Genomic DNA, 101,396 nt, shown 5'->3' with positions numbered 1-101,396 from the left:
TAATATTGTTTTATTGCATAGTTTCATCATGCACTAACATGTGATGAATGTGGTTAAAGTTTTTAAAACAACACTTAAAAGTAAATGCTTCAGATTATAGTGTGTTTAACGTAAAACTCAATATATTCATAGCAATTTATACATAGATTTGGAGAAAAATTCAAAAATATGACAATATTTTTTAATGGATAGTTGCGTCATACACTAACATATGATGATGTTTAAAGAGGCTTGGAACCTTTGTTGTCTCTGTTTCTCAAGAGAATATCGATCTTATAGTGGTTATTCCACTGATTTAGATAGTATTATGAAGTTTTAGTAATTAATTGATAAAAAATTAGAATGATTTTCATATACCATGAAAGAGAGTTTAACATACATAATACAAAATTAGAATGTCGTTAGAAAATTTATATTACAATTAAAAAATATAAGCTTCAGTATATAGAGCTTTTAACGTAAAATTCAATATTTTCATAAGGGTTAACACATAGATTTTGAGATAATTTAAAAAATACGACAATATTGTTTTAATACATAGTTGCATCCTGCACTAACATATGATGATGTTCAAAGAGGTTTGGAGCCTTTTTTGTCTTCTTTTTTCACGAAAATAGTGATTTTATTGTGATTATTCCATCGATTTAGGGAGTATTATGAAGTTTTTCTAAATTAATTGATAAAAAATTAAAAAGATTTTCAGGCTTCATGAAAGAGAGTTTAACATACATTAATACAAATGTAGAATGTGGTTAAATTTTTTAAAACACCACTAAAAAGTATAGGCTTCAGTATATAGTGCGTTTAACGTAAAACTCAATATATTCGTAGCAATTTATACACAGAATTGGAGAAAAGTTAAAAAAATATGACAATATTTTTTAATGGATAGTTGCATCTTGCACTAACATATGATGATGTTTAAAGAGGCTTGAAAACTTTGTTGTCTTTGTTTCTCAAGAGAATATCGATTTTATAGTGGTTATTCCACTGATTTAGATATTATTATGAAGTTTTACTAACTAATTGATAAAAAAAATTAGAATGATTCTCATATACCATGAAAGAGAGTTTAATATACATTACTACAAATTTAGAATGTCGTTAGAAACTTTAGAACAACAATAAAAAATATAAACTTAAGTATATAGAACGTTTAACGTAAAATTTAATATTTTCGTAGGGGGGGTTAACACATAGATATTGAAAAAAATTCAAAAAATATAACAATATTGCTTTAATACATAGTTACCTCATGTACTAATATACGATGATGTTCAAAGAGGTTTGGAACCTTTGTTGTCTCCATTTCTCTAGTGAATGACGATTTTTAATGGTTAGTCCACTAATTTAGGGAGTGTATGAAGTTTTACTAAATTAATTTATAAAACAATTAACGATGCTCATTTACCGTGAAATAGAGTTTAGCATACATTAATACAAATGTAGAATATGGTCAGAAATTTAAAAAAAATACTAAAGATTATAGGCTTCAGTATGTAAAGTATTTACCAAAAACTCAATATTTTCGTAGGGGTTGTTAACACATAGATTTTGAGAAAATTTCAAAATATACGACAATATTGTTTTAATGCATAGTTTCATCATGCATTAACATATGATGATGTTCATAGAGGTTTGGAGCCTTTGTTGTCTTCGATTTTCAAGAAAATAGTGATTTTATAGTGGTTATTCCATCGGTTTAGAGAGTATTATGAAGTATTACTAAATTAATTGATAAAAAATTAAAACGATTTTCATGCATCATAAAAGAGAGTTTAACATACATTAATACAATGTAGAATGTGGTTAAATTTTTTAAATCAACGCTAAAAAGTATAGGCTTCAGTATATAGTGCGTTTAACGTAAAACTCAATATATTCATAGCAATTTGTACATAGATTTGAAGAAAAATTCAAAAAATATGACAATATTTTTTGAATGGATAGTTGCATCCTGCAGTAACATATGGTGATATTTAAAGAGGCTTTGAACCTTTGTTGTCTTTGTTTCTCAAGAGAATATTGATTTTATAGTGGTTATTCCAATGATTTAGATAGTATTATGAAGTTTTACTAATTAATTGATAAAAAAATTAGAATGATTCTCATATACCATGAAAGAGAGTTGAACATACATTAATACAAATTTAGAATGTCGTTAGGAAATTTAGAACAATAATAAAATATAAACTTCAGTATATAGAGCGTTTGACATAAAACTCAATATTTTCGTAAGGTCAAAAAATATAACAATATTGCTTTAATATATAGTTACCTCTTGTAAAAATATATGATGATGTTTAAATAGGCTTGGAACCTTTGTTTATCTTGTTTCTCAAGAGAATATTGATTTTATAGTGGTTATTCCACAGATTTAGATAGTATTATGAAATTTTACTAATCAATTGATAAAAAAATTAGAATGATTCTCATATACCATGAAAGAGAGTTTAACATACATTAATACAAATTTAGAATATCATTTGAAAATTTAGAACAATAATAAAAAATTTAAGCTTCAGTATATAGAGCGTTTAACGTAAAATTCAATATTTTCGTAGGGGTTAACACATAGATCTTGAGAAAAATTTAAAAAATATAACAATATTGCTTTAATACATAGTTACCCCCTGTACTAACACATAGATTTTGAGAAAATTTCAAAAAATACGACAATATTGTTTTAATGCATAGTTGCATCATGCACTAACATATGATGATGTTCAAAGAGGTTTGAAGCCTTTGTTGTCTCCGTTTTTCAAGAAAATAATGATTTTATAGTGGTTATTTCATCGATTTATGGAGTATTATGAAATTTTACTAAATTAATTGATAAAATATTAAAACGATTTTCATGCATCATGAAAGAGAGTTTAACATACACTAATACAAATGTAGAATGTGGTTAAATTTTTAAAACAACACTAAAATGTATAGGCTTCAGTATATAGTGCGTTTAACGTAAAACTCAATATATTCGTAGCAATTTATACATAGATTTGGAGAAAAAAATCATATTTTTTATTGGATAGTTGCATCGTACACTAGCATATGATGATGTTTAAAGAGGCTTGGAACCTTTGTTGTCTATGTTTCTCAAAAGAATATCGATTTTATAGTGGTTATTCCACTGATTTATATAGTATTACGAAGTTTTAGTAATTAATTGATAAAAATTTAGAATGATTCTCATATACCATGAAAGAGAGTTTAACATACATTAATACAAATTTAGAATATCGTTAGAAAATTTATACAACAATAAAAAAATATAAGCTTCAGTATAAGTATATAGAGCGTTTAACGTAAAATTCAATATTTTCATAGGGATTAACACATAAATTTTGAGAATAATTAAAAAAATATAACAATATTACTTTAATACATAGTTACATTCTGTACTAATATATGATGATGGTCAAAGAGGTTTGAAACCTTTGTTGTCTCAATTTCTTTAGAGAATATCGATTTTATAATGGTTAGTCCACTAATTTAGGGAGTATATAAAGTTTTACTAAATTAATTTATAAAACAATTGAACGATGCTCATTTGCCATGAATTAAATTTAATATCTAAAAAATATACAAACTATGTAAGACGTTTTTAAATTGTCCAGAATACTTGGAAATATATAAAAATAGTTATAAGTACATATTTAAAATAGCTAAACGATACTTATAATACCTAAAATACTTAAAATATCTATTGATTTCATATCCAAATATTTAAACTAAATCAATTTTTATGTTAAGTTTAAGTATTTTAGCATACATTATTCAAATTTATATGTTATACATTATTATTATTTTTAGATTTTGAAAAATTTAAAGTATATGTGAACTTTAATTTTTTAAAATATTTAAATAGGTTATCCAAATCTAAATCCAAACCAAGTCCGCAAAGATCCGAACCGAACCAAATTCTCAAGGATCTGAATCAAACCAAATGGTACTCGAATGTTTACTTCTAATAAAATGTAAAAAAAAGTCATTGATAATGTATATTGTTTATAATATCTAAGTACGATATATTTTTAAAATAATTCAATTCTATGCAGGATGTGGATTATCATCTTGTATTAGTTATAGTATGACACATGCTATTATATTGGTATGTCGGCCACATATGTCAATTGGGCTAATCTCCCTAATTTGACGACCCCAAATCAATAAAAACTAATTAAATTATCCATCGCCATCTCTTTCATTTTGGATATCCAGTCAGATGTATGACATACTAATTTTAAAAATAATAATATTATAGTAAGGAAAATACAAAGTTAAAGGTATAAAGCATATATGTTGGGTAAGCTTGAAGAATGCTTAAGTTATAAGTTTCCTATTTGTGTTAGGTTTATCTATAAGAGTTTAGGAAACTTATAATTAATAAGTCCTAATGAGTTTAGGAAATATAGAGATATATATATATGAGAGATCATGAGATGATCTAGTAGTGTGAGTTGAGAGCTTGAGGTTTTGAGAGAGTTTCCTCAAGAGATTAATAAGAAGAGTTCTTATATATTGTGTTACATACATTGGTGATCGTGTGACTTGGATACTAGATTTGGTATCAGAGCCATTCAATTCAATCATGGGAGATATAGTTGCGGCAGTAGAAAAACCTAAGGGAGGAGGAACGTCTTCAATACAATGTCCAATGCTTACTACGACGAATTATACAGTATGGGCCGTAAGGATGAAGATACTTCTTAAGGTGCATAAAGCTTGGGAAGCAGTGGAGACAGAAGCTCCTAACACCGAGAAGAACAACTTAGCGCTGGCTCTGCTGTTCCAATCAATACCGGAAAGTCTTATAATGCAAGTCGGAGAGTTCGACATGGCAAAACAAGCATGGGATGCTATTAAGACAAGGCACGTAGGAGCAGAGCGTGTGAAGGAAGCTAGGCTTCAAACACTAATGTCTGATTTTGATCGTTTAAAGATGAAAGAAACAGAGAGTATTGATGATTTTGGTGGAAAGTTGTCTGAGTTAGCATCAAAATCCGCTGCTCTAGGATCAACAATCGAAGAAGCAAAGATTGTTAAGAAATTTCTTTCAAGTCTTCCGCGAAAGAAGTTTATACAGATTGTTGCCTCACTAGAACAAGTGCTTGATCTTAACACAACAAGCTTTGAAGATATTCTTGGACGCCTAAAGGCATATGAAGAACGGATCAGCGAAGAAAACCAAGAAGAAGATGATAAAGGACAAAAGCTATTATACGCAAGTAATGAAGGACAAACTAGCCATTCTGCTAGACCTCAAGGCGACCACTCTTCTCGACCTTACTACGATGGAGGAAATCGTGAGTACAATGATCCATATAGGGGCAGAGGTCGTGGAGGACGCTTCTTTGGTCGAGGAAGAGGTCGTGGTCGTTATAACGGAGGAAGAAACTATAATGGAGGCGGAGGAAGAGGAGAAAACAGAGACGCATCTCACATTACTTGCTATCGATGTGATAAGCTTGGTCACTTTGTGGCCCAATGTCCGGAGCTCTTATTGAAGTTGCAGGAAGCTCAAGAAGTTGATAATGCAGAGACACAGGAAGCCGACGAGCTCATGATGCATGAGATAGTGTTCCTAAATGAGAAGAAGGTGCTGCCAGAAAAGTACGAAAGCAATAGTCGAGGAGAAAACATTTGGTATCTTGACAACGGAGCATCGAATCACATGACTGGAGATCTAAGGTATTTTTCAAAACTCGATGATACGATCTCTGGAAAGGTACGTTTTGGAGATGACTCTCGTATAGATATCAAAGGCAAAGGCACAATCTCATTCACTGATATGAATGGAGATTCGAGAAGGATGACCGATGTTTACTTCATTCCGGAGCTAAAAAGTAACATCATCAGTTTGGGACAAGCAACAGAAGCTGGTTGTGACATAAGACTCCGTGGAGAGTTATTAACAATGCGTGATCAAACCGGGAAGCTATTAGTTTCAGCTAAAAGGTCGACAAATAGACTATACAAGGTGCGTATGGGTATAAAAGGAGGAACCTGTCTTTACTCAAAGGCAGAAGACGAGTCAAGTAGATGGCATGAGAGATTGGGGCATATAAATACGGAGACTATCCGGAACATGATGCAGAAGGAACTCGTTGAAGGTATATCTAAGGGTTTTATAGAGAAGAAAGTGTGTGGTTCTTGTTTACTTGGGAAACAAGCAAGACAAGCCTTTCCAAAATCTACCTCATACCGAGCTACAAAGGCGCTAGAGTTACTTCATGGGGATCTTTGCGGTCCCATATCACCGATGACACAAGCTGGTAACCGATACATCTTCGTTGTTATTGATGATCACACAAGGTATATGTGGTCGATGTTGCTAAAGGAGAAAAGTGAGGCTTTCAGCAAATTCAAGAAGTTAAGAATCATAGTTGAAAAGGAGATAGGAGAGAAAATACAAACCTTCAGAACAGACAGAGGAGGAGAGTTTGTAAGCCACGAGTTTGATGGTTATTGCGAAGGAGCAGGGATAAGGAGACATCTTACTGCGCCTTACACGCCACAGCAGAATGGCGTGGTCGAGAGAAGGAATCGAACCTTAATGGAGATGGCAAGAAGTCTTCTCAAACACATGTCAATGCCAAATTATCTTTGGGGAGAAGCCATAAGACATGCTACTTACCTCATTAACCGAGTAGCAACAAGAGCCTTGAATGATAAGACTCCTTATGAGATGTTGCGTGGAAAACGACCGAACATAAGCCACATACGAGTTTTTGGATGCGTAGGGTATGCAAAGATAGAGGGAGTACACTTGAAGAAACTTGATGATCGGTCACGAATGTTGGTGCATCTTGGTACGGAACCTGGATCAAAAGCATATCGTCTATTTGATCCAAACACACGAAGAATCATTGTGAGTCGAGATGTCGTTTTCGATGAAGAGAGAAGTTGGAACTGGAATAAAGAAGAGACAGAAAAAGAAAACGGCGGGAGCTTTGTTGTTACAGACAGCGTGTTTGGAGAAAATGGTGAAGCAAGCTTGGCTCCTAAGGCAATCACAAGCGGAGAAGAAACAGAGGAAGCTTCTGGAAGGATAAGCTCTGGTTTAAAACAGAGCACAAGTGAAGCTGTTTGTAACGAAGATCAGTCGCAGTGTCTTAGAAGATCAGAGAGACAAACTCGTACACCAGCTTACCTCGAAGACTACATCCTATTGGCTGAGGAACTCGGAGAAGAAGTTCTGCTCTATCTGAACAACGAGCCGAGGAACTTTGAAGAAGCAAAGGGCTCGAAAGAATGGACAAGAGCTTGTGAAGACGAGATAGAGTCTATTGAGAAAAACAGAACATGGGATCTCGTTGATCTCCCGTTTGGTGCAAAACCAATAGGATTAAAATGGGTCTTCAAGCTAAAGCTCAACGCCGACGGAAGCATCAACAAGTTCAAAGCTAGATTGGTCGCAAAAGGTTATGTGCAGCTCAATACACCCACACCAAAAGATAGGTCGGGCCTTGTGTGTAGTAAGTATCGTAAACATCCGATACTCCTTCTGTAGTCTGTCGCATCTATCTCCCTCTCTTCCTCTGCTTTCGACAGAACGAGGCCGAGCCCCATAGGAGCTTGAACCGGATTACACTTTGCCATTCCCGCATTCTCAAGTATCTTCTTAGCATATCGGCTCTGATTGAGTGTAATCCCTTGATCATATTGAACTACTTCCATTCCAAGATAATAGGTCAGTCTCCCGAGATCACTCATGTCAAAATTTCGAGCCATGCTCTTCTTGAACTCGTCAATAAGTTTCTTGCTAGTTCCCGTCACAAACCTATTGGTTTTGCACCAAACGGGAGATCAACGAGATCCCATGTTCTGTTTTTCTCAATAGACTCTATCTCGTCTTCACAAGCTCTTGTCCATTCTTTCGAGCCCTTTGCTTCTTCAAAGTTCCTCGGCTCGTTGTTTAGATAGAGCAGAACTTCTTCTCCGAGTTCCTCAGCCAATAGGATGTAGTCTTCGAGGTAAGCTGGTGTACGAGTTTGTCTCTCTGATCTTCTAAGACACTGCGACTGATCTTCGTTACAAACAGCTTCACTTGTGCTCTGTTTTAAACCAGAGCTTATCCTTCCAGAAGCTTCCTACTCCCTCAATAATTGGCTTTTAAAGTCTTACACTCCGATTGAGAAATTACGATTTTTTATTCGATTTATTTTGTTTGCCTAAAAAAAACAATAATTACAATGAATAAAAATTATATGAATGGTATTTAAATATCAAATTACATTTGCTTTTTTATAGAGAAATTTGAAATATCATTTAAAATATTAGAAAAAATCTTAAAATACCACTTAAAATAAAATGGTGGGAATATATACAAAACTTTTAAAGCAAATATAATAGTTTTCTTTTCCAGTAGTGGTTAAGTATCAAATACTAGTGGTGGAGTAATATATTTTTCCTATTGGAGATTATTTATGAGTTTTTAAGACAGACCATGCCGAATCCATGTGCAATCACTCATAATCCTTGTATAAAATTATCTGCTTCCGTTGACCGTAAACTTTATCGTGCCCCCTTGTAATGACATTGTTTATTTCCATAATAGATTTGCTTTTAATAATAAACTACAGCTGTAATAAAAACATTTGTTCGCTTGAGTTAAATCAAATCAGCTTAAAATAGACTACTACCGTATTAATAAAGGAAATTAAATTATTTTTAACCAAACACTAAAAAAAGGATTATTGGGGGGGGGGGAACAAAACAAATTAACATCAACCACAAAGCGTGGACCAATCTCTCTCGCTGTGTTCTTTACAGACAGACACACCGAGGATGTCGGATCCCGATTTATCGTCTCCGTTGATCCAGCATCAACCAGAGGTCGTCATCTCAATCCACGACGACGGAGAAGAAGAAGAAGACTATAATCCCTCCGCTGGTCAACAAAACCAAAACCAACAACCTCGTGTTCCACGTGGATTTCAACATGACCATCTCAACCCTCCTTTCGGCTTCCTCAGCGACGCCGAGCCTCCGGTTCTATGTCCCCCGACGACGGTGGATCCGTTCCGGAACGATACGCCGGGAGTCAGCGGACTCTACGAGGCGATAAAGATCGTGATTTGCCTCCCGATCGCGTTGCTTCGGCTTGTTATCTTTGGTGCTAGCTTGGCTGTTGGTTACGTGGCGACGAAGCTGGCGCTGGCTGGGTGGAAAGATAAGCATAATCCTATGCCTTGTTGGAGGTGTAGGATCATGTGGGTTACTCGGATCTGCACCAGATGTATCCTCTTCTCCTTTGGGTGAGTTTAAAAATGGAAACTTTGGTTATCACATGGTGAAATGGTTTTAAAAGGTTTTAGATAGTTTGTTACATGATGTTGTTTATAAGATATATAGAGTTTTGCTCATCTCTGAAGTCTACAAGTTTAATAATGTTCATCTCTGAAGTCCCTAGGCAGTAGTTAGACGCCTTATAGATAAATTAATGTTTAGGCGAGCCCAAACCGAATTTTTAAACGCCTAGACTGATTTTAAAAAATCGGTTTGAGAAAACTGTTTAGTTCAGATTCTATGGCGCCCCCTAGACCGATTTTTAGAACACTAAGTTTTTTAAAAAGCAAACTTTAGTTGTGGGTTTAAGACGGTGAATGGTTTCAATGGTGTTAGATAGTTTGTTCCATGATGCTGTTTATATATATATATATATAGATTCTTGTGTTGAATGATCTTCCTTACTCTTGCAGTTATCATTGGATACGACGGAAAGGGAAACCTGCTCGCAGGGATATTGCTCCCATTGTTGTGTCAAACCATGTTTCTTTTATTGAACCAATCTTCTTCTTCTATGAGCTATCACCCACCATTGTTGCATCGGAGTCGCATGATTCACTCCCTTTTGTTGGAACTATTATCAGGGCAATGCAGGTAAGCAAAATAGCTAGCACACATAGTACATACTTGTTTTAAGATGCTGGTGTGTCGTTTGCACTAAAGTTTTTGTTTTTGAATATGTTTAGGTGATATATGTTAATAGATTCTCACAAGAATCAAGGAAGAACGCTGTGCATGAAATAAAGGTATAGAGTTTATGTGGCATCTATCGTAATTTCTTAGATTGAGTAACTTTATTCAAACACATGATCTGTGAACCATTTTGTGGTTGAAAAGGATTCAAATGGTTTTTTTGTATTTGATACGCAATGTGCTTTCTAGGATATGTAAATACAGAGAAAAGCCTCCTCCGATAGATTCCCCCGTCTGCTGCTATTCCCTGAAGGAACCACTACCAATGGGAAAGTTCTTATCTCCTTCCAGCTCGGCGCTTTCATCCCAGGCTACCCTATTCAGCCTGTAGTAGTCCGGTACCCCCATGTACATTTTGATCAATCCTGGTGAGTCTCTTCCCTGTCTGTATACACACTTTCTACTTCCTCCAAAAAGTACTGATGTTTGTAAGATTTTTTCAGGGGGAATATTTCTTTATTGATGCTCATGTTTAGAATGTTCACTCAGTTTCACAACTTCATGGAGGTAGTAAAAGCTTAGTTCATTGATTTTTCATTTTATGTATTTTTTTAGTATTTCACTTATTTGGATCATTTTTTGGGAATTAAACAGGTTGAATACCTTCCAGTAATCTATCCGAGTGACACTCAAAAACAGAATGCTGTGCGTCTCTCACAGAAGGTATGTGTTTGGTGGAGACTGCGATTATTTTTTATGCACTTGCTCTTCTTTTTATTGGTGGGAAAATAGTACTCATGGTATAGTTGTGAATACAGACCAGTCATGCGATTGCAACATCTTTGAATGTGGTCCAAACATCTCATTCTTATGGGGACCTCATGCTATTGAACAGAGCAACTGAATTAAAGCTGGTATGTCCAGCTCATGTGTGTTTTTCCTCTCTTAAATAGCATTTTATCTTGTTAATCATTTATTTCATCTTAAAATGTTTTGTTGCAGGAAAACCCCTCAAATTACATGGTTGAAATGGCCAAGGTTGCGTCGGTAAGTTTATTCTCTATAATGCCACAAATTTGATTCATTTATTTTTCTTATATACCTCATTTTTTTTTATCCCTATTGATTCTGTTGCTATGTCTTTGTTCCTTCCAGCTATTCCATATAAGCAGTTTAGAGGCAGTTCGGTATTTGGATACATTTTTTTCCATGAATCCGGACTCAAGGTAATTACCTTTCTCCTATTAAGTTACTTGTTTTCTAAGTTACAACCTTCAAGAACTTTTATCCTCTTTGCAGTGGACGTGTTACTCTACATGACTTTCTTCGGGTTCTAAGACTGAAGCCTTGCACTCTTTCTAAAGGGGTCAGTTATGAATATGTTTAGTGTATTAATATGCCTATGCTCTTATGCCTCACAATGTTACTTATACAACGTAGATATTCGGGTTCATCGATGTGGAGAAAGCTGGATCAATCACTTTCAGACAGGTACCTTCAGGGATAATTTTGTAGAGATTCTTAGTAAACAGTCCCTTTAATCTTATCCTTGTTCTTCTTCTGTTGGTTGGTCTGCAGTTCTTGTTTGCCTCGGCTCATGTATCGGCACAGCCACTTTTTCAGCAAACATGCGAGCTAGCATTTTCTCACTGTGACACAGATGGAGATGGCTTTATCTCCATTCAAGAAGTAGATTCAGTTCTTGACCTCTTTGTTATATTTGCTTTTGAGTTCTTCGTATGACTTACTACTTTTCTTCCTTATCTTTGGCTCAGCTTGGAGACGTGCTGAAACACACAATGCCAAACTCAAACAAGGAGGAGGTAAGTGTTAATGCATTTATCCATCTATTGAAATTGACATCCAAAGATGTGTAGCTAAACGGTTGAGAGTTTATATGTTACAGATACAAGGGATGTACATTTTGCTAGACGAGGACAAAGACCAAAGAATCAGCAAGGTTGACTTCTTGTCCTGTTTAAGAAGAAACCCTCTGCTCATACCTGTCGTTGCCCCTATCTTGTCCCCAACATAACACAGACAGACAAAATAGCTGGCCAAGATTTGTGATTCTGTGCAATGATTCAATCATGTCTTTGTGGTATCATTATATACCTTTTTTTGTTTCCTTTATTTATTTTTCAGATTGTAAAAAAAAAAATGTCAAAACTAAAGATAGGGGGCTGCTATGTTTTTGGCCTATCCCCTCCTCCATGGATCCCTCATCCTGAGTTTTGGACTATAACTGCGTGCCGTTTTGTACCCCAGAAAACGCTATGGTGTTTGTTCCTCTAGTTCTAAGCAAGCTCTCTATCTGTATTTGTATCATCCGAATTTGATTGTATCAGTGGTTATTTCTTTATTTTTGACTTATTTTATTCAAACTCTTAATTAAGGCCATGATTATCCGTAAGAAAACCAATGGATTAGTTTTAAAAAAAAAAAAAAAAAAAAAATTAAAAAGCAAACCAATCGCGGATCGCCATGTGTCAGTGGAGCCCGTGAACAGTGTAAGAAACTCACTAAGATCGGTTCTTAATTAGTAGTTTTTGTAACCGATCCTTAAGGGTTTTGTGGAGGCCCACACACTAAGAAATCCACTAAGTACCCCGGATAATCATTCTCTAAGTCATTAATAGTTTGTTGACACAAAAAAATCATTAGTAGTTAACTATTGGACCTTATAAATCCAATTAAGATTAATTACAGTAAAATTTCTACGAATTAATAATCTCTATAAATTAATAAATTGCGTTGGTCTCAATTTGGGTCGGTTCAAAATTTTAACACAAATCGATAAAATAATAAGATAATATTTTTTAAAAAAAAAATCTATATAAATATATGATCTCATTAAAATTATAAATTAATAATTTATATGTATACATATTTATATAAGTAGAAATTTATTATTATATTATTTGTTTTATATTTACATTGAAATTATCTTTATATTCTTTTAACACTTAATATATTTTTGATAAGATTTAGTAATATTATATCTATAACCAAATTTAAGTTCTATAAAATATATATTATATATACCAAATAATATAATAAAATTAATATAATTATCAAATTTCAAAATATAACAATTAATGTCTATACATTAAAATCAAATATTTTTCTTATTTTAAAATAAATATATTTTAAAACAAAAATTCTAAATAAAAAAACTTTTGTAAATTAATATTTTTATATTTATATAGCCCGGCCCCAGGTGGGGAAAGCTGACGCAAGCATTGGTTTATCATGAAAAAGGACAATGAGAATCTGAAGATGGAATAAGAACCGTCGGATGAAACAGCATAAGATGGTTTACAGCACGCCCTGTGGTCCCCTCCAAAGGTGACGAGAATGTCCTCTACCCCACGTGCCCGACATGTGTCGGTACCTCAACTGGGAAGTGCAAACTCTCTCCCCAATGGCCAAATCAGTTCTCTTTCTTTACGTTGTCCAATTAGATTATTTTTATTAACCCTCATTATCAGACATTTTTAAATCTTAATCACTATCCGTTGAGCATATATCCTTAATTACTTTACATTAAATTTTTGAATACTATAAAGTAACCCAATTTATAAACATAGCAAATGTTATACTTGGTCAATAAAATATCTATGTAATTTTATTCTACGTTTTCACATTTGTGAAAAAGAGAAGATCATTTAACAAAAAAAAAAAAAAAAAAAAAGAGAAGATCAGTTCAAACATAAAAGAGTTCCGCACGTGACTCTGGATTTTTAAGACATGAGAGAAAGGTCGTGTTACTTGATCCATATCATGGTCAAGGATCATGCAACTTATTAGGTCAATTTTATCGTAATTTAGCCTTCCAACTACTCAGTAATGGGTGTCCTTGCACCTGGTAGCGTGGTTACATGCACTACCAAATCAAATCCAGATATTTGAATCTTTGTAAGAGCGGAGCCAAACACCACTAAAACTAGTATAAGGGACTACATGTTAAACAAAGACGGGGATACAAGATTCGCCAAAACTACATTTCACATATAAGCTACGGACTTCGTTTAAGCTAAAGTATATGTGGTCTTAACTCTTGTTCATTCAAACCTTATTGAACGAATGGTTTCTTTTTATCAAAAAGAACGAATGGCTTTTATTCCAGACATTTAGTTACTATGATCGTATTTATCCATCATATCAGATCATGAATGATTTCTTAAAACTTTATAACATTTATCAACCATGCTAGTTCAAAATAATTGAGAATATGCGATAAAACAACCAAGATTTAAAAATATCACCAAGGTTGAGTTGACCTAGTGGTAAAGAGGTTGCCTGCTGTAAAGAGGTTGCCTGTTGTAACTATCGCTGCAAAGATTCAATTCGCGCTGTGAGATACAATTTACATTGTTTGGATTCCAGACAAAGAGGTGAAGCCACTTTCAAAAAAAAAAAAGTTTATCCACGACAGTTTTATTTTACCAAAAAAAAATATCGAGATATCAAGGTGGCCTAGTGGTTCCTTGAGATTTTCACAGACGGCCAGAGGTCGCATGTTCGATACTCTGTCAGCGCGGTGGTACTATACTTCTCCAAATAAATCTTTCGCGGTTTCATGGATATGGAGCCTTTCAGGGTGAGATTAGTCACTATAAATAGTTTATCCACAACAAATTTATTTTACAAAAGAAAAAAATATCACTCGAATTTATATGTATATGATTGGAATGAGAACTCTGCAAAAAGTTTTAAGTGACTCAAATTCATGTGTTTTTGTTCAGTGGTTTCTTTTATATTTAAAGTAATTACATAGTAAACTGTATTGATATCGGATAGATATTCATTGAAGAGATACCAAACTGAAATCACAAGATTGTTATAAACAGTAGAAACTTATGGATGGGTATGAGGTATCTGGACATGCATCTGTCCTTTTTCTTGGGGCGCAGTCACAAATTACAAATATGTATATACATCTTTTTGTTTCTCAATAGTATTTTTTTTTTTGTGCATAGTTTCTCAATAGTATTCACATCCTAATTTAACTACCTAAATAGGCATATACATATGTGAATATAAAGATAGAAAATTAGATTTAACCTAAAAGAGGTAAGAAAAATAGGATCATACAGTTGCTATATTCTAGAATTTATTATTTTGAGATATGCAATATGGTGGGTCCCTGGTTAGGACCAAAGTGTGGAGCACGATTTATCTTTGAAGTTGATAAATAATAATTATATTTTTTTGTCTTGGTGTTTTTGATTGGAGCATTAGAAAAAGTAGGATGTGCGTTTTCGTATTATCACTGGCTAACCTTTGTAACAATGTCTGTACGGACGACGTTGATGTATTTCAAATATTCTACGCCCTCTTTGTTATTCTAATTTTCTGTCATCTATTATCAATTTTACAAAACAAATGCATGATGGATGGCTCCCATTGATCGGTGCGAAACTGCGAATGAATAAACCACAATAATAAATAAACAAAAGTAGGAAAGATTCTGAGAGATTTTGACCTAAAAAACGTTGGAAAGATATGTAAGTTACAAAAAGATTCACAGAACTTGATTTAAAACAAAAAACTTGAACGACGATTTTCCTAATTCCTAGTACCATTCGTCGTGAATATTGATTAGTACCATTTTGGAAGTTAATTAACATCTTTAGATTCAAATTACTATGAAATTGTTATTCTAATGGTAAGTGACAATAAAAAAAACATGTGACTAAACGCATAATAGATTTTATCAATGTTTCAGTTTTAGGTTTAGGCCAATCTCTATTGGTAAGACCATTTCTAGAAAATCGGAGCATTCCGAACCATAATTAACTTCAATCGCAATGGACGAACACGAACTACAATCTCCTAACGTATATGATGAATATCTTCACTAGTGTATAGTTTTTCTTATTGATCTCGACCAGTAAGAAGTGCTCGTATTTACTAGTCACGATTATGTTTCTGTAATCTGAATTGTTTTTGAAAAAATGCGTAAGCATGGACTCCAAACCTGGTTACACATGCCTAAACTAATGGAATCACAAAACTACAAATATATATATATATAGTAATGCACAACTCAAAAATAAATATCCACAAATTATTCTCGGACCTGTCGGTAACATTTAATAATAAATATAAGTTGGTTAACATATTAAGTCACTAGCGAAAAGATGTTCTTTTCGAAATAAATAGCCTGTGTGGTCCGGTCCTCCCTAAATAAATCTGTAGATTTCGATTAACCACTTTCTCTCCCAAAAAAGGATATTTTTTTGGGGCCACTAGCTAGATAAGACGTTTGACTATCTAAACCATTATTGGTTTTCTTAAGGGTATAACCGGTTTTCCTGCTACCACCCGCAAATGCAGCTTTTGCGGTTGGTAACGGTTGTTGGCGTTTTACAACAATCATTCAAATCGTTTTAAATCTCTCAAAGCCTCATAAATTCAAAAACTGGTTCCAGCGTTTGCAGCTGCGGGATAATAATTTTTTTCTTAAAAAAAAAAACAATATAAATACAAAATAAAAATATTCAATAAAAATTTTAAATTAGAATTATAAAAATACTAAAATATATCTATTATATTTTAATTAATATTATAAAATTTTAAAATTAAAATATCTTCTATAATTTTTAAAAAAATTTAAAACTATAACTTTATAAATATAATTTTTATATTTATTATAATATTATGATTTTTGATATTTTATAATTATATAAATATAAATATTGTTAATTTATTATTTAACCGCTACTGCATTTGGTAGTTAATCAGTCATAAGTATCCCGCAAACGTACCAATTTCTAACCTCAGAACCAGTCGTACAAATCTCTTAAAACTGGTAGAAACCGCAACCACCCGCAAACGCAACCGCAACCGCTGCGTTTGAATGACTGCCCAAAAGTTACGTTTTCGTTTATGACTGTGGAAAATATTACAAATGTCTCTTAATTAGACACATCGCTACGTCGTACTACACGCATTGCCTCATTCTATTTGCAACTCAAGTAATTTGAGTAGAGAGGTATACGTATTTTTGGTAATGGTCAATATCATTTTATAATGTGATTTTGTGAATAAAATACCAACGAACCATGACAAACTATATAGAATTGCAGTAGCAATTTACTAATCATTCAAGTAAAGATGTAAGGTAGGACTAAAACTTTGGGTGAGACTATAGCTATACTATATATAAGTATGGGCTTGTAAACTTTGTTTCTTTTTCATTTTATATAAATATAAGCTTTTGGTCAAAAAAAAAAAAAAAGATGTAAGGTTCTACAATAAAATTAGAAATTTTCACAAAACATTGGAATTTCCCCCAAGTAAACGTGTTTGACGTTAACCTTCTAGTAGAATAGGTTTTATATCATGGTTATGATATATCGATGTATCGCAAACTTTTATTTGTTAAAAAGTAAATCCCAAAGTTAAGGATGAACTTGTATTTGAAGTGAGATAGCTTACAATATTTTTTTTTTTTTTTTTTTTTTAGATAGCTTACAATATGTGAACGTCGTAAGTACTATTAGAAGCTAGTTTTGGATTTAGATATGAATTAATTGAACTAACACATTGGATTGTATGAACATCTAATTTTTACTAGTTATTAGAGCATTCCATCTTTAATAAGAGGAAATCTCTATTAAGAGGAAGAGGTTTTTAAAAAATCATTAAAAATAATAATACAAATATTAATGGAATTATTAAAAATTTAAGACACCCATACTATTATTTTTTTAGTATATCTTATTTTTTTTTTAAATCACAACAATGTTTATATTATTATTTCTTAAGATTGGATATTTGATATCATTATTTTCAGATTAATTACATGTGGGGCATATAAGTACGAGAGAGTGTTTGTGTCCACACTTAAAAATCAAAAATAGTTTTCTTTATAATCTTCTTAAATTCTTGGACAGCCAATCCCATCAATGTAGATATTTTGAAGGGAAAAAGATGTGTATGTATACCCATATATATCAAAATATGCTTTCTTGGTCTTTCTGAAGACTTTTTTCCAAAATAAGTAAAGGATGAGGTTTGAAGCAACCATCATATTTGCGACACATATTACTATTTGCCAGCCTTTTTTGCTCTTATTCTAATATATATTTAATACTTTTCCAAAAGAAAAAAAATTGTTCTACATTATTATTATTTTTAGTTCGTCTCCCTCTTAAGTTAAGTGAAACCCACATATATAATTTATTTTTGCATGTTCAAATGAGTCTAGTCCTAAATCATAACATTATATCCACGTGGTCACATATATTTGGTATTGTGGAATTGATTTGAACTTGGATCATTTAGAGCATCTCTAACTTTACTCTATTTTTTATTCTAAAATAGTGTAAAAGTGAATATGAAGTAAAAAATACTATAATATCTTACTTTATTTTTATTCCATAATGAATTTACTCTATAAATGAAATGATTTATATTTTGTTTGTTCATTACTCTATTATAGAGTAAAAGATAAAGTAAAGTTAAAACATTTTTATTCCATATTTTTTTTACTGCATTTTAGAAAAGAAAAAAAAGGATTTTACATTGAAAATGCTCTTCATTCTCTAAGTCCACATACAGCTAAACCAAACTAACCATGGTTGTTCCCTATTACCATAGCTACATCTAGAAGAGAGGAGAGTGTGCGAGTCTTGTCTTTTGTTTCTTTTATTACACACAAATAGATGAAACGAGGAAAGCTGCTACTACTACTTCTTTTGCTACTTCCATAAATAGGTCCTTCCTTACGCAGATAATCAAGTTTGTTCATCATCTTCTCGTCGCCTCTCCAGCAATACTTATATCTATCTATTTATACATAATCGTGTTTCTTAATTTCCTCTTCCGTTAATCTCCTTAAAACCTTCTTGTTAGGGTTTTAAATCCTTGTGGCCACAGGTAGATCTCTTTGTAATGATATTTTCTACTTTTTGATTAGTCTGATGGATCTTTTTCATTTTGGTCGATTTGATGTTTTGTTTCTGGGTTTTTTTGTTTTGTTTTGTTTAGGCTAAATCTGATGAAAGGTTGCATATCTTTCAATTAACCCCCATAACAAAATAAAATAAAGGCTGCATATTTCATTCCTTTTAAGCAATCCATATAGATCAACTATATAAATTTGTACTTTAGATTGCTTTGCTTTGTGGGTACTTAATCATCTTATCTCTCGTTGACTTCATCAGCCCCCTTCCACCAAAAAAAAATCCCAGCAAAAAGTATCTTTTTTTCTTTTCCAAATGAATTGTTTTATGTGTGTGAATTTTTTTTTCTTTTCCAAATGGATTGTGTTATGTGAGTGAATAATCTTGTTATTGAGGTGGTTTCACCCTTGATCTTATGTTCTCTGCAAGTTAAAAAAGAGATCTTATATATTCTTTTTTTCTGTGAAAGAAAAAATTAAACGAGTAAGAGATGGTGAGGGGAAAAACTCAGATGAAGAGGATAGAGAATACAACAAGCAGACAAGTGACTTTCTCTAAACGCAGGAATGGTTTGTTGAAGAAAGCCTTTGAGCTCTCGGTGCTTTGTGATGCTGAAGTTTCTCTGATCATCTTCTCTCCTAAGGGAAAACTTTATGAATTCGCCAGCTCCAAGTACGTTTTCATATAAATCTTCTACAGAGAGAGAAATAGAGAGAGATAGAAAGTTTACATTATCTCTTGGTTCATACATGGATTTGTTGATTTGTTTGCTCTTTGTGGAATTACATCTCTTTAAACGTTTGCTTAGAGAGGATGTAAATGAGTTTCTTGGTTTCTACCATGTTAAGGCTATTACTAAAGTAAAATCAAGTACACCGTCTTGTTTTAATTGTTTGAGATGTCTCTCTCTCTCTATCTGTCATATTTAGTTTGAGTTATGATAAAAGTTAAAATGCCAAAGAACTCTCTAGCAAGTACTTTTGACATGTTATATACAGTCTTATTAGAGATCATGATCACACACACACGTACAACTCGAGTTTGTATTACAATTATTCTTTCTTGGGTTCATTTAAGGATCATAATTATGTTGCATGCAGTTAGTTTCCTTATGAATTGAAATGATACATAGTCTGGCGAAATTAATATTTTTCGTTATTGCTTACAGCAAATAGGGTTTATCTAAGTGATGATTAGCACATTGTTTTATCGTTCCTGATAGATAAATTACCTATGCTTCATTTCATTATCATTCCTAATATAATGCAATTAAGTTGCTTACTATGTTCCTACTGTTTTCTACCTGATTTAGCATCCATACTCAAGCCACAATCTTAACATAGATTGTTTAGAGAATGAGAGAAATTAATTATCTTGTAGTGTTAAGTAGAAGGGAAACCAAATTTACTTTTGATCAGATGTTTCAGACCATCTGTGCATTTGTGAAAGTACATCTTTCTCTCAACCTACTTAATAGTATAAAGAAAAGAGACTCACATGTCTTTTTTTTCCAAAGTTATGCGTAAAAACCCCCAAATAGACAAGGCTTTCCAAGTCATGTCATTAAGTCTTGTGATTACTTTGACTAAGAAAGAATTTATGCTCTTAAATTGTCTGCTTTTGAGTTCCAGTTCCAGAGAATTGAATATGTTTCTTATACTGTGCTAACTTAATCTCTGATGAATTTATGTTTTTAACAGTATGCAAGATACCATAGATCGTTATCTGACGCATACCAAGGATCGAATCAGCAACAAACCGGTTTCTGAAGAAAATATGCAGGTTAATTATGATCTTGTGTACCAGTTTCTCATATAACTACTTAAGTACAAAGATCAAAATGGCTTAAGAAAAAAAAAATCATAGTCTGTATCTAGTCTCAATGTCACATATTAGCATCTCAATGTCACTATTAGACATATATTGAAAACAATCACATGCAATAACATTGTTGATATAACCAACAGCATTTGAAACATGAAGCAGCAAACATGATGAAGAAAATTGAACAACTTGAAGCTTCCAAACGGTACAAACATGTCATACACTTGTATCTTTGCAATTTTGCTGTTGTTAAACGTCAAACACGTCATATATATGGTAAGAGTATGATCGAATTAAGTGTTTCATTCTTGCTTTAATTAGTAAACTCTTGGGAGAAGGCACAGGATCATGCTCGATTGAGGAGCTGCAGCAGATTGAGACCCAACTTGAGAAAAGTGTCAAATGCATTCGAGCACGAAAGGTATATATGCATATTTATTTAGATCATCCCCATATTATTATTCTTATAAAATGATTCATAATTCTAACTTAATTGCTCATTTCTGTTAGACTCAACTGTTTAAGGAACAAATTGAGCAGCTCAAGCAAAAGGTAAAGAGACTCAACTAGTGGAATATTACAACTTTATAATCTTCATGTGCTTGCTTCTAACAAATGGAACTAAAAACTTTTTGCAGGAGAAAGCTCTAGCTGCAGAAAACCAGAAGCTCACTGAAAAGGTACAATACTATAAACGAATTTCGCCTAAGGGTCTCAAGTTAGGGTTCCTCATTTGTTTTTTTAGTAAAAGTTTGGTTCTTTATTTTGGCTTTTTGGTTAGGAGTCTTTATAGTAGTTCTTGGTTAATCTTAGTAATTACATTCGCATTATTGTACGTAGTCCCATGATCGCCATGACCTTGGTCCTCTATGTGTTGTTAGATCTTCTTTGCATCTATTAATTTTGTAGACAAATAAATATTTATAGTTATTTCCCTTATTTTTTATTGCAGTGGGGATCTCATGAAATCAAAGTTTGGTCGAGCAAGAACCAAGAAAGTGGAAGAGGTGACGAAGAAAGTAGTCCAAGTTCTGAAGTAGAGACAGAATTGTTCATTGGGTTGCCTTCTTCTTCAAGAAAGTGAAGAAGCACTCTTCCGACAACAGCAAAAATGCAAAAGAAACCCTAAGTAAAAAGGTTTAGCAGTGAGTGTATAAGGTCAAGTAACAAAACTCTAAAGCTGCTTATTGTCATCTCTCTCTCTCTCTCTCTCTCTCTCTCTCTCTCTCTCTCTCTCTTCTTTAAAACTCATCTGCATGTGTTATGTATCTATGTTCTTCTACAGTTGCCTACCTAGATGTTTATATGTTTGTTGTTCATTTTCAACTTTTATTATCATGTATCAATTAATGCTTTTCCCTCCAAATCAGTAATACACATATCCCTATTATATTAAAAAATAATCATTTGTTATTAATGTGTTCACACTATATTGCCACGTGACAATTTTACGTTGATTTCAATTTACGTATGATGACGTGTCAGCTTCACAATCATTTAACAATTAATGCGTTCACACTAATTTTTTAGCCAGTTTATTTTTAGTTCCTGTATTTTTGACATTTGTATTTGTGAACTGAAATTCTCGCCGTAAAACTACTGAATAATATCATTTTGTAAGAAAAAAAAATAGAAAATCATTAAGATTCACATCAACTAAAATGCTGGAATGAGAATATTTTTAGAAATCGAAAGTTTTGTATATTGCCAAACTTAGCCATGGTTGAGGCTTATATACATGAATGCAATAAATAATTATGATTGGTTATGAATTAAGGAAACTGAGGTAAAAAAATACCACACACAAAGTCGGATCTTTAGTTTAGCCAAATATTGATTTTCTTTACGGAGCTTTCATATCAGATAACCAAACTTGAATATGATCTAATCTAAAATATTTTGGATACCAAAAATATATAAATCACAATTATATACTTAAATATGTTAATTATTTTAAATTTTATATCTAATAGATATTCGAAAATATGAAAATATCTAAAAATTATCAACATAATCACAAGTAAATATCTAAAAATAACATAAAATGTTCAAAATACTGAAAATATTTATTTGTTCTCCATCCAAATATTCAAATTGGACTAATTTTTATGTAAATTTAAATATTTAATCTTACATTATTCAGTGTTTTATGTTTTATATTATTTTATTTTCATATTTTGAGGATTTAAGTATATTTGAATTTTTGTTAAAAAAATACATAATTAAAATAGGTACCCGAACTCGAATTCAAACCGAACCCGCAATGAACCAAATCTAAATCCAAATTTGTAAATATACGAATTTAATTTCTAACTCTAAAAATTCAAAATCCGAATATATTAACTGAATCCGAACAAATATATGAATGTCCATTCCCAAAAAAAAATTATATAACAATTACCTTAGTACAATATACAATAAATAATTTGATAAACTATTCCACTCCGCTGAGAGCGTACTACCTAGTAGCTTATTATTTTTGTAGGAACAAGCACAATAAAAGATATATAAGGGCATCAACATCAATATTCTCCACAAGAGTAACTAAAAATACTAACAAAGAACAGAAACATAAGAAAGATAAACTAAAAAAAGGAAGAATCGATTTATTGGCCAATAAACTTTCAACATGTTCTTTGCCAAATGGTAGAGATTTTTATAGTTATTAAAATATTATTATTTAACTAAACTTGTGAATACTAATTTAATAATATTTTGAAACTCTATCTGAGAAACTAATAACTCTCGTTGTTTCTGTTGTGAGACAGGTAAAACTCTCGTTGTTTATGTACTATCTTGAACTTGTCTTTTGTTATACTAATGAAGCATGCTCGAATCTTACTAGGTTAGACTATTCATCTTGCCATGGTTATGATTTGACATTAAACATAGCATTATATATAGTCACAACAAAATGTATTAGTTTGAGATTCAGTCGTTATCGCTTTACTTGTTCTTTCTGAAGCTTTTGCGTATGAATCCAAGAACGCATGGTAAGATACTGATCTTGTGATTGTATTTTGTTGATTGATAAAAGGTTGGTCAGACAATGTCTTATCCAAACCGTAAACAACCAGACGACACTAAAACATTTCGAGGTAAACTGCTTTAAACACACACATACCACTTTCTGTTTCTCGTCAAGTGAGGATAACACATTCATGGTTCTTCAAAACTTCGTCCAGACACATGTTATCTGTCTTTGGATCTGGTCTGGTCTGGTCTATGCACTAATGTTTTAGTAAGATATGCCTAATTTTTTTTCCGTTTTACTGTTTTTAAAGACCAAAGCCAATTTTTTCCAATCTATAATCAAACAAATAATATTGATAGGGTCACAAGCAACAGTCCAAAACAACCAAAAAAAAACAAACTGGAGAGTGAATCTAAACATAAATATATACAAGCCACACGAAACAGATTCAATTTTTAAAACTTAATTATGACCTTGGCCATTACTATTATCATCTCCAGGAACATATGGTTCGAAAAGCTTGGCACATGGATTAGGATCCTGATGCATAATCTTAGCAGCTCGCTCGAACTCTTCCCTCAACACTCTGATACTAAACTTATCCACAACCCGACCCAGATCATGGCTTGTCTCAAACGGATCCTCTATGCATATCAAATGCCTATCGTTCCCAACCCTTCTCGTCCAGTCCTTCTCTCGCTTCCTGCAACAACAACAAAAAGATCTCATGTTTCATCTCTGAGACTGCTTTACAGTAATTAGTAAGTAGAAAAGCTCAAGTGTGAACTTACCCAAGTATGGAACCAGTGCGTACAGATACAACGGTGTTCGCATAGTCATGCCCGTAAGCCCAGTAGTTGAAAAATCCCCACACCAGCTCGGCTATGGTCTCCCTGTTGCCTGATCCGAATGTACTGAGTCTTCCGACGTTATCAAAGTATGCGCATTGGATGTTATCAACCCCAACCGAGTACGTCGGCTCCATCTCCTGCAGATAGGCCAAAAACGTAAACCCTTTTCAATAAAAGTTACATTACACATATTAGTTACCATACACACCTGTAAGCAAGGAAGAATTGGCGGGCTACGTTGTTGTAAGTAATGAATGCACATAAGAACATATCTGCAGAGAGTTTCATACATCAGAAATGGTCTCTTATGATTGTTTTGTGAAATGTAGAATGTGGAGGAACTTACGCATAGCTGGAGAGTGTTCCTTGATAAGTTTCATTAACCTTTCTCGATTTCGCCCAGTGTTTGACAATGAAAGCTAATTGCCTTAAACGGCCATCTATCATCGAGTAGTCCCGCAGGAGCTTTGTGTTCACAACAGCTAGCACATTGTTGATACATATATCACACGATATCCCAGTGACAGGATCCATGAGTTTCACTATTGGAACTCTAGCTCGTGTCAGTGCCTACACAAACACATGTCTTAGATGTATAGACACAAGATTCATAACCATAAGAAGAAGTAAAACATTTTTTTTTACCTGAACATTCTGGAAATTATCTGATTCCAAACTATCCGCCAGCTTTAACAATATCTCAGATTTGTTGACATCATCATCATCGATTGCAAGGCAAACATCGATGTCGCTCTTTGGGAAACCAAAGGAGTTGGCACATGACCCGTAGAGATATAGCTTTGCGTTAGGCCATTCTTTGGCGACTAGATTGTCTAGCTTGGCCATTAGTTGTTTCTGCTTCTCCAGCTCCTCTTCTGCAGGAATCAGGGACTTGAAGACAGCAATGAAAGGTGCGTCGTGCCTGTGGATGTCGTTTCGACATGCCATATACCTTTTAACCATTCTTAACCTTTGGCCGAGTAGCCACTGACCCCGAGTGTCCATTCTCGATTCCTGATAACAAAAACCCAAACTTAAAAACAATTCTTACAACCTAAAAAATAAGCTAAACACCATCACTGAATGTTCCCAACAAATCATTAGTAGAATATTAAAACTGTATGATCTAGCTATATCCTATATATCACAGAAACTGAAACTTACCTTCTCGCGAGAAGTCCGGCTAGCTTTCTTCTCATCTTTGGCATCCTTATCGTCAGTCTCATCTTCAAGCAAAACAGACTCAACAATATCTTCTCCAAAACCCTCAGTTTCACCCTCAGCAGGGCCAAACTCTCCATTACCTTCTCTCTTTCCCTTACTCAACTGTCCCACTTCCCCTCTGTACTGACCTCCACCGCGAGCTTCCTTGCTCAGCATCGAAAACGAATCCTGAGCATCAGCTGCCGATACAGAGTGTAGACTTTTACCCATAGGTGGTCCAGGATGATCAACCTGCTGAGTAAGATTGAACCTTCCCTCGTTCTGGATAGATAATCTCCTTAATCTATCATTCTCAGCACTCAAATCATCATCCCATACCTTAGGATGCTCGCCCTTTGCATTATCATGATTCCTCTGAGAACCACCCATCATCCCTCTACCATCATAACTCCTCTGGAAACCACCCATCATCCCTCTACCATCATGGTTCCTCTGGGAACTACTCATCATCCCTCTACCATCATGATTACCCATCATCCCTCTACCATCATGATTCCTCTGGGAACCACCCATCAGCATCCCTCTATCAGCATCCCTACTTAACAAATCTCTATCCCATGCTCGCTGGTTACTAGAGAATCCAGGAGGAGGAGGGGTAGACTTGGAACTACTACCCCTGCCGTTATTACCAATGGGACCCCAGTTTCCTCTTCCAATGCTCCCAGGATGAGAAAAGTTTGGATCTTTACTAGAATTGAGAAGCCCACTTTGAGTCGCATCTCCAGAGAAAGAACCAAACACAAGCCTTTGCGGCTGCTGCTGAATCGAGTGATGATTAACAGCTCCATTAAACCCTAATCTATAAGCATCTTCTCCTGATAACCTCTGATTGCCATCGAATTGGTTCGACGGAAAAGGGTTTTGCTGAAATTGAGGAAACCCTAACAGATTGGGAGGCGATGAGGCGTGGGGCCAAGGAGGAGTAACGTTGGAAGCCCAATTCGAATTCACGGTGGGACCAACGGCTGCGATGGCTGGATCGAGAGTGAACGACTGTGGAGGAGGAGGAGGAGCTGGTGGATTGGTGTTGGTGCTGCTCTGCTGGTGAGGTCTTCTGTGTAGAAGCGAGAGTAGAAACTCTCCTCCGCCGTTGTTTTCTGATGGAGGAGCTGGAGAGTCGCCGCCTCCACCTTCCGCCATTGAAGAGAGAAAGTGAGACGATTTTTTGGGAAGTCGACGATCTTTCAATTTCTCAGTGTTGTATGAACCGATCCGATCTCGTGTGTCTTTTATATTCATGATACTCTCTCCACCGTCCGATGTTTGCATTTTATATTTTTTTTTAAACCGGATCACAAGTAATTATTAATTAATTAATTAGGAAATCAACTAATTTTTGAACAAACAAAAAAAAAAAAGAAATCATATACATCAATTTTCTTTGAATTTAAACAAAGTATTTTTTTTTTTTTTTTAAAAAAATGGTACAAAACATTGCCTTAAACCGGTTGAAAACCGGGTCTCTAACTAAACCAAACTACAAGTTCAATATGGCAGCAGTTCTTAACCCCTTTGCTGCAGAGTTGATGAGAGGGTTTTGGGTTTATCCTCATGACTAGCTGTTCCCTTGTGTAAGCAAAGCATCTTCAGCTCATTTTTTTTAGATTATTATGAAACCAAATGATTGATTACTGGAAGGAATCTGGTGGTGGTGCATTGGTTTGGCGACAATAGTGGAATGCAAACATGACATTTTTGGGCGGTACCTTTAAGAATGAATACTCACCAACCTTTCTTCTTCACCACTGATCTTGCTTTCCATTTTATTGTTAAAGCGAGTTCTACATATTGTGCTGTGTCCTCTCATCTCCACCATTGTTAAATAAGATCTATAGTTTGTAATCTTGTTCTAGGAAACACCATTGTTTATTTTTTTTTATTAAGCTCCAGTGGCAATGGCAATGCACTCTGTTTGAATCAATCCCATGCCCACAATATCTTTACATTCCCTTCTGCATTCACTTTCGTTACTTCTTCTCATTAACTCTTTCCCTCCTTTAGTAGAGACAACTTATAGGTTCTCGTTTGTACATAGATTCAACATATTGTTAAATAAAAAATGGTAAAAATGTGGTCTGAATATAGATTCTGCATTAGTAGTTGAAATAGTCTGCAATGACATACTAATCTTCATAACTATTTGCAAGAATCTAACGTTATGGAATTAAACAGTTTCTACAACTAGCAATTGGTTTAGTGTTTTTGAACCAGACAAATCTACACTTGTTTGAGCTCATCTTCACCGTGCTTTCTTCCTTGACTTAAATGGAAACCCCATAGGCGGAGACGGTGAGAACTCAAACGGCAAATGCGGTGGCTCAAACGCACCGGTAAGCATCTCAACAATCTCCTTCATCGTCGGTCTCTTAACCGGAGACCTTTGCAGACAAAGCAACGCTATAGTAACACAAAGAACCGCTTGCTCTTTCTCCAAAGAATGTATAGACTTATCAACCAACTCCAATAAGTTACCATGACAAGCCAATTGCTTAGCCCATGATATCAGATTAGCCCTCTCAAACTCCGACATAGGCGATGCGGTCACCTGCAACGGCCGTCTCCCCGAGACAAGAACCAAGAGCAGAACCCCGAAACTGTAGACATCACATTTCTCAGACAACACGCCTCCACCACCACCGCCACCACATTCCGGTGCAATGTAACACACCGTACCTCTCATGCTCGGTGTGCTGCTTACTCCACCACTCTTCTGAACATTCACGTCACACCATAGACCAGAGTCTTGGCTTTGTTTTTTAACTGATTTTAAATCTCCGCTTAACCCATCTACCCACCAGTCTATACTATTCCTCTTTTTCCTCTTGGTAGGATTATGAGACTGTTCATCATCATTGTCTCTGTGAAACCAAGATTCAATGCTTGAGATTGAGCTTAACCCTCTTTTATTTTTCTTCTTCTTCTTCCTCTTCTTTCTAGTTAGCTCTTCACAAAACTCTTCCTTCCACCACTCTCTAGGCTTCCTCTTCTTCTTCTTCTTCTTAGAGACCGATGATGATGCTGACCCATCACCGTTTTTGATCCACTCCTTGTTGTCTTTCTTAATCTCACTCCCAATCCACTCCATCACATAGTCTTTCACACTCCCTGACTCAACCACTCCTCTGCTTCCACCGTTGTTGTCTTGTTTCCACCACCAATCTCTCCTCGACCCCACCTTTTGCTTCCCACCACTCTCCACACTCATTTGCTCCGGTGATGCTCCTCCCGGAGACGTAACAGCACAGTTCTCCGGCGAGGGTATCAATGCCGGTCCCGGAGACGCCGTGAAAACGCTGCTTCCACAATTCTCCGGCGAAACCACCGATCCCACCCCCGGAGAAGCTCCAATCCCATTCTCCGGCGAGAAACTCACGGCGTTACCTTCTTCGAACAAAGTAATCACACTCTCACACTCCTCGCGAATCGACCCGTTATCATCTTCCTTTCTCTTCCCATCATCATCTTCCTCAATCAGAATCCTAGTCTCGTCCCCACCACCACTCACCAAAGCCAAAGCCTCAGACTTTACTCTCGCGAGACCAAAATCTCCTATCTTTGCCTTGAAATCGGAATCAAGAAGAACATTACTCGGCTTCACATCGCCGTGAATAATCGGCGGATCACACCGATGGTGAAGAAACTCAATCCCTTTAGCTACATCCGTCGCAATCTCGAACCTTTTCCTCCAATCCATAAGCTCCTCGCACTTAAGAGCCCCAAGAAGCGCCTCCTGCAAGCTCCGGTTAGGCATGAGCTCGTAGACCAGCACGAGCCTCCGGTTACGCCGATCGGAGGAGAATCCGAGGAGGGAGACGACGTGAGGCGAGCTCGCCAGGCGAGAGGAGAGAGAGAGCTCGTTGTGAAACTCCCGCTCGCCCTGTAAGGCCCCGGCGGAGGAGTCCATGACTTTGACGGCGAGGGAGACGCCGCTCGGGAGATCGGCTTTGTAGACGGTGCCGAACCCGCCGTGGCCGAGCTGGGAGGAGTCGGAGAACGAGTTCGTCGCGCGGCGGAGCTGGGAGTAGGAGAAGCGGCGGCATTGGTAGTGCTGAGGAGAGGCATCCGAGGGAGCGGTTCGGTTCCGGGAGAGTTTCCGGTAGAGGAGGATGGTTAGGAGGACGAGTAAGGCTCCGGTTAAGGCGAGGGAACCGGTTAGGATAACCGGAAGCGTCTGGAGACGGTTATGAACCGGCGGAGAGGGGCGTGATGGCATTTTCGGAAGATTTGAGAAGATGTTTTGGATTCAAGTCGGAGGATTCATTCCATAGAAGAGAAGGTGATAAGGGGAGCGTGGGGGAAACGGGTGCTCTTAAAGGCGCGTGACGGTGAGATTCACGAGGGTTCGGGTTTTTAGTTTGAAAGGGTCCCACAGTGGACCTATGAGATTTAATTGGGGGGAAGTGATGGTGAAGTCAACCTCACTCGCCTTCACGCGCATGCGTCATGTGAGTGCGGTGGTTTAGAGCATCTCCAAAAACAAATTTCAAAACTTCAAATTTAGAGTTTTAAGAAGTGAATTAAAGCTCTAAATTTGAAGTTTCATCTTTTTATTTGCATTTTGGTCCTTATAATTAATTATACATCACATTTATGATTCTTAAATATTTTCTCATCCATAATTTTAATCTTTAAAACTTTTGTATACTTTTACATATAGAAGTTTTTTTAAAAATCAAAATAAGATTTATAATATTTTAAAAGTAGAATTAGACAACAAGAATATTACAAAAGAAACTTAATAATTTTTTTTTAAGAAGATACATACATGAGGACATAATTATTACACAAATTTAAATATTACATCAACACTAATAGTCTAGTAAATTTTCTTCAGAACTTTTAAAATATTTTCCAAACAAATTTTAAAATAATTTTATGTAATAATGTGATATTTTTCTTGTAGTTTAATATTTAATAATGTATTTCTATTTATAATTTTATATTTTAGTGTAATATTGTATTAATTAATATTACTATAATATTTTATATATGTGCTAGTTATCTACAAAAGTTTTATGGATTTATATTAATTATGACAAATATAAGGAGTATAGTGTAAATTATAAATAATTTTGAAGATAAATTTGAAGTTTTGCTTTTGGAGAAAAACACCTTGAAACTTCAAATATAGAGTTTGCAAAACTCTATAATAGAAAGTTTTTTTTTTGAGATGCTCTTAGAGCTAACTGGTGATAATTAGTTAATCGGGACCATTGATTAAAGAACAAGAAGTTGTTCTATTGACTAAGCCATGTGATAATGTTTGAATAATTTTGAGTACTTATCCTACAAAGCTATAATAATTTAGATTAGATCAAAAAGAAATTATCTACACAGAAGCTAGATATTTTATAGCTATTTTTTGTATAATCATAGATTTTTTTTTAATTCTATGGATCTGTTCCTTTTTATATGCAAACGTGCTAGTGACGTCAGAGAAAAGAGGCATCGTTCTGGTCGCTTTTTGTGGTGATGAGATTTTGACCTTTTCAGATTTTCGCCTTTTATCGCTTTGGTCTTACTCTTGTTGGATTTTCGCTTTGTTTGTTTTTAGTTTTACATTTTTACCCAATTTTTTGAACCAAAATACAAGTCACTAGGTGTAATTAGGGGTTTGACTTTGGTAACATAACTTGAAAAGGGAATCTATAAAAATAGGCAAAAAGAAAAGAGACAACACACAAAGCTTTTTCAGGTTATTGCAGATTCAGATTAGTCTTTTTATAAGTTTTTTTTTTTCTAAAAGAGAATGGAGATCAGAGAAGAAGAAGTGATTGAGTAAAGTAAAAGCATGATTAACGAGGTATTCTTAGAGTGGGGTTCTTAGCGGAATATAAAAACCCGTCTCTTAATTTTTAACTAAAAAAACTAAGAACCGGCTAAAAAACCTAAGAACTTTCCGTTAATCATGGTCTAATAGAAATGTTCATGTGAGTTCCACTGCTTAGCCTCTTTTTTCTTAAAAAGAAAAATTAAAAAAATTTCAACACTACTACACGGAGCGTTACAGCCAACACTTTGTCGGGGCCCGTGACCTTGGCCCTCCAACTCTCCACCACCGTTGCATATATTAAAAGTTACTATAAGTTTATAATGTTCTATTATCTTTTCATAATTTTTTTGTTTATGTTCCACAGAATCATCCAAGAATTAACACTAACTGTTGTCTGTTGATAATAGGAACAACCATTTGATTCAAGGTTATTTACTAGATAATCAAATTTTATTTTTTATTTCAGAATGAACATCAAGCTCTCCATGGTTGTATGATTGTACATGGTTTCTGAAACAAATTTTCCACGTGCTATGTATAAGACACATAGACAAATATGGACGTTTATATCGCACGACAAGTATATAATGAGTCGATCGGTCCACCAAGAATTTGAAATGTGTCTTGATTTCTTTAAGAGTTACAACCATGTACGTGACAGTTTTACGGACGTGTGATTATCTTGAAAGGAGATATAGTTTGTTCAATATATATATATAAAGATATGCACTATATAATTTTATTTTTATCATAAAGAAAAAAGCAAGTAAAGCAAATCGGTCGTGATCCTGAAATGTGCGTTATGTCTCTGCTCTTATGTTTAGTCTCATCATGCTTCCTTTTGTTGTACTTCTTCGTCACCGTGAAAACGAGAAGCAGTTCTCGCGGCAGTAGTCGAGCCACACTTCCACCGGGTCCTCCAAAGCTGCCAGTGGTTGGAAACATATTCCAAGTCGGATACAGTCCTCACCGCTCGCTCACTGCTCTCTCGAAAATCTATGGACCAATAATGGGTCTAAAACTTGGAAGTTTAACTACCATAGTCATATCTTCACCAGAGGCAGCAAAAGAGGCACTAAAGACGCGAGACCATCATTTATCTGCCCGAACCTTTAACGATCCGGTTCGAGTCTTTGACCACCATGAATATTCTGTCGCATGGGGTCCTCCCTCAGCTCGTTGGAGGTAGTTTTTGTTTTGTTTTATTCAATGTGAATATGAACTTGATCAAGCCCCCATTATAGTATTCAAAGAGTGAGGAGGAATGCCATAGTATAATAGAAATCTAATATATCTTCTATTTTTGTTGGCTTGCATGGGCAGTGCCGTCCCGTAGTTGGGAGTGGCCTAAAGCAAAAAATAATTTTTGTGGCCTTTTATATAAGATACTAATGGTAAATGGTGCCACAAACAACACAAAAATGGCTTAAAATAAAGATTAATATGGTTAACATAGAGAATATGTTGGATAAGATAAAAATAGAATAAGGATATGATAGCTCAAATTAAGTCAAACAAGGTAACCAACCATTTGCCCAGAAAATCACATGAAATGTGGTCTTATTTTCACTACATAAATCTTCACCTGCCTTATAGCAGGGTCGGCCCTGTGCATGGGGTTATAGATCAATTGTGGACGTAAATTATAGAATTTTAAAGAATGTTTCTTGTTCAAATGAACGTCGCTGAAAGCACAAAACGGAAACAATCATACTTAAATTTGTCATATACATTTAGCATATTTTTTTGGTCAAATATATATATCCATATCATTTCAGGATTGTTTTTTATATTGAAGGTTTACATGTTACAAAAAAATTAAAAAAATATTGAAGGTTTATATCATTTCAGGTTGCTAAGGAAAATAACAACAATGCATTTGCTATCAACGCAACGCCTAAACGCAATGGAGCCTCTAAGGACGAAGAAAGTGGAGGAACTCATGAGTTTCATTAACAAATGTTGTGAGAGAGAAGAAGCTGTTGACATAGCTCGTGCTTTTTTCGTCACAGCTCTCAATATCATCTCAAATGCTTTGTTTTCCACTGATTTCGCGACCCATGATTCCAAGTCATCTCACGAGTACCACAACACGGTGATTAGCTTGATGAACGTCACGGGAAAACCCAACGTTGGAGATTACTTCCCGTTTCTTAGATTTCTTGATCTACAAGGCACCCGTAAAGAAGCAACGCTTTGCACACAGAGATTATTCAAGGTTTTTCAAGACTTCATCAATGCTCGGATGGCCAAGAGATCATCTCAGACAGAGCGTAAAGATGTTTCTAGCTTCGATATGTTAGATACCCTTCTGGATCTTACACAGGAAAACAAAGCAGAACTGAGCTTAAATGATATCAAACACTTTCTTCAAGTAAGACTTGATAATCTAATACTATAAAATAAAAGTACTTAGCTTATTAACTAATAACTATACATATATGTAGGACTTGTTTACAGCGGGCACAGACACAAACTCTAGTACAATGGAATGGGTAATGTCAGAGTTAATCCGTAACCCAGAGAAAATGGTCAAAGCTCAGAGTGAGATACGGCAGGTGATTGGTGAAAACGGTGTCGTTCAAGAATCTGATATCCCCAGGCTTCCTTACTTGCAAGCAATTGTGAAAGAGACTCTTCGTTTGCATCCAGCAGCTCCTTTGATCCCTCGAAAATCAGAATCAGATGTCCACATCTTTGGTTTCCTCATTCCTAAAAACGCCTCGGTATATCACATCATATCACGTGAAAATACACTACGTATAACTAACTTGGGAAGCACGTTAACCTAATTTCTTTTTTAGGTTTTGGTGAACGTCTTGGCGATAGGACGAGACTCGAGTGTATGGGAGAATCCGACGAGGTTTGAACCAGAAAGGTTCTTGTTACGAGAAATCGATGTGAAGGGCAAAGATTTCGAGCTGATACCTTTTGGAGTGGGACGAAGAATGTGTCCAGGAATGTCAATGGCTCTTAGAACAATGTCTTTGGTGCTTGCGTCTCTTCTCTACTCCTTTGACTGGAAGGCTCAAAAGGGAGTCGTTGCTGAAAACATGGACATGACTGATGCCTTCGGTGTTACCTTGCGGAAGGCCAAGCCTCTACGTGCCGTACCCACCAAAAGATCTGTGCGGTCGTCTTTATAAGTGTTCTTAATCTCGTATGTATATAATTTTGTTCCGTTGTACTCATCCCAATAATGTCATGTTGAATGTCTCTTGTTTGTATTCTTGTACGACGTTCGCAAAAATGATATCAAAATTAAGCTAGTAGTGCAAAAACACACATGTATAAAACGTGCTGGTTTGCGGAGTACCAAACAAAGTTGATTTACTCGCAATTTAATCTTTTTGACATTTTACGACAAGAGGAGTCCCACTTGTATCAATTCGGATCTAACCACCGGAACGATGATTTTGGACCATACATAAACATTGATTGATCTTTCTAAAATTTATGTATTTTTTTTCTTTATCGACCACGTTTGTTATTTACACTAATATATTTAATTAAATGCCTTGAAGCTTGATGTTTCATTTCAACGAAAATATCAGTTGAAAAAAATAAATGGACATCATGTTAGGAAAAACTCTGCTCCTCTTAGGTTGCTTTGTCTTATCATGTTTCTTTATCATCTCCACCACAAGATCCAGACGAAGGAAATCTCTTACAGCAGCCGCGACGCCTCCAGGGCCTCCACGGCTTCCCATAATCGGAAACATTAACCTTGTCGGAAAGGATCCGCACCGCTCTTTTGCGGACCTCTCAAAAACATATGGACCAGTCATGAGTCTTAAGCTTGGATTTTTGAACACAGTGGTCATAACTTCACCAGAAGCTGCAAGAGAAGTCTTAAGAACACACGACCAAGTCTTGTCTAACCGTGGCTCTAATAACTCGATAAATTCCATCAATCACCAAGAGCTTTCCCTTGTCTGGGCTCCTTCATCCTCTCTTCGTTGGAGGTATAGTTAATATCACTTTCCATTTTAATTATTCATTTTCTATGGTTTTAGTTGACTAATGGGTGGTTATCTTGTCTATATATGTTTATGTCTTGTTTTTAGACTATTAAGAAAACTGTCAGCGACTATGCTCTTCTCACCGCAGCGTATGGAAGCCACCAAAGCTTTGAGGATGAATAAAGTGAAAGATCTTATAAGCTTTATGAGTGAAAGCAGCGAGAGAGAAAAAGCTGTCGACATTTCTCATGCATTATTCACCACAACTCTTAATATCATTTCGAATATCCTGTTTTCGGTCGATCTAGGTAGCTATGATCCATTGAAAAAGTTGAATGGGTTTCAAGACACGGTGATTGGTGTCATGGAAGCTATTGGAAATCCAGATGCTGCTAACTACTTTCCATTTCTGCGGTTTCTTGATCTTCAAGGTAATAGCAAAAAGATGAAAGACAATATAGAGAGATTGTTTAGGGTTTTCCGTGGGTTCATCGATGCTAAAATAGCAGAAAAAGCATTGTTGAATAACCCTAAAGATGTCACGGACGGTGATTTTGTGGATGCGCTTCTCCATCTTACCGAAGGAGATGAAGCAGAGCTCAACACTAATGATATCGAACACTTTCTCTCTGTAAGTCTTACCTATTGCATATTCCGTTTAATTTAAATGATTGATGTTTTAGCTTTTGTGTTATTTAAATATTGATTTTATAGAATTTAATAAACTCATTTAGTTTCAAAAATATTTTTTTTTGGTTTATTCCTTTATTAACATATATGTATTAGATTTAAATTTAAATAGTGTTATTAATGTATTAATATAAAATATTTTAACCAAAAAATATAAAATAGATAATTTATTTTAAAATATAATTAAAATATTGAATATTTATAATAATAGGGGATTAATTTTTTTTTGTCCAAGGATCTATCCTGATGTTAAGCCGGCTCTGGTCATAGGGATGATGATAAAAGGGACAGAACTATAAATTTAGACAATAATGGATCATGTACTCATGTCTCAGGACCTGTTCACGGCAGGCACGGATACAAGCTCTAGTACCGTAGAGTGGGCAATGGCAGAGTTACTTAGTAACCCTAAAACGATGAAGAAGGCTCAGGCTGAGATGGATCATGTGATAGGCCAAAATGGTATTGTTCAAGAGTCTGATATATCAGAATTTCCATATTTACAAGCGGTTGTGAAGGAAACTTTCCGGTTACATCCACCTGCTCCACTACTCGTCCCTAGAAAAGCAGAATCGGATGTAGAGATTCTAGGGTTCATGGTGCCTAAAGACACTCAAGTTTTAGTGAACGTGTGGGCCATAGGACGAGACCCGAGCGTGTGGGAGAATCCAACCCGGTTCGAGCCAGAAAGGTTTTTGGGTAAACAGACTGATGTTAAAGGTAGAGATTATGAACTTACACCGTTTGGAGGCGGACGGAGAATTTGTCCGGGATTGCCTCTGGCTGTGAAGACTGTGAATCTCATGCTTGCTTCTCTTCTTTATTCCTTTGACTGGAAGCTTCCAAACGGCATCAATCCTGAGGACTTGGACATGGACGAGACATTTGGTCTCACATTGCATAAGACCAACCCGTTACACGCCATTGCCATCATGAAGCGGCCCATTAATTAGCCATTGTGGTACACGTGTGTTTCGTAAGTACGAATATAGTTTCACAAATCGAATAATTTTGGACCTTATGATTTTAAATAAACACAAATAATCTCAACTACTCTTTTTTTTGAAACACAACTTCCATTCATTAGATAAATAAACTTATCTATAAACATTCAAACTGTTTTTTTCTCTCGAAATCTCAACTACTCTATTGTATGATTTTCTTCCCTTGGCTACGTGATCCATATGAACCATATCATTATTTTCAGAGAATATTCATAAAAAGTAATTATTGTTATCTCAAACATTGTTATAAAGTAGAATAAAGGTACATGTTAGAGGCAAATAAAATTGAGATGTGTATTGTGATTAGCAAAGAAGTGCATCGCCTTAGAGATTGAGTTGTTTAGGTCAAACTTTTTGCTCTTTTAAAACACGACCGTTTACAATGAGCCAAGTTTTAGGTATATACGTATCTCTTGTGATTGGTCGCCAGTAGTTTGATTTTTTCAAAAATGACGGGTTTTGACATATGGTGACAAATGTCAGATGCCCTCACCGAAACGATGGATTTGGACCATAAATACAGAGTTTGTAGAAATATTTGCTTGTTGCACACTAATATATAATTAAATGGTTAGAAGCATGATGTTTCATTTCAAGAAAAATATCGTTTGAGAAAAAAGGATGGAGTTCATCTTAGGACAAGCTCTGTTCCTCCTCTTTTGCTTTATCTTATCATGTTTTCTTATCATCTGTACAACAAGATCAAGAAGGAAATCTTTTGAGGCCGCAGCAACGGCTCCTGGACCTCCACGACTACCTATCATCGGAAACATTCACCTTGTCGGTAAAAACCCACACCATTCATTTGCCAACCTCTCAAAAACTTATGGACCAGTAATGAGTCTTAAGTTTGGAAGCTTAAACACAGTAATCATAACTTCGCCAGAAGCTGCAAGAGAAGTTTTAAGAACACATGACCAAGTCTTGTCTTGGCGCAGCTCCACTAACTCGATACGTTCCATCAATCACCACGAGGTTTCCGTTGTCTGGCTCCCTCCGTCGGCTCGTTGGAGGTATAATTAATATCAACTTTATTTATCAGTTTTTGATTTTCTTAAAAATATGTCAATTTTGTTAGGAGAAATCCAGAATTACCCCTAGAATATTTTTTTTGTAGTTATTAAGAAAATTATTATATTTGTGTATAAGTAAGTTTTTTTTTTTTGAACAAATGTATAAGTAAGATTTCTTATTCTATTATGTTGTAAGAAATTTGCTAGACAAATAATGAATTTGTATAAATTAGATTAAAATCTAATGAATAACCTGGAGAAACTACTCTAAATTTATCATGGTAATAACTTTCCTAATAACTACTCCCTCCGTTTTTTAATATAAGTCGTTTTAGAAAAAAATTTATATTCTAAATTATACGACGTTTTCGATTTTCTATGTAAAATTTATTAACATTTAATGTTATATGACAATGATAATATACATTCTATTTTATTATTGGTTGATTTGTGGTTAGATAAATAATTAATGATGTTTTTGTTTAGAAAATATAAAAAATTAATGATTTTATTAATTTATGCGTACAATTCTAAAACAGAATTATATTAAAAAACGGAGGGAGTAATAAATTTTGTATCATTATAACAATCACAGAGTTCTACGCCAGTTAAGTCATTCGGCGATTAAGTTTAATAACTAAAATACAATAAAACTTACTATTCTCTGAATATACGTCGAATCTGTACATCTAATAAAACATGCGATTCAATTCTGCATTTTATGCGATTACGTAATATTAATCCAAAAGCAGTTGTCTAATAAGTGGTTGTCTCTGTTTTTTTGTTGTTGTTGTTTCCTAAGGCTGCTGAGGAAACTATCGGTAACTCTACTGTTCTCTCCGCAGCGTATCGAAGCCACAAAAGCCTTGAGGTTGAACAAAGTGAAGGAACTTGTGAACTTCATGAATGAAAGCAGCGAGAGAGATGAACCTGTTGATATTTCTCGTGTATCATTCATCACAGCTCTTAATATCATATCCAACATTCTGTTTTCTGTCGATCTCGGTAGCTACGACTTGAAGAAGTCCAATGAGTTTCAGGACGCGGTGATCGGTGTCATGGAAGCTATCGGAAATCCAGACGCTGCTAACTACTTTCCATTTTTGGGGTTTCTTGACATGCAAGGTAATAGGAAGGCTATGAAGGTTGCCTCAGAAAAGTTGTTTAGGGTTTTCAGTGGGTTCATCGATGCAAAAATAGCAAAAAGATCATTAAGGAATGACCGTGAAAATGTATCCACCAACGATTTCGTGGATGCGCTTCTCGACCTCACAAAAGAAGATGAAGTAGAGCTCAACACTAACGACTTTGTACACCTTCTCTTGGTAAGTCTTACCATATTGCATACGCTAGAATCATATGATTCGAGATTTAAAATGAAGCAGACAAAAAATGCGTGAGGGGCTCTACTAATACGCCTAAACAAGGCAATAGGAGTATATATATATATATTTTTACAAAAATAATATATCATTTGTATTTATATTTCAGGACCTGTTTGGAGCGGGCACGGACACAAACTCTAGTACCGTGGAATGGGCAATGTCAGAGTTACTTCGAAGCCCTAAAACAATGGCTAAAGCTCAAGCTGAGATCAATCGTGTGCTTGGTCAAAAAGGGTTTGTCGAAGAGTCTGATATCTCTGAACTGCCGTATCTACAAGCAGTTGTGAAGGAAGTTTTCCGGTTACATCCAGCTGCTCCCTTACTCGTCCCACGAAAAGCAGAATCAGATGTGGGGGTTCTAGGGTTCATGGTGCCTAAAGACACTCAAGTTTTGGTGAACGTGTGGGCTATAGGACGAGATCCAAGCGTGTGGGAAAATCCAACCCGGTTTGAGCCAGAAAGGTTTTTAGGTAAAGAGACTGATGTTAGAGGTAGAGATTATGAGCTGACACCGTTTGGAGCCGGAAGAAGAATCTGTCCAGGATTGCCTTTGGCTGTGAAGATAGTGCCTCTCATGCTTGCTTCGCTTCTCTATTCTTTTGACTGGAAGCTTCCAAACGGCGTCACTTCGGAGGACTTGGACATGGACGAGACCTTTGGTCTCACATTGCATAAGACCAATCCGTTACATGCCGTTCCCGTCAGGAAACGCCTTTAATTAGCCATTGTAGTATATATTTCTTTTATATGAATAAAGTTTCACGAACTGAATAAGTTTGACCTTGTGGGGTTAAGAAAATGATTAACCCGGATTCTTAGGATGGAGTTTTTATCTTTTAACTAAAAAAAGTTAAGAACTGTCTTTTAAATAAGAGATATAAGAACTGGTTTTTAGCCGAAAAGTGTAAAAAAACAAAAAAAATATCAAATCATGAGTTAAGAACTCCAAATTAAGAACTACGGTTAATCATGCTCTTATATTTCAAGGCCTATCAGTGATTTTTTTTCTTTTTTGGAATAAAGTCAAATTTATTTAACTCAAAAGAAAGCATCATCATTCCCATTCCTCTATAATTGGATCAAAAGGACTGAAAGAATTGTCTTGACGCAAACCGTAGAATCACTGCATTGTAAGTGAATTTTCATAATCGATTAATGGCTTTTTTCTACACCATTTTTGTTTCTTAATGCACATACATATACACTAGTTTCTCCCATCAATTCATAACCTACTTATCTTTGACTAAATCTTCATATTAATGAGAAATCTTTATCTACTTTGACACTATGATTAGAGTTTGAGTTTCTTTAAAGGAACGGTAGCAATGAGAAATGTTTGGGAAACCAATTAGAACCAAAGGAGAAAAATATCAATAATTTGGACGGTGCAGTGACATTTTGAAGATAAGGACAAGAAGTTCTTTTGAAACTCATAAAATTATTTTTCTTCCGCGTAAGTATCTTCATTTCCACATGTCTTTGTCTATCCAATATATGAGATTTCCTGCTTATGACATATGAATGAATCGATTTGTCGTTTGGTTTCAACTGGGTATATTATTAGCAACAGCGAAGATAAGAACATAATAACAGCAGGGTCCTAGAAATGGACCAAGGTTTTGGTGTTACCTTGCACAATATATATACAGTAAATAAATTTTGTTTTATGCTTTGGACTTTAGCTCAAACAACTATATACAATATCTTAACGACTGTTTACGTCGGTACGTGTACGTATCTAGTGTGTGATGGATCCTTGGTCGCAAATGATTTTTTGTTATTTGTTTTCGACTTTTTAATTCTCATTGACAAGTGACGTCCACTAGCAAGAATTTGGAGCTTATCGACGTTAGGTGGATTTGGGACTTTCAAAATAAATAAATATAAATTTTCCTTGTTTTTGTCGACTTTAGATAAGGAAACATGATAAAATGATACAGAACTCTCTTGAGATGATGTCCAAGATATAATATGTATATATAGTTATTCTTGAGTTCACCTTCTAGGGTGAACTTTCACCAACCAATAGAATTTTATTATTTCAAATCGATATCTTTTAAAAACGGAAACAAAATATTTTCAAGTTATATTATATTTTTAAAATAAAAAAATAAAAAAACAAATAGCAGTTACAGAAAAAAGAATTAAAAAAATCTTTTTAACGTCGTCAGCAAAACATTAAACCCTAAATCCTAATCCTTAAACCCTAAACCCTTCGGTAAACCTAAACCTTTGGGTAAATCCTAAACCCTTGGATAAACTCTAAACCCTTGGGTAAACCCTAAACGCTTGGATAAATACTAAACTCTAAATAAAAACAAACCCTAAACCCTTGAGTGTTTTAGCGTTTAGTGATTTTGATTTAGAGTTTAAGATTTATCATAGAGTTTAAGATTTATCCTACAGTTTAGGGTTTACCCAAGAGTTTAGGGTTTAGGATTTGGGGTTTAGAGATTAGTATTTAGGGTTTAATGTTTTGCTGACGGCGTTAAAAATATTTTTTTTTTGTAATTACTACTATTTTTTATTTATTTCTTTTTACCTTTTAATTTTAAAAAGATAATATAATTTGACAATATTTTGTTTTCCTTTTTAAAAGATATCGAATAGAAATAACACAATACTATTGGTTTGGTGAATTTAGAGGTTCACCCCAACCCCAAGAATAAGTCTATATATATTAGTTATTTTGTGTAGTTTTATTATCCCTTAAGAACACACATATGGACATCATCTCAGGACAAGCTCTGCTTCTTTTCTTTTGCTTTATCTTATCATGTTTCCTTATCTTCACCACCGTCAGATCCCGAAGGAGCTCTCGTGGTGCCGCAACGCTGCCTCCAGGCCCTCCCAGGTTACCCATCATCGGAAACATGCACCTTGTTGGAAAGAACCCACACCGCTCATTTGCACACCTCTCGAAAACATATGGAACAGTAATGAGTATTAAGCTTGGATGTCTAAACACAGTTGTTATGGCTTCACCAAACGCTGCAAGAGAGGTTCTACGAACGCACGACCAAATCTTGTCTGGCCGCTACTGGAATGAAGCCGTACGATCCATTGATCATCATTCTTTTTCCGTCGCTTGGCTTCATCCGTCGTCTCCTCTTTGGAGGTAACTCATTGTTTTTTTTTCTTATCTATCAACTAGATAAGACTGTCGATAAAATCCAAATATTGTAAAATCGTTCTCCTAATAAAACGTAGCACTAGACTTGAACTCAAATCCAGTAGCTAGGACTGATGAAACATCGGTCTAAGTGGTTTGAGGTAACCGCGCTAAGTTTTTTTTTTTTCTTTTCCTAATTGTAGTCTTTTTATTTGTCATATGCTTTACCAACTGAGCTATATGGCCATTACCAAAATATCATATTCGTTTTCCGTTTTTAACAGAACCAATAGATTTGTGTGTTTGATTAAAAAAATCATGTTATATTTTTCAGGCTGTTGAGAAAAATATCAGTTACGCATCTGTTCTCACCACAGCGTATCGAGGCCACCCAAGCTCTACGGATGAATAAGGTGCAAGAACTCATCAACTTCGTGAGTGAATGCAGTGATAGAGAAGAAGCTGTTGACATTTCTCGTGCATCCTTCGTCACAGCCCTCAATATTATTTCGAATATTTTGTTTTCAACCGACCTCGGTAATTACGACTCCAGGAAGTCCAGTGACTTCCAGGACATGGTGATTGGTGTCATGGAATCTGTAGGAAATACAGACCTTGCTAATTTTTTCCCATTTATGAGATTTCTTGACGTGCAAGGTACTAGAAAGAAGGTCAAGGACTGCTCGGAGAGGTTGTTTAGGGCTTTCAGAGGATTGTACGATGATCGAATCAAGGGAAACTCATTGCAGATGGAGAATAAAGATGTTTCGAGCAAGGATTTTCTGGATGCGCTTATTGATCTCAACCAAGGAGATGAAGCTGAGCTAAACATTAATCAGATTGAACACCTTCTTCTCGTAAGTCTTCTCTTATTTTGCATGATATGGTCACATGAATGAACATTACAAAAGATTCGGATATATAATCATAATCCACACTCAAGATAAATCATCTTGGTGCCAAATTGGTTTGGAGATGCTATTTCTTTTAATCAAGCTTCATATTCAAACACATCAGTTTCCTAATGGAGTTATGTATGCCGAAGTAATTTTATTAAAAATTTCAATGAAACGAAAATTTAGAATGACTGAAATCTATATTAGCTTGGAGCAAAAAAAAAGGTTATTGATAGGAATTAGTGGAACAAATAAGTGGAATAAAGAATCAACGATGAAAGAGGAATACTTTTGTTTAGAAACTGATTCATCTACTAAATAGTAGAGAAACAATGATTTTTTTTATAAAAAATATCTTTGCAAATTCAGTCATTCGGTTTAGCAGAATAAGTGGAATTGGTATCCCACTAATCTTCACTTAAAATCGAAATTCTTTTACAATATATCAAATTCCACCAATTTATTCTTATAATTGTGTAGGCAATTGCAGTTTTAGTATATCTGAATTTAACTATGTATAGTATGTGCATCTATCTGTCAGGACCTATTTTCAGCCGGCACAGACACAAACTCTAGTACCGTGGAATGGGCAATGGCAGAACTACTCCAAAACCCAAAAGCAATGACAAAAGTTCAAGACGAGATCGACAGTGTGATAGGCCAAAATGGTGTCGTCCAAGAGTCTGATATCTCACAACTTCCATATTTACAAGCTGTAGTTAAAGAAACTTTCCGTCTCCATCCACCTGCTCCGCTTCTCCTCCCACGAAAAGCAGAAACAGATGTGGAGATTCTTGGATTTCTTGTGCCTAAAGACACTCAAGTTCTGGTGAATGTGTGGGCTGTAGGACGAGACCCGAGTACGTGGGAGAATCCGAACCGGTTCGAACCAGAAAGATTTTTGGGGAAAGATACTGATGTGAAAGGCAGAGACTATGAGCTTACACCGTTTGGGGCTGGACGACGAATTTGTCCTGGATTGCCTTTGGCTGTGAAGACAGTGCATCTCATGCTTGCTTCCCTTCTCTATTCATTTGACTGGAAGCTTCCAAACGGCGTGGCTTCTGAGGACTTGGATATGGACGAGAGCTTCGGCCTCACATTGCATAAGACCAATGCCTTACATGCTGTGCCTGTCAAGAAACGCGTCATTAGTTGACCGTTACTATTGCTATATTTTCTCTTGTTTAGTACTTGTAATAATTTCAGAAATCATGCTATTCATGGCACACTATAAGTTAAATTAAAAAATAATTTCAAATTATAGAAACCTTACAAAAATGGGGTTCGATGTAATAGAACACTGTAAGCCACAACCAAAATTCATATAGTCAAAACCAAAATTCATGTAAAATAATCTGATAGACTCAAATGTCCACACATTAAAGTTTGGTGTGCGACGAAGAACTCAGAATTGCCTTTGTGTTACGCACCAGTGGTGCTTTCTTTTTATTCTCCATTCAGGTTACTGAAAGCTCCAAAACGGCGTCGTTCACTTTAGTCTTACCTAGGCCCCCCTCCGAGGAAGATGTTGATCTTCAACTAATATAATTTACACTACACTAAACATTTATCCCCGTAACTAAATTAGAGTATCAGATTTAGTTTTAGTATAGTTGAGTACTTGAGTGTAAGTAATACGAGGACAAATATATAATTCTTCGTCATTATGCAATTACAACGGTTGCACTGTCCGTCCGGTAGCTTTGCAGATCTTTATAGATCTGTTGTAATTGCTCACTATCGCCTTTTAATTGAAAATCCATTCCTTTGCCTAGAGTAACATGGACACTACGCCATGATTCAGCCATGGAGGATTCTCTTATTTAATGTATCTTAAAAAATTTCAAAAAAAAAATTGTCATCATGATGAAAGAAGTTTGTTCAATATATTTCACGATCTATTTCACTATTGGAACTATCATATCCTAGTGTTAGATTTATATGAGCCGAAAATTGTAAATTTATTTTTTTCCGAATTGAAAGTAACAAACTTTTTTTTCCATATTAACCGATAGTTATAAATTTAATTATCCATAGACTATGATTTTACCCGGTATATTGTTAACCACACAGTTTTTAACTAGTTAAAATTAATTCAACTAAATAAAATCCAGTTTTATAATGTAATTAAAACTGTTAATTGGAAAAATATAGGTGATGTATTTAATCAAGAAATGGAAGTGAACTAATTTTATTGAATTTTTAGATGAATTGATAAATCTACTATGATTTTTGTTAAAACACTCTAAAGCTTCATTTAAAACTTTGAATTTTTTTCATAGCTAAAAACACTATCCAAATAATTTGAAACCAATGAAAAACTTATGAAAATCAAAATTTAAAATATTTTCAATAAAAAGTAAATTTTAGAGTACTTTATGAAATATCAAGTTTAATAACATTAAATTTCAAATGATTTTTTAAATTTTAAATTTAAATAGCAGTGGATTTATTCTTTTGAAATTTATATTTAAATAACAGTGATTTACCTTTTTGATACAAATAACCTTGATGGTAAAAAATACAAATTACTTTAAACTCTTGGTTAATACACCTAGTTTAATAATTTATGATAAAATAAAAATATGCTGTTAAATGAAAAGTATCTGTTGATTTAAAAATCAATAAAATATAAGAAAGTACACAAAAATGTAAAAATCATATTCATTGGATTCCTTGGGATTTGATGCCTCATTAATTGATTAGGTCGAGATACGCATGGTGGCACAAATAGCTAACTGCTACTCTATTAATTTAATAAGAATTACAAAACTAACATGCACCCATTAATCACCCAAATGCCACATACTGTAATTTAGTAATAAGATACATATAGTTTTCTAACAAAATTCATTAACTTATTTTCGTTGCTGTACCTCAGTAGCTGATGTATAATATAATATCCATTTCGGTGGTCAACTACCAACAGTAGAAAGTAGAAATATGATATATCTTTAATTCACAAAAAAAAGAGAGATATATCTATATTGCTTTTTGTTGTTTCTATCAACTGAGAAAACAAAGATGGAACTTGTCTCAGAAAATCTGTTCTTGCCCTTTTGCCTTATCCTATCATGTTTCTTTATCTTTATCACGGTAAGAATCCAATGGAACTCTACCGGATCCGCCATGCTACCGCCTGGACCTCCACGGTTAACATTCACCAAGTCGGCAAACTCCCTCACCGTTCATTCTCAGACCTCTCGAGAACATATGGACCAATTATGCGACTAAAGTTTGGACGTTTAAACACAGTGATAATAACTTCATCAGAAGCTGCAAGAGAGGTTCTAAGAACACACGACCACATCTTGTCTGGCCGTATGTCTCCTAACGCGGTACGATCCATCAATCACCACAAAGTTTCCGTCGCGTGGATTCATCCGTCGTCCGCTCGTTGGAGGTACTTTTTACTATTGATTATTTTCTATGTAGGTTTTTGCTTATTTTTTTCTCAAGTTGGCTAATAAAGATTAATTGTTTCGATCAAATGCATATATAGTTGTATTTTTCGTTGGCTTTTAGTAGTTAGATTATTTATTTACATTTAAGAAGATAGAAGTTTTAACTCTCAGTCTCCTTATGTTTTGAGGTTTAGAAACAAAAATATTAAGTGTTGATTATAAATCTTTCATTTATGTAATTAGTTATTTCCTAAAATTTTAAACCAATAGAATACCTAATAAATACGATTTAGAAGTTTACAATCTATTAAAATACATATAAAACTTGAAACAAAATTTTCCAGAACATGTATATGTATAAAACGGAGAGATTAATATGTAAACATTAAAATCAAACGCAACAAAGACCCTAAGACAGTAATCAAATTGTTTTTATGTTTTGTTTCAGACTATTGAGAAAACTGTCGGTGACTCACCTGTTCTCGCCGCAGCGTATTGAAGCCACTAAAGCTCTGCGTATAAAAAAGGTACAAGAGCTTGTGAAGTTCATGGATGAAGGCAGCAAGAGAGAAGAACTGTTGATATTTCTCGAGCATCTTTCATCGCAACTCTTAATATCATATCGAACATTCTATTCTCGGTTGATATCAGTAGCTATGGCTCGGGAAAATCCAATGGATTTCATGACTCAATTATTGGAGTCATGGAAGCTGCTGGGAGCCCAGACCTAGCTAACTTCTTCCCATTTCTTGGGACCCTTGATCTGCAAGGTACTAGCAAGAAGATGACGTTGTGTACAGGGAAGTTGTTTAAGGTTTTCTGAGGGTTCATCGATACTAAAACAGCGGAAAAATCATTGAGGAAAAATCCAAAAGAAGCTTCCACTAGCGATTTTTTGGATGCGCTTCTTGATGAAGCAGAACCGGACAATAATGATATTGAACACCTTCTCTTGGTAAGTCCTACCAACATTCATATAATCAAGTTTTTAGGATAGTGAATCGATATCAATATACTCCATCTCTTCCTAAAAAATTCATATTCTAGTTTTTTCACACATTTTAATAAAACACAGTAAATTTGCATAATTTTTTGTGTTTATCTTCTTTCCACAATTTTAAGCCAATAAAAAATTAATTAGTACAATTAAGATTTTTGAAATTTACAATTAGTTAATAAAACATGCATTGAAAATGTAAAAAATGAATTTTTTAGAAACAAATTTTTTTTCTAGAATATGTATCTTTAAGAAACGGAGAGAGTATTAATTTTTTAATGTGATAAAAATTTATTGATTTATAGTATTTCAACAAATCATAGATGGATATGTCAAGTATGATGCTTTCATTAAGTTCAAACATTTTAGAGGAAAGTTTTGAGTTGGATTCGCATAATTTTTTTAGATGTCTTAAATGTAGAGATCACTAATATGTGAGTATATGTCAGGATATGTTTGTAGCAGGCACGGACACAAGCTCTAGTACCCTAGAATGGGCAATGGCAGAGTTACTTGCTAACCCTATAACGATGGCCAAAGCTCAGGCCGAGATCGAACGTATGATAGGCCAAGATGGGTTGGTTCAAGAGCCTAATATTTCAGAGTTTCCATATTTACAAGCGGTTTTGAAAGAAACTCTCCGTTTGCACCCACCTGTTCCTCTTCTTCTTCCGCGAAAAGCCGAAACAGATGTAGAGATTTTTGGATACATTGTGCCTAAAAATGCTCAGGTTTTGGTGAACGTATGGGCCATAAGACGAGACCCGGACGTGTGGGAGAACCCGGCCCAGTTCGAGCCAGAGAGGTTTTTGGGGAAAGAAACTGATGTGAAAGGTAAAGATTATGAGTTAACACCGTTTGGGGCTGGGAGAAGAATTTGTCCGGGATTGCCTTTGGCTGTGAAGATGGTATCTCTTATGCTTGTTTCTCTTCTTTACTCCTTTAACTGGAAGCTTCCAAACACCATCGACATGGATGAAACCTTTGGTATTAGTTTGCACAAGGCCAACTCTTTAAATGCGGTTCCGGTTAAAAAGAATCGCCACTAACTAAACATTTGTAATAGTGTTTTTGGTTAATAATGTTTATATGTATTTAAGAAATTTAATAGTTTGTTTTTGTATTGTAATCCAATATGACCACCATTATATTCAAAAAGAAAAAAATATGACCACCACAACTCAAAAAGTAAAACGTCAACAACTTAATTACCAAACTGAAGATGAAAACGCTGATGACTGTCCCTATTTGATAAACAGCCTAGGTGTGGTGTCGCTGTTATCTTGGACCTCAGTGACCAGTATGTACTTCGTTGGTCAAAACGAAGAGAAAACGTCCACGAAAGTTTCTACGGTGGACACTACGCTATAACTTGTCATAACTTGGTGATGAAGCTTCTTATAGTCAGCTAAGCATAAAACTACGTTATCATATTTTAATTTTCCAGAAACAATTATGTTGAAAACCTTCACAGATACAAGCATATATATGGTAACACAAATTTATACTTACTATCTGTCAATTTTAGAGCCAAAAAATATAAGTAAACAAAAATGTAAAGATCAAAATACTTCTAGGTTAAGCCAAGTTACAAAAAAAAAATACTTCTAGGTTTTAACGCCTCGAGTATCTATTTTTTGGGTTTAATACCATATTAACAAGATGACAAAAAAAATATTAAAAAAACCATATTAACACAAAAGAAAATTCATTATATTGGAACATGAATTTCTGTGGAATTTGATGATTTTAATAGTTGAGATGATTTTACAAGTTAACTAGATTTAACAAATTTTATTAAATACTTTTATATAGATTTTTATTACTTGTTTATATAATTCTATTGATTGTTATTAACTTTTAAAGTAAGAAATTAATGGTGGTAGAAAAAAAATGGAAAGAAAGTCATTTCAATTAAGGCAATTCTTAAACAATTTTAAAAAAGCTTTTCTCACAAAAAAGATTTCAAAAAATAAAATGACCAAAAAATTTAATTTCTACTTTTTACTTTATAGATATATAAATAATAAATAAAAAAAATATTTTTTATATAATTTCTAAATATATGCTTTAAATTTGAATTTTTGTAAAAAAAATTTGAATTATTATTTTTGAAATGTTTTTCTAAAAAATTCGAAAGTGATTTTTAAAACTATTTTTACAATTTTTATTTTAAATTTTTAATATTTTTTTCTATTTTTTTAAGTTGTGAATTGTATTATGTTAAAGTTGTGATTTGTATATTATTTCAATCTTCAATTTGAGTTTTTGTATAGGAGTGTATTTTATTACATTGATTTCAAAAAACTTATGGGTATAGATGATATTCTCAAAGTTGAGTACTATGAGTAAAAATAAAGAAAATTTACCAATAACAATAGATTTTAATAAAATCTTAAAATCAATGAAAACTAAACTTTTCCAATAACAATGGATTCTATTTAGATTTTAAAAATTCACAAACCAATAACAACGAAATTTCAAAATTTAATAATTCCTTAAGAATTTTTTGCCCAATAATCCCCTTATAGTCCAAAACAATTTATTACCTTGTGATATGCATATGCATGGTCAAACAAATGCATTAACTGCTATTAATCAATAAGAGTTGCAAAACTGACGCGTAACCAAAAAATCAACGGCCAAATGTCACATATAATATAATACTCTTTCCGTTTCATATTAATTGTCGTTTTAGAGAATTTTTTTCGTTACAAAATAAGTGTCGTTTTCGATTTTCAATGCAAGATTTATTAATTTTATGCAAAATTTATTAATTTTATGAAAAATTTATTTTTCTATTGGTTGAAATATGGTTAGCTGTATAGGTAATAGTGTTTTTTTTATAGAAAATGTACAAAATTAATTGTTTCCTTAATCCGTGTGCCGAAACCTAAAACGACACTTATACCTAAATAGATGATTCAAATAAAGTTTGTATAATATATTACCTACTTAGTTTACAAAAATAATATATTGCCTACTTCATAAGCATTGTAAAATTCATATATATATTTAATACCATTTTCGTTGGTCAAACTACCAACTGTAGATACTAAAAGTATTATATATATAGACAACTTTGTGCAGTTTCTATCAACTGAGAAAACAAAGATGCAAATTGTCTCAGAAAACCTGTTATTACCCTTTTGCTTTATACTACCATGTTTCTTTATCTTTACCATGGTAAGATTTCGACGGAACTCTACCCGATCCGCTATGCTGCCTCCTGGACCTCCACGTTTACCGATCATAGGTAACATTCACCAAGTCGGTAAACTCACACACCGTGCATTTGCGGACCTCTCGAGAACATATGGACCAATCATGCATCTAAAATTTGGACGTTTAAACACAGTGATCGTAACTTCACCAGAAGCTGCAAGAGAGGTTCTGAAAACACACGATCAAACCTTGTCTGGTCGTGACGCTCCTAACTCTATACGGTCCATCAATCACGACAAAGTTTCCGTTGGATGGCTTCATCCGTCGTCGGCTCGTTGGAGGTATAATCTAAGTACTATCAATTCTTGTGAGTGTTTTTATCTATCGAGTTTTGCTACTAAAATTTTGGATGGTTTTGATCAAATGCATGTACTTGTCTTTGAGTTAGACTATTTCGTTAACATTTTTAAGAAAATACACTATAGTTATAGGTCTTGAACGCAAACTAATGACCATACAATTTTTAGTTGTAGACTTCTAGTATATCTGCTTTGTCTTTGCTAAATAATATATTTTCTTTATACATACTTAGTTTGTACTAGGGAAATTGCCGTATCCTAATTGGCAATTAAAATTCAAATTGTTTTTTTTTACATTAAAGCAGGAAACCGTACTTAGTTAGCATTTTAGCAAAGGCAAATTAATGATTCTTGTAAACATAATAATTAACCTGATAATTTATTATCATGCAAACATTAAACATGAAACGCAACAATAAAGACCCCTAAGACAGTAATCAATTGTTGTTATGTTTCGTTTCGGACTGTTGAGAAAGCTAATGGTGACTCACCTGTTCTCGCCACAACGTATTGAAGCCAGTAAAGCTCTGCGGATGAAAAAGGTGCAAGAGCTTGTGAGGTTCATGGATGAAAGCAGCGAGAGAGAAGACGTTGTTCATATGTCTCGTGCATCTTTCACCACAACTCTTAATATCATATCAAACATTCTTTTCTCTGTTGATCTCGGTAGCTACAGCTCCAAAAAATCCAACGGATTTCATGACTCAGTTATTAGAGGCATGGAAGCTGCTGGGAGCCCAGACCTTGCTAACTTCTTCCCGTTTCTTAGGTTTCTTGATCTGCAAGGTAATACCAAGAAGATGAAGTTCAGTATAGAGAATTTGCTTAAGGTTTTCCGAGGGTTCATCGATACTAAAACTTTGGAAAAATAATTGCGGAATAACACAAAAGATGTTTCCAACAGCGATTTTTTGGATGCGCTTCTTGATGAAACGGAACTCGACAATAACGATATTGAACACCTTCTCTTGGTAAGTCCTACTATCTTGCACATAATCAAGACTTCCAGGGTAGTGAAACCAATGTCAATTAGTTCTGAAATAAATACATATATATATATATATATATATATAATTACATATTAATCTTTAGATTTCAGTAAATCATAGATGGATATAAAATATTTTTAGAGCTTTGTTTTGAGTTGGACGCGCATGATTTTTTTTTTATGAAATGCCTAGCTCACTAATATGTGATTATATGTCAGGATATGTTTACAGCAGGCACGGAGACAAGCTCTAGTACCCTAGAATGGGCAATGTCAGAGTTACTTACTAACCCTAAAACGCTGGCGAAAGCTCAGGCCGAGATTGAACATATGATAGGCCAAAACGGGTTGGTTCAGGAGCCTGATATCTCAGAAATGCCTTATTTACAAGCGGTTGTGAAAGAAAATTTCCGTTTGCATCCAACTGTTCCTCTTCTCCTCCCAAGGAAAGCTGAGACCGATGTAGAGATTTTTGGATACCTTATGCCTAAAAATGCTCAGGTTTTGGTGAACGTATGGGCCATAGGACGAGACCCTAACGTGTGGGAGGACCCGGCCCGATTCGAGCCAGAAAGGTTTTTGGGGAAAGAGACTGATGTGAAAGGTAGAGACTATGAGCTTACACCGTTTGGGGCCGGACGAAGAATTTGTCCGGGAATGCCTTTGGCTGTGAAGACGGTATCTCTTATGCTTGTTTCTCTTCTTTACTCCTTTGACTGGAAGCTTCCAAACTCCGTCGACATGGATGAAACCTTTGGTATTACTTTGCACAAGGCCAACCCGTTAATTGCGGTTCCGGTTAAAAAAAAATCGTCAGTAGTTAAACAGTTGTGATATGTACTGAAAAAGTATAAAAACTTATTTATCTTATGAATGATAATCAAAAACCATATAACTATTGACCTTTTTTATTTAAATGAAAACAAAATTCATCTACTGACGTTTTGTCTCAGTTGTAATTTGCAAGATATCTTCTCATAAGATGGCTAAGGTAACGTCACAGGATCCGAACTTGGTATGATCGTATGAACGCAAACGTAATAAAACTCTTTCTTTGTCTTATTAAACTTTCTTAACTTTCTTCTTCTTTTTTCTTATGAAATTATCTTACAATTAGATCTCTATATATATAGGTAATAGAAGACCCTTAACTTGTCCTATTACATCATGATCTAGGAATCTTATCTTAACTTTATTTTAATCCTAAATCTAATAGATTTTGTTATTCATCTTTCCTTTTTTATGGATAACTTGTTTCCTAAGCTTTCCTTGAAGCTTATCCAACATTCTCCCTTCTAAGCTTCAAGCCATTTTCTTGAACTTGAATCAAGTCTCTCATTTCCTTGAAATTGATCTTGGCTAAGTCTTTAGTTAGGATATCTGCTTTCTGCTTCGTCCCGGGCACATGCTCCATGTCTATCAGTCCTTGTTCCACGCACTCCCTTATGAAATGAAACCGCTTATGAATGTGCTTACTTCTTCGGTGAAAGACAGGGTTTTTAGTCAAGGAAATGGCCGATTTGTTATCAACCCTTATCACTGTCTTCTTTTCTTCACTTCCGGTTATCTCACTCATAAGCTCTTGCAGCCAAATTGCTTGTTTCGTAGCTTCTGTAGCTGCCATGTATTCTGCCTCACATGATGACAAGGCTACTACTTCCTGTTTCTGAGAGCACCAGCTGATAGGCGTTTCTCCAATACAAAATATGTACCCTGTTGTGCTCTTTCCATCATTCGGGTCTGTGTTGTGACTACTATCACTGTATCCACTTAGTTTTTGCTTCCTTTCACGCTTATACTCCAAACCATAGCTTAGAGTTCCCTTTAGATACCTTAAGACCTGCTTCAATGCGTTCCCATGTGATTCTCGAGGTGATTGCATATACCTGCTTAGAATTCCAACTGAGAATGCCATGTCTGGTCTTGTATGCACCAGATACCTCAAGCATCCTATTCTTCTCCGATACTGGGTGGAGTCGATTTCTGCTTCTTCCAAGGACTTTGACATTCGTAACCCAAACTCCATCGGAATATGAGTTTGATTACAATTGTCCATGCCCGCTTCTTCTAAGACACGTCTTGCATATGCTTCTTGGCTTATAGTTATACCATTCGGTCCTTGCTTAACTTCTATGCCGAGATAGTATGTAAGTAATCCGAGATCAGACATCTCAAATTGTTTAGTCATTGCTTCTTTGAACTCTTTAATAGCAGACGTAGAGCTCCCTGTTACGAACAAATCATCAACATACGTTGCAACAATGAGTACTAGTTTACCTTCTTGCTTACGGTAAACAGAGAACTCCTTTGAACATCTTGAAAGACCGAGGCCTTTAAGAATTTGATCCAGCTTTGTGTTCCAAGCACGGGGCGCTTGTCTCAACCCATATAGAGCTTTGGATAGTTTGAAAACTTTGTGCTCTTCTCCCTTCTTTTCAAACCCTTCCGGTTGAGACACATAGACTTCTTCATTTAGTTCACCATGCAAAAATGCTGTTTTCACATCTTGATGGTGAATTTCCCAACCATGAGCAGAAGCTAGACTAATAAGTAGTCTTATCGTCTCGATCCTTGCCACAGGTGCGAAGACTTCTTCATAGTCTATGCCAAGTTCTTGCACATATCCTTTTGCGACAAGGCTTGCTTTAAACTTGATGATAGTACCATCTGCATTCTTCTTTACCTTAAAGATCCATTTAAGACCAATGACCTTGAATCCATGCGGCTTACTGACCAGGGTCCATGTCTTGTTTTTGTTGATTGACTCTATCTCCTCCTTACATGCTTTTATCCAACGAGTATATCTCTTTGCTTCTTGATATGTCGAGGGCTCATCGTCGATAGATAGTAGTAACATAGCACCTTCAATCTCGGCAATCAATACATAATCCTTCAAGTACTTAGGTGTATTCACTTGTCGAGATGATCTTCTTGGACCCGTCTCAATGCTTGGCTCTGTTTCCTCTGTTTCCGCATTATCATCTTGATGTGGTTCTTCATCTTCGGTAACATATTGTTGAGCTTCAACAGTATAAGAACCATTACCATCATCAAGACTTGAACCCCAAGTCATGCTAAAGTTTTCGGATTCTGTCTCTTCTTGCTCATGCTCTTTCTTCCAGTTCCAGCATGCTTCTTCATTGAATATGACATCTCGACTTACAACTGCCCTTCTCGTACTTGGGTTGTATAGGCGATAGGCTTTTGGACCAGGTTCAATGCCTAAGTGTACCAAAGTCACCGACCTGTCATCTAGTTTCCTTGTATGAACTGAATCCACTTTAGTATGTGCAATGCAACCAAACACACGTATGTGTTCAATGCTCGGTTTTCTTCCTCTTAATCTTTCGTATGGAGTTTGATCCCTTAATGCACGAGTAGGAACACGGTTGATCAAATATGTTGTGTGCCTTACAGCTTCTCCCCACATGTAGTTAGGTACTTTCATGGCTTTTAACATGCTTCGCGTCATCTCCATTAGAGTTCGGTTTCTCCTTTCGACAACTCCGTTCTGTTGCGGAGTATACGGAGCTGTCAAGTGTCTCTTAATACTATTGACGTTGCAGAAATCTCGAAATTCGTTTGATGTAAACTCCCCTCCTCTATCCGTACGGAGAGTTACTATCTTCTTGTTAACTTCCTTTTCCACAAGAGCCTTGAATATCTTATAAATCTCTCAAACGCTTCACTTTTGTCTTTGAGTAAGATAGACCACATGTATCTCGTACAATCATCAATAATGACGAATATGTACCTGTTTTGAGATAATGTTGCCGGACTTATCGGTCCACATAGGTCAGCATGCAATAGTTCCAATGCATTAGATGATCTATATGTCGTGGATGAGGGGAAGAGATATCGGGTTTGCTTGCCGACTAGACAAGAGTCACATATCTTCTTTTCTTCTGTGATCTCAGGTAAACCGTAAACCATCTCCTTTGTTGCCATTGTCTTGATCGTCTTGAAACTTATGTGACCAAGTCTTGCGTGCCATCTCCATGGTTCTTCCTTTAACCGTGTGAGTAAGCATGTTGGTTTCCCAACCTGTAATGAGATTTTGTAGAGTCTGTTAGGTGACCTTAAGACTTTGACCAGTAGACGTCCAATAGGATCCCATAAAGTGGGATAGTTGTCCCTCATCCTCACGTCGCAGCCTTGCTCCGTGGCTTGTCCTAAGCTCAATATATTACTTTTGAGCTCAGGTATGTAGTAGATATCCTTTAAAAGTTGTTGTTCTCCCGTCTTTGCTTCAAAGAGAATAGAGCCTCTCCCGTTGATATCAACATACGATCCGTCTCCAAACTTGACTTTCCCTTTTACGTTCTCGTTAAGTTCGGTAAAGAAAGATCTCTCCCCTGTCATGTGATTACTAGCGTCATTGTCTAGATACCACATCCCTTTTTCTTTATTGTCTGCTTCAAGCTTCTTCGGTATTACCTTCCCTTCGTTTAAGAATACAACCTCATGCATGTACAGAGCTTTATCTGACGTCTCAGTCTCTGTATTGTTGAGTTCTTGGTCCTCTTTCTTTTCTGGACATACGGAGGCAAACTGTCCCTTTTTGTGACAATTGAAGCATTCAATTTGAGAGTAATCTCTCTTCTCCTTGCTTTTATCACCACTGTTGCTACTACCACGCCCCCTTCCTCTGTTCCCACGACCCCTGTTGGAACCTCGTCCTCTGCCTTTGGTTCCATGATCAGAGTAGAGGAGCTTTCCATTATCTTCAAGTTTCTCTCCTCTCATTCTCTCTTCTCCACGCAAGCGCTCCTCAAACGCTTTGAGGCGACCTACCACATCTTCGTACCTTGTGTTGTTTAGGTCAAGAACTTGTTCTAGTGTTGCTGAGAGCTGAAGAAATTTGCTTGGCAGACACGATAGAAACTTCTTTACTAGTTTTGCTTCTTCTATCGTATGGCCGAGTGATGCAGCTGTTCCTGCAAACTCTAATAGTTTTCCTGAGAACGTATCTATCGAATCAGTATCTTTCATTCTCAGATGATCGAATTCAATCATCAGTGTGTGCAGGCGTGCTTCTATTTCTCGATCAGCTCCAATATTCATTGCTTTCAATGCTTCCCACATACCTTTAGGAGAGTCTTGCTCACCAACTTGTAGAATTATGTTCTCTGGAATTCCTTGAAACAAGAGAATTGTAGCTAGGTCATTCTTCTTTTGGTCCTTTGATCCTGGATCAATGGTTTCTCATACCTCATGAAACCTAAATAGAACCTTCATCCTTAAAGACCAGACAGCATAGTTCGTTGCTGTGAGCATTGGTGTTTTGACAGAGGGTGGTAACGCGTTTAACTTCATAGCTGGTTTTGTCTCTGAATCACTCATGATTTGATTAACTCAGGCTCTGATACCAAATAACGTCGCAGGATCCGAACTTGGTATGATCGTATGAACACAAACATAATAAAAATTTTGCTTTGTCTTATTAAACTTTCTTAACTTTCTTCTTTTTTCTTATGAGATTATCTTACAATTAGATCTCTATATATATAGGTAATAGAAGACCCTTAACTTGTCCTATTACATCATGATCTAGGAATCTTATCTTAACTTTATCTTAATCCTAAATCTAATAGATTTTGTTATTCATCTTTCCTTTTTATGGATAACTTGTTTCCTAAGCTTTCCTTGAAGCTTATCCAACATAAGGTTTGTAGAAGTTGAGGCATCCATGTTGATATTAGCATTGGTTATATCTATAGGTCAATGTAAAACACATAAATAAGCTCAAACAATCATTTGGCTTTTCGTCAAAGCGACTGACTACATTTTACACCTTTGCGTATGTTAGTAGATCGTTGTCGAATATGTTGTTATTGATCATATGTTTTTAATTTAAAAACGATTTGAAGTCAAAGAAATATAACTGAAAAATGATTCGAAGTCAAGAAACTATAATAGAAAAACATCATGTGGTTTTTCTTTATCATACAAAGAAAGGCCTACTAGCAGATAATCCGGTATATTATAGACCTAAACTTTATAAATATCCCCTTCAGATACACAACTCTTTTGGTCAACTACACATCTATGATATGTTTACATAGATTCGTTACGTTTTTCTATCCCTTAAGAAACACCAGATGGAGATCACTTCAGAAAATTCTATGTCCTTGCTCTTTTGCTTTATCTCATCATGTTTCCTTGTCTTCATCACCGCAAGATTCCGACGGGGCTCTCGCCTAACCGTTACGCTGCCTCCTGGACCTCCACGATTACCGTTCATCGGAAACATTCACCAAGTTGGTAAAAACCCACACCGCTCATTCGCCGACCTCTCAAAAACCTATGGACCAGTAATGAGCCTTAATCTTGGATCTTTAAAGTCGGTGGTCATAACTTCACCAGAAGCTGCAAGAGAGGTTCTAAGAACACATGACCAAATCTTGTCTGCCCGTAAGTCTACTGACTCGATACGGTCCGTTGGTCACCACGAAGTTTCAGTCATCTGGCTTCCTGCGTCGTCTGCTCGTTGGAGGTATAACTAATACCGATTTTATTTTCTATGATCAATCTCTTTGTTTTTAAAGATTTGCTATCTGACTGCAACTAATTATTGATCAAATGTTAATTGCATCAATAAGTAAAGAATAGTCACTTGTTGTAAACTTTTAATCAGTCGTTAAATAAAAATTGCAAACACGTAAACGAAATATCATATTGTTTTTAGTTGTATTATTTTGTTTTTGAGTTTGCTAGCTAGGTAAAGTCTTTTTTAGGAGGTAAAGTCTTTTGCTTAGATATAAATTAAACTAAATGCATTAATTAGTACTAGGTGTTTGTGTCCGCACATGCGTGCATAAGCATTTTATAAAATTTAAACATACATTATTTATTTAAAAATCATCACTTTTTCAATTATATTGCTTTCACCTATATTTTAGGAAAATCTCCAAAAATCTTCAACAACCTTAATCTTATCACCAAATTTTATATGTCACATTTAAGTATATCTTTCATAGAAACATATTTTCCTCATAATGAAACTATATGATATAATATTTTTTTTTGTCTAAACATTTTTATACTAAAAACTGATAAGATTATTGTTTGTAACTACAATTATATTACCTTGATAAATATATAAAGATATATATATATATATATATATATATATATATGTGTGTGTGTGTGTATATATCAGCTTTTATTGATTTTGGATAATAACCGGTGAATTAATATAATGATAATATATAATTAAACTTTCTTTTACTCGATTATTATTTATGCAAGCTTACCTTTTATTTTTGGGTGATTTTATTGTTGTATATTATGAATAAATATAATTATCTAATTATTAAGCATTATAAATAAAGATAATTATTCATTAAATGTAGAATGACTCTAATTACTCTATTTTTAATGTGATAGTTCAGATCAAAAATATCAATTTGAAACTAATAATATCGCAATTTTATATTAGAGTATATTTGTTTAATTAACTAACTAACTAATACAATCTGTAAATTTGTATCATTACCATAACCAACCAATTGATCAAGTCGGTAAAAAAGTTCATGCTTTGTTTTAATTTTGAGCTCATACATTTTTATTTACTCATGATTCACACAAATAACGTCTATAAGACCAAGAACTTACATGTACACTGTACGCTATAAGGTTTTCTTTTTAGCTATTGAGATGGAGAATTTAAGGTGGCCAGAAACGTGAAAATTTACCTTTAGGTAAAATCAGCAACTAAGAATAATTCAATTAGGTAAAAACAAACAAAATATCTAGACAAACATAAAGCTAAGTGAATGGAATAATACATCAATTTAATCACTCAAACTTCTCGTGATTGGACGACATCTTCTATGTCTTTTACTCTCCTTGATTTTAGATCTTCTTCTTTTTCTTGTTCTTGGACAACCGAAACCCAAAGTCCAAAAATTCATATAACAAAATAGTGATGCTACAAACTAAAAGAAACTGAAGTAAAAAAAAATAAGATAATACAATTATATTTATCTAAACAATATAATCCTTCTTCTATCTCCATAGCCACTGAAAAAACAGGATATAAGATTTATATGAACAAAACCAGAAAGAACCACATAATAAAAAAATATACATAAGATATCCAAAGCAATAGGACGTCACTTAATATGATATAAACTAAACTAAAATTTAAAAAGATAAGAGATGAATAGGTTTTTTTACAATATTATCGTGTGAACAAAAAGATAACAATTGGTTAAATATATATTATAATCTAGCAACATTATATATTTATTAATTAAAAATCAAGCATATGATAAATAACTAAATTTACCTAAAATTATGGAAAACATGACAAATAAGCAAATAAAGTAAAATTATATAGAGCATGACAAATCAGCAAAATCACTTCATAAATCATTATAGGCAAATCTAATTTTTTGGTTTGAATTTCGTGTTTATTTTTACTATTTCCAAATAATTTGTTTTTTTTACTAAAGGTTTTCTTATATAAATGCAGAAAAAATAAAAAGGTATAAGCACAAAGCTTAAGTTTTTATTTCCAATCAATTTATACTAAACAAGATATGAGTCTGTTGCATTGCAACAGATTTTGTTTGATGTTTTAATTTAATAAAAACCATAAAATAATAAATCATTTTACTATAGTATTATGATTGTTTTTTTCATATGTTGTTTGAAATTTATTTTATAATTAAAATCCGTTTTCACACATAAATTCAAGTTAATATTTGTACTCTATAATCATGGCGCATATATGAGTTGTTATAAACTTTATACTAAGGATTAAAGAAAATACTATACATAAACATTTAAACTAAACACAATATGAAATAAAAAATGAAAAGTAAAAAGAGATGAAAGTTAAATACACCAATACCAATCGAATCAATGACAACATTATACATGTTCTTACGTACTAATTTAATGTATTATTCAATAAGTTTTTAAAATTTTATTTTGCTAGGATTTTTTAAAAAAGGAGAACATTCTATTTTATAAATCTCCTTTTTATTTACAATTAAAAAATAATATTAAATACTCTTTTACAACTTTGTTTAAGATTTTAGAGAAGATAAATTACTGTCATATAACCTAGACATTATCTTCTCTTTAGAATTTTAGAAAAATATATTGTAATCAAATAATTATTTTTAATTAATAAATATTTTAAAATTGCTATTTTAATAATCCGTATCAATACTAATTTTACACTTTTTTGTTAATTAAATAATTTTTAGTATCATATTCATCATCAAACACTCTATTAAAAATATTATCAAATAATTTTTTATAATTCTCTTTTGTTTAAGACTTATAAATATTAAAAAATTTATTTTATTTAGGATTTTTTTATCAAATAATCTTTTGCAATTATCTTTTGATTAGGATTTTAATAAAGGGATTTTAATAATATTTACAATTTTGTTTAAGATTTTAGAAGAAAAAATTATTGTCATATAACCCATTACAATTATTTTTTCTTTACAATTTCAGAAAAAAATAAATTGCTATGAAATAGTTATTTTAGTTATTAATAAATAATTTTAAAATTATTATTCATATCAATACTAATTTTACACTTCTTTTGTTAATTAATAATTTTTAGTATCATGTTCATTGACAAATACTCTCTTAGAAATATTATCAAATAATTTTTTAGAATTTTCTTTTGGTTAGGACTTAAAAATATGATACAAATTTCTTTTGTTTGAGATTTTATTATAAAAAAAAAAAACAATTATCAAATATCCTTTTATAGTTTTTAAGGATTTAAAAAAAGGAAGTTATAATACATAATATTTTACAATTATATTTTGTCTAGGATTTAGAAAAATAAAATTTCTATCAAATAATTATTTCCAGTTAATATTAACTATTTTTAAAAGTTGCATTTTCAAAATTTGTTGTTTTCAATATCACTAAATTTTTTAACTTTTCTTGTTAATTGAATAATTGTTACTATCATGTTTATCATTAATTTTTTAAGTAAAAAATACTATTAAATAAAATTTTACATTCTCTCTGGTCAGGATTTTTTTTATAAAAAAAAAATCTTAATTGGTTAAGATTAGAAAAGAAATTTTTTTTTTAGAAATCTTTTTTTTTTAGGATTTTAGGAAAAGAAGAAGTTTTTATTTACACATTCACAATCTAATTTTTTTTAATTGACACATGTCACAATCACATCAGCTGAAATATTTGAATTTAATTTTGATTTTTATTTTGTTAACACAAAATTATTAAAAGTAAAGTTAGTTAATTATAAATAAAGTAAGATTATTTTTCTATTTTTATTTTATTTAGACTTTTAAAAAGAAATTAATTATTTTATAATTAGTTTTTCATTTAGATTTTTATACAACTATTTTATTTTTAATAGAAAAACTTATGTTTAATTATTTATTTATTTTGTCTTATACATTACAAACACATATCCATCATATTCACACATACGCATGTACAACAGCCATATCAAAATTAAAAATTATGTTGTATCAAGAAATTAAAAGATGTAATAAGAATAATAAAAAGTTGGGTTGCATCAAGAAATTATAAGAAAATCTTAGGTAATAATTTTCACGTGAATACTATTGTGTTTTGTAGAAATAATGCGTGGAAGCTTAAACCTAAATATAGATGTGAAATATAAATGTTCGCTTTTATTATCTTATTATATATATTTTTAATCATTATATATTTAAACACATGTCAAAATATTAGAAAGAAAATTATTATCAAATAATCTTTTGCAATAATCTTTTGATTAGGATTTAAAAAAAAAATACTATTAAATAATATTTATAATTACTTTTTAATAAATTTTGTTTTTGTTAATATCTTATTATATATATTTTTAATTATGAGATAGATTAACACATGTCACAATCGTAAATATATAATTGGCATTTGTTGCGGTCATGTTAATTAGCAACTTTGAAGAATTAAGTTTTATATAATAAGATATAACGGGAAATAAACATTATAGAGTCAAATCTTTTTTCTTTTTTTTTTTCACTTTGTTTTTAGTTTTGTATTTTCAAATGGTTGTTTATTTGTTCACACTGGAACCTTGTATTTTTGTACGTACTTTACTTCATTTAGTAAGATTCAAAAAAAGTTTTTTGACAAAGTAACATTCAAGTCAAACATACAAGCAACATATTTTGTTTGTTTCAGGATGTTGAGGAAATTGTCGATAAATCAGATGTTTTCACCGCAGCGTATGGAAGCCAGGAAAGCTCTCCGAATGAAGAAGGTGCAAGAGCTTGTGAGCTTCATGCATGAGCGTAGTGAGAAAGGAGAGGCTGTTGATATCTCTCGTGCATCTTTCACCACAGTTCTTAATATCATATCAAACATTCTGTTTTCAGTTGATCTCGGTAGCTACGACGTCACGAGCAAATCCAATAGATTTCGGGACACGGTGATTGCTACAATGGAAGCTGCCGGGAAACCAGACGCTGCCAATTACTTTCCGTTTATGAGGTTTCTTGACCTGCAAGGTAATAGGAAGAATATGAAGGCTTGCACTGAGAGATTGTTTAGGGTTTTCCGTGGATTCATTGATGCTAAACTGACGGAGAAATCATTGGATAACTCTAAAGATGTCTCAGACAGCGACTTCCTAGATGCGCTTCTCGTCCTAGTGGAAGGAGATGAAACCGAGCTTGACAACAACGATATTGAACACCTTCTATTGGTAAGTCTTACCATCATCTTAAACCAAAATAGGTCTTACCACAAAAAATGAGTTGACCTAATGATTAAAATTCTTTGATCACATATATGAGGTTTAAGGAGTCATAATTTCAACTTCTTCTACTAAAGAGAATTAATTTAACATAATTTGAATTGTGTACAATAAATACACATTCATTTAATTAGGTCCATAACTTCATAGTCATTAAAAACTGTCTTGCCATCTTGCAAAAATTATCCATTCATTTTGATATGCAGTTTTATAAATCCTAAATTCCCTAATATGTGATAATATGTCAGGATATGTTTGCAGCAGGCACGGATACAAGCTCTAGCACCCTAGAGTGGGCAATGGCAGAGTTACTTAATAACCCAAAATCACTAGCCAGAGCTCAAGGCGAGATGGATTGTGTGATAGGCCAAAACGGCATCGTTCAAGAATCTGATATCTCACATTTGCCGTATTTACAAGCAGTTGTGAAAGAAACTTTTCGATTACATCCTGCTGCTCCATTTCTTGTCCCACGTAAAGCTGAAGCTGACGTGGAGATTCTTGGGCTCATGGTGCCTAAAGATACTCAAGTTCTAGTGAACGTTTGGGCCATAGGACGAGATCCAGCAGTGTGGGAGAATCCAACCCGGTTCGAGCCAGAGAGGTTTTTGGGTAAAGAGACTGATGTGAAAGGTAGAGACTATGAGTTAACACCGTTTGGGGGCGGACGAAGAATCTGCCCGGGGCTGCCTTTAGCTGTGGTGACTGTGTCCCTCATGCTTGGTTCACTTCTTTATTTCTTTGATTGGAAGCTTCCAAATGGTGTTGCTTCTGAGGATTTGGACATGGACGAGACATTTGGTATTACACTACATAGGACCAACCCGTTACATGCCGTTCCTGTCAAGAAACGCGCATATAAGTAACCATTATACTATTGTTACCTCTTGTTTTTCTTTGAGGTTAAATGTATAACTCGTTTAAAAGTTTCCATCAAACAGTTATACATAAAATTAAAAGATCATCACAAAGGTATAGTTCTTTGCTGTTTAAATTTGAAGTTTTCTTCCCATGAGAAATGGCTAGCGTTGAATATGATATTCAACTACCTCATTGCATGTAGTCTTTTAGTATATCCTTCGAAAATTTCCATTGGAATTTCTCTATAAAAGTTCTTTTTTTGTATTCATTACTAAATTTGGACAAGATGCTATCTTAGCCTAATAAAAGAAACGAAGATAGCATCTTGTCCAAATTTTTGAGCCATAGGACGATGAGGTTCAGCTCTTCGCTTCCTTGAATGATTATGAGGTTGGGCTCATCGCTTTCGACCATGGAGTTCTAAACTTACATAGTTCAAAACTTACATATTAGTGTATGTATGTATAGCAAATATTATTTAATTAAAATATTATTCAAATTTAACCAATAATATGTCAAATGAGTATATTATTTGGTTGGTTTTCCAAGAATTTTAACATACCCATCTATTAATTTATAATATTTTTAGAATCTTTGGTTAGATACTCCCCCAATGAGGATGCTTTTAAAAGTTATATTGAATGAAAATGCACAAAAAAATTTAAGAGTAAAATTATTAGAAAATAAAACTTGTAATACGGTTTTTTTTTTTTGGTTTAGTGAAATGTTATTGGGTTAACGATATGGGCCTGGGCCCAATTTAGTCGCCTCCTACAAGTTTCGACGGCAGCTAAGTAGGGCAACCGCTCGATTCGTCGGAGAGAGCGAGAGAGAAAAAAAAAAGAGAGAAGAGATGGGAGGGAAAGGTAAGAAGAGGAGAGAGAAAAACTATTTGGCATCTCATGGCGGACCGGCGAGACTCCCGCCGCCGCCTGATCGTTCGAAGCAAGATGCTCTTCCTTCCAAGCTCCGTGTTCTCATGAACTACACCTCTCCTCCTCCTCCTCAAGGTAGTAGAGAGAAAGAAAGAGTTTTTTTTTTTAATTTGTATTTGTGATTTCTCTATGTGTCTGACTGTTTGTTGTATGTTCTCTTCCTTTCAGATTCTACTAAACAAGTTGTAGATAAGAAAGAGAAGAAAGCTAAAGCTGGAGTTGATGCTGCCAAGGTATTAGTTAAAATCAAATCAATTGTAGGGTTTTTTTGCCATTGGATTAAATGAATATTTTGGTATATAACAACTTAATCATGGTGTTGTCTCGTTGATCTTGAGTTATTGATTATAAGTTTGTAGAAAGTGCAATCCTTTCATGGTTTTTATTTACTCTCAATTCCTTTCTTTGATTAAATGTAGTATTTTTATTAAAATGTGTTAGCTTTGTGAAACATATGATTTTTTTTTTTTATAATTAGAAGGTCAAGCCTGGGAGTGAAGCTAAGTCAGAAGCAAAGGCGGTTGAAGAAAGCAAATCTGAGGGCTACACAACCTCCTCTGATCATGAGAATGATGGAGACGATATAACGTTGAACAAGGGAGATGACAAGAAGAAGAAAAAGAGAAAGAGGAATGAGATTAAGGACCTTCGTTTCGAACAGGAACTTGCGGAGTTGGATGGTCGGTCCAAAAGGAAAGAGCGCAAGAAGAAGTAAGCAGCCTTTGTTCCATAAGTTTTTTTTGTCTCTTAAAGGCCAATACTTGTATGTTATGTTTGAGTTTGATGATTTGATCCTACGCTAATGCACAGGTATTGGGAGGCCAAGAAGCAAAAGAAGAAAGGGAAGACAGAAGATACACTCCGAGAAAACTTCCCAAAGCATGAGCAGATTAGATTTGGTGATGTGGTTCTAGCTCCACCAAAGCTGGCCGTTGTTCCAAAGGTATATAGAGTTTCTAACTGTAATAGCTTATGTTATATCTGGTTCAAATGATTGATTATATGTTTTTATTTTGACAGGCAAGAAAGACTCCTATGAGTGCTTCCAAGGAGAGGCTGCGATTAGAGGCTATTGAAGCTTACAGATCTCGCAATGGATGGACCTCTAGACCAGGCGTTCAGATTCCTACCGTGACCATGCAATAAGATGGGGCCATGAACTCAGTTTTGTGTACTAGCTGGCTGTAAAACTAGTTCGGATTCTCTAACGTTGTGATAGTTCAAATTTTCCAAACATCTCTTTCAATATGTAAAAGTGGATTATTTATTTTTGAGTAGAATGAAAAATTTGGGTGTTTGCTTCCATCTTTCTTGAGGTTTTTTTTTATCAATAGTTCACGCTTGGCTCAACTGTGAGTATTTATTAACACGCTATGCTACTATAAGCGTATCAGGCCCAAGATGGTTAGTTGGGCCCAAAATGAAAATGTCGGCCTTTTGAAACGAATCCAAACCCTCTTTCCTATTTAGAAGGTTAAAGACTTCTTCACGTATGAATCTTTACTTAGTTTCCAGTTCATTCGATTATTTTGATTCGATTTGATTCCTCTCGGACAATGAATTCAATCTCCGAGCAAAACCTGGTGAGTGAATCCAACTATGTCGTTATGTTCACGTATCTGCGTTGTCTGAATTTCGAATTCTTTTTTTTTTGTTAGATATGAGTTTCCTCAGAGGTATAATCGATTCCTTTAGCTCAATCTTCACCGAAGAAGAAGAAGACATCACCCATCGCCACGAAATATCCAAACACGATCCCACCGTATCAACCTCTTCCGATTCCATGAACAGCAGCGTCAATGGAGGTTCGGTTACTAACGAACGAGTTGCTTATAAGCTCAAAGGCTACTTCGATTTAGCGAAAGAGGAGATCGCTAAAGGAGTTAGGGCGGAAGAGTGGGGTCTACACGACGAGGCGCTTCTTCATTACAGAAACGCTCAGAGGATCATGAACGAAGCTACCTCCACGCCTTCTCCTTCGTATATGAGTTTCAGGTATTGCAATTGATTGATCTCTCAGATTTAGAGTTCTTGTTTTTGATAAGTTTTGATTGGTTTTAGTGATTGTGTTTTGCTAGTGAGAAAGAGAAGGTGAGATTGTATAGAGAGAAGATTTCTAAATGGCAAAGTCAGGTTTCTGGAAGATTGCAAGCTCTTGGTAAACGTACAGGTGATGTGTTCGATTCTGAGTTTTTGCATATTGGATTAATGAATTTTTGAAAATTTTTATGTTGTGAAGAAAGCAGAAGTGAATACATATTGATGTTTGTGTTGTTTTTGCTTGTTTCTTACATCAATGGCGTTCTTACATAAGGTGTTGGAATGTCTGAAAATAAGGTATTATCTTGCTTCTTTTTTTGTTATTTTTTGTTGGAAGGAGAATGTGATGTTTATGTATTTGTAATTAATCCTTGATTATGCAGAGAGCTGTACCATCTCCTTCTTTAGCTTCAGTTCCCTCTTCAAATAGAAGAGTTTCATTACCAAGGACTTCACTTCCCAGAGGTGGTACTGGGATGGTAAGGAGCCCTAAAGACGCTACTACTACAAACCCAAAACCTGTGAAAGAAGCTGGAGGTGGATACGATGATAAGTTGGTAGAGATGATAAACACAACGATAGTGGATAGAAGTCCATCTGTTAAGTGGGATGACGTCGGTGAGTAGCAGCATTGTTATGTATTTTCTTCTAAGCAATATATGTGGAAAAACAACGCTTATGATGAAAAACAATGCAGCTGGACTTGATGGAGCTAAACAAGCTTTGATGGAGATGGTTATTTTACCGGCAAAACGAAGAGATTTATTCACTGGTCTCCGAAGACCAGCTCGAGGTAAAACAATGTTGGTTTCTTCTTGATCTTCTCCTATTATGTGCTTGCTGAAGTTTCTTTTTTTTTTAAAAAGGTTTGCTTCTCTTTGGTCCGCCTGGCAATGGAAAAACAATGCTTGCCAAGGCAGTGGCTTCCGAGTCACAGGCAACGTTCTTTAACGTCTCAGCATCCTCGTTGACATCAAAATGGGTTTGTGCTTTGTCTGCTTCTTTTTTTTCACTCTCGTATCAAACGACTTATTGAATTTATTCCTTTACTCTACTTATTTAGGTGGGTGAGGCTGAAAAGCTAGTTAAAACGTTGTTCCAAGTTGCAATCTCCCGACAACCGTCTGTAATATTTATGGATGAAGTAAGTATTTTTTTCCCTTTCCTGTCTTATATGTTAACTAGGGAGAGACAATACCATACCAGTTGTATTTGACCGTGCTTGTTTTATTTGAATCTGGGTCCATTTCATGATAATAGTGTTGTCACTTGGAGATCTGAATGTGTGTGTTTTGCACTGGCTTTTCAGATAGATAGTATAATGTCTACAAGGTCGATCAGTGAGAATGAAGCAAGCAGAAGGTTGAAATCAGAGTTCCTTATCCAGTTCGATGGTGTGACTTCTAATCCTGATGATTTGGTGATTGTCATCGGTATGCTTCCAGCTAATTCAAGTCTTCATTAAACCTAATCTTCACTCTGTTCAGCCATAAGGTCTGATATATATGTGCTTGAACTGCGAGTATCGGTTTAAATAATGTAATGTGGTTGCAGGAGCTACTAACAAGCCACAGGAGTTGGATGATGCAGTGCTTAGAAGATTGGTAACAACATTATTATCTCCATCAGGATTTTCATGTACACCAATTCTTATGAAAGAAACTGATTATTATATATGCTTTTTTGGATTTATCACTTTGTTAGGTGAAGAGAATATATGTACCACTGCCGGATTCAAACGTGAGAAAACTACTTTTCAAAACTAAACTGAAGTGCCAGCCTCACTCTTTATCAGGTGGGGACATTGATAAAATCGTCAGAGAAACCGAAGGCAAGTTTTGTAGAAGAAACACAAATGGGTTTTAAAGATTGTGTGGGTCTAGTAAAACTAATAAGCATATAAGGTTCCTTGTGTAACAGGATACTCAGGAAGTGATCTACAAGCATTATGCGAAGAAGCTGCAATGATGCCAATCAGGGAACTCGGTGCTGATATTCTCACCATCCAAGCAAACAAAGTATCAAAACCATAATCCAAACCTCTTTTAAAGCTTCTCTCTCAAAGGAATGTTGTTTGGTGAATGGATGTGTAATGTTTTACAGGTGAGACCACTAAGATATGATGATTTTAGGAAATCAATGGGGGTGATCAGACCAAGCTTGAGTAAAAGCAAATGGGAAGAGCTTGAACGTTGGAACTCTGAGTTTGGTTCTAATTGAATCTCTTCCTGTGAAAAGTCTCTTGTAAATTTGAGACGATTGTAATATGGTGTATAGTTTTAAAAGAATCAAAATATTTACACCTTAAAGAAAGGTTGATAATAAAAATCAAGATACATGCTACTTATAAGTTGTTGATTGTTTGTGGTTTTTGCTTTAGTTTTTGGATTTTGCTTTTATAGAAACCATTTTTCATTCAATCAAGTTTTTGGTTTTTGTTTTTGTTTTTATAAAAATCATTTGAGTTGCCAATCAAGATTTTTAATAAACAGATTCACTAAAATTTAGGAAAACTAGTTTTTGAAAAGTTTAACCAATTTATGAAGAAAAACAAAAAAATCAACTTTTGTTAGCTTTTATGAAAAAAAAAATGAATTTTGATTTTTTTTTGTAGAAACTACTACATTATAATTAATTAATAATTAATAAATAATATTTTCATAAAAATTAAAATTATCATAAAATATTTTGTACATTAGATATCATTTAAACAATAATGTGAAATATTTTAATTTGTGTTTCATATCTGTAAATAAATTTATATATTTTATAAATAATATTATTTAATTTTAAAACTTAGTTATTAGTTTCTATAAATAAAACAATTGAATAATTTTAATAATTATTAGTTACATTAAAAATAACAAAAAAAATATAAAATATAATATGTTTTATTAATAAAATATATTGTATAATCCTTAATTATAAAAATTGTCATTCAACTTTAAGAAAATATAAATAATTTATATAAGAAAATTTATAATTAGTTTCAAAATTTTATGTATTTTTATTTTTGTATCATTTATAATATTTATATAAGAAAAACTATTTCTATTCAAGTTTTAAAAATTAAAAATAATTTATTTTTAAGTAATGTATTAGTTAATTTTTGAAAATTTTAAAAAAATACAGCAAATCCAAAAACCAAAATCTAAATCTAAAACCCAAAAACCAAAAACCAAAAGCTGAAAACCAAAAACCAAAATCTAAAAACCAAAAGCTAAAATCTAAAAACCAAAAACTAAAACTAAAAACTAGTGAAACAATCATCACCTTAATGTTGATATGATTAGTTGTTAATTTTGATTAAGTTGTGGAAGATATTTTAGTTGTGATTAAGGGCATCTTCAACTCCACCCTATTTTTCATTTTAAAATAGAGTTTAGTTTAGAGTAAAAATATTTTAATGGTATTCTATCTTTTATTTATATAATAGAGTAAAAAATGGATTTACTCTATATATTAGAGTAAGTAAGTTGTTTTTTTGTTCATCACTATATTTTTTTACTTGAAAATAGAATATCATTCGAGTATATCACAACTATATTATAGAATTAATCTATTTAAAATGAAAAATAAGGTAAACCATTGGAGACGGTGAGTTCTATTTAAGTTATCAATTATGAAGATTAAAGAAAAAAACTTATATTATTTTTTCAGTCCGAAATGTTAGAAGTGAATTTTTATAAAATAGTTAGAATTTTTTATAATCATTTATATAATAATTTTCATAAGTTAGTAAACAAAAAAAAATAGTTGCAAAATACAGAGGGTAAAACCGTCATTTAGATCGAAATTGTTTAAACCCTTAAACGCTGCGTATGGAATCGGTATCTTTCTTCATATTCTTAATTCAAAATTCAATTTTGTTTCTCCCTCGTCTTTCTCTTTATCACTCCATCTTCCCCTTCCAATCACGCTCTCTTCCCCTCTCTCTCTCTCTCCTCGTCGTCGAGTCACGTCGATCGGAGAAATGAGTAAGAAACCGGAAGAAGATCCTTACGTTCGCGATCCAGAGAAGCCATTCTCCCTCGCGGATTTCGAGATCGGGAGACCGTTAGGTAAAGGCAAATTCGGCAGAGTCTATCTCGCTCGCGAAGTCAAGGTACACTAACCTCCTTCCACCTTCAATCTAAATCGATTAACGTTTGAATCCATCTTGTATTGTTACGGAAACCTAATTTTTTGAATTTTCTCAAACTGTGTGTGATTTAGAGCCACTTCGTGGTGGCGTTGAAAGTGATATTCAAGGAACAGATCGAGAAATACAAACTCCACCACCAGCTAAGGAGAGAGATGGAGATCCAAACGAGCCTAAGGCACCCGAACATCCTCCGCCTCTTCGGCTGGTTCGACGACGACGAGCGGATCTTCTTGATCCTCGAGTACGCTCACGGCGGTGAGCTCTACGGTCTCCTCAAAGAGAACGGTCATCTCACCGAACAACAAGCCGCCACTGTGAGTTTCGTCTCCCCCTCAGTTATTTTAAAATGGGCCTGAAGCCCACGGGCCTTTTATTGACGATTTTATTATTATTATTTATTCAGTACATTTCAAGTCTTAGTCAAGCACTGGCTTATTGTCATGGAAAGTGTGTGATTCACAGAGATATCAAACCTGAAAACCTTTTGCTTGATCATGAGGTATGTAACAATGGCTAGAGTGTTTGCATTGTAGAGTGTGGAGCTTACTCATTGGTGTTGTGATGTGCATTTGCAGGGAAGGTTGAAGATTGCTGATTTTGGGTGGTCAGTGCAGTCGAGTAACAAGAGGAAGACAATGTGTGGGACTTTAGATTACTTAGCACCTGAGATGGTTGAGAACAAAGATCACGATCATGCTGTTGATAACTGGACTTTAGGGATACTGTGTTACGAGTTTCTCTATGGTAACCCTCCCTTTGAAGCCGAGAGTCAGAAAGATACGTTCAAGAGGTAAAGCCAAGACTAAACTTTTATGTTCTTGTGACAGTTAAGCCTCAGCTTCTGATGAAGTTGTATGCAGAATTGTTAAGGTCGATCTGAGTTTTCCTGATAATCCAAATGTCTCAGCAGAAGCTAAGAATCTAATCAGTCAGGTAAACCTTTAAGCTAAAGCATTACTTATAAGGACTCACTTGTTGGACGAGTTATAGAGCATTTAACATATATTGCTTTGTAATTCTCTGCAGCTTCTTGTTAAGGATCCTTCCAAAAGACTCTCTCTTACGAAGATCATGCAACACCCGTGGATCGTCAAGAACGCAGATCCTAAAGGTGTGTGCCTCATTTGAAGTGTGCTTATTATATGTAATCTAACGTTGTGGGAAGAAAGTCTTAGAAGTTCAGAGAACGCACATTTTCTTGATGTATGTTTGTCTCAGTTCAGCACAATATAATCTATTAAATGAAATTTGTGTCTTAAATATTCTCCTGTGATCAGACTTGTTCTAACTTTGTAACACAGATTAATAAGTAGGATCCATAGATAGAAACTAAAAAACATTAGAACCTCGAACAACTTTTCTATGGTTTTTAAACACCTGAAGAACACAATGACAAGACCTCCTCACTGTCTTCTTCACCCTTCAAAGCTATGTCAGTGATTGTGGTGTCGGTACTGCAACTATTAGTGCTCTTTTCATCTGAAACTCGGGACAGCTGCTCTCTTGCCAGGACTGAAACAGGGAGCTTCTGGCCATCTCCATCTTGGAGAGACACAGATCTATCATCTGGTCTCACTGCTACCCGGATAATACCAGCATTCTCATGTGTGGGAGTAGTTTCCACTGGATGCTTCTTCTTAATACTACCTCTATGCATGTGCCTATCGCAATACTTCTGACCAGACAACACATCTTTGCTGCATCTCCACTTCTTCCCATCTGTTCTTCTGCACCTTCCTGGTTCGTTGTCTGTTTCAACTCTGTGTAAACCAAACCCACCACGATCTACAGAAAAGAAGCACATTCATTAGCATCATCGGTAAGCAAGCTTGAAAATAAAGGTATTACCTTGAAGAACAGTGTCTGGAGAAAAGTGGATGCCAGGAAACAAGCCACCACAATTAACATTCATGTTCTTCCATTCTCTGCTTCTTGCAATGATCTCATTCTTCCTGTTGCTTGAGAATTTTGCAGCTTCTGAGGAGTTATCAGATGCCTCAGGAAAGAACTTTTGAACAGAAGGTAACCTCTCAGAACCTGGTAATGAAACAATCAAAATCTGGTCAATTCACACACAACAGTGAAGTAATGAACTCTACAATTTTGTAATGAGTCTGATACCTTGAACGGGAAACCCTCTAACACACGTAGTCGCACCTCTTTGTTTGATGAAGTCATCATAACTCATGTCCGTGATCCTCCTTCTCACACTTCTGTTTGTGGACTCGGTGACCACTAGAGATGGACGAGGGGTGTTATCACAGACTCTTGCACTAGGCAGTGAAGCAATGGTGACAACCTGAGCATTACTAGAAACTGACACTGCCCCATGAGAAACACTATGACTCTCAGTGCTACTGTTCAGACCATCAGTGTTGTCTCGTTTGGTTGAAGCAGAGGACAAAGCAACATCATAAGAAGAAGATTCCACAAGCTTTCTTGAACGTTTACGGCCTCTATGCATGTGCCGTTCACAGTACTTCTGAAACAGAAGGACCTTGTTGCTACACCGCCATTTCTTCCCATCTGTTCTCCTGCACCTTGTGGGTTCAGGATCCACCTTATCATTCAACACTGCATCTGAAACACCAATAACCATTTCAGGTAAACTAATCCACTGTCAAATTCAGACAAGAATTGATCAACTAATATAAACAGAATATAAATTCTAATAGATTCAGAGGTAACTAAGACTGTTGTGTGTATGTGTGAATTTTCTAACTCTTGCAACTCAAACAGAATCAACCATTAAAAGCAGAAGATAAACTAAAGACTATTGTGTATATGAATCTTGTAACTCCTGCAACTCAAACCTCAAGAACCTAGTAACATGTTTGAGGAATTTAACCAAACACTCGAATTTCAAAATACTTACTGGAAGAGGAGGGATAGTTGTGGTGGATAAGGTAACTGGAGGAGGAGGAAGAAGAAGAGAGAGCAAGACTATTCCAAATAGGCACCACAAGATGATTCGGCACGCGAACACCAGCTTCTATGTATCTATAAACCAAAGCTTGCATTCTAAACTCTTGTAACTGAGCAGCTTTCATACACGGCCACTTCTTCCTCCTCCACTCACCCCCCTCCTCTGTTTTAGGGGTCTGCATCTTGTTACTTTGTAAACTGTGTCTCTCTTCTTCCATTCGAGAAAAGGAGACAGCTTTTGAAACTAGAGACCTTAAGAAACAAAACCCACCTCCCACAAAGAAAAAAAAACTTTAACAAGAGACTAAAGTCTCTTTGCTCTGTTCTTCACCGTTTAAATGCATAGGGAAGAGAGAGAGTGGTAGAAAACAGAGGAAAGACGAAGAGGTGAGTGTGAAGAGAGTTAAAGGCACTTGTCAGGTTTCTGACAAATGCGTCAGCGATTTTCAGCCTTATTTGAATACTTTTCGGACCAAAAGAGTTGTGCTTTCCTCTTTAAACAATGCCACACGGACTGATAACTCTCTGTCCAGCTGCTCCACTACATCTCCACTTTCTCTGCATGAGCCCATATTATGATAGAAAGCCCATTACCAGGCCTCTATTGACTTGTGCTCTAATCTTCTTTTTAATTTGTCAACATTTGGCGCTTGGAATTATAACATCATGTTTCCTCTAATTGCTCTCTTGAGGCTAAGTGAAAGTCAAAACACAGCAAAAACAGGATGAGTCCACAGCCTATGACAACAAGACATGTAATCAAACCCATTCTACAAGCAGCGTCAATCTGAAGTTGGGAGAAAAAACTAGCATATCTCAAGTCCACCGAAATAGAACCAAAGAAGGGACACATTTAAATAGAGTAACATCCGATTACCTTGAAACATATATATTTTATATTGTCAGCATGTAGATTGTAATGACAGCTCGAAAAAAATCGTATAATAGGAAGCAGTGATTCAATACTGGCCCTCACCGAATTTCTATTTAAATGTCTATAGCATGTGTATATTTTTCCTAGACATCTTTATTCTACAATACAAAAAGTCAGGTTTGAATCATAAATGTCAAGCTACTAGTCCACAAACTATTTTGATATTTTAAAACATATTTGCAGATTAAAAACTTCTTTTTTTTTCTTTTTTTTTTGAATGAATGTAAAATTTATTCAAACAAAAACTTTTGTTACATCTAGTGCATCTGTTTTTAACTCATAAAAAGATTAAAGGAATTAAAAAAAAAACTCAAAAAAATCCTATCAACACTTCAACTTATAATCTTGGAGCCAAACCAAACCAAGCACATAAGCCTTCCTCAAGGTACTTTTTACCCTTTCCTTTCACTGCAAATAGCTTCAGTCGAATGAGCTTGTCTACACATTTGATCAACACTCTCACTTCCCTTGGTTGCTCACCATGCCTACGAGCATTTCTCTCCCTCCATACACTATGCACTAGAGCTTGGAAAGTACACCGAATAATGAATAATTCAGTGGCAGAGAAGCTAGATCTTGACTGGGAGACAATATCTAGAATCTCACTCCATTCGACTGTGAAACTCTCCTTCAGAATCCCTCCAATTAGTTTCTTCCACACCTTACTCGAGTAACGACATTTGAAACAGAGATGATGACAGGCTTCCTGCTCATCTTGGCATAGTACACAAGTGGTATCCAATGAAGTGTTCCACTGCTGCATTCTATCACAGGTTTGCAGTCTGTTCCTAATTGCAACCCACAGTATGAAGGAGAATTTAGGAGTTGACTGTGGAAACCACACTCCCTTATTCAAGTTACAACTCGGTTGCACCTGTCTCATACATAACCACGTTTTCTTTGTAGAAAAAGTGTTTGCAAATCGATTTCCATCTCGTCTCCATAGGGCCATATCATCATCATCATAGTTGCTTCTGCTTCTCAACGCTCCAAGTTCACGCTCAACTTCATTAAGAACATCCAATCTATGCCTTCTTGTACGATGAGTTAAAAGCACCTCTCCGACACAAGCATTTTCAGTTATACCCAGACCAATAGTACCCCTTTCACCCAACAAATCTTTAAGACATCCAAGAGGAGACCAAGAATCATACCAGAAAGAAGTATCTTTTCCATTGTGAACTTCCATCCGAAGATAATGCTTTGCAAGATCCCTAAGTTTCAGGATTTTCCTCAACATCCATGATCCTGCATTGACACTATTCTTCATTGACCAGAAGGATCCTTTCCGTATTAAATAGCATTGGATCCACTTAACCCATAGTGAGGATCGATTGGATAACAGTCGCCAAAGCAATTTCAAACAAAGAACAGTGTTGATCTCCTTAAGTGGTCTGAGCCCCAAGCCACCTTCTTTCTTTGGCAAACATACATCACACCAACGGACCTTTGCTTTACTTGTTTTTAACTCTGGCCCCGACCATAGAAATGCAGAACATAGTCTCTCAACTTCTTTTAAACAACTGCCAGGTAGCCGAAATGCAGACATCCAGAAGTTAGCCATACTGGTGATAACAGAGTTAATCAGCTGCAAACGACCCCATATGATAATAACCTTCCAGTCCAAGAGCTCATCCTCTTCCTTATTTTTTCCACCAGCGGCATATAGTCACTAACTGTCATCCTTCGAGAAAGTAAAGGTAGCCCCAAGTAATGAACAGGCAGCTTTCCAGAAGCAAAAGGAAAGCAATTGAGGATATCAGCTTCTTGGGTTTCAGAGAGTCATGTTGTATATAATGTAGACTTCTCCAAGCTGATCCTTAAACCCGAGATAGCAGCAAAGTCTTCAAATATCTTAAGCACATTCTCTACTGATCTTCTAGTTCCATCAGTGAATACCAAAAGATCATCAGCGAAACATAAATGTGTAAGCAAGATATTTTGACATTTAGGATGATACCCTATGACCCTTCTCGCTGTAGCTTTATCCAAAAGTTGAGAAAGCACATTCATACATATAACAAACAGGTAAGGGGATAGAGCACAACCCTGCTGTAACCCTCGTTTACTCTAGAAAACCCTGCTAATTCTCCATTAACCTGGACTGAGAAAGAAGGAGTGCAGACACAGAGTTTTATCCAATGCACAAATTCCTCTGGCATGTTGAGAGCCCTCAGTGTATTCAGTAGAAACGACCAGTGCACAGAATCAAAAGCTTTGGCAATATCAATCTTCATAGCACATCTGGCTGAGACATCCTCTTTGTGATAGTCTTTTACTATTTCAGTGGCTAATAAGAGGTTCTCAACAAGCAATCTATCTTTGACAAATGATGATTGATTGTAAGAGATACAGCCAGGCAGGAAGGGTACCTTTCAATCTGTTAGCAATGACTTTTGAAATCACTTTGTAGAGGACATTGCAGCAAGAGATTGGCCTATAGTCTCTCATCTCTGTTGCATTACCCTTCTTTGCCACCAGAGCCAGAATAGTAGTATTTAAGCCTTTTGGCAAGAAACCCTTACTGAAAAATGATTTCGCTGCAGTAGTGAGATCCCCACCAATGATAGTTCAGGAAGCTTTGAAAAATTCAACAGTGAAACCATCAGGTCCTGGAAATTTATTTCTCGGCATCCCCATCACTACTTCTCTTATCTCTTCAGTCGTCCTGGAGATTGATTGAAAACTTCTGTTAACGCAAAAACAAAACTCAACACAATCCATCAATTAAAAGTTTAAATCTATTTTTTCATTGCAACAAAAAGAAAAGGCTAACGTTATTCCGAAAGAAATAGTATCAGCTACGTATAAAGAAGGGTAATTCTCTTGAATAGTCATTTTTAAATTTGTGTCGCAAAAATAGTTTTTAAAAAAGAAAAAAATGATCAAAATAGTATATTTTTTATTTTGAAAATTTTAATATTTATTTTTTATTTTTTAAAATTTGAAATTCTATCCCCAAAATTTCACCCATTAACTCTAAACTTTAAACCTAAATTAGTTAACCTTGGGTAAAAATACGTTATTACCCTTTAATAAAACTTATTTTGGTCATTCTTTTATTGAAAACTATTTTTGCAACTTATTTTGGTCATTTTTTTATTGAAAACTATTTTTGCGACAAAAGCTAAAATAAAAATGTTATTCTACAAAATTTGGTTATCTAAAAAAAATGTTATCCCAAAGCCCATTTTGGTAGTCTAATCAAAAAGACAATAAATGGAATGACTACTTTTTCTTACAGTTATTGTACGGCAAAACACATGTCCCCAGTCCAGCCCATTGATAGAGAAATCATTAATACTAGTCAAAATAATACATAACCACGATTAACTACTTAACCCTTGATTTCACCTCATTATTATTCTCATTTTTGATTACTTCATCCTTCTCAACCGTCTCGCAATGGCGGCACCACTCCTCGCCTTCATTTTCTCCCTCCTCGCCATCGCTTCCACCGTACGCGGCTCCAACATTACTAAAATCCTCGCTAACTACCCGGACTACTCCTCCTTCAACAGCTACCTCTCTCAGACGAAGCTCGCGGAAGAAATCAACAGCTACCCGACGATCACCCTCCTCGCCCTCAACAACGACGCAATGGCTTCCTTCGCCGGAAAACGTCAACTCTCGGTCGTTAAAAAAGTTCTAAGCCTCCTCACTCTCCTCGACTACTACGACCCCGAGAGCCTCCACCAAATCTCAGAAGGCACGACTCTCTCCGTCACACTCTACAACAACACAGCCGGAAACGCTCCCGAGTACCTAGGATACGTCAACATAACCGATCTTTACGGAGGCCAGGTCGCTTTTGGCTCAGCCGTTTCGGGTTCAAAGCTCGACTCTTACTTCACCAAATCCGTTAAGCAAATCCCTTACAACATCTCCGTCGTCGAGATCGATGCTCCGATCATCGCTCCGGGAATCTTAGCCGCCCCTGCTCCTTCCCCCGCCTACATCACCGGATTGCTAGAGAACGCCGGTTGCAAAACCTTCGCTAAAATGCTTGCCAAGAGCGGAGTGCTCAAGAAGTACGAATCGGTTATTAAAAAAGGTTTAACGGTTTTTGCACCGTCCGATGAAGCTTTCAAAGCTAAAGACGTCCCTGATCCGACAAAGCTCACAAAAGCTAATATGGTCTCGCTACTAGAGTATCACGCCCTCGCTCACTACAAACCCAAAGGCTCACTGAAGAGTAACAAAAACAAAATCTCCACGTTAGCCACCACCGGAGCTGGAAATTTTGATCTTACGACCTCCACCTCCGGGGACGAAGTTGTTCTTCACACCGGCGTTGCTTCGTCGAGACTCGTCCACACGGTGCTGGACGCTACCCCGGTCGTTATTTTCACGGTGGATAATGTCCTCCTCCCTACTGAGCTATTCAGAAAATCTCATTCTCCGGCGCCGGCGCTATCTCCGGCGGAAGGAGTTTCACCCACAGCTGCTTCACCGTCAGAACCTCCTACGGACGAGTCACCGGAAAGTTCTCATTCGAACTCGTCCAAAGGTTTAGCTAACAGCAAGTCGGCCAACGCGGCGGTTGCCGTGAGCTCACCGTCGTTGTTCACCGCATTGGTCACGCTTGCTACCATAGCCGTGTTTCAGTTAGTTGAAACCTTTTGAATTCTCGTAGTTATTGTTGTTTTTGAGGGTTATTACTAAACGATGTAGTTTCACACTGTACAAAATATATAAAATAAATGGGCCTACACTATCTGGAGTTGAGAGAGGTGTGGCCCAGTAATATTTATTGTGGAGAAACCCGACTTCCTCCCAAACCTCTTGATACCGACACTTTTCTCTTAAGGGATGCCGACGCTCGTACCGTGTCTTTATTCTGATAAGACGCTCGTGTCTCGGATCCATTTAACGAACGGCAAGGCGTTCAAACATCTGATGGGAATCAAAAACATGTGGACATACATAATGGACGAAGACGATAAATACTTACACTCATTCCAAATCATTTTCCATTAACTAACACATTAGAAGCAAGGTGTAGTGTAGATAGACCGGGGCAAATGGTACGGTTTGAAACATGGGGAGTTGTATATAGGCCCGGTCCATGGCATAAGCCACATAAGAGGTTGATTCCTATCATTGCATTCAAAATTTTAATTACAAATTTGCATTATATGTATAATTGTATATTTTCTTATATTGGCTTTGGGCTTTAAACAAATTTTGTTCTTGTTGGTCGGGCACTCCAGTATATTTACGTGGAAATGCAAAGATAAATGTATTGATTAAAATATATATGTGAAAGTTTTGGGATGTCTACTTCAGGACAAAGCATCTCCATAATGTGATGCAATGATAGCAACGATAGAATGAAGGGGGAAGGAGAGAGCTAAGCTAGAGATGGTGGCTAACAATAGAAAGCGCAAAGAGTAAGTCAGAGGAATCATCAATGGATAATCTGAAACTAAAAAGAGAGGCTCTGATGGTGAGAAGAGGAGTATACGTAGAATCTCCTTTTTGCAACAACCTCATCACTTTGAAAGCAATAACAACTCCAGGACTCAACCTCTCCTATCTCTGGTAAGTTTATTTGCATCTTATGAACTCCTCTATAAGTTATATATTTGGTTCTAAATTCTAATAGTAAATTTCTGTTAGTTAGTTAGCTTTGATCCATTTTGTTGTATATAAGATACTCAAAAGGATCGGATGGCTATGTATGAACAGTAGTATAGATAATATCAATAGTATAATTATAACAAGTTTTGAACACTTTTTTAGAGAAGCGTGGATGGATGGGGTTTCATTTCGGTGTTGACTATCTCCTCCAATTCCATTTGATGCCTCTTATGACTTGGTTTGTCTTTGCATTTTGGGTTTCTCTATTGACATTATCAATACAAGGAATGAGTACATTTTATCTAGTGGTCCTAGTCCTTGGTCTCATCAATTTATTCTAAACCTTTTTTCTCCATGTATATCATCAGTACATGTAATGAGTAGAGTCTTTTTGTCAATGTGTAGCTTGATATTTTTATTGAATAGTCATGAAATTTAGCTTTATATGATAAGAATTTTTCACATGAGACTATTTTGTTATCTACTTGTTTCTTTTTACTTTTCTACTGGGTTTTAGAGAAATTTAATATGGTGGGATATAGTTAGGATGTTGGCAAAAAAATAATAAATTAGAGATTGGAAAATAAGGAGTTTTTATTGGGCTACAGAAAGAAGGAAGGGGATTGGGCATATGTGCATGTGGAATTTGTGGGTTTTGAAAAGAAAATAGCCCACAAAATTCATTATGCAAAATGATGATGATGATAATGATGGTTGATGAATCTATCGTCGGCGAGTGGGGAATGGGGTTATTATGGCAAATGCGTATGATGATTGTGTGGGAGGAAGAAGCCAAGTCGATGGTTTCGTTTTCGAAATTAAATGTGCTTTGGTTTTTGCTTCTACTCCTACTCGAGTACTCCATGACTTTATCCACTACTACTTACTTCAACATATATATGTTACTATGTTTATAATGTGCATAAACATACATGTATATTATTATTGTAAATATGCTAAAACAAAAGTCATTGCACCCGATTCCGTTGTATCGATTTAACACTTTTTCCTGTTCTTTCCAAGTTTTCAGAACCATCATCCCTTAAACCCAAGCTCTCTACCTCACGTGAACCATCACGAGCCAACAATACGATATTGACTAGTATATCAATATATAGATAAAGAATACATAAGGAAGATACACAATATTGGCTTAACATGGTGCTAAGCTATGTTTTATCATATAGTTGCCCAATATGCGGCTCATAATAAAGATAAGCACAGTGCTTATTAGCTAAGAATCTTAATAATATTCTACATCTAAACATCTATATAAACTGATGGACGGGGAACAATGACATACAAATGGTAGCAAGTAAAGTTAACTAAACTTTAGAAAGTAAGCCTTGTTTTGTTTATTTAACGGAATGATTAACCATCATTAGATATGACTTTCAATGAGTTGAAAATTCTGGATTTTACACTCTCTCTACCTTGGTGGCTCGGGTACGTAATCATAAAAGTCCCATTAAACCGAAAACACGAAGAAAGAAAAGAAGACAGACTTGATGGATTAAAAAAAGAGTTAAGTAAGAGAAACATTTGTACTTGTGATGAAGATCGAGGTTTTGACGTCCTCTTAACCTTTTGACTACTTTGGCTCCCAACTAATCATGATTTGACCTTTTTCCAGTCAAAAAAATCTGCCAAATCGCTTCATTAAACTCAAGACAATTCTTACAAACAAAAAAGTACAGCTTTCTTGTGCAAAATTTAAAGCTTAATCTCACAAAAATAAGCAGAGGTTAAATCCACTTTATTGATTCTTTTCTTCAACAAAAGGTTAACCATTTTATTGTAATAGTATGTGTAACGGTATTGAAGTAAACATTAAAAATGTGTGTTCAAATTTCAAATTTTCTTTTTTTTTCTTTTTTTTACTTATAATCAGATCGCTATAATTAAATATTTGAAATTTGATACCTTCAAATATTTTTTAAGTAATTTACTATATTAAATAAATAAAAATGGAAGAACTTTTGGTCTAGATCCATACCTTGTTTTGAGAACCCAATGAGTGATCATTTGGTTGGAACAAGAGACCGAGCCTTGCAACCAAAGGGTTAGTTGTTGGTGTATATGTAAATGTAAAGAATAGTTGTTGGTGTATTAGAGCTTGTACCAGTAAAATTTATTCGGTCTAGAATATATGGTGTATATGTAAATGTAAAGAATAGTTGTTGGTGTATTAGAATAGCCAAATGTTGCACAGATTTGACTAACTGTCACCTACATTTGTGAGGCTCCATCAAACCATGTGACAAACAAACATTATCATAAATTATAGGGAACCAAAATTGTATAGTTTGTTTCTTCATGTGAACCTCTTAACTGTGAGTTGAGCTTTATAGTTTATAGGGAACCTATTAAAATTCTTCTAAATAGTACGATTATCAGTCTAACAAAAAAAAAAGATAAAATAATGATATGATATAGATAGAGACTGTTTTTGCTAATACTTGTTCTTCTCCCACATAAACATCTTTCACTGGCCCTTTGTAATTATGATTCTTCTCTTGACATCATTGCCTTCTAAAGGAGCATCTCTATCTCTCTATAAAGAAAATGCAAAACACAACAAACTTTCATCTATATAACGCTTCTATATCTCTCCCACTTGATCAAATACATCTCACTTCTCCTCTCTGTCTATTCCTGATCTCTCTTCAAGATCCAAACATGTGTCTAAGTTCTTCAAAACCATTCTCACACACACCCACGAGACTAGTTTTGTACCTCAAAACAGAAACCCACGTTCACATCCCTCGCCTCTCCAGGTTTCAGTCTCAATCATCACAGACCTCTCTGAAAACTATCCAAGTCACTGTAACGTTTTAACGGTCTGTTTTGTACTTTTTTCAGGAGGAGAAAGATGTGGCGAGAAGAAAAGGAGTTGGAGATGAACAATATAAGACTCTACATGGAGAATCAATACATGATACAAGAGAACGAGAAACTCAGGAAGAAAGCTCTTATCCTTCACCAAGAAAACAAAGCTCTCCTCTCTCTGCTTCAGACCAAAAACGTTTCCCTTGTTCCATAAAACAAAAACACCAATCTAAGGGCTCTAAAACACACACCAGTGTCTTATTATCTAAAGGGGTTTAGTATTATTACTTGGTATACTTCTAATTTTTTTTTTTTGTTTCATCTCTCATGTAATCTATGTATGTGTGTTCTTTTGTTAATGGTACGTCGGACCAAACCTATCTTCCTCTTCCGACCGCAACACAAACAGTTTAAAAACGAGTAAAAGCAAATCATAAGTACTTAACAAGCAATATGATGAATGAGTTCCATCCCCCAACCACATAAACCAAACCATCTCTTCTTTCTTTAAACACCAAACAAAGTAAACCCAAAACTCAAAAAAAAAGTATATTATGCTTAATATCGACCGATAAGGATAAAATCATCATCATCAAGCACCTGAACATCTCTCTCGCCCACAAAATGCTCACGTCCAATCTCCTCGACCATCTTCACAAACTCAACCCTCTTAGCCAAAGGCAACGGAACATACGGCAACCTAAACACCGGCCTGGCAACTCCAAGCTGGGCCAAAGCAGTGTTTAGCCCAATGGGGTTCGGTTCCTGGAACAACCAACCCATCAAAGGCAAAAGCTTCGAGTTCAAATCCGAGTTCCTACCTTCAAACATCAGTTTCCTCATCAAACCAGGAACCAAGTTACTAGTAACCGATATAACTCCCCTCGCTCCATAGTCCCACCTCGAATCATGACACTCATCGTCATTCCCACTCCACACAACGATCCCTCTCTCAGTATACTCCTCAACCCTCTTGTTCCCAACGCACTCCTTCACACCAGCTAAATTAGAACTCCTAGAAAGCTTCAAGATCGCGCTAGGCGGTATGTCCTGCCCCGTTCGACCAGGGACATTGTATATAATCGTCGGTCCCATGTGCATAACGGACTGAAAATGCGCTATTATCCCGTCCATAGAAGTCTTCCCGTAGTAAGGGTTGATGTGGAGAGCAGCGTGCATCCCGACGGCGAACCCTTGCTCCGTCGCGTGGATGGCTTCTCTTGTTGAGTTGCTTCCCGTGTTTCCGATAACTTTGATGCTTCCTCCGAAACAGTTGACCGTGTGTCCTATGAGCATGATGTGCTCGTCCCAGCTCATCAGCTGGCCTTCGCCGGTCGTGCCGCCGACGATGACGCCTTCGACGCCGTTTTGAATCTGGATGTTGACTAAGTCGTCGTAGGCTTCGAGGTCGAATCTTCCGTCGGGGAGGTAGGGGGTTTTGATGGCTGTGATTACCCTTAACGCTTTTATGTCGTCAGTGTTTGTCCTGACAAAACAAATACAAAAACAAAAAGAGAATTTATATATATATATATATATAATGATATATTCATAAGAGTTTCTTTTTGGTCCGGTGGTAAAAGGTTTGCGTTGGAAAAAATTTGCGGATAGACTATTTACAATGTTCCCGCTGAAAACACTTTTATTCATAAGAGTTTCATCTAAGAGTTTATGCCACGGACCTGTTTTTAACCTCCAAGCTGCGCATAGGGAGGTGGAAGTTTGGTACAACAGCTGCTTTTGGAGAGACCCATCTTGAGCTTCTTCTGCGTTATGAAGACACATAAAAAGCAGATTAGCCTTGACTCAATAGGCAGAACAAGAATCATTAGATGTTATGTCTCGACGAACAGGTCATTGTCTATATATCACTGGATTCTTTAAACGAATAGAACCTCAGTTACACGCCAATACTAGAAGCTATATCAATGCCTAGCTTGAATTAATAAAAAAAAACAAAGGAAAACATTACCTAACAGCAAATGTATTGAATCTACATAATATATGAGGAGAAGAAAAGGAACCTCTTGTAGGCCTCAAATGGTGGCCTTGGGCAGGGGAAGTGTAGAACAGAGTCCATAGAACACAAGCCATAACCTTTCAAAGCTGCCATCTTTGAATACACAGTAACAAAAGAAACTGAACCCAATTTTCAGAACAACGATCCAAATTCAAACAAATCACACAAGCTTGGTGGCAATCAGTTAACGAAAACGATGGCAATAATAATCGGAGAGAGAATCGTTGGAAGGAGAAGTGAAGCGATAGGGATATGGTAATGGAGGAGGCTTCTGAGCATAATGAGCGAAAGATTCCGATAAGGAGGAAGCGGCGAGAGATGGACGGAGGAAGAAGACGAAGGAGGAGACAGATGATGTATTAAAAATACAAAGCTGCTGTTTTTTTAGGGTTCTCTTTTTGTCTCTCTAGATAGATATTGCCACGTGGGTATGAGTCAACGACACGCACGCACAGACATTATGGTCAACACTCTTGTAGCAGCCTTCTCGAAGACTTTTTTTTAGCCCAATAGGCCAAAACATTACTGGTTAAGGGATCCATTGGATCTTTTAAATATTTTTCATGTTACTATTTTAGGGTAAGATTCGACCATATCCGTATTTTTTGTGTGCATATCCGTACATTAACTCATGCAATGCACGTTCGTGTTCAGGACGGTCCATCGTGACTGCTCCTCGTAATATAGTTGTTTTTCAACGATTGTTTATTTTTTTGGTCTAGTTGTCTATTGTCTTAATATACACTATGATTAGTCTACACCAGTGTTTTTAAACCTGGACCGAACTGGTGGTCGGACCGGGTTGAACCATGAACCAAAAATAACTCGGATTGGATTAGTGCTAAAACCCAACTAAAATCGAACCAGTTAAAAACCCTTATCGAACCGTCTCCGGTGACCCAATGAACCGTTCAAACTCCGGTTCGCATATATGCAAAAACTTTTGTTAATGAAACAATTAATTTTTCTTCTTTTTAAGTAAAAATAAGATTTATCAAAGATTAATAAAGTATCATCTCTCGTTTTTTTATTTTGTCGTTTCTACAACTTATAAATTACAAGATTCATAAAATTTAATATTCACGTCAAGATATTGTTTTTGTCTACTTCTCACCTTGTTTAAATTTTTATTTCATGATCACTTGTTTTGAAGACTTTAAATAATTTAAATATTTACGTTTCCGAAATTTGTATTTCAAAATGTAACTTTTACATAATATGTATATATATTTTTTTTAAAGGTGAAGAAGATTTAGAGTGATAAGATCTGCGAATAAAGTTTAAATGTGCTTTTCATATTGGTTTTAGATTTTAAATTTTTCTACACATTATGGCTATGTAAACATTTTATTTGATATGATTTATTTTTTTGAAAAAATATGAATATTATTTATAAAATATTATTAAATTTAGTTTAGTCTAAGTAAATCCGATCGAACCCGGTTCAGACCGGCCAAACTACAATGACCTATGATCCAAAAAAATTTCGGTTCGCTAGCCGATCCGGTTTTAAAAACATTGGTCTAAACTCTAACTAAACTCTCCATTAAGATCGTTGAGAAAAAACTCACCTAAGAGCCCATTATAGGCCTAATAGTGGACAGATAATGACCAAACGCAGTCTAAGATTGATAGGCCCAATTCCGATTTGTAAGAAAAATAGAAACGGATTCTAGGTTTGGTTAACTATTACGGACTCCGTTGGTTCGTAAGCGGTCTTGTTTTCTAGTGCGTCTACTTACTCTCTCCTTTTTATTCTTCTTCAAACTACATATTATAATGTGTTGCTGACATACGTCTTTCTATATCTTTTTGATCACTCATCTTTCTATATATTTTATATCTTTTGATCACTGCGTTAAGGAAACAAACAAGACTAAAATATATGTATCACTAAACACATGGAGAATTGAAGAGAGACCCACTTCAATTATAGTTGATTTATTTCGGGTTTTATATAGTGTGTAATAATTTAATTGGAAAGTCAAAGAACATATACGTATGTCCAATCACTCATAATGCCGATCAATATGAAATTTCAATCAAACCATAGCAAAAACATGGAACAACTTAAAATATATATATATAACAAATGGCAGAAGAAAATAGACCTGTTTAATTAATGTACATATGCATTGATAAAATGTGATTATTAGTTAAGTAAATAATGTGATATCAAAATGATTAAATGGCATAAAAAAATTTTGCGCAGGCCACTCGGTTTATCTTATCGTTGTAATTTTATCATTGATAGTAACCTTTCTAACAGCAAAAATGATCGATCGATTATAGGTTATAGAAGAAGGTGAAAGATGAGATGACTAGATGAGATGTAAATGCAAAAGGGGAGAGAGATGGCTTTGGAAGTAAGGAACACACTCACTTCACTCATCGCCTCGTAAAGGAACTTTTCCTTCCCACAGATACGCACGTGCGTCGGTGCTTCACCCAATGCTCATCTTCTCTTCCCCTCTCTTAATTGCTTTCTCTTCTCTCTCACTTGCAAATCAAACCCTACACACACAAATTATATTCTTCTATAAAATGTATGTGATCTACTTATATTAGCTATGATCAAGTGAGTTTTGGCAAAAAAATATCAAGTGAGTTAGTCATAGACTCATAGTTATCATCATTTTCTTGTTCCAAATTTTTATAATCTATGTCGACTCGACTTCTTACGTTTAACCGAGAAAGCTACAGCTCAGATTTACTTTATGTGGATATTACTGATAACGCATATAAATTATACGGAATTTCGTGTAAATGTGCAAACACAAGTATCTGCCACATGCAATCACCTTGTTCCCAAGCCTTGTTCTTGTCATTATGCCTCTTGCCTCTCACCATCTTCTTACCAACCTCGGAACAATCATCTTTTCTCCTTTTTTTCTTATATATTTTAGCTTCTAATTACTTAAAGTTTTAAAAAATTATCCTGCGGCCTTACTGCTAGGCCTGGGATCCGGGTAATTTTAAGGTATCCGGATCCAGATCCTTATCCGGCGGATCCATAATTACAGGCCTACTTACTGCCAAATAAAAATAACCGTTGTTAAATATCTAAACAAGAAAACAATATTCAAACAATGTGAACTTCTTAGAAAATGGGTTTATTGTTTGATAAATTAGTAAAGGACTAAACAAATATTTGACCAAATACAAATAAAACTGACATTCTTAGAGCATGTTCAAAGGCAGCTCTTAAGCATGTCCCTTAACTTAATTAATCATAAAAAAAATGGAAAACACGAAATAAAGCCAAGGGACGTCCCCTAATTAAGTGCTCGAAGACACGGTAGTTTGGGCGACGTGTCACGTCGTTATTGGCTCTCCGAACGGTGAAGTCGTTCTTGTTTCTTTCTCTCTTTCCTTTCTCTTCTCGGTTGCTCCGCAAGAGTGACGACAACGGCGATTCCTCTCTCCCTCTCCGTTGAGCTTGTCGACGTCTCTATGGATATTCCTCGTTGACGATGGACAACGGCGAGCTCTTTCTCTCTCTGTCGGTGCTCTCCTCGACGAAAAGGCGATTCCTCTCTCTCTCTCTCTGTCTCGGTGATCTCGTCGACGAAACGGCGTTTCCTCTCTCTCCCTCTCCGTTGAGCTTGTCGACGTTTCTATGGGTTTCTCTCGTCGACGATGGACAACGGCGAGCTCTCTCTCTCTGACGGTGATTGTTTTTCAAGGAAATCGAAAGGTGAAGCGTCAATTTGATTCTTTCAAGTATGCATGTTTTCGATTCAGATACTTTTCTAATTTGTCTTCATTTGTTTTCTGTGGTTGTGTCGTATGGATGGATCAAGAGGCATGATCCAGGAATGAGGAAGAGGCCTGAAGTGGCATGATCCAGGATTAACATGTCCCTTTGGCAGAAAAAAACCGCCACGATCGTTCGCAAAAGGTACTTTATCTTTGATCTTTCTAAATGTATAAACGTTTCTTTTTGCTCTGTGGAAGTGAATGTGATTCTAATTAAAGTTTAAAATGTGATTGTGATTTATGTTGCGAAGGTTGATGATTTTATTGCTTGGTTGAAATGAATTTTGAACTAGATAAAACCCATGTCTCTTGTTGTGTTGAATTGGATGAAGCATTGTTTAATTGGGAATTGTTTGTGATATATGTTCTGTTTCGTTGAAGCATTGTAGACGAGTTTGCTCCTGTAATAAATAGAGTGGTTACTGGTTAGTGTAAGGTAATAAATAGCGCTGGTTAATGGTAGATTAGAGTTGTGGTAGGCAGTAAATATCTTTGGTTATGGGTAGATAGAAAGCAATGGTGTGTTGATTGTGTTAGATACATGTCCACTCGGACAGCTTGGTTGTGATAAATGATTCAATAGGATTCTTGAATCTATTTAAAACTTGCCTCCTCCTCCTCTTCATATCACTTCAAAACGCACTCGTCTCTTTCTAGTTCCTCACTCAACTTCTTTTATTTCTCTCTTTCTTGAGCGTCGAGCGTGCTTTCGGAGTCTTGCAAGCTCGATTTGCCATTGTTAAAAATCCAGCACTTTGTTGGGATAAAGTCAAGATTGGGAAGATTATGAAAGCATGTATCATAGTCCATAATATGATAGTAGAAAACGAACGGGATGAATGCAGTCAGTTTGATGTCTCGGGATTCCAACAAGGCGAAGGCAGCGGAAGTTCGTATGTCGATTTAACATATTCTACAGATATCCCTACAAATATCGCCAATCAGATGGGTGTTCGAACAATAATTCGTGATAGACAAGCGCATCAACAACTGAAAGGTGATTTGGTTGAACATATATGGCATAAATTTGGACGTGATCAACACAACAACTGAACTTGGATGCCGCTTTCAAATTAGTATTGTTTATTTTAGTAATCTTTGTTTTAATGTTTTAATTTTTTTTATTTTAAAATCTATGTTTAAAATGTTATGTTTGACTTTGTTTCATTTAATAAATAAAATTAATCTTTGTTTAAAATTTTATGTTTAAAAAAAGTTTAATATTTTTTTATTTGTTAAGAACCTTAATTAAAAAACCACCAATAAACCACTATAATTAAGTGTCTCTTAACAAAATCCCTTATATTAAATTTAATAGTTAAAAAATTATTAAACCCCACTTAAGAGACACTTAAGGGTCTCACTAATGAACATGCTCTTAGTAACCTGTTAACTAAGTAGGAGCCTTACCTTGGTGTGTACTCGTTGAGCGTTATAAAAATTCAATGAAATCTAGGTTTTGCACTATAATCAATCAACAATACGCAAAGCTTAATTAACACCAACACATGAATCACAAAATTCGAAATCAACAACTTATAATCTCCTAGTCAACGCAAACACACAACCCCCATGTCAAACCTAAAAGATCAATCGACCGGTCCAATGACCAAAACGATTCTCTTCATCAAAGGCTACAATGATCTCTTATAAAACAAAGGGGAAAAAGAAAATTAAAATTTGACAGAAGAGATATTATAAATGAAAAACGATGAACATAACTAAAGTATTTTTTCGCCATTTAGAAAGATGGTCTTGGAGTTCCCCAATAAGCTTCTGCTGGCAGCTGAGAATTCATAAGACTTGGAGGCAACCCTTGTATAAACGACGTCGGATCTTGCATCAACTGTTGCGGCTGAGTCTGCGTTCCACCACCCATCGTCGCGTTACCATCCATATTATTAGCAACCGCTCCAGCCGTTTGCTGCTCGTCCTGATCATCTTCCTCTAAGGGCAACCTCTCATACGCAGCGTTCCCAAACGAAGCAGCCATAATCACCACAGGTCCTGAAGCCATGAGTGGACCCACCACGCTCCCTCCAACGACCTGTCCTTGACCACCGGCTAGGTAAATCGTTAGACCGGAAGCAGCTGGTGGAGCAGGAGGAGGGAGGAAAGATCCCGAGAGAGAAAGAATCTCGAAACGTCCGTGTAAGTTAACGACGGACGAGCCACCACCGGGAACCGAAGCTGGTTGTCTAATGGTAACGTTAGTAACGGCGCCGTTACCGCTCAAAACGCAGATACCACGTTGGCGACGGCGAGCGAAGACGGTGACGCTCTCCATGACGTCACATCCGTTAGCTACTTCCATCACATGGGACTTAAGAGCGTTTGCGCTGTCTCTCGTGATGATGACTGGTGGTTTTGGTTTGTTCTTGGATCCCGCTGGTCTGCCACGTGGCCTTCTCGTGATATGGTTACCTCCCCCTCCTCCTCCGCCTCCGCCGCCGCTTTCTCCGCCGGAACCTGGAGTGTTTTGATCTTTTCCAGCTGAAGAGTGCTCGTTTGGATCGATCTCAGTGTCTCGGTCGCGTTTTAGTCCACCGATCCTGTGCTGGTCGATATCGTGGCCGTGGTTATGTTGCTGCTGATGCTGAAACTGATGGTGTGGGTGAAGATGGAGATCTCTTGAGAGGAAAGGTGGAGGAAGAGAGCGAGAGACCTGATCCATTTCTTGAATGAAAAGAAAAAAGGCAAACAATTAAAAACTCTAATTAACTAATTAATCTCCTCTTCTCTTAACTTGAAGATGGATACACAAGAGCTCAATTCAATTAATTAAGGAGAAAAAGATTGAAATTTTGAAGAAGAGAAAATAAAAAGAGATATAAAGTCATATACATGTAAAATAAAACTGGAGCTGAACTAGTAATACATGTAAATGAAACTTCTAAGAAGAAGAAGAGAGAGGAGAGGAAAGGAGAGAGATGGATTTAGGGTTAGGTCTGAGAGGGTGAGGTTAAGGAAGTATGCAGATGGAAGATGGGTTTAGTTTTGGTTTAGACTTTAGATAGACAGCGTGCCGCATGGGCGGTGTGTGGGTCCTACTGACTGTGTCACTTGTGGGGTCCACTTTTTGTGGGGCCATTCGCATATCCCCTATACATTATTTGTGAAACATTAGAACTTTTTTTTGTAGCCACATATCATCACTAGGATGATTCTTAGAATTATTAGAGAAATAGGTTGGTTCATCTAATTATATAATAAACTTTTTATTAAACTAACCATAAATTCATTATTAATGTCATTTATTATTTTTTAAATAAAGATTACGGAATTGCCTAATGTGGGTAAAGTATATATGACAATTAATGATTTTGAATAATAAAGATCTGGTAAAAAAATGTATATTCTATCAAATTTGTTTAATTTAAAACTATTAAAATAATATTTTAAAAAACACAATAACCATATTATAAAAATTTACATTTTTCTGTATATTTTATATTTTGAATTTAAAAAATGACTATAAATTACTAAAACTGTTAAAAGTCTCACATTCAAATTTTGCGATGAATGGTTTAAAATTTTTGTTATAACAAAATACAAATGATTACAAAATCATATAAGTAAAAGTCTAATTTAATTAATCATAAAGATTTAAAATATATATGTATATATATCATTCTAAATTAAACTATAAACCATATTGAATAAATAAATATTTTAAAAAATAAAAAAATAAAATAGACATTAATATTAAAAATATACTATGTATGTTAATATCATTTAAATTTAATTACATATCCTATCAAATTTTTTTAAAAAAATGTTTGGATTAATAAAATTGATTTATACGTTCGCACCAATTTGATTATATATGTAATAGTTACTGAATTTTAATTATTCAATATATATTTATTATTTTATAATATGTAAGAACATATAATACATAAAATCATTTATATATATATAATGTTTATCCAGCGCAAGGCGCGGATCTTAATCTAGTTGTGTAATAATTTCGGTTGTTTTTATTTTTGTAAGAAAAAAAAGTCCGTGAAAATATTGGATGAGGACTTACTAGAGACATATATATTCCATGGATGCGTGGGATTAAATCAAACACCTATATGGACAAACAAATTGAAGCACACGAGTCTATATTGAATCTAAAATAAATTTGTAAGTTAAGCTGATGATGATTTTATAGCTGGGACTTGCCTTATGTACGGCATTATGTTTCTCGTTGTAACGGTAGAATTTAAATATATTTCTATCTATTTGTACACACATAACACATTCAATAGGTAAAGAGCAACTGAGGAGAAAATAATAATAATCTTCAATACAATGAGGTAGGTAAACACTTATATATTTCCTTTTTAGCAGTCACTATTTCATGTGTACATAAATGTTCTAGTATTCATTTTGATTTACGTTGACGGACAACTTTCAAACAATCATTAAGAAATAGGAATCCATATCATATTTATATAGAATTCCTTAAGGTTATTTATAGAGAAAATGCATCTAATTGTTTTCTTTAATTTCCTCACAAATAAATGTTTTTGTTAGTCTTCACAAATATTCTTGAGAAAAATGCATGTGTCCACATATAGATATTTGTATTTTTAAGATTAATTAAGGTGCATGAAAGTTAGTGACAAATAATTAAGAGTTGAAATGGCAAAAACAAGCTGAGAATATGAAGAATAGACGTTATTGTGGTTGGATAATGACAGAAACTGTTTAAAATATGTCACTTCAAATCTAGGAGAAGAGAACCCACTCATTGTATTTACTTATATACGCTATGCGTTGTATTATTTTTATGATATATGCACTGATATTTTATACAGTTTTCTAGGATATTTTCTAGCTATGTATATATAGATCCGAAAGATTTTCTAGCTATGTATATTTTTTTGAAAGATCCGAAAGATTCCAGGATTTACTATCATTCTAATATCTCTCGACGAAATAACGATGTTACTCATTCAATCATTATAAAAGCTATATATAATGTTAATGTTGTTAGCTTTTCAGTGATTACATTTTTTTTTCTCGACTCTACTAGCTAGTAAACGAAATTATTAATCAGAAAAAAAATATGTATGTTATATTGTGTGTTGGTTTACTCAGTTCAGTTGGTAGCTATTTATCCAACATCATCGCTCCGACTTTGCAATTTACTAGTACTAATTATTATCATAATATTTATATATAAAATAAGTTTCACAAAACATACTTTAATGGTTTTAGTCAGTAATAGTACTGAATTGCAGTGAAAGTTAGGAGATAAAAAGAAACAGTATATAGGTTAAAAACGTTAAACATTAATTTTAAAGCTCGTAAAATTTATGAAATTCACATATTTCACCAAATTTTTTTATTGAAATTCTGAAATTATTCCACCATTCTGAAAGTAACGATTAGACGGTTCGATGAAAACTGACTTATATTCCTTTATTTTCAGCTGTTTTGTATTTGTTTCTTTGGCTTTTAAGCATAAAGCAAGTTAGTAGTATTATAACTACAGTATTATATCGAGAGGTTGCTCAGTTGCTGAAGGGATTTATTGTGTATGGTTCGCTTGATGATGGCAGATTCAAGCTCGTAAATCGCGAAGCTTAGAAAGACTAAAGAGACATGAAGTGGAAGTGAAAGAGAAGATGACAGGCGAATCAGACGCCGTTGGAGTTTTGTCCCCGTCGGTTGCGATGCTTTCACGTCACAAAACTAGCCAGCGAAAACCAGCTCACACTCGCACGTGCAGAAGTTGCTGACATGCGTGAATATGAGTCATTTAATGTTAAATCACTTCCATAAAAACATTGACTCAGTTCAGGATGTATCGAAAGGGTGGCTTTCACGTCACGATCAGAATATTTCAGGTCATCAGCATTCAGCGGAGTGAAAATTCATTACTCTGATAATTACCTTTCCCAAAATAAGCAACTTCAGTTATTTTCTTGTTCACCCCACCACCAAACTAAACATTCTCCGGACAAGACATATCAAAAGTGTTTGACAGTGCCACTTCTCATTACTTTCTTGTTTAAATATTTTATTTTGCCTTGAAATATATTCATGTTTTCATACGATTATTTAGTATCATGTATGTATTATTAAAAACTTGACCTACTAAAAATGTATTATCAAAAAATTGATGTAGTATTATAGGCATAAAAGCATATTAAAAATAGATGGAAACGATGTTAAAAAAAGCATATTAAAAGAACTCTGGATTATATTTTAGTAAAGAAAAAATATAATAAGCTCTGGATTCAGTTATGATTTGACCATGCTTAAAAATGTTGGACAGTTTATTATTTAATGTGATTCATTATTGTGTCGGATTAATTTTTAATCCGGATTCCACACATAAAAAAAGGATTGAGCTGAGTTTAATTACAATTAAACTAATAAAACGGACGTGAATTACTAATCTAATTTCTAGTCTTGGTCATCTAATTATGTATACATAAATAGTACTCCGGTACTATACATACCCCTTACAAGTTTTATAACGTCTGCCAAAAGGTTGTTTGCTTTTATTTTCTTCTTAATTTCATACTCCCTCTGTTTAAGATTTTCTAGAGTATGCACGATTATTAAGAATTTAATAAATGTTTATAATTTAATTTATTTTTTACTTTATTATACACTTTCCAATAACTTTCCACCAATGAAATTTAATCAATTCAAATATTCTCAATTAATGTTGCTCAAAAGTATAAAAAAGTACCTTAACAATATAGAAAATCTATCTTTGTGGAACAAGAAAAAAATCTAAAACATCTTATTTTCGGGAACGGATGTAGTATTATATACTACATGGTATCTAAAACAAATATTAAACCAATGTGATCAAACAAGGAGTTATAAATATAATGATGGGAACAATTTTGAGAAAAATTCTCAGTGTATATACAATTTTAGTTATAACGTTGGAAAACATTTGGAATCTAAGGTAAATATCATACTATTTTTTTTTTGTTACAACTTGAAACATATTACCTAAAAGTGATGCTTACAAAGGTATTTCGAGAGTTATCTCAATCGGACGGATGCAAGGAATTTATAATCGAAGACATTACTAAGGCAACGAGCTTAATATTATTCATAAATAGATGAATTTTTTTTAAAAGCTAAATAGATGAAGCTTTTAGGTTAACTTTTTCTTTGTTTTTTGCATGAAGTCGAACTATGTTTGCCAAGATCAAGATAAACGTATATACGTCATAAACGTAACTAATCAACCATGATAACCAGCTGAGTCCAAAACGTCAAGACCAGTCCTCTTTTCAACATGGTTCTTTCCATTTTATTTTTAAGGATTCCTAACTTCTTGTTATCGATTTTACATTATATTTTTCAGCCACAATGGTCTTTTCAACTTGGTTTTCTAAAAATGCCTTTCTTTAATTAAGGCGCATATAAGAATGAAACTGAGAAAAAAAAAATGAAACTGAGAAAAAAAGAATGAAACTGAGATGCTTGTGGTGGCTCTATAGAAAGCTTATTTCCAAATAATCTACGCATATTTGGATTAATCAGATTTTTTATGAAATTTGGAAAATTCGTGGTGGTAAATCACAAACTAGATATATTAGTCTATCATTAAGTATTCAAGATAAAATGCGAATTCATATATTGCTAGTGTAATTAGCAGTCATAGTAGTTAGGAAGAGAGAGATTGATAGTTTAATGCACGTATTGACCGCATGGGAAGAAGGGAGAGATGTAGGTTGAATCTGAAACCAGAACGTGTGGGGGTGACTCTTTTCTTTCCCACCCATCCCCCGCGGATCCCGCTGACACCCGACCCGGCCCGACACGATCCGGGTGGGTGGACATCGGATTAGCCACTCGCTGCTCACTTAATTTGTCTTCACTTGCCATCCAATTAGGAGGGGGCATGTGGCTCTGAAACCCATGTTACGGTTTTGAACCCAACTACTGTACTTTTATAATACAGCCATTAATACACTTGGATCATGACTCACTAAAGCCTAATTAACATGTTACGTGAACATTTTTGTAGTTATCGAGAAATTTTGATAATAACAAGATCGTTGGACTGTTATGTGTATGATCTCTTACCTCAATTAATTGCATATGCTCATTAATGTCGTACCTTGCTTGGACTTCCTCTTCCCTTTCTATATCTAGAGATTGTGTTTTGTTAAATTGAGATAGATATGTTCTGATCTTAGAAAAGATGAGTTGTAAATTTTGACTAAATCTTTCTAGAACTTAGAAGCTACATGAATTCACTATCTAAGGGTTTAACTTAAATTCTTGAAGTTGAAAAAATTCCATAAACCCATTCAACCATGCTATAAATATACAACTCTATTTAGTTGCTTATTATTTCTTGAGTTAAAATAAACGGAACATTAGTTATTACATACTTTTTTCAATAATAATTGCAAATAAAGAGAGACAATTAAGCCATATATCTATGTTAAAGAAGAAGTTTTTCTTAAACTCTACCATGTCGCCAATGAACGGAGTTTGAATTTTTTTTATTTGTACGAGTATTTTTATGTATAAACTATAGAGGATTAAACATAAAATATGTATTTTCTTAAAGTAAATATTTTTGTGAATTTGAAAATGTCATAAAAATGCTGCCGATCATAATCTTGAAAATTTGTACATATATTTTCTCAGTTACATTCTCAATATATGGAAAATTTAGAGTTCATACTTCATACTAGTGGACATGGAAGCTAAGAAGCTTTTTAAAAAAGACATGGAAGCTTAATGGTTGATTAAAGTTTAATTTTAGGTGAGAGTCTGAGAGATAAGGACGGACGTTATGCTTTAGATAAAGACAAACACAGCTCGATGCTTTTTTTAGGTACCCAATATCTTTTATACTATCTATTACGTATATCCACGTCGTAATTTATTATATATTCAGTTTTTTTTAATGTGAACTTTATCATATGTATTTATATATGAGTCGACGGAAAAGAACTATGGCTTAAGGACATGTAAGTATGTAACGATCGAATATTTAGAATACTAAACTCGCAATAGACAATTCTTTATTGTTTAGTGCTGATGAGAGACAAAAGACATATAGTCTTGTATTAAATTATTTATAAGAGAATATTACTAATTTCATTTTTAACCTATATTATACACAACCTAATCAATCAAATTGTTGTTTGTCATCACCTTAACATCATTCGTAAATCTTTTTCTCTAAAGCATCGCTCGTAAATTTTGCACACCTTTCGTATTTTTCTTTCAAGAGTTGGATATATTGGAATTGCCCCTTTTAATTCCTATATACATAAAAATGTAACCACTGAAATCACTGTTTATATAAAATGTGAAAAGAGAAATTTGTTTGAAAGTATGAGAAATGAAAAAGGAATCAGAGTTTAAAAGAATGGACCAAGGCCGAGGCTGTCATGTGATTGACAGCGATTTAGTTTAAATTATCATTTATCGTTTATCTTCTTTTGAAACGAACATATGCCTCGAGAATTTGGTGCCAAAATGTCAACGATTCTCTTAGCAGCAACTTAAGCATCAAAGCACGACGTATTTCGAGTATTTAATTAAGTAATTACCATCTAGTTAATATATTTATATGTTATGGGGGCGTTGATCAGTTCTTAATTTCTTATTTAACGATCAGTGGAAGAAACGTTAGCCCGTTTAACGGATAAACATTAGAACAAGGTTACTTTTTCGGGAAAAATACAAGGTTACTTTCGATTTTCAGATTCTTTAAAACTGAATTTAGAATGTGAAAAAGATATGTTAAAAGTAATAGTTATAAATATGACAACTAGTATTTTAAATATAAATAAATATATATATATTTATACTTCTTATAAATTAGAAATATATATATATATATAGAGAACTGTAAAATATAAATTATATAAAAATATATATTTTTTATTTCGAACAACAAATACAAATATTAAAATTAAACACCCAATGGATTAAGTCGATTACAAATGGAGAGATACTCGACAGTAAGATGATAAGCCAACATAACTAAACATGACGAAAGATAGAAATAGCTAAAGTAAGAAAACCCGGTAGAAGATCTTCACTTGTAATCTTAAAGTCCGCGTTCGAAAGAACACAGAGAAATCGAAATTGAAATTTACGTTGAATAATCCAACCATGGATTTTGAAAATAGTTAAAAATCGTCTTTGAAAATGCATGGATCTTCTGAAATTACTGTGAAATACGAAGACACTATCGGAGTAGACTATACACAGAGTCGTGACGGTACATCAAATAATTGAAGAATTACAGCTTATATATAACGGATAAACCAGATCACAAGTTATTTTTCTTATAAAATTAAATAATTTTCTTACAAAATAGTATCACGATATTTGAAAATCATGTATGCAGTTATTTATTTTTTGTACGTATGATATTACAAAATAATAAAAGTTGAATAAGCGCACGAGAAAAATAAAAATTAACTGTATGTTAGCAATATATTATTACGGTAATAGCCTAAGAATAATTATCCGCTTAAGCAAACTTTTTAGTTTGTTTGAAGGTTACAATATTAATCGAGAAAGTAGAGATATATACAAAATTAGATTAGCTAATAGAAAAGATGATCTCTATCATTTTGTTTACGTAAAAGAATTTCAGTAACAACATTTGCATATTATTTTCACAATTATGAAATATAAAAGTTTAATAAGCATAGATAATACAAATATTTATCAACTAACGATCACAACAACTTTAACTACATATCATAAACATAGAAGGGAAGAATCTGCACCTTGCTTGTCTCCTCTACCAATAAGTCTCCAACCGTCTCCTATATTTCAATTACGACCAGGAAGGAGAGCACGATAACATCCTTACTAGATGGAACAGTGTATGCAACTTCAGTAATGACTAAGACGGATGCATGAAACCAAAAGCTCAATCTCGACAAGACGCAAAGTTACCTGATTTAAGTCTAATCTATTATAATCAACTTTGTTTTCTCTGTTTTATCTTGCTCATCTCTTTTTTGTTGATTAATTAATATATTTCAACAACAATAAAAATAGAAGGGAAATAACACACTCGCAATAATAAGAACTTATTCTTTTAGTATAGAGATAGAGTCAAAGATATACATATGATTCAGCCTATGCAAATATGGAGGTAAAATACATTTTATAGTTATGGTGTGATCTCAATTTATAGATAAAAATAATTTT

General features: G+C 34.7%; 18 protein-coding genes, 1 long non-coding RNA gene and 2 pseudogenes across 27 annotated transcripts; 15 read left to right on the top strand and 6 right to left on the bottom strand.

The window, feature by feature from the left end:
• The first annotated feature begins 8,702 nt into the window (after positions 1–8,702).
• On the top strand, positions 8,703–12,289 carry LOC106336844 (lysophospholipid acyltransferase LPEAT2). 2 transcript variants are annotated; one of them, XM_013775799.1, is made up of 14 exons: positions 8,706–9,263; positions 9,708–9,888; positions 9,981–10,040; positions 10,192–10,355; positions 10,431–10,494; positions 10,582–10,650; positions 10,746–10,841; positions 10,930–10,974; positions 11,083–11,153; positions 11,227–11,293; positions 11,368–11,418; positions 11,506–11,616; positions 11,703–11,750; positions 11,834–12,289. In XM_013775799.1, exons 1-14 carry the CDS (start codon positions 8,794–8,796, stop codon positions 11,960–11,962), a joined length of 1,626 nt encoding a protein of 541 aa, XP_013631253.1. In that variant the 5' UTR covers positions 8,706–8,793; the 3' UTR covers positions 11,963–12,289. The 2 variants fall into 2 exon arrangements, with proteins under 2 accessions (XP_013631254.1, XP_013631253.1); XM_013775800.1 differs by lacking the exons at positions 10,431–10,494; positions 10,582–10,650; positions 10,746–10,841; ... (5 more) ...; positions 11,703–11,750; positions 11,834–12,289 and having other exon boundaries at positions 8,703–9,263; positions 9,981–10,041; positions 10,179–10,318.
• A 6,215-nt stretch (positions 12,290–18,504) lies between these two features.
• Positions 18,505–22,032, top strand: LOC106337599 (MADS-box protein SOC1-like). 3 transcript variants are annotated; one of them, XR_001269057.1, is made up of 9 exons: positions 18,506–18,816; positions 19,312–19,514; positions 20,543–20,624; positions 20,810–20,871; positions 20,988–21,087; positions 21,177–21,218; positions 21,305–21,346; positions 21,619–21,859; positions 21,890–22,032. XR_001269057.1 is itself a non-coding variant. In XM_013776706.1 (8 exons), exons 2-8 carry the CDS (start codon positions 19,333–19,335, stop codon positions 21,748–21,750), a joined length of 642 nt encoding a protein of 213 aa, XP_013632160.1. In that variant the 5' UTR covers positions 18,505–18,678; positions 19,312–19,332; the 3' UTR covers positions 21,751–22,032. The 3 variants fall into 3 exon arrangements, 2 of the variants coding, with proteins under 2 accessions (XP_013632160.1, XP_013632159.1); XM_013776706.1 differs by having other exon boundaries at positions 18,505–18,678; positions 21,619–22,032; XM_013776705.1 differs by having other exon boundaries at positions 21,619–22,032.
• Positions 22,033–23,969: 1,937 nt separating this feature from the next.
• Positions 23,970–26,940, bottom strand: LOC106342419. The gene is made up of 6 exons (XM_013781346.1): positions 25,656–26,940; positions 25,137–25,505; positions 24,838–25,061; positions 24,700–24,763; positions 24,432–24,628; positions 23,970–24,343 (listed from the first exon to the last, which is right to left on the bottom strand). The coding sequence occupies exons 1-6, from the start codon at positions 26,853–26,855 to the stop codon at positions 24,103–24,105; spliced, it is 2,295 nt and encodes a 764-aa protein (XP_013636800.1). The 5' UTR covers positions 26,856–26,940; the 3' UTR covers positions 23,970–24,102.
• An 844-nt stretch (positions 26,941–27,784) lies between these two features.
• LOC106336646 (receptor-like serine/threonine-protein kinase At2g45590) lies at positions 27,785–30,019 on the bottom strand. The gene has a single exon (XM_013775540.1). It carries the CDS (start codon positions 29,926–29,928, stop codon positions 27,955–27,957), a length of 1,974 nt encoding a protein of 657 aa, XP_013630994.1. The 5' UTR covers positions 29,929–30,019; the 3' UTR covers positions 27,785–27,954.
• A 2,262-nt stretch (positions 30,020–32,281) lies between these two features.
• LOC106340775 (cytochrome P450 76C3-like) lies at positions 32,282–34,635 on the top strand. Its single transcript, XM_013779618.1, has 4 exons — positions 32,282–32,673; positions 33,340–33,862; positions 33,936–34,214; positions 34,293–34,635. The coding sequence occupies exons 1-4, from the start codon at positions 32,282–32,284 to the stop codon at positions 34,632–34,634; spliced, it is 1,536 nt and encodes a 511-aa protein (XP_013635072.1). The 3' UTR covers position 34,635.
• Positions 34,636–34,971: 336 nt separating this feature from the next.
• On the top strand, positions 34,972–37,864 carry LOC106341809 (cytochrome P450 76C1-like). 2 transcript variants are annotated; one of them, XM_013780537.1, is made up of 4 exons: positions 34,972–35,453; positions 35,556–36,081; positions 36,476–37,116; positions 37,846–37,864. In XM_013780537.1, the coding sequence occupies exons 1-3, from the start codon at positions 35,056–35,058 to the stop codon at positions 37,091–37,093; spliced, it is 1,542 nt and encodes a 513-aa protein (XP_013635991.1). In that variant the 5' UTR covers positions 34,972–35,055; the 3' UTR covers positions 37,094–37,116; positions 37,846–37,864. The 2 variants fall into 2 exon arrangements, with proteins under 2 accessions (XP_013635991.1, XP_013635990.1); XM_013780536.1 differs by lacking the exon at positions 37,846–37,864 and having other exon boundaries at positions 36,476–37,250.
• Positions 37,347–40,419, top strand: LOC106341811 (cytochrome P450 76C2-like). Of its 2 annotated transcripts, XM_013780540.1 has the most exons (4): positions 37,347–37,928; positions 38,013–38,157; positions 38,960–39,482; positions 39,649–40,419. In XM_013780540.1, exons 1-4 carry the CDS (start codon positions 37,766–37,768, stop codon positions 40,258–40,260), a joined length of 1,443 nt encoding a protein of 480 aa, XP_013635994.1. In that variant the 5' UTR covers positions 37,347–37,765; the 3' UTR covers positions 40,261–40,419. The 2 variants fall into 2 exon arrangements, with proteins under 2 accessions (XP_013635994.1, XP_013635993.1); XM_013780539.1 differs by having other exon boundaries at positions 37,766–38,157; positions 39,649–40,417.
• Positions 40,420–42,252: 1,833 nt separating this feature from the next.
• LOC106341810 (cytochrome P450 76C4-like) lies at positions 42,253–44,835 on the top strand. Its single transcript, XM_013780538.1, has 3 exons — positions 42,253–42,660; positions 42,989–43,511; positions 44,092–44,835. Exons 1-3 carry the CDS (start codon positions 42,266–42,268, stop codon positions 44,707–44,709), a joined length of 1,536 nt encoding a protein of 511 aa, XP_013635992.1. The 5' UTR covers positions 42,253–42,265; the 3' UTR covers positions 44,710–44,835.
• Positions 44,836–46,555: 1,720 nt separating this feature from the next.
• On the top strand, positions 46,556–49,077 carry LOC106341812 (annotated as a pseudogene).
• Positions 49,078–51,008: 1,931 nt separating this feature from the next.
• Positions 51,009–53,300, top strand: LOC106339241 (annotated as a pseudogene).
• A 5,199-nt stretch (positions 53,301–58,499) lies between these two features.
• Positions 58,500–64,571, top strand: LOC106340748 (cytochrome P450 76C4-like). Its single transcript, XM_013779596.1, has 3 exons — positions 58,500–58,962; positions 63,627–64,149; positions 64,462–64,571. The coding sequence occupies exons 1-3, from the start codon at positions 58,568–58,570 to the stop codon at positions 64,489–64,491; spliced, it is 948 nt and encodes a 315-aa protein (XP_013635050.1). The 5' UTR covers positions 58,500–58,567; the 3' UTR covers positions 64,492–64,571.
• LOC106339240 (cytochrome P450 76C4-like) lies at positions 64,500–65,066 on the top strand. The gene has a single exon (XM_013778027.1). It carries the CDS (start codon positions 64,500–64,502, stop codon positions 65,064–65,066), a length of 567 nt encoding a protein of 188 aa, XP_013633481.1.
• Positions 65,067–65,884: 818 nt separating this feature from the next.
• LOC106339804 (protein PXR1-like) lies at positions 65,885–67,297 on the top strand. 2 transcript variants are annotated; one of them, XM_013778679.1, is made up of 5 exons: positions 65,885–66,071; positions 66,165–66,229; positions 66,478–66,707; positions 66,807–66,939; positions 67,017–67,297. In XM_013778679.1, the coding sequence occupies exons 1-5, from the start codon at positions 65,915–65,917 to the stop codon at positions 67,140–67,142; spliced, it is 711 nt and encodes a 236-aa protein (XP_013634133.1). In that variant the 5' UTR covers positions 65,885–65,914; the 3' UTR covers positions 67,143–67,297. The 2 variants fall into 2 exon arrangements, with proteins under 2 accessions (XP_013634133.1, XP_013634132.1); XM_013778678.1 differs by having other exon boundaries at positions 66,475–66,707.
• A 193-nt stretch (positions 67,298–67,490) lies between these two features.
• Positions 67,491–70,368, top strand: LOC106339391 (spastin-like). The gene is made up of 13 exons (XM_013778187.1): positions 67,491–67,579; positions 67,655–67,991; positions 68,075–68,166; positions 68,311–68,333; positions 68,420–68,654; positions 68,734–68,829; positions 68,903–69,018; positions 69,100–69,180; positions 69,346–69,469; positions 69,591–69,640; positions 69,741–69,867; positions 69,957–70,054; positions 70,140–70,368. The coding sequence occupies exons 2-13, from the start codon at positions 67,657–67,659 to the stop codon at positions 70,254–70,256; spliced, it is 1,494 nt and encodes a 497-aa protein (XP_013633641.1). The 5' UTR covers positions 67,491–67,579; positions 67,655–67,656; the 3' UTR covers positions 70,257–70,368.
• Positions 70,369–71,921: 1,553 nt separating this feature from the next.
• Positions 71,922–73,397, top strand: LOC106337771 (serine/threonine-protein kinase Aurora-3-like). Of its 3 annotated transcripts, none has more exons than XR_001269152.1 (6): positions 71,922–72,141; positions 72,252–72,494; positions 72,584–72,679; positions 72,756–72,924; positions 73,008–73,113; positions 73,207–73,282. XR_001269152.1 is itself a non-coding variant. In XM_013776894.1 (6 exons), the coding sequence occupies exons 1-6, from the start codon at positions 72,010–72,012 to the stop codon at positions 73,306–73,308; spliced, it is 861 nt and encodes a 286-aa protein (XP_013632348.1). In that variant the 5' UTR covers positions 71,922–72,009; the 3' UTR covers positions 73,309–73,397. The 3 variants fall into 3 exon arrangements, 2 of the variants coding, with proteins under 2 accessions (XP_013632348.1, XP_013632349.1); XM_013776894.1 differs by having other exon boundaries at positions 72,756–72,970; positions 73,041–73,113; positions 73,207–73,397; XM_013776895.1 differs by having other exon boundaries at positions 72,756–72,970; positions 73,091–73,113; positions 73,207–73,253.
• Positions 73,398–73,400: 3 nt separating this feature from the next.
• Positions 73,401–75,508, bottom strand: LOC106337770 (growth-regulating factor 9). Its single transcript, XM_013776893.1, has 4 exons — positions 75,056–75,508; positions 74,302–74,760; positions 74,029–74,217; positions 73,401–73,965 (listed from the first exon to the last, which is right to left on the bottom strand). Exons 1-4 carry the CDS (start codon positions 75,321–75,323, stop codon positions 73,550–73,552), a joined length of 1,332 nt encoding a protein of 443 aa, XP_013632347.1. The 5' UTR covers positions 75,324–75,508; the 3' UTR covers positions 73,401–73,549.
• An 868-nt stretch (positions 75,509–76,376) lies between these two features.
• On the bottom strand, positions 76,377–77,309 carry LOC106339239. The gene has a single exon (XM_013778026.1). It carries the CDS (start codon positions 77,307–77,309, stop codon positions 76,377–76,379), a length of 933 nt encoding a protein of 310 aa, XP_013633480.1.
• Positions 77,310–79,330: 2,021 nt separating this feature from the next.
• LOC106339819 (fasciclin-like arabinogalactan protein 8) lies at positions 79,331–80,778 on the top strand. Its single transcript, XM_013778692.1, has one exon. The coding sequence runs from the start codon at positions 79,445–79,447 to the stop codon at positions 80,663–80,665; it is 1,221 nt and encodes a 406-aa protein (XP_013634146.1). The 5' UTR covers positions 79,331–79,444; the 3' UTR covers positions 80,666–80,778.
• Positions 80,779–84,087: 3,309 nt separating this feature from the next.
• Positions 84,088–84,673, top strand: LOC106342757. Its single transcript, XR_001269872.1, has 2 exons — positions 84,088–84,399; positions 84,485–84,673. It is a non-coding gene; the product is annotated as an uncharacterized LOC106342757 (long non-coding RNA).
• Positions 84,674–84,855: 182 nt separating this feature from the next.
• LOC106342756 (4-hydroxy-tetrahydrodipicolinate synthase 2, chloroplastic) lies at positions 84,856–86,842 on the bottom strand. Its single transcript, XM_013781779.1, has 3 exons — positions 86,476–86,842; positions 86,134–86,217; positions 84,856–85,937 (listed from the first exon to the last, which is right to left on the bottom strand). The coding sequence occupies exons 1-3, from the start codon at positions 86,562–86,564 to the stop codon at positions 85,010–85,012; spliced, it is 1,101 nt and encodes a 366-aa protein (XP_013637233.1). The 5' UTR covers positions 86,565–86,842; the 3' UTR covers positions 84,856–85,009.
• A 4,883-nt stretch (positions 86,843–91,725) lies between these two features.
• LOC106340056 (AT-hook motif nuclear-localized protein 22) lies at positions 91,726–93,185 on the bottom strand. Its single transcript, XM_013778925.1, has one exon. It carries the CDS (start codon positions 92,902–92,904, stop codon positions 91,972–91,974), a length of 933 nt encoding a protein of 310 aa, XP_013634379.1. The 5' UTR covers positions 92,905–93,185; the 3' UTR covers positions 91,726–91,971.
• Positions 93,186–101,396: the final 8,211 nt, after the last annotated feature.

This window comes from Brassica oleracea, chromosome C4 (genome assembly GCF_000695525.1).
Source record: "Brassica oleracea var. oleracea cultivar TO1000 chromosome C4, BOL, whole genome shotgun sequence".
In the NCBI taxonomy this organism is placed as follows: domain Eukaryota; kingdom Viridiplantae; phylum Streptophyta; class Magnoliopsida; order Brassicales; family Brassicaceae; genus Brassica; species Brassica oleracea.
Note: the sequence above shows the minus strand (reverse complement) of the source record. Positions and strands in the feature narration are given on the sequence as shown.

What these genes read in the sequence shown, in the direction of transcription:
- LOC106341810 (XM_013780538.1), top strand. Translation starts at nt 42,266, where the DNA reads ATGGACATCATCTCAGGACAAGCTCTGCTTCTTTTCTTTTGCTTTATC. An exon ending in CCGTCGTCTCCTCTTTGGAG is followed by an intron (nt 42,661 to 42,988) that starts GTAACTCATTGT and finishes TATATTTTTCAG; the next exon opens with GCTGTTGAGAAAAATATCAG. An exon ending in AGATTGAACACCTTCTTCTC is followed by an intron (nt 43,512 to 44,091) that starts GTAAGTCTTCTC and finishes TCTATCTGTCAG; the next exon opens with GACCTATTTTCAGCCGGCAC.
- LOC106339819 (XM_013778692.1), top strand. Translation starts at nt 79,445, where the DNA reads ATGGCGGCACCACTCCTCGCCTTCATTTTCTCCCTCCTCGCCATCGCT.
- LOC106337770 (XM_013776893.1), bottom strand. Translation starts at nt 75,323, where the DNA reads ATGGAAGAAGAGAGACACAGTTTACAAAGTAACAAGATGCAGACCCCT. An exon ending in CAACTATCCCTCCTCTTCCA is followed by an intron (nt 74,761 to 75,055) that starts GTAAGTATTTTG and finishes TTGGTGTTTCAG; the next exon opens with ATGCAGTGTTGAATGATAAG. An exon ending in TAGAGGGTTTCCCGTTCAAG is followed by an intron (nt 74,218 to 74,301) that starts GTATCAGACTCA and finishes TTTCATTACCAG; the next exon opens with GTTCTGAGAGGTTACCTTCT.
- LOC106340056 (XM_013778925.1), bottom strand. Translation starts at nt 92,904, where the DNA reads ATGGATCAGGTCTCTCGCTCTCTTCCTCCACCTTTCCTCTCAAGAGAT.
- LOC106339240 (XM_013778027.1), top strand. Translation starts at nt 64,500, where the DNA reads ATGGCAGAGTTACTTAATAACCCAAAATCACTAGCCAGAGCTCAAGGC.
- LOC106340775 (XM_013779618.1), top strand. Translation starts at nt 32,282, where the DNA reads ATGTGCGTTATGTCTCTGCTCTTATGTTTAGTCTCATCATGCTTCCTT. An exon ending in ATATCAAACACTTTCTTCAA is followed by an intron (nt 33,863 to 33,935) that starts GTAAGACTTGAT and finishes ACATATATGTAG; the next exon opens with GACTTGTTTACAGCGGGCAC. An exon ending in TCATTCCTAAAAACGCCTCG is followed by an intron (nt 34,215 to 34,292) that starts GTATATCACATC and finishes TTTCTTTTTTAG; the next exon opens with GTTTTGGTGAACGTCTTGGC.
- LOC106337599 (XM_013776706.1), top strand. Translation starts at nt 19,333, where the DNA reads ATGGTGAGGGGAAAAACTCAGATGAAGAGGATAGAGAATACAACAAGC. An exon ending in TATGAATTCGCCAGCTCCAA is followed by an intron (nt 19,515 to 20,542) that starts GTACGTTTTCAT and finishes TGTTTTTAACAG; the next exon opens with TATGCAAGATACCATAGATC. An exon ending in AATGCATTCGAGCACGAAAG is followed by an intron (nt 21,088 to 21,176) that starts GTATATATGCAT and finishes CATTTCTGTTAG; the next exon opens with ACTCAACTGTTTAAGGAACA.
- LOC106339804 (XM_013778678.1), top strand. Translation starts at nt 65,915, where the DNA reads ATGGGAGGGAAAGGTAAGAAGAGGAGAGAGAAAAACTATTTGGCATCT. An exon ending in AGGAAAGAGCGCAAGAAGAA is followed by an intron (nt 66,708 to 66,806) that starts GTAAGCAGCCTT and finishes GCTAATGCACAG; the next exon opens with GTATTGGGAGGCCAAGAAGC. An exon ending in AGCTGGCCGTTGTTCCAAAG is followed by an intron (nt 66,940 to 67,016) that starts GTATATAGAGTT and finishes TTATTTTGACAG; the next exon opens with GCAAGAAAGACTCCTATGAG.
- LOC106336844 (XM_013775799.1), top strand. Translation starts at nt 8,794, where the DNA reads ATGTCGGATCCCGATTTATCGTCTCCGTTGATCCAGCATCAACCAGAG. An exon ending in GAGCAACTGAATTAAAGCTG is followed by an intron (nt 10,842 to 10,929) that starts GTATGTCCAGCT and finishes GTTTTGTTGCAG; the next exon opens with GAAAACCCCTCAAATTACAT. An exon ending in AAATGGCCAAGGTTGCGTCG is followed by an intron (nt 10,975 to 11,082) that starts GTAAGTTTATTC and finishes TGTTCCTTCCAG; the next exon opens with CTATTCCATATAAGCAGTTT.
- LOC106342756 (XM_013781779.1), bottom strand. Translation starts at nt 86,564, where the DNA reads ATGGCAGCTTTGAAAGGTTATGGCTTGTGTTCTATGGACTCTGTTCTA. An exon ending in CCATTTGAGGCCTACAAGAG is followed by an intron (nt 86,218 to 86,475) that starts GTTCCTTTTCTT and finishes TTCATAACGCAG; the next exon opens with AAGAAGCTCAAGATGGGTCT. An exon ending in AGCTTGGAGGTTAAAAACAG is followed by an intron (nt 85,938 to 86,133) that starts GTCCGTGGCATA and finishes TTGTTTTGTCAG; the next exon opens with GACAAACACTGACGACATAA.
- LOC106340748 (XM_013779596.1), top strand. Translation starts at nt 58,568, where the DNA reads ATGGAGATCACTTCAGAAAATTCTATGTCCTTGCTCTTTTGCTTTATC. An exon ending in GCGTCGTCTGCTCGTTGGAG is followed by an intron (nt 58,963 to 63,626) that starts GTATAACTAATA and finishes TGTTTGTTTCAG; the next exon opens with GATGTTGAGGAAATTGTCGA. An exon ending in ATATTGAACACCTTCTATTG is followed by an intron (nt 64,150 to 64,461) that starts GTAAGTCTTACC and finishes ATATGTTTGCAG; the next exon opens with CAGGCACGGATACAAGCTCT.
- LOC106336646 (XM_013775540.1), bottom strand. Translation starts at nt 29,928, where the DNA reads ATGCCATCACGCCCCTCTCCGCCGGTTCATAACCGTCTCCAGACGCTT.
- LOC106341809 (XM_013780537.1), top strand. Translation starts at nt 35,056, where the DNA reads ATGGACATCATGTTAGGAAAAACTCTGCTCCTCTTAGGTTGCTTTGTC. An exon ending in TCATCCTCTCTTCGTTGGAG is followed by an intron (nt 35,454 to 35,555) that starts GTATAGTTAATA and finishes TCTTGTTTTTAG; the next exon opens with ACTATTAAGAAAACTGTCAG. An exon ending in ATATCGAACACTTTCTCTCT is followed by an intron (nt 36,082 to 36,475) that starts GTAAGTCTTACC and finishes CTCATGTCTCAG; the next exon opens with GACCTGTTCACGGCAGGCAC.
- LOC106341811 (XM_013780539.1), top strand. Translation starts at nt 37,766, where the DNA reads ATGGAGTTCATCTTAGGACAAGCTCTGTTCCTCCTCTTTTGCTTTATC. An exon ending in CCTCCGTCGGCTCGTTGGAG is followed by an intron (nt 38,158 to 38,959) that starts GTATAATTAATA and finishes TTGTTTCCTAAG; the next exon opens with GCTGCTGAGGAAACTATCGG. An exon ending in ACTTTGTACACCTTCTCTTG is followed by an intron (nt 39,483 to 39,648) that starts GTAAGTCTTACC and finishes TTTATATTTCAG; the next exon opens with GACCTGTTTGGAGCGGGCAC.
- LOC106342419 (XM_013781346.1), bottom strand. Translation starts at nt 26,855, where the DNA reads ATGGCGGAAGGTGGAGGCGGCGACTCTCCAGCTCCTCCATCAGAAAAC. An exon ending in GCCGGACTTCTCGCGAGAAG is followed by an intron (nt 25,506 to 25,655) that starts GTAAGTTTCAGT and finishes TTTTGTTATCAG; the next exon opens with GAATCGAGAATGGACACTCG. An exon ending in CGCACTGGTTCCATACTTGG is followed by an intron (nt 24,344 to 24,431) that starts GTAAGTTCACAC and finishes TTGTTGTTGCAG; the next exon opens with GAAGCGAGAGAAGGACTGGA.
- LOC106339391 (XM_013778187.1), top strand. Translation starts at nt 67,657, where the DNA reads ATGAGTTTCCTCAGAGGTATAATCGATTCCTTTAGCTCAATCTTCACC. An exon ending in TTGGAATGTCTGAAAATAAG is followed by an intron (nt 68,334 to 68,419) that starts GTATTATCTTGC and finishes TTGATTATGCAG; the next exon opens with AGAGCTGTACCATCTCCTTC. An exon ending in TGATTTGGTGATTGTCATCG is followed by an intron (nt 69,470 to 69,590) that starts GTATGCTTCCAG and finishes ATGTGGTTGCAG; the next exon opens with GAGCTACTAACAAGCCACAG.
- LOC106337771 (XM_013776894.1), top strand. Translation starts at nt 72,010, where the DNA reads ATGAGTAAGAAACCGGAAGAAGATCCTTACGTTCGCGATCCAGAGAAG. An exon ending in ATCTCGCTCGCGAAGTCAAG is followed by an intron (nt 72,142 to 72,251) that starts GTACACTAACCT and finishes TGTGTGATTTAG; the next exon opens with AGCCACTTCGTGGTGGCGTT. An exon ending in CAGAAAGATACGTTCAAGAG is followed by an intron (nt 72,971 to 73,040) that starts GTAAAGCCAAGA and finishes AGTTGTATGCAG; the next exon opens with AATTGTTAAGGTCGATCTGA.
- LOC106339239 (XM_013778026.1), bottom strand. Translation starts at nt 77,309, where the DNA reads ATGAAGAATAGTGTCAATGCAGGATCATGGATGTTGAGGAAAATCCTG.